The sequence below is a fragment of the Lutra lutra genome, chromosome 4 (assembly GCF_902655055.1).
Source record: "Lutra lutra chromosome 4, mLutLut1.2, whole genome shotgun sequence".
Lineage (NCBI taxonomy): Eukaryota > Metazoa > Chordata > Mammalia > Carnivora > Mustelidae > Lutra > Lutra lutra.
Window position 1 is genome coordinate 101,654,039 of NC_062281.1, and position 140,790 is coordinate 101,794,828.

Consider the following 140,790-nt stretch of genomic DNA (forward strand, 5'->3'; position numbering starts at 1 on the left):
CTGCCTACTTGTGGTCTTTCTCTGTCAAACAAATAAATAAAATCTTAAAAAAAAATTAACTTGAAATGGTTCATAAACTTGAATATAAGGCTAAAACTATAAAATTTCTGGGAGAAAACACAGAAGGGCCTAGTGGCTTTGAGCTTGGCTCAAAGATTTTTTAAATATGACACAAACCCCACAAACTATACAAGCAAAAATAAGTAAATTGGCTATCTAAGCAAAAAAAAAAAAAAAGTTATCAATCTTAAATCCTTTGCCCTTCAAAAGGCACTATTAAAACAATGAAAAGGTTAGCCCCAAATTGGGAGACAGTATTTGCAGAACATATATCTGACAAAGGACTTGTAACAAAATATATAAAGAACTCCCACAACTCCTTAAGAAGATGAATAGCCCAATAAAAAAATGGGCAAAAGATTTAACAGTCACTTCACCAAAGAAGATGTACAAATGTCAAACATGAAAAGATGCTCAAGCTCCTTGGTCATTAGGAATATGAAAATTAAAGCAATGAGCTATGACTACCTAGCCACAGAATCTTTAAAAATTAATGCAACTCGCCATTCCAAGCATTGGCAAGTGTCCATTTAGAGGACCTGGAACTTTTACTCATTACTGGTGGAAATGTAGAATGGTGCAATTATTTTACAATTTTGTTTTGGCAGTTTCTGAAGAAGCTAAGTATACATCTACCATATGACTCAGTCATTCCATAACCAAGTATCTATCCAAGAAAACATATTGCCTTCATAAAAACTTGAATGTGAATGCTTACGGCACTTTTGAATGTTGTAGTCCCAGACCGGAAACAATCTAGATGCCCATCAATAGGGGACTGCATACCAAATTTGTGACAGATTCATGCAGTGAGATTCTACCTAGCAATAACAATGAATGAACTACGGATACATGAAACCACCTGGATGAATGTCAACATAAGCAGCCTGATAGAAAGGAGCCAGACAAAAAAGAGAGTGCTCTTACTGCATGACCCTCTTTCTACACTTTTCTAGAAAGTACAGACTATAATGACAGAGGGCAAATCAGTAGTTAGTGGGTAGAAGTGGGAGGAAAGGGATTACAAAGAGGTATGAGGAAAATTTGGGGGGGACAGGGATATGTTACCTTTTTTAAAAAACAGAATATTGTTTTTTGGGGGGGGGATTTATTTATTTACTTTTAAATAATATCTATGCCCAACATGGGCTCAAACTCATGACCCCGAGATGCTCTACTGACTGAGCCAGCCATGCACCCTGGATATGTTATGATTGTGGTGATGGCTTCACTCGTGCATACATATGTGAAAACTCATCAAATTGTACACTTTAAATGTGTGAGGTTTACTGCATGTTAATTATGTACTTCAAAAGGGTGTAAAACAAAAGGAATTAATTTTGGCATGCTACTGGCCATACACCCAAACATACTCCTGAAACAGTCTTGCCAAGGGGGTACAGCTCAGTGGTAGAGCATTTGACCGAAATTATTCTTGCCCTGCACAACGTCATCTGATATATGCATTTCATTTCATTCCACTCAATTGGAAATATACTCTGATCACGATCTACTAAGTTGAGTTCATAATTCCCTACTAGGTTGATACCTGTAGTTTGAAAAACACTGCTTTTAAGATCTGTTTGAAAAACGCATGGCTTGAGCCCAAAACAGTCCCTTAATGATACTGACAAGCCCCCATAAGTTAGTTCATTATGTCTTTTTTTTTTTAAGATTTATTTATGTATTTGAGAGGGGGCAGGGAGGAGCAGAAGGAAAGGGAGAGACAATCTTAAGCAGACTCCACGCTGATCACAAGGAGCCCAGGGCAGGGCTCCATCCCTCGACCCGAGATCATGACCTCAGCCGAAACCACAAGTCAGCTGCTTCACCACCTGAGCCACCCAGGAGCCCTAGTTCCTAGGTCTTTATCACCAATGGTCCTCCTCTTCTGTTAATGTGGTGACAAATTATAGAGTCTTAAAGTAGACGGCCTAAGCTTTCAAATTCTTGCTCTGGAGACCGAGATCAATTCTTACTCTTTTACTGCCATCTTCCTACCTCCTCGTTTGGAGATGGTTGATTTTAGGACCTCAGACTGAAAATTCTTCCGTGATGGCTCTAGTCAGGAGGAACACTATAGGGGGCTCCCAGGGGACAGTGAGATGGCAGCCACTGACACACAGTTACTACAGTCACCCTAGCAAGGGTAGCAGCCGCTGCTAGCTATCATTTCCCTTATAAAGGAAAGCAAGCGGGCTTCGGCACTAAACCTACCCTTTGTGATGACTTATTTAGCTCCCTGAAGAATTTACTTTGGGTTGTTTTCCTGCCTATGCACGAAGGAGGCCATATGGAAAGTAGCTCCTGTTTCCTAACACACAGCACACTGACAGTAGTAAGTAACTGTGTGTCCGTGCCCAGCGGGGTCCAGCTAAGAGGAGGAAAAAGCTAGAGAAGAGAATGGATGGAAGAAACCTAGGCTTGGGGTAGTTTCAGCTCTGCCACGAATTCGTGTTCTTGCGTGCAACCTTGTACTGGTGAAGGTGGCAGTCTGTCTTCAATGACACATCTTTCTGTGTCACAGAAAGTGGTGTCATTTGCAAATGCAGTGCATTTGACATCCATAAAGATTTTTAATAAGAATTTGGAACAAAAAGGAGTTGAAACTCAGGCAGAATTTGGAGTTGTGAGTCCGGACCCTGCCTTTTTCTAGACAGTAGCCAAAGACCGGCATCGGAAAGAGCTGCCCTTACGTGTCCTAGGACCTCAGCCTTCCCATGGTTCCAGAAGGACCTGCCGACCGGTACAGTGGATCCCAAGCCAAGCTGGGTGGCCCACTCAGGGGACGCGGGGTCATAAAGGAGAGCTTGAATTCCTAGGCTCAGCAGAGTGGCCTAGGTCTCAGTTGATTTAGCTCCAAAAATCTAAGATCTGGATTCTACTCAAGAGAAGTGGCTGCTTGAGGCTGTAAGTTCAGAATCTGAACATTCTTTGGGGCGGGGGAGTCAGAGTATATTGACACTGTTTCTTCTGGGCAAATAGATTTCGGTGTCAAGTTGACACCTTCCTTATTTAGAACCAGGAGAGAGCATGATATCGTGACAGATACTTGGTCTTGGTATCAAGCAGACGTTGATTCAGATGGTGTCTCCGCTGCCTGCCAGCCTGTGACCTTGAAAAGATCGTTTAACCTCTCTGAACTTCAGAGTTCTCGTTTAGAGGTGGAGTGCTCAACCGGGAGGGATTTCGCTCCCTTCCCCCCACCCTTCCGCGCGAACATCTGGTGGTCTCTGGAGACGCCAATGATCGTCATGACTTGGCAGTGAGAGGTGCTACCAGAATTTAGTGGGAAAGGCCAAGGATGTGCTAAACATCCTATAGCGCACACACAGCATCCCCACAGCAAAGAATTATCTGGTCCAAAATGTCAACAGAGCTGAGGTTGAGAAATCTTCGTTTAGAGGTAATGTATGCAAAATGTCCGGCATCCACTAGGTAGATGCTGAGTTGATGGTAGTTATCATTCAGTGTGGCAGATGGAAACCCAGATTCTAGGGAAGCAAGGATCATGCAAGTCTGTCTGAGGGTCAGGAACTGGGGACTGGAAGGACAGGTGTGCCTTGCACAGCAACTGCTCATCCAATACTTGCTGCTGTTTGGAGGGGAATAAATATGGAGCAGATGCCGAGAGGAGCCCTGATTGAGTAAGAAATGGAATTTTTGGAGAGGAAGCACGGAGGGGAACACAAACCAAACATAGATGGGTAATTCACACAGCGGCAGAAAGTTCATCAGGCCGCTAACGACCCACGCTGCTGCTGGGCAAGAGGCCAGGTGTTTGTAGGTATCATCTCACTGAATCCCCTTGATGACTCTTTGAAATGGCTTCTATTAACCTAGTTTGGTCTTCTTTCACAGACACGGAAACAGGTTCTAAGCAATTCAAATAGCTTGCCCAGACTCTCACAGCCTTCAGGCTAGAGCTGGGGTTTTGGATCTAGGTGTCTGGATCCAGCCTGTGTTGCTGTGGGCTGAAGTTCAGAAATGCTCAACGTAGGGCCAGTTCCAGGATATAAAACACTCAGCCAGCTGGGGTTCCCCGTGTTCAGGAAAGGAAGAAGAATGGAGAGCCAGCGTCTCGCCTCTTTCTCTCGGCAGCCTAAGAGGGGGGATGTGGATGGTTAGGTTACTCAGTGTTGGTGCTTTTCTGCCATGAGGAGAGATTTTCTAGAGGATTCCTGAGCTGCCCCTCCCCTCACTAATGTTTCATGAGGCTAGTGCTGTGAGCGCATGGGTGCGCGTGGGTGCGTTTGTGTGCAGCAAGATGAGACCCCAAGAGCCTGGGACTGAGCAGCCAGCAGACCCAGGAGAAGGTTCCCCGGTAGAAGCTGTGCCCCTTGCTCTAAACAACAGCTGTGTTTACAAGAGAGGTGGAAATGGTGCCTAAAAATAGCCAAGAGGCCTGGATGTGTCCCAAGACGGGCCACATGAAGGGGTCGCGCGCATGGAAGCTCAGGGCCAGGGCTGTGAAGTTGGCGTTGTTTCATGGCTCTCTGGCTTTGCTGGGGGTCCCCTTCACTCCAGACGTTGCACCTGCTTGCGCCCAGAAGGCCATTGGGCCGACCTCCCCAGCGGTTGGCCAGCAGAAGCCAAGGAGGGGTGCGGCACAGGCCACAGAGCCTCAGCCCCATCTTCTGCCCTGTGTGTCCTGCAGGGGGCTGCGTTTTTCTTCCCGGGGCAGAAACTCTCTCCCACGTTCACTAACCTGGTTGTTTAACTATAGGAGAGGAAACAGATGCTGGCTGGCCGGACGTCTCCGCGAGCACACGGTTTTGGCAGGGGGCTTGCTAAGGCTGATAAGGACACAGAGTGTGCTCCCGGATGGGCCTCTGCCAATTCGCTTTCGGGCCTTTTGGAGGCTGCCCTGAGCCACCACCATTGGAACCTGGCTCCTTCCCAAGCCCCTCCACACAGCTGACCGGGAGGAGGGTTATTTTTAAACTGATCTTTGTGACTTCCTCTTGGCCTTCCCCCTTGCTCTCCTCTCTCAGAGACCCTGAGAGCAGCTTCCTGCCTGGGCCCACTGGAACCCTGGTGACAATGATGCATGCAGGGTTCTGGGAGGTGAGGGCTGGCTGTGCAGGGCAGGGACATGGCCTGGGGCTGGGGTGCATAGTGCTGGGGGGGCGCGGGGTGCCACAGTGGGTAGGCAGGACTGTCACAGGGACTCTGGCTTCAGGCCTAAGTGCTGGGGGCCGGGGGCGCTCCAGACCGGTCACCCAGTAGGAGTCATGTGAAATCTGCCGTTCCAGAGCTCTCCAGGGCCACGTAGAAGGGTACAAATGCCCTGAGCCTGGGCATACACCCTGCTGATCCCATGGGGGCACTTACCCTTCCTGGGCTGTGCTGTGCTGACCAGAACAGTGCTCCTTTGCCGTCTGTGGGGGAACAACACCTGCAGTGGGTCCTTGGCTTACAGAAGTTCCTGGGGGAGTGCAGTTGGCTGGCTGGACCCCCCAGCATCTTCAGAATCTGTCATGGATCAATCATACTGACGGTCCCAGCCCCAACCACCCCGGCCATAGAGGAGGAGAGCTTCGCTGCTGGCACGGGGGGTCTTCTGGTGGCTGCCTGGGAGACACATCCCCTCACAGGGGCCCCAGAACTCTGGGGCTGCTGCCCCTGGCTTCCTCCAGTTCCCAGACCCACAGCCAGGCAGCTCGGGGGCAGCCAAGGAGCCCAGCAGCGGCCCCCAAAAGGGGCCCATTGCCTCCGTGCAAGCGAGCACCTTCTTTGTTGTCTGCTGGGATGGACAGCACCTCTGCTCCCACTGGAGAATACACAGCTCCTATCCTCTCCCCACCTCTTGGGCTGGCCTGAAGCCAGGACCTAAAAACACCTCTCAGCCGGTGACTCCTTTTTCCATCAAAGAAGCAGCTGAGGACAGCCATGTAACAGTTTGGGAAGCAGATGATTCCTCTTCCCAGACAGGGGGAACCCAGGCTCAGTCCTTACCAGGAGGTGACCCCTGATTCTGCAACCCCCATGAAATCGGGTGGGAAGAGCCAGGCTGCGTCCCGTGGGCCAGTCTCCATGTGATGCTCAGGAAGCCCTTTCCAGGTTAGAGTCTGGGTCAAGAACTAGGCCTTCACTCTGGAGATTCTCTCTTTAGGGGACACATGGACCCGGGGGGCATCTCTCTGTCGAATTCAGAATTCTAGACGCTTAGCCTCTGTCAGTCATCCATGGAGAGTGACAACCCACCCCCTCAGGGTTGCCAGGGGATGGAATGGGCTGCTGAGACAGGAGCAGCACCCCCTCCCTCTTTACCCTTTTGAAATGTCAATGTCTGCTTCCTTACCTGCGCCAAGCAGTTGTGATGGAAACGATGGGCCCAGTGACATGGCCACGGCAAGGACAGAAGGAGTGTGTGACAGAGCCCTTAGCATGGTGCCAGGCCCACAGCAGCCCACGAGAGGGCTCGTGGCGATGCCTGCGCTCCTGCCCGGGACACCCCAGCCTGGCTTCCTGCACACAGTAGGCAATGGACACTTGTTATGTTTTCCCCTTCCTTCCTCAACAACTGAGGGGAGGTGACAAGGTATAGTGCGTGTGTGGCACCCTCACACACTCCACATATACAGCGAGGGTGGTGATGCCAGGTGCTAGTTATTTATTTATTTATTTATTTATGTATTTTAAGATTATTTACTTATTTGAGAGAGAGGGAGAGAACATGCATCCGCGTGCATGAGAGAGAAGGGGGCAGAGGAGAGAGAATCTCAGGCAGACTCCTCAGTGAGTACGCAGCTTGACGCAGGGCTCAAACCCACGACCCTGAGATCATGACCTGAGCCCAAACTAAGAGTCAGATGCTCTAAGGACTGAGCCACCCAGGTGCCCCTCTGTGCCAGAAACGAGTTTAGACTTTGCTTCTAACTCCTTCTATCTATTCCGTCTGAGGGCTTTTGCTGTCCCTTATGAAACAGGGAGTTGGGCCCATGGCTTTCTATGATCCACTTACAGACAGAATTCCAGACGTAAAATGATATCTATGAGATGGCACGCACACACTCTCTTCGTTTCGTTGCAACACAGCTGAGTTGATCTCCCGCAAGGAAAAGCGAGAAGGAACTGTGTGGCTGGCAGCTGTCCTTGGGCCTGACCCCAAGGCCCGGCCGCCTGTCTTTCCTGCTCAGATGCGGCACTGTCCTCCTCCCTGAAGGTCATGCATCTTCCCCACAAGGCCTCTCCCGCTGCCTCCCCGCTGCCCCACCCTGACCGGTGGCTACCCTCGCCTCTCTACAGATGTTTCCAATTTCTAGACTGCACGGAGTTCACGTGGGTCATTTGTTCCATTTGCTCAGAAACAACAGCCAGCATTATGGGCAGGAAACGGAGAGGGTGCCAAGTGCAGAATAACACAAAAAGCCCTAGTCATGGGCACTGGGCAGGGTGGGGTCTGGGGGAGGGGAGGAGCGCGGGCTGGATTGTCTCCCAGTGACCTAGAGTTCTGCTGTCCCGGCCAAAGTCATGGTCACTGAAGCGAGGTCCAGCTTTCCTCTGGGAAGGGCCAGAGAGGGCCAGCTGACTCATCACGGAGGGACAAGGACGGAATGAGATGCTATCTCAAAGGCTGGGAGTGGTTGCTGCCTGGCCCCAGAGGCTGAACCTCGACCAAGAACAAATTCTATTTCTTTGTTCCTTTGAAATCAGGAAAGATCACTGCATTAATGAAAGATTAAATGATGTTCAGCATTTAAGGTCGAGAACAAATACGAATAACTGTAAAGCAAATGAAATCGTGGGCCTCCCGTGGGCCCCGATGTTTGCCATGCAGCCGTTTCTGCAGGAGTCGGGTGTGTGTCCAGCCACCCTCTCACCGTGTGCAGGAGGGGCTGCCCTTCATGGCAGGCAGAGATCTGATCTGATCTGCCGGGGCTTCCAGAATGAATGGCACAGGAGACACAGACACTATGGTTATTGCTTGGGATAACCCAGCTCTGGAAACCCTTGCTTTGAGAGCTTCCCCAGCAGGAGAGGAGGCTTTTAGGGGCTAGTTAACTGGCAGGCTGCCCTTCCCCAGCCCTAGCGGAGTCACGGGTGTCTCTGTGGGTGAGCCCACTGAGCAGGCCTATGAATGCTTTCCTGGGCAAGCAGGTGCCGCCCCCAGTGTAGACAAACCACTCAGAATGGGGTCCACAAAGCACTTCCTGGCAAGCAGGAAGAAGAGAGGTGTTACCGCCTCCCGAAGTCTCCTTTGGACACGTCCCATTGCTGAAGCCAAGAGCACATTGTGGAGATTAGCGGAAAAGAGCCCCTTGGGTGAGAGACTGAGAGGCAGCACTGGAGGAAACAGGCCCCTGGGGCACATCTTTATGGGCCTGAGGCCCGTCCTGAGTGAAGCACTGGGCCAGGAGCTGGAGGAGCCTGGAGGTGAAGTCTGGCCCCCTCCCTACCCAGGGCCCTCACACACACTGTGCAGGGGTGTGAGCCAGCGCCGGGGCCCACTAGCCTCTGTAACACCTGTTGTGCCTGTAGTCACTTCACCTGGGCTCCACTCAGGTATCTTTGTCATCGATCAGAGGGGCAAAGAAGATGCGGAGAAAACAATTTGTCCAACATCTTCATGTAGAAACAATTTAAAACAAGAGAGATGGGTTTGCCTTGAAGCCCCTGGCAGGACCTGATAGTGACTTCTCTCTTGGAGCTCGTGAGTCAGAGCGCCGGGGAACAGGCCTCCCGCTGCGTGGAGAGGCCTCTGGCCGTGGCTGAGCCCACTGTTTGCCCATGAGCGAGGATCCATGGGCAGACTACCAGCAGTCAGGAGCAGCAATGAAAGAAGGAAAGACCAACTCTGGGCTTGGTTTGGGAGGGGGTCCCAGGCTGTTCGGAGAGATGCAGACCAGGGGGACCAAAGAGCCAGCAAAATAGAACAGGGAGGGAGCCCCTCCAACAGGAAACTTGGAGAGTCAGCCCTAAGGAAACTCAGGAACCTGGAAGCACATTTTAATGAATTCCCAGCCAAATGGATCCCTAACCATTTCTGCAAGGGAAGAAACCTGGCTGCTTCTCCAGGTCTGACCCTGAACTAGCCACTCTGGGCACCAGTTTCCTCCAACGTGCCTTCCCTCCCCAATTCCTGGTCCTGGAACCGCCGGCCCCCCTCCACCACTCCATGGAGCACAGTGACCAAGTCACCATACTTTGTGAGTCCTGTGCCCTCGTTTGTCCGACCAAACCAGCCAGGGGGCAGAGGCAGTTTGAGGTCCTGGAGAGAGACACCAGTAAGGAGTGCATAAACTGGTTCTGATTGTGTAGTGGGAATGAGCGGAGTAAGGCAATGGACAGTATGCGCATGAGTGCGTGTTGAGTGTGTGAGTGTGTGTGTAAAGGGCACACTTTAGACACATTACAGAGATGAAAGCCATGGGCCGTCCCAAACTAAGAAATGTGATGGAGCTATCAGTCAGTCTCTCCCAGGGGTCCTTTCCAGAGGCCCTAACCGGTCACATGCTGTTTTCCATCTGAACTGGTTCGAGGTTGACGTTAGATGCAAAAAACACATTTTTTTCTGAGCAAGTGGTCTCCTTGGTGCCTCCTGATTCCTTGCTGGATGTTGAGGGGTGTGGTCAGCGCTCCTCGGGGTGGAGGAGCAGCCAGATCCCAAGGTCAACGCATCATGCATTCAGCAAGGATTTACCGAGGATGCCCTTTGTACCGGGTATTATTTTAGGCTCTTGGTACTCCGGGGACAAGGGCAGTGGGAGGGAGATCTAAAGATGAATCAGGCATAATTTCTTACGGAGCTTGCTTTGGGACTTTACTAGCTCGTGGGAGAAGCAGTCAAGTAAATAAATAACTATGAACAGTGTTGTAAGTCCTCAAAGGGAGGAACATGTTAGCAGATGTGGGTGTACAGAGGAGGAAGCTATTAACTCAGTCTGCTAGTGACTTCCATCCTTCGTGGAGTAGGCGGGGTGTACATAAATCAAAATAAAGTCTACCTGAGGGAAATCATAATATCACGCCCTACACAGTACCAGTCCTAGGGTGTTTACGATGTGCTAGAGTATGCGGGATAGCGGTGCTCCAAGCCGCTGACCAAAAGCTCTCCTCAAAGAGCTCAGTTAACCCCTGGGGGCATTTTCTGTCTCCTCATTTTTTTTTTTTCTTTTGCCCGGAGTGATCATCTAAAAGACAATTGTGGGGGCACTGGGATAGCTCAATCAGTTAAGCGTCTGCCTTCAGCTCAGGTCATGCATGATCCCTGGGTCCTGGGATTTAGCCTCACATTGGGTTCTCTGCTCAGCAGGGAGTCTGCTTCTCCCTCTGCCTCTCCCTACCCCCTTGTGCTCTCTCTCTCTTGCCTTCTCTCTCAAATAAATAAATCTTTAAAAAAAGATCGTGGACTACTTGTTGAGGAAGAGAACTTCACCCCGAAGTCAGGAAGGGACTGACAAGAATCTTTGTGCAACCACCAGGAAGAATCACCTTACAGACCTACCTTGGAAATAAACGCCAGGGCTCCTTCTAACGTTAATTGTATATATTTATTATACCCTGCCTACTTCCCAAGAGGGTGGGAGGTCGCTCCCAGTCGGAGAATAGGGCATGACAGAGTCGCTCACACTCGGGGAGCCCAGGGATGGCAGGTAGCCAAAGACACAGGGGAAAGTCTCCCAAAAACGTGGTCACGAAGACAGAACACCGGCTCCGAGCCTCTTCACTGCCTTGGCAAAGCTGAATTACACAAAGCTTGGCACGAAGCGATGAAACAAAACAGCCTGGTTTAGGAAGAAAAGCAACCTCTTTGCCAGCCCTAAACTCCTCAGTGAAATTATGCCAGGAAACTTCTATAAGGAACACGGCAACAGATCGCTCTCCTCAGTCGTGATGAAATGCTGAGATATACTTCCTATGAAAGCTTTCTGTATTTACCCTTAATAAAAAGCAGAGAGGATCAGGTTACCTGGGAAGGCATTTAGGGAGATGCTGCTGTCCAATCACAGACTGCAGGAAGGAGCAGCACACGGAGAAGGCAGAGGGGTGCCGGCTGCCCGCCCAGACCCCAAACCACCATCTTCTCACCTGAGCTGGGGAGCAGACAATTGACAAGATAACACACTGCCCCCGTTTCTCCCCAGCTTGCCTGACCCATGACACAAGACTTAGCCAGTAGAGCACCGAAGAATGTCTGCCTCCAATGGCAAACTGGGTTTTGGTATAACTGAGGTGGAACTGCACTGGGAAGAGCCAGGGCTTTGGAACCAAGGGTAGACTTGGGTCTGGGCCCCAGCCCTGTCATTTACTGTCGGTGTTGCCAAGAATAAGTCACTCATTTGTCACCATGCCTGTTTCCTCATCTGTGGAATGGATCTAACAGTCCTTACCTACAAGGTGTTGGTGTTCTCTCAAACACACTGTCACGATCATAGATACAAAAGGCCTTGTGGAGTAGGGGGGAAGACCGCCCACGGCAGCAGAAGAGGGAGGTTATGTATCTCCTGCTATGTTCCCAGTGCATTACGGAGTGTCATCACATAGGTTAGGTACAAGGCTTAAAAAAAAATGGGTTGGGGGGCAGGATATGGCCCCGCTGTAAACATTTAGGATCAGCGGTTGTCCTGTCATATCGTTCATTCGTTCCTGCACTTTCTGGGGTTTAGATAAAGGCAATGCGGGTCGACACCAGGATCTACAGTTGGCTCCCGAGACCTGCCCCGCTTTGGGATTTGAGGAGACACCTGCCCGGTATGGGTGATTAGAAGCTTGCCGTTAAGTTGAAGACATTCAAGGTGCTTTGAGAACTTGCAGGCTCTGAAAGGCAGGAGGCGGGACCAGCAAGACGGCCCACAGAAAGGAGAGGACTGGGCGGAGACTGGCAGGTGCCAAGGGAGGCACCAGGGACAGGGAGCAGCTAAGCATCCCTGTGGGACCACCTCACCTGGAAGGCCCTCTTCTGGTCTTCTCCGACCTGCCCTGAGGTGAGGAGGCCAGTGGTGGGCTCCCATCGCTACGTTGCCTCTGGCTTTGAGCAGACCCCTCCGACCTCTGGGCTCAGTGTCTTCTGCTGTGAGCCCAGATGAATAACACCGCCCCACAGGGTGGTTTTGTTCATTGAGTGAAGTGGAATGAGCGTGTGAGCAGCTTCACACACACTAAAGAAAAACGCAGATACTGGCTTTACTGGAATACTCACAAGTCTCAAAGTAGAAGCAGCTTCTCAACCTTCTTGAGGCAAGAGGACTGAATTTAGTGCTGCCCAGAAATTCACCACGGGATCGGCTTGAACTTGGGCAGGGGGCAATCTGTTGTTGTTTCCCTTGCCCTCGGTTCTCAATTCCTTCATGTTCTGAACCATCCGAGGTCTCTGGCTAAACGGCGCTGGAAGTGCCACCAAGTGCTCCCTGCTTCTGGTTTTTTTCTGAGCTGCTTCTCCGCTTGGCTCTCATCCTGAGAGGCTGTGGGAATGTGTTGCCACCTCGTGGTCATTGCTGAGCATAGCGCCCCAGCCGGGGCTCCCCAGTAAGCACGTCAGACACTTGAAGCTTGGTGCCGGGAAGCCTCTAGCCGCTAAGACTCTTGCTTGCTGGGTGCCTACAACCTGGACAAAACTTAGAGTTAGCTGAATCCTTCTCTGGACTCTCTGTTAGGGCCTGGAGGCCTCTGACACCTGCGGTGTCGGTGGGGGTCTGGTGGGTGGGACGTTTAATCAGGGAGTTCCCCTTTGCTTGAGCAGGATTTCCTGTTTCTCCCAGTGCAGGAACCTTGAACTCTCCCTCCCCCTTGCCCTGGCTCTGAGTGAGCCTCCTGAAATCAGCCTATAAGGGCTCAGGAATCCCTGGTTCCTTCTTGGTCAAACCCATGTGGATCCCTTCCCTAGTATGAAGCCCCCTGGGGACAGCGGCTCCAGATCAGCCCCTGGAGGACGGCTTCTGGAGACCACAGCCTCCTGCTGCTGGGCTGAGAGTAGGATAAGGAGGGGAACCAGGATAGGCCGCTTTCTTGGCCATCCCGCTCTTTCTAAGCCTCCCTGCTGCCTAGCAAGCATGAAGCTCTGTAAAAATATAAGCCTTTGGGGAAGTGGTGATGGGGCCAAGAGGAAGTGAACAAACTGGTTTTGGGCAACTCTGCCGACAGACAGCCGTGGAGGCAGTGTGAGCCAGCCCCAAGCAGAAACCACTGCCTCCCACCTGCCTGACATCCTGTCTCAGCAGCAGCCTGGGCCAGTTCTCAGTCTCCACAGGTCTTCCCCATCTCCCCGGGGCTCCTGCTCACATAGCGTCTTGCTGTTGGTGCTGGGTGCTTCCTGGGCTCTCCAGGCTTGTCTGAGAAGCTGCAAAGGAGCAGCTCAACTGCTCTCTGGCCAGCCTTTCACAACATTAAGCAGAACCCCAAGGGCAAGGTTGCCTCCCTGTGGCTGAGCTGTGTCCAGGTGTGTCAGGCCACGGTTTGGGATGGGCGAGGCCTTTCCCCCAGGACTCCAGATGCTTTTCCTGTGGTTTAGCTTGACGGGTCTTCCTGGGTCCTCGCCTCTTCCACAGATTCCAGGTTCTTTTAGTGAAACTGACACACATGCAGACGCCCCCTTCTTTCAGGCGGGGAAATTCCCTGAGCCACGTCTCCCTTGTAATTTATTTTATTATTAAAAAAATATATTTTTGGCACTCTGGCCCAGTGAAATATTTTCTTTCTGTCCCAGAGCTTCCCTTGGAGCCCCACCAAGTGGCCTGTTGTATCCTCCCCCTTTTCGGAACTCGGAGCAGGTGCCAGACCTACAAGGCCCCTGTGCTCTCTTCCCACAGTCTTGGTCCCCTTTTCCTTTTCCAGACGTGAGTTTAGGACGTCCGATGGATAATATGGCATCATCAAGTCCGGGGCTGCCTTGCGCTTGTGAAAGCTTCCCACGGTTGTTCACTACTTGCCCATTCATTTACTGAAGCCCGGAGCCTGAGTTTGAACGCTGGCTCTGCCACTTCCTGGCTGCGTCACCCGGGTCAATTACGTCACCTTTTTGAGCCTTAGTTGCCTCTGCTGTGATTATAGTGTCTATTTCATCCTAGTGTTGGATAAAACCATAAAAGCAAAATGTTCAGCACTCTAGATGGTATAAAGGAACGTACTCAACAGGTCCCAGCTGATTTACTGGTCTTCTGTAACCAGTGCCAAGCTGATGCCCTCTGGTTCACTGAGGTGTGTTCATACTCATTCATTCAGCAAAAATATACTTGAGCACCTGCCATCTGCCAGGCACCGTGGTGGGGCTAGAAATGAAAAGTAGAGGTCACTAAGCTTCAGGAGCTTGCAAGATCACAGGGGAGGGGGGCTTATAAACACAACATGGGGAGGGGATGTCTGGGAAGTTCTCTTCGGGGTCCCATCTGAGAACAATCTTGAAGGAAAAGTGCTTGTGTTCTAGATGGACGCGAGGAGAAGGGCTTTCTGAGCTGGGTGCACAGGGGAAAGGAAGTGAAAGCTCAGTGGTGCTTGCGGTTTCGGGGGGAGGGGGGTCCAGGCACCAGGAGGCTGCAGAAGCTGGGAGGCCCCCCATCTCGAAGGGTGGGATATGAGACTCTGCCATTCCAGGGAGGTTGGACTTGATCTGAGGGCTATACGGAGGCTGAGGGGACTTGCATCTGGGTGTGGCTCTGGGGGCTGAGGTGGTCTCTCCCTGAAAGATGAGGGAAGTTACCCAAGAGCAGCTGTGGCATGTCTGTGTGTGGTTGGGGGTGGGGGTAAGCAAGATGGCCATCTGCCCTGGCCTCTCTGTCTTCTTTTCCAGGCTGCCTTCTGGTGTTCCATCTGGAAGGAAATGTCGGCTCAGGGCCCAATCTTAGGCCAAAATGCTAAGTAACTGTGGAAACCTGTCTCCTCATCCCTCCAGTCACCTCCCTGAGCAGGGATGGGCTCAGGCCTGCCGTGCTCATGGAGAGGAAATTTCCAGAGAATTCCCAGGTGGGAAGAGGTGGCTAGGTCAGATGCCCTAAGCATGTCCCCTGCCTCTCCTTTCCCCCCTGGATTATTCTCTCACAGGCTATCCTGCGCCCATCACACTGTTCTTGTCACTGGTGCTGGGTAACAAAGCCCTCTCCTTGGTGTCTCTAACCCAGCTGAGATGGGCTGTTTCCGAAAGAACTCACCTACATCCTAAAGGAGGACGAAAGGGGTAAGAATCTGCAAGCGCACCAGTCAGGTTTCCAGCTCCAGCTGTCCAATCCTTCCCCAATGCCTTGGTCCCCTTCCTGTGGCCGGATCCGTGGCTCAGTCTCTTTCCTGGCCTCTGCCGTCTTACCCTGCACCCAGTTTCTGGCCCATCACCCCACAGAGGCCCCCATCTCTCTCTCTAAGTGCAGGAACTGTCTGTCCTCTGACCAGCTCTCAAACGTGGAGCAAAGCTATGAGGTTGACCCGGAGCGGCCAAGCCCCCCAGGAATTCACTCCTTCCCTATCCTTTCACCCCAACCGGGCAACACGACTCGACTCGTCCCTACAGCAGACAGTCTCTCTCTCACATAGGGCTGTTTGGTACTACCCGGTGGCAAGATGCTGAAGGGGAGGGTGCATTTTTTTTTTTAAGCACATTATCAAGATTCAGCGATTGCTTTCGGGCGACTTCTTTCGGTAGCACGCAGCCTCCTAGAAATGGCTCTCTGTGACTTCCTTCTCCGAAGCAGAGATAAAGAAGGCAGTTGCAGTAGAAACTTTGATGAGAAGTCACGCTGAGGGCGGGCAAAACTTCCCAAGCTCCCAGGGCGCAGGGATGCGGGCATAGTGAACACTGGAAAATGCCAGAGTGACAGAGATGCGTTTGCTGCGCCTTCACGTCTGGGGCTGGGGGTGGGGGGAGGTTTGCCCAGAGAGAAGCGGCAAGTAGAGAAGGCATGAACCAGGGATTCAGGCTTCAGGGATTCAGGGATGAACAAGGATTCAACCCCAATGGGGATGAGGTGGGGAAGCAGAGGATGATGTGGAAGCCGCAGCCCGAGGCATCTCCCCAAGGCCCTGGAGAGGATGTGAATGGCACTGCCGATAGCGTTGAATTTTCATTTGGGTGCTACATAGATTGGTATTTAAGGCAAATATTATAAACCCTTCAATCCACAGTGCTGGCTCAGGTCCACCCATCCCTTCCTCTAAATCACCCTTTTGGGCAGGACTGAGACACCCATGAACTTCGTGGACCTTAAGTCCCAATTGCTTGTAAGTATCTGGTTTCCAGAAGTTGCAGCCCAGGTGAGCGACTTCCAGGAAAGCAGTTTTTTTCCTCTTTTCCAGCAGGTGGCGGGGGGCGGGGGGGGGATCGGGGCGGGGGGGAGATGGGTGTTATGCCATGTGAGGATGTGCGCCTGTGGCCCTTTCCCTCCTTTCTGCCTGGCCGGTCATCCTTTTGTCCTGTAGTTCCTCAAAGAGGTTTGTCACCGGATGGTTGCTGGGGTGAGGGCATGTGAGATGTTGGTGGGTGTGCCCCCCCCCCCCCCCCCCCCCCCCGCAAGGGAAACGTAGAGTCAGCAGATATGCTTCCGGAAGGTGCTGAATTTTCTGCCCTTCTAAGCAGGGGATCTTAGCTTGTTCCTTTGTCAAAGGATCTTTGATACAAAAGCTGGGTCCCAGCTGTGTCTGACCAAGAGTCAATCCAAGCCACCCAATTCCCAGGGCTTGCTGCTTTGCACTGTTTTATTCTGTCCAGGCTACTGTAACAGAATACCAAAGACTGGGTGGCTTACAAGCCATAGAAATTTTCAGTTCTGGAGACTGGAAAACCCATGATCAAGGTACTGGTAGATCTGGTGTCTGGCGAGAGCCAGCTCCTTGGTTCATGAATGGCTGAAGGGGTGAAGGAGCTCTGTGGGGTGTCTCTTATGAGACACTAATCTCATGCATGAGGGTTCCATCCTCATGACCCAGGCATCTTCCAAAGATCCCATCTCCTAATACCGTCACTTTGAGGCTCAGATCTCAACCTGTAAATTTGGAGTGTGTGTGTAAGGCGGGGAGGGGCGGGGGGACACAATCATTCAATCTGTAGCATGCGCAAAGAAACCATAAATTCTGGCTAAGACTGCCACCAAATTCTATTTCTTGCTGTGGCTTCTGTTTGCCTCCTTGTCACGCGATCTTTCTGCTATACTAGCAGAAAGCCAGATTTTCGAGCCTGTGCTTCTACTGCCCTGCCCTGCAGAGCTACACTCCCATCTGGTCCCCGAGTGAATGAATTCTGAGCCTTCTCCACGCCGCTCAAACCCCCTGGTCTGCTCTTTCCATCTTCTTGCTGAGCGTTCCTGGTCTGTGCTTCCTCTCGGCCCATTTCACTTCCTGAAACAGCCCTGAAGAGTGTTGCTTATCTCGATGGAGCTCGAGTGGCCCTCTGGGGGCAGGAGGCAGAGGCCTCGAGCGTGTCTGTCTGGGGAACTAAGAGAAGCGGCACTTTCAGATTCAACCCACATCGAACTGTCCTCCACGCTTCTGATAGCCCAGGGATGTGTGGCCCACAAAGGGGCAGAAAGTGATTGCCCCTGGATGGGCTCTCTCTAAGAAAAGCAGGGGTCTCCCAGGGAGTGTTCCACCAGAGAAGAGAAGGAATGAGTGAGTCGTGATGTTCAGACTGTCGCAGCTGCCCCTGGACCTCTAGCAAGATGCCCGGAGAGAGCTAGGCTCACCGGGCCACACGGATCCCGTCCACACGCCTGTTGCTTGGGAGTCGCCTCGGGGAGGGCAAGATGGCTGTCAACAGCACTGCTCTGTTGATGGCCAACGTCACCTACATAACCATGGAGATTCTCATCGGGCTCTGTGCCATCGTGGGCAACGTGCTGGTCATCTGGGTGGTCAAGCTGAACCCCAGCCTGCAGACCACCACCTTCTATTTCATTGTCTCCCTGGCCCTGGCTGACATCGCCGTTGGGGTGCTGGTCATGCCTTTGGCCATTGTCATCAGCCTGGGCATCACCATCCACTTTTATAACTGCCTTTTCATGACCTGCCTGCTGCTGATCTTCACGCACGCTTCCATCATGTCCCTGCTAGCCATTGCTGTGGACCGATACCTGCGGGTCAAGCTCACAGTCAGGTAGGAGGAGGCAGCGTGGGGCAGTGAGGGGCTGGGACACGGGGCTGCTTCAGTGAAAGCAAATCCAGTCTGGCCTCTGAGCTTGAAAGAGGGCACTAAGCTTCTTTGCACCATTTGGTGTGTGAGCTGGGACTGGAGAACAGCTAAAGATGAGGAAAGCATGATGCATCTTTATTTTTTCTTTTTCTTAGCGTCTCTAGCTTGATGCATCTTTAATTAGTAAAAAAAAATGTTCTTGAGTTTTAGAAATGAAAGAAACTTACTAGCTAAAATAAGGAGCAAACAGAGAAGAACAGGAGATTTAAAGATGGTTCTGCTCTTTGCAGATGTAGGTTATTTTAAAGTTACTTTAACTTTGCTTCCTCTTCCAAGTTGAGGAAGGAACCAAGAAAAGTCCTCCATTGCCGAAAGTAGTAGCAACCGTTCCTGGGATGATGTGAACAGAACAGACCGCCAAATGGAGACATCTCAGTCCCCAGGTGTCCTGAATGGCAGTTGGCTTGTAAGCCGCCTCTCTCCTCTTTGGGGAAGAGATGTGGAGAGGAAGCTACAGACAAGCTTTTGATACTAAAAAGCCCGGGCTCAAAGCCCAGATCTTGAGATCTCAGCTGGGGCAAGTGACTTTTGTGGATTTGGTTCCTCGTCTTTCCTCAGCAGTTAAGATACTCTAAACTCGGACTTAACCTCATTTCCATTTTACCTCTGCCGCTTTAAGCTTGTCCGGGTCACCTGCCTGTTTCTTTTTTTCACCTATAAAGTGGGGACAATAATTGCCCCTTCCTCATAAAATCCCACAGTTCACACGTATAAGGCTTTTGGAAAAATGGCTGCGCCCAGTCTGTGCTCACTCCATGGTAGCTGTCACTACTGTTATCCTCAGCCAGTCACCAGCAAGGACATGGGGATTGTTGTAAAACTAGCTTCGGTTTGTTGTGAAATGTGACTGAGATAAAGTCTGAGTACACTGTCAGTATGTAACAAAATCAGTTTCCTTCTTGTGGTCTGTGAGGGATGTTGCCGGGAAGGTTGGCGGGAGGAGGAATGGTGCCTCTCTTTGGAGGAGTCATTTGAGGTCCTGGAAACACTTCAGCCTCAACTCCACACCTCCACAGACCCCCATATATCGAGCAATAAGTGGGGTGCTGGAGCAAATAGAGAAGCAGGGGCAGGCACAGGTGGAGGGTAGCGCAGGAAAGGCAAGAGTTGAACTCATGGCCTGCAGCCCAGCAGCCCAACAAAAACAAGACAGTGCGTGGCTGGAAACGTGCTCTGAGAGCATCTTGGGTAGGTGATCCCAAGAGACTTAGAAAACTCTTACCTTCCACGAACTGAAGAATTCTCAGGCTGGAAGGGTGCCGTGAGTGTGGCAACATATGTCTAAGCCATTCGACATCATATTTCCTTTAAAAAGTCCCCCAGAGAAGTTTGCTTGAACACCAGCTTTCTCTACCCTCATCGCCCCGCTCCCTCCGTAAGCAATTCCTACTGGGAACTCACCCATTCTCTTCCATTCAAACAGATACAGGAGGGTCACCACTCAAAGAAGAATATGGTTGGCCCTGGGCCTTTGCTGGCTGGTGTCGTTCCTGGTGGGACTGACGCCCATGTTTGGCTGGAACATGAAACTGACCTCAGAGTATGACCAAAATGTCACCTTCCTTTCCTGCCAGTTCAGTTCTGTCATGAGGATGGACTACATGGTCTACTTCAGCTTCTTCACTTGGATTTTAATCCCTCTGATTGTCATGTGTGCCATCTACCTTGACATATTCTATGTCATCCGGAATAAACTCAATCAGAACTTTTCGAGCTCCAAAGAGACAGGTGCATTTTACGGACGGGAGTTCAAGACAGCCAAGTCTTTGTTTCTGGTTCTCTTCCTATTTGCTTTGTCCTGGCTGCCTTTGTCTATTATCAACTGTATCACCTACTTTCATGGTGAGGTGCCGCAAATCTTTCTGTACTTGGGCATTCTGCTCTCCCATGCTAACTCCATGATGAACCCTATTGTCTATGCTTATAAAATAAAGAAGTTCAAGGAGACCTATCTTTTGATCCTCAAAACCTGTGTGATCTGCCAGTCCTCAGCCTTGGACCCAAGCACTGATCAGACTTCTGAGTAGTTATCCGGGAAAGATGACTCTTCTCTCCATTGACCTTCGGATTCAGCGTCAGTAAATACTTGAGGACCTATCCACCTGAGCCACGGCCTTTCATGTCCTTAATTCCTTCTACTGAGATGGGAAGCATTTGACTGACTGCCTCCAACTGTACCTCCCCTAACATCCCTTCCTGTAATCCAATTGTTTTCCTGTCTTTCTTCTCTAATTCAATGTTCTCGAAGCCTCACTTGAGGAGAATGTTCTATGGTCACTACTACTTGTGGTTCCTCCTCCCCAAACAGGAGAAGTCATGGAATCTGAAGGATGCCTTGTTGACTTAGTGATGAAAGTTCCTGGTCCCACTGGACATGGGTGTGGTGGTGACTCAGTTCCACTCTTTGTGGCACCAGGCAGAGAAACCACACCAGCAGAGGCCGGGGAGATGGCAGGACAGAGTGTCACAAAGGGGCACTGAAACTGCTGAGTTCACCTGTAATTGTGTTTGAGTGAATAAAAGATGACCGCTAACTGTCGTGTAACTCTTTGCTGAGGGTCAAGGTCATTTGGGGTTCACAGACCCAGCTGGCTGCTCTTGGCACTCAAGCTGCTTGCCACTGGGAACCACGCCATGTTCACCTGTTTGAACTCTGGGCCTCTCACCCCTTGCCCTAGAACATCCTGCTCCTTCTTCCTGGGCTGATAGGAGCATTTGCCAACTTCATGAGTTGTTTGTCTATTGTTAAGAGAAGGATCAAAAGAGGCAGAAAAGAGACACGGGATAGCTACTATTTGTGGAGTGCTGTCTATGTGCTAAGCACTTTCCAGACATGAGCACTTCTGATCCTGACCATCTCTGAGGTCGGTGCCACGATTATTGTCCTGTCCATTTTGCAGAAGGAAAATGGACTTGTCTATAGTCACACAGTTAACAAGTAAAGTGTAAAGCCGAGATTTAAACTCAGCCCTACCTTTCGGGAGAACCCAAACTCCTCACCACCTATTCTCAGGCATGAAGAAGGACTTGTCACTTGTCCAAAGGCCAAACTCTCGAGTTCACCTAATGGACAATTACCAGATGCATGGATCCAACAATGATTTGTGTGCTCAAGGACTCCTGGATCTTGGGGGGAAGGTTGCCCTAGGTACTGTCACGGATGTCTCATTAATCCAGACACCAGGCGGGGACAGAGTCCCAGTCACACACTTTCAGCACTGAATGTGGCTCCGAAGATTCAAGGGGACATCAGAAGCACTTCATAGTTTACATAATTTATATCCAAATTTGTAACTTCGGACTCTCCCCAAACAATGAATGTTTGAGCCTAATGAGAGCAACAAGATGGGGATTTCAATTAAACCACTTCAAAGAGGGTAAATGTACTTCAGATTTTTTTTTTTAAGTAATTCTTAGCCACTTCTGAAAGTTTATCCTGATGGCAATCTTAGGCCAGAGCCCGATAATCATATTTATCTAGTTAACATTACATTTCATTTCAGTGAAGTTCCTCACTTCTACCCCGCCCCCCGCCCCGTCACCCCAGGAAGAATGAACACTATCTGGGAAGTCTGAAGACTTAAATCTACTTTCCTACTAATGCCAAGCTGAGTTGCTTACTGACCTGCCCACTTCCCTGCACTGCTCACAATCGTATCTTAAAGGTGAACGACCAGGACTGGTCTCCACTGTCCCTGGAAGTGTGGGAGGCCACTTTCATCTCATCAGTCTCCCCTTCAACATTTGGGGATCTTTGCTCTCTAAAAATCCAAGCGTGGACCCCAAACCACAATTTCTTTTCCTTAATGGCATCTTGTTGTTTGATTTAAGGCTTCCCCGCCAAACCCCGAATTCATTTTTGTGCTTAGTTAAAATTCTCCTTTTGGATGATGCCCTGGGTTTACTGTGAGGCTTCTGGTGACCCTTGTGTGTGCTTCAGCCCAGAAGGCATCTTTGCCCAGTTGGATCCTTGAGGGAAGTGTTGTTTCGTTTTTTCGTCCCAAACAGAAGCACTTCATAGTTTACAAGCAATCTCTGCTGGTTGCTATAGCAACACTTAGCACCTGCTCTTTAAGGAAACCGCCATTAAAGGGACCACTTCCCTCAAAACGAAACAGCGGTCTGTCCTGTGTCATTTGGTGTCATAAGATGAGCCGTAGACTCTGAGTCTCAGAAAAAAACCTGTTTTCCCCTCTCTTCTCCTTTTGTCCTCATCCTCCCCCTTCTCTCTCTCTTTCTTTCTGAAGGCCACTGCTTAGCAAACCCACTGGGGGTTTGCAGGGAGTTGTATTTTTTTTTTTTTTTTAATTTTGTTTTGGTCAAATGAGAACGTCCTGAGCTAAGAGGTTCCACCAGCCCAGAAGAAAGCCTTAACGCGAGAAAGCCTTTTGGAGTGGACTCAGGAAAGATGAACCAAGACTTCCCGTGAGGAGCTCTGGTAGAAGTGGCCGAGCTCCACTCCAGAGTTTCAGGCTCAGAGATTAGCATCCCTGCAGCCTCCTGGAGCCCATTTCCTGGCTAGCTCCCTTCCACAGAGCAGCTGAGGGTGGCTGCAGGATTTTTGTGCTCCAAGAAGAAGGGGAGAAGATTATACCCAGACAAAACTGAAGTTTGCTTCCTCTTCCTCTGTATGAATTCACTGGAACAAAAGCAGATGTTGAGTTTATAGACTTATTTTTTTTTTTAATCAAGTCTACTGTGGGTAAATGAAGACCAAGTGAGAAAGAGCGAAGGCTACTGCCAAGCTTGCAATGGAAAGAGAGCGGGTGACGGCCACTCAAATTTTGGCAGGGACTCCTAGCGGATTGGGGCAGCTTTCTGGGGTCACAGTGAGGCTCCGCTGGGCTCTGGCTGGAGGCTGATGGCTGGGAAAGCTTCGGGAGGGCTCGTGGAAGGGGGTCAGCCTGTGGGATGGGTTAGGAGAGCATATCCAGCTTTCTCTGGTTGGTCCCAAGGTGGAAGCAGGACAAAAATTTGGCAAGCTGTCCATTATGACTAGCTACTTGGGGTTGATTGTCACAGGGATTACCATTTGGTGTTCTGGACTTTTGCTGGAGATTATGGTCTGATTTCCTACAAATCTGACTTCTGGCAGGCTGGCTGCCCTGGCCAGTTACTGTAGATAAGATGCTGGTTTCCTGGGCCAGAAATTCTGTGCAGAGCTCTATTTTTATAGATGGTCTGGCCATTGTCCATGGGTACATTTAGTTTTTTACAACCAGATGTACATTTTCTAGAGATACTCTGTGCTTAGAGGCCGTGCTGGGTATTGTGCGAATGGGAAGACAGCTGCGCATTGCCCTGACTGCTCAGATGACACGGTGTATGCCCCGTCCCCTCATGAAGTCTGACGTCTCTGTACTTTTGCCAGGTTGTTACTATTGTGGAAGACTTAGCATCAGGTCAGCCTGTTGTACTAGCCGTATGAACCCAGGCAAGATCCTAGGACTGAACCTTGTCATACCCGAGTGTTGTTTGGTTTGGTTTTTTTCCTATTTATGATGGAAAAGTTCAGGCACACAAAAGTGAAGAGGCCAGAATAATGACCCCTCGGATATCTATTATCCTGCTTCAGTAGCGATCAACTTACAGCCCACGTTGTTCCATTTGTGTCCCTCCCCACCTGCCGCACCCTGATTATCTTGACATTTTGGACATTAAATTATTTCATCTGCAAACATTTCAGCTTTTATTTATGCAAGGTATTTTTTAAATGATCACTTGGCTTATTCTTTTTTCTTTAAGATTTTATTTATTTACTTGACAGACAGAGATCACAAGTAGGCAGAGAGGCAGGCAGAGAGAGAGGGGGAAGCAGGCTCCCTGCGGAGCAGAGAGCCCGATGTGGGGCTCCATCCCAGGACCCTGGGATCATGACCGGAGCCGAAGGCAGAGGCTTTAACCCACTGAGCCACCCAGGCTCCCCATCACTTGGCTTATTCTTATTATCCACTCATCATCTTAAGTTATACATCTAAGGAGTGAAACTTAATTCTACCCTGATGAAGCAGCAATAGAACAAAGAGCACCAAGGAATACTCAGAATGCTAGCGGGCACATGACTCCTTCTCCATAACTCTGGGCCTCTCATTTGCTTGACAATGTTACCTTTTCATGAGTTGGGCACTTTACTGATATCGGTGCCCAATCCATTTCTCCTTGGGTTGCTACTTTCTTCGGTTTCATGGTGCTATCTCCAAGCCTTTCCCAGCGTCCGTTTGGATGTGGCTTTCTCGGAGATAAGTGATTTTTAAAAAATTTTTAAAATTTATTTTCAGCCTAACAGTATTCATTGTTTTTGCACCACACCCAGTGCTGCATGCAATCCGTGCCCTCCCCAATACCCACCACCTGGTTCCCCCAACCTCCCACCCCCCGCCCCTTCAAAACCCTCAGATTGTTTTTCAGAGTCCATAGTCTCTCATGGTTCACCTCCCCTTCCAATTTCCCTCAACTCCCTTCTCCTCTCTAACTCCCCTTGTCCTCCATGCTATTTGTTATGCTCCACAAATAAGTGAAACCATATGGTAGTTGACTTTCTCTGCTTGAATTAGAGATAAGTGATTTTTAAAAATACAACCACAGTGTCAGTATGAACGATCAGTTGCTATGTGTTTTTTATTGATTTTTAAAAATTTTTTTTAAAAGATTTTATTTATTTATTTGACAGAGAGCTCACAAGTAGGCAGAGAGGCAGGCAGAGGGAAAGGAGGAAGCAGGCTCCCCACTGAGCAGGGAGCCCAATGCAGGGCTCGATCCCAGGACCCTGAGACCATGATCTGAGCCAAAGGCAGAGGCTTAACCCACTGAGCCACTCAGGCACCCCTGATTTTTTTTTAAAGGTTTTATCTGTTTACTTATTTATTTGAGAGAAAGAAAGCAAGAGAGAGGAGGGAGAGGAACATGTGGACTTTGCACGGAACATGGAGCCCGACACAGGGCTCAATCCCAGCACCCTGAGACCATGATCCAAGCCAAAATTAAGAACCAGGTGCCCGACTGACTGAGCCACCCAGACACCCCAGTTTTTATTGATTTTCTTGATCACACAGGCCAGCCCTGATTCAGTTTAGGAGGGGACTGAATAATAGCATGAGTGCCAGGAGCCATCTTCGAGGTTGGTTATTTTTTATTTATTTATTTTATTTATTTATTTTTTAAAGGAACTCATAGTTCCACCAGCCTTCTAAAAAAGATTTTATTTGTTTATTTGTTTGAGAGAGAGTGAGTAGGGGGTGGGGCGAGGGAGGGGGAAAGAATCTCAAGCAGACTCCGCACTGAGTGTGGAGCCCGATGCGGGGCTCAACCTCAAAACTCTGAGATCACGACCTGAGCTGGAACCAAGAGTCGGACACTCAGCTGACTGAGCTACCCAGGCGCCCCTCAGAAACTGGCTCTTGATAATGTCATTATCACATCTGAAAAGAACTTAACAATCTCTTAATATCATCAACTAGCCACTGTCTAGACCTTTGGTGAGGATTCAAATATGTTCCATATACTGCAATTTGTTGTTCTTTTCCTAAGCCCCTTGTAATCGGCAGATTCCTCCTTCCTCCCTTCTCCTCCACCCGCCCCTTTTCCCCACCTTGCAGTTTATTTGTTGAACTCACAGAGGTTTGAGAGGAGTCAACGAGGCACAGGTAAAACAGGCATGGGAAACAGGCCCGCCGCTGGACCACATGTGTTACTGAACAACCTGGACACACATCCATGCCCGGCCTTTGATGGGGAGGGCTATATATGGGGTGGGGGGTGATAAGTAGTGTTCAGCCTCAATTCACTGGAGGAGTGGTTCTGTAATTCAGACTTTCACAATCAGTGGTCAGGCCTTGAGCCCCAGCAGGAACCAAGAGAAGCTTCTCTTGCTGCAGAGACAGATCTCCTTGATTTGTCCCAGCTCTGCCCCGGGAAGCTCTCAAGAGGTCTGGACGCAGCAGCTGTGGCTGCCGACACCCAAACACCCACGTGTACATGGCTCCATGCTCCAGATGCCAGATGCATCTGTTCCTAACAGCTTCACACTTCACCCCCAACCACATTCCACGAGGGAGGCTTCAGTGTTCACCTGGGAGTTGGGGAAGTTAGCATTATCACCTGGTCCATTGACAGGACAGGCACAGTTGCACACCTGGATGTGTGTAAACACTGATGAGTGTGCTTGTGCTCTTCCAAGTGGGTACAAGGCTTTGTTGCACCAGGGTGCATTTATCCAGAAGGGGAATCTCCACTGCTATTTTGGGAGTGCCAGGAAGCTCACAATTTTTTCCGTTGCCTATATTATTATATAAATAAGTTTATTTCCACAAATGGCTTCTCTCTGATAAGGTATGCTTGTGCAGTGCACAACTTGGATAGCTACACATTGCAGCACTGCTTGGATTGACTGGTTGTTTCCTTTGGCCTGGTCTCTTCAAACAGGATAAACCCACTTGAAGCTCAAAGATCTCAATTTCCCTTAATCAGATCCAGGATTCCTGAGACCCCTGGGCATGGTTTGTCATTCTAGTTGAAGGCTGTTCACTTCCTTCCAGTCATGGTGTTCTTCATTCTGCTCTTCTTGACTGTCTTTTCAGGTAAGACAGGGGAAGGAACATCTCTAGCCTCCAAACTTCCCAAACACCTTGCATTTCCTTGCCTTTCCTTCTCCTCTCCTACTTGGAGTGCCGGCTCAATAGCTCGAACCCCGGCAGGAATGGGATAGGAAAATGAAAGGAGGAGAAAAGAGATCCTGTTCAAATTCATCCTTGTTCTTACCTCTGATAGGAGGGTAGTGAGGGGAGGGAAAAAAATTTTTAAAAGGAGGGTTGCAAGAAATTTGAAGACCTCAGCTAAAATGTGGGCTCTGTATTCTCTCAGTGTTAAGTTCCCCTTCCCTGTCCCTTCCCCTTCTCCAAAGATTGTGCAGATGGATAAGGCTGGGACTTTCTGCTGTCTGCCTGTGCCCGAGCCCAGAGGCGAGACCCTGGGGACTGACCTGGTGACCGTGACGGCTGCTGTGCCTCTCCTTGGGTCCCCACCCAGGCCTGTAGAGTGAGCATCACCCCATCTACTTTGTGGGGTGGATAGGAGAATAAAATATCATATCAATTCATATGGGGGACGTGAACGTGCAGGCAGGTCCCAGGCAGCGCTTGTGGGGACCTAGTCCACCTCTGGAAGGCTGAGAGACAGGGGGGCCCTGCTGCCCATCTCTGCTCCTTGTTCAGATACTTCCCCAGCCATGGTCAAGGGGGATGTGGTGTGCATGACTTCCTCACTACACAACATCCTGACATGACAGTGCTGCCCCTGTAGGCCTTGCACAGAGGAAATGGAAAGTTCTGAGCTCCTAAGAACAGAACCTGACTCCCTCTGCTCTCAGCACTGTGCGGCAGGCAGAAGCCTCCGAACCTTCTCAGGTTTTGAGGGGGCCTCAGTTAAGTAGGGGGCTAGGGGCACAGGATGTGCTCACAGTGAGCCTCGGGTTCTTCAAGCCCCCTGCCAGGCAGTGGTGAGAGGCTGCCTATATCCGTGCAGAGGGGGACCCCTCGGGCCAAGCCACAAGACTTGCTTAGGGTTGTGGTAGTAGCTGTCAGGCCTGCCAGAGCCAGCACCACAGACTGGCTGGCTTGAATGACAGAGATTTATTTCTTTCCATTTCTGGAGGCTGGAAGTCCGAGATCAAGGTGAAGGCAGGTCTGGTTTCTTCTGAGGCCACTCTCCTTGGCCTTCTTGTTGTGTCCCACATGACTGTCCCTCGGCCTGTTGTGTGTATCCTAAGCTCCTTTCTCATAAGGACACCAGGCAGGTGGCCTTAGGCCCTTTCTAATGACCCACTGTAACTCAATTACCTCTTAAAAGTCTCAATCCCCAAATACAGTCATATTCTGAGGTGCAGGAGGCTAACACCTCAACATACGAATTTTAGGGGGACCCTCTTTGGCCCCTAACAGTCACTAACCCAAGACAGGCAGGAAAAAAAAAATCAGCTTCCTGTGCTTTAACTGATTTTTCTGGGGGATGGATGGCAGGGGCTGCAACATGTTTAAAGGAACAATGATGCATGTGTGTCGTGTGCACGCATGGGCGCACGCTTGCCTGTGTGTGTTTTCACAGATGCTATGGTCATGGACGAAAAGGTCAAGGAGAGCTTTGTGCTGGACACAACTTCTGCCACCTGCAGCTACAACGCCCACTATAAGGACCACCCCAAATTTTGGTGCCGAGGCTACTTCCGGGACTACTGCACCATCATCGCCTTCACGCCCAACAGTACGGACCGTGTGGCCCTGAGGGACACGGGAAGCCAGCTCATCATCACTGTGTCCTGCCTGACCAAGGAGGACGCAGGCTGGTACTGGTGCGGCATCCAGAGGGCCTTTGCCAGGGACGACATGGATTCTACCGAGCTGGTGGTGACTGATAGCTCGGGAGGCCTGGCCAGTGATCTCTGGTCTGGGAAAGGTAAGGAGCCTGTCAGGAGTCCAGTCAGGGATAACCCACAGTCATGCGTGTGTGTTATATGTGGTAACTACTCGTTGAGGCCGGGGAGAACCAAGTCAGGCTCCCCCTAGGTTCTTTGGGGGTAACCTGGTCTCTCCTTCCTTCCGAAGTTGGGTGATTGCTGATTGTTGGGGATTAGCTTGGAATTCAGGGAAGAGGAGGGTGTGTGGGCTCTGGGGTCCTCTTGGAAGCTCCCTTCCCTCACAGCGATCTGGCTCATGGGATTTGGGAGAGGCTCATGGCAGCTAATAAGTGGAAGGGCTTTGTGCTGCTGGCCAGGAAAAGCTCAAAGGTTGATATTACACATCTGTGCTCCATAGCCAGCCTTGTAGGTCTAGAATCTTGAAGCTCCATTTCTTGAGAGGCAAGTGAGGCTATGAAAAATGACCCAGGTACCCGGATGAGCCCCCTCAGAAATGGTGATGAAGATCACGGCCAAACGGGTCAGGAGTACAGTTTACATGGAGGCTGCTGGGTGGGTGCAGGTTGGACTGGAGCATCTAGGGGAAGGTCTGTCCAAGCCAGTCAACCAGTCTTTTGGGCCAGGGCTGAGTTCTCCAGATGCTCACCAAAATTCTTCTGTCAGTTGTTCAAAGTCTCTTCTCTACATGAGAAAGCCTCTGTCTCGGCAAAGAGCTTAAGGAAAGCACCAGCCTCTTTTTTCCCTCTGTGTCTTCTCAGTTCTTTGCGTTTCTAGGAGGGAGGTCTTTCTATCATAGCCCAGAGCACAATGCCAGTAGGAAAACAAACCAAGAACTTAAGGAAACCTGTAGGAAGCCTCCTGGTGCTGGAGAGAGCGTCTTGCTCACACGTGAGCAACTACTCCTTTGTCTAACAAGTATCTTATTCAATGGGTGACATCCTCACACCTAGTGTGTTTCTACTGTATAGTTAGGCTCAGGATGAAAGAGGTCTCACCTAAATGTCTCCTTAGTTTAAGCCCCCACAACCTCCCCAGCTAGATTTGCCAGAGAAGGCAATGTGGGTGGCCATGGCAGAGCTTTTCCCATTGGGTTTTGGTGGCTGTCAGGAGCACAGTGTGGCAATGATGTCACCTATTGGCTCCTTCCTTAAGGATTGGACTGGCCCTCTTGTGCCTCTGGTGTCCCCTCCCATAGGCTTCAGCCTGGGACTCTCTAACCATGGGCCACTTCCAGTCCACACAGGGCTTTTGTGCAAATCTGGAAAGAGGGTCCCATCTCCAGGTGCAAGGAACCCAGTGACCGGTGGTATATGGCTTGGCGAGCAGAGTGTGGGCTGGATGTCAGGCCCTACTTGTTCCCTCCACTCTCTGCCTCATGCAGGGCACACTTAGGGTGCCTCAGCTTGGGCTAGCATCTGTTCGGAACACTCAGTCTCTGAGGGTTGAGGGAATGACAGCCAGAGACGCAGAGATGCAGAAGGCAAGGGCAGGTCTGGGGACTGGCTCACTAGACCCTCAGCACATTCTTTCTGATGCAGGCCTGTCAGGCAACAAGACCAGAAGCTGCAAGGCATCCAGAGTGGTCCGCAAGACTGATCGCTCCAGGTGAAGACAAACGGGCTATGGGGGTGGCGGGAGGCAGGCAAGGGTGACACAGCATGGAGAAAATCTGTCCTAAGGAGAGAGCAGTGTCTCACATGTGAAAGGCGGGACATGGCGCCCTCAGAAATGGTCCAGAGCATCTTTGGGACTTTTTCTCAGTCTCTGATCTGCTGCTCTCATGTGTGCTTGCCACCTCTCTCTCTGCGCTGCTCTTTTCTGTTTCATTTTGGCCATTTCTAGCTCCTGAGCTTATGTCTCCCCTGCTCAAGAGACCAGCCAGTCTTGGCTCTGCCTGCTCTAAGTCTGTTAGTCTCTGAGGAAGGAGCTCAGACCTGCTTTGTCTGTCCACTAGCCCAAGTCCAATCAGGGGGACAGGAGCACTCTGAAGGGACACGGTGGCAGAGCTCCTGGAACTGGGTGGGGGCGGAGGATGGAGCAGATCCCAGGAAAGGGGATCCTGGGCAGAGAACCGAATTCGAGCAACATGAATTCTGTCGGTCTGTGACTCTTTCCAGGATGTCCATTCTCATCATCTGCATACTGATCACAGGCTTGGGGGCCATCTTTATAATCAGTCATTTGTCCAAAAGAAGGAGAAGCCAAAGGAGTAGAAGGGGTAAGTAGTCACTGTGGGGTGGGGATTAAGCAAAATAAAAGGGGCCAAGGAGTAGCTTTCAAATGAGTGAGTGTGACCCTCTTCTTGTTGCCTGGACACATGGAGGTCAATGCAGCCAGCCATGGGCTGGGGGAGATTCTGCTTCATGGTGACCAAGGCCCCATGAGAGGCAACAGAGAGGGTATGGCGGCCGTGGTAAGTGGGACCACTTAGACTAGGGAGGAGGGAGACCTTGAGACGACCACACCATAGGTCCAAGTGTGTGGAAGGTCACCTGCCTCCCCAGCATACAACCTTTGGGAGGTAGACTTACTCTTTGCTTGAAACTTTTGTTCACCTGGGGGGACTGTCAAAGGACCTCTGGGGCCCGTGGGTAAGTAGACATAGAAAAGTCTCCTTGAGAAGGTCCAGAAGTGGAGGCGACAGGCCCACGGGCCTCAGCTCTGGTCTTCAGTCACCGGAGGAAGGGCCCTTAAGCTTTGTGCCTCCTTCTGCCCTTGGGTATTACAGGTAAAATCCTCGCTAGAAGCCAGAAAACCAGTCAAGCTTCTTTTGTGATCCCCACACCTCTGGTAAGTTCCCTCCATGGCTCATCCTGCGCCCTGGGCCCCACAGTTACCTGATCTTTAGGGATCCTCTTTCCTAACCAGAGGATAGGAATTTTGTTCAGCAGGGACTATGTGGATCTGCCCACCTTCCCTTTCTCTCTCTCTCTCTCTTTATTTTTGTTCACCTTTCCTTTGGAGCAGCATCAGAGAAACCAAAATCCTCAAGACCACCATGTGGTGGTTCTTCTAACCTCTCAAGGAGACACAGGATAGGAAGAACACCACATACAAGTGTCACTGTTTGGCTAGTAGGGCTTTTTTTCCCTTTTTTTATGCTCAGAAGTCACAGAAGTACGTTGGGCCACCGAGGGACTGTATACATAGTTACGAGCAGGCTCCCCCCTCCTCTGGGTCTGGAAGTGCAGGAAACAATGCTTCAGAGAATGAGAGTAAACATGTGCATACACACACACACACACACACACACACACACACACACACACGTGCACGCGCACACACACACACACACACACCTGGAAGCACCTGCTACTGAAACACGGGGTAGAACTGGAGGAATCTGGAATTCAAAGCTAAGACCGAGAGGTCTCATACTCTCCCTGTGATAATTTGGCCCCATGGCAGAGGAGGAGCCCTAAGAAATCAAAGGCCTGGCTCCCTTTTGTCCTCTAAGAGCTTTGGGAACTGGTGGAGATGGGGAAGGTAGTTGTGCCCAAGACCCCTCCCTTTAGGACACAATTATACTGTAGGTTTTTGCAAAAACCCAGTGTCACTTCTTCAAGGCATGATCTTGGGTAACTTTTCACTTCTCTGGGCCTGTTTTCTGCTATAGATTGAGGACCCCATTCTCATATTCCCCAGGAGTTTTTAGTCATACATACACTCTTCTTTCAATGCACGGGGACCATGCTAGGTGTTGGGGATACAAAGGCAAGAAAAAGAAATGGCATCTGGCTTCATAGAACTTATAATGCAGAGTGGGAAGGAGACGAACCATCACTTTTTCACATATGAAAATTGTCAGCATAGATACTCGACAGGAAAGGCACACAGAGTGGTGGAAATTGAGGCAAGGGAATCTAACCCTACTCTGTTTGAGCAAGGAGTTGTGTGACCTGTGTTAGCCGTGGCCTGCTTCCTCACACTCAGGCAATTGGAACATGGCAGCTGGAATCAAAGACCCGTCTGGCTTTGATGTTCCTGGGCTCTGCAGGGGTCCAATGGCATTAAATCACCAAAGCTTGGTGAGAGGTGAATGGAAGCCCCATGTGCCAAGCTTCCCTATTGACTGACAGAAGGGCTTTCAAGTAATGACAGCTGATTTCTGCCCTGAGAACAAACTACGGTGTTTAGTCCCCATAAAGCCACCACGAGAGAGTTTGCAACTTCTATGGCAGAAACACGCAGCAGAGGAAGGCAACAGATCTCAACTCGATTTCCTTTTTCTCTTCCCCACAAAATAGACAAGTCACTGAAGCCCTCCTCCTGTGTCCTGACTCCATAGAAAATGGCTCATGCTGAACAGATGTGACTGAAGATTTATTTAGTTTATGAATTAAGTGATGCTACAATAGAGTTGTCATGACAACCGACCCCCCCCCCCCACCTTGTGGGGACCGATTGTGATCTCTCAGGTGTACTGCAGGACCCTCTGACTTGCCAGTGATTGCTTGCTGCTAGCTGAGAACAGCAGTCGCAGGTGAAGAAAAGGGGCAAAACCTGGCTCAGGGGGCCAGGAGATCACTTGTGTTTTCTTGGTTCGCCAATAAACTCCTGACTGGTGTTGAATGGACTCTCAGGTATGACTAACTTCTCCTGGGATATCCCTGGAAGTGTGTTTCCAGAAAAGTTTCAAGTACAATATTGCGATATTTATTTCTGCATTGGTATTACCTGCTATCAGAAGAAGGGGTATCGGCCAAACCAGCAGGTGTCAGGTTTTCTTGGGGGAAAGATTGTCCTCTCTGGGACATTGTCTGTGGACTGAATGGATCAGTGGGAAACCAAGGTGAGGTGAGTGAAATATTCAGTCACATCAGGAAGCACAAATCAAGACCGAGGGAGGCATTGGGAGCTGTGGGTACAAGGGAGGCTGTACTGTCCGAAATGCCAGAGCCACCTGCATGTCTGCACCTTCTGTCCCCATGTGAAGTCTTCCCTGCTATTTCAGAGAGTTCCAGGAGCTCCCCATCACTGCCTCTGCTGCCCTCGTAAAATCCCTGCTCTTCTGGTGTCTTGTAGCGAGGGTGCCATCCAGTCTCAGCACTCAGGATACTAGGCAGCCCGGGGGTCATTGCGGGGGGGGGGCAGGGGGCAGAGAGATTGGCTCTTGACCCAATTCCACGCCTGTTCTACAACGTTTAGGTCTAAGCTCTCACAGTGTCTTTCATGAACATGGTCCCTTCAGCTTCTACTCTAACCCCTCCATTGGTAGGGAACTCAGAGCTACTCAATAGCCTGATGGGAAGGGGCAGGGGCGAGGAGACCATACCATTCCTGCCATCTCTCTATTTCCTGTGGCTAGTCCCCCTACCTCCCAGAGTCTCCGATTCAAGAACATCAAAAGTGCTACCTTTTCCCTCAGCCACAGAACAACTCCAGTCCCTCTCTGTGGCCACGTACTAAAGCACAAGTCCACCGGTTCTACAAACAGTGATCCGGTCTCGGCTCTGTGAGGCCATGCTCCTGCCCAAGGCAAGAGAGCAGGCATCAATCTTCCACGACACATGAAGTCATCCACGGTTGTCATGCAGGATTTATATTCCTGAACCTAGAGAACCAGTTCCCCCTCACAATCCTACAGGTTTGTTCTAATTCCACGAATGAGGGTTCCAGAGACTTTTCTTCTTCCCTTCCCTGGCAAAGACCTTTTATATCTATGGTCAATTATTTAACTACTCATTTCACCCTCCAGCAGGACTAGGGGCACACCAGTTTTCATGGGAGGCAGACAAAACCTAAAACTTTGTAAGAGTAGGGTTCTGCTGTTAAAAATAGGAAGCTTCAAGAAAAGAGAGGGAAGGTAATTAACATGATTCTTCATGTCCAAGTAGATGGTCCTAGGATAATGCGTCCTTCTCTGAGAACTGTGGGACAAACCCTGGCTCTCAACTGGAAAGCTGACCGGACTTCTAGCTTCAAGGTCGGTAGTGTTGTTTGCTGTCAGGTGAAAGCTAGAGAGGCACTTCCTCAACCACCGACAGAAGAGCCTCTGGTGCCCTCCTGGGGTGGCCACTCTGCTGTGCTGTGGCCTCTTCACAAGACCACATCCCCAAACTGTCTTTCTCCTTGGTCCATTCACTCCCACACTGGACCGACCCTTCCGCCATCTTCTCAAAAACCAGCTGTCAGGAGCTTTTCTGGATCGGGTCACCGGACTTGCCCTTGCTAGTTTCTCTGCCACTCTGCCTGCTCTGGGGTGGAGCAGCGTGGCCTGGAGGCAAGACGCAGGGGACTGCAAGTCAGAGGACTGGATACAAGTGTGGCTCTGCCACCTCTTCAACGGGAGAGACTGGCTACATTATTTGATCTCTTTGAACTTGAATTTCCCAATCTCAGTCTTTAAACATACTGCCTGATGTGCTATCTCAGAGAGATTTGGGGAGGCTGCTTTTCTCCCCCTGCCGCTTCCTTGGCTATAGACTAAGCCCCAGTAAGGTAACACTCCTCAAGGATGTCCCATCGGAGGAGTGACCCATCTGATGGGAGTCCATGGGTCAGAATCTGGGTGAACCTGCTCTGCCCTTCCTCTTCCTTTTTTAACCTTCTGCGTGCAGCTTTCAAAGTATACATGACCTCTTCTGTGACTCCTGGGCACAGCTGAGCCACTGGTTCAGAGGTGAGGAGGGGAGGGGAGGGGATTGTCCCCTTCTCTGCAGCCACGTACATGCCATGTTCTCCAGTGCCAAATGTGTGATGAAGACAGTACTTCTCAGTTGGTTCAGAATCCAGGTGGGGATGGGAGCACCAGGTACCAGGTCCCCTGAAGATCCTCAACAAGGGAAGTGGAGAACTTCAAAAGTCACAAAAGGGCTTTTAAGGGACAATACCTCCTTCCCCTCCCTGCCCCTCAGTCCCTCTGTTACCAAGCTCCCTTGGACAGGGGCAGTCAATGGAGACCAGTTAACGGTGTTTTCTTTCAGAGACTAGATACGGACAAATACAGGTGCATACGCACGGGCGCGCGCGCACACACACACACACACACACACACACACACACATTCTCTCCTGGACACGAACAGAGCAGGCAGAATTCTGTTTAACAGCTTATGTTTGATATAACTCGGAGATCTTTTTTGTCCTAGAACATAGAGCATCTTCCCTCTTTTGAATGGCTATATTGTACTCCATTGGCTAGTCCCCTCTCAACAGACACTGGGGGTTTCCTTGATCTTCCACTGTTGCAGAGTTGCGCATAGTGGGAAAACTGGCACACTCTGGAGCCAGCCCACCTGGGTGTGAGCCCCAGAGCCACCGCTCACTAGCAGTGAGAACTCAGCACATTACTCGGCCCCTCTGGGTCTCCCTTTCTCTTCTAAAATGTGAATAATGACCATTGTAGCCTCCTAGTGTTTTTGTGAGGCTTCCATGAACACATGTTAGGCACTAGGCGTATACTTAGAGTGTGAGGAGCCTCACCAAGTTTTAGGCAGTTTGGTGAACACTACAATTTAAACTATGCACAATTTAAACTTTCCACAGTATGTATTTGCAGCTATAGGATTTAAAACTTGGTTAGCTTTTGCCAAATTGCCAACCATATCATTTGAATGTGTGTCTTTGTTCCCCACAGTCCTGACCGAATGGTTTGTTAGCAGACTTTGTGAATGTTGCTCATCTCATGGATGGAAAACACCTAACTGTAGTTTTAATTACTATTTCTTTTATTATGAGTAAACTTGAGTATCTCTTCATCTATTGAAAATCTACTTACATTTCCCTTTCTGTGACTAACCTGGACTCATCCTTTGTGCTTTTTTGTTTCATTTTGATTTTCCTACTGAGTTGCTGATTTTTTTTTTTTCTGACTGACTTGCAGAAGCTCTGAGTATATTAAGAAAATCAGCCCTGTGGCTATGAGATGCTTTGCAAATATTTTCCAGGCTTGGCATTTTGAACAGTATTTTGTAAGTCCAGTTAATCAACTTTTTCTGGTTTATTGGCTTGGGGTCAAACATTCGAGGCAGGGACCACTCGATTCTTAAAGCTCTCCCATATACTCTCCTAGTACTTTTACACTTTTTTTTTTTACAGTTAAATTTTTGATGGATCTAGAATTTATTTTGATTTAAGGAGGGAGATGTGGATCTGATCTTATTTTCATCCACATGGCTGTCTACCTGCTGAAACACCTTTTACATATAAACCAATTTCCCCCAAATGATCGGATATGCCATCTTACTCTCAATTTCTTCATGCATATCTATTTCTAGTCTTCTTACTCTATCCCATTTGTTTATTTGCGAACCATGAACACATTTTAATGAGTCATGCTTGATTAAAAAAAAATACTTTTAGTTAGTGGTTAGGGGTAGGCTTCCTATATTCTTTTATTTGCTTCTTTTGATAAAATTTCCTGGATTTGCTTTCTGGTTTATTGTCTACACAGGGTCTTTAGAGTAACCTTACTGAATGAAGAATAATCTTATTGGGGGTGGTGGGGGCGCCTGTGTGGCTCAGTGGGTTAAGCCTCTGCCATCGGCTCAGGTCATGATCTTGGGGTCTTGGGACCAAGCCCCACATCGGGCTCTCTGCTCAGCGGGGTAGGCTGCTTCTCCCAGTGTCCCTCCCCCCTGCTCGTGCTTTCTCTCTCTCTCAAATAAATAAAATCTTAAAAAGAAAGAAAGAAAGAAAGAAAACAAACCCTATTGGTATTTTTACTAGGACTGTCTGTGGAATCATCCATTAGGATTTGGGGGGGTTCACATTTAAGTTTTTGGTTCCCATATAATATCACTTTGCATATCGTTTATGGTATAGCAAAGAAGTGGACATCCACATGTGAACAGCGCTTTGTACAAGGAGAACTTCTATTTGTGTAAAACTCTTGGGATGTACAAAGTACCATAGAAGATGACATCTTCCTTATTCTCGAACTAAGAGGTAAACGTTATTAGTACTGTTTTCACGAGGAAGGAGCTACACTTACCAAAAGAATGCAGCTAGTTGGGGCCGAGGTTGAGACCCGAGCTCCAATCAGTCCTGAGCTTGTTCTGGGGTACCGTCCCCTCTGTTTGGCTTCTGGCTATGGAGGAGTTCTGGATCTCTGGATGTGACAGGACCAGACAAATAAATGATACGTGAGGAGCCAGCACTGCAGACTGGTTGGTTTTATTTGGAACTCCTGCTCATTTGCCCATCAGGCTGGCTTCTCCCAAGCTGGTCAGTGGCACCAAGTGAGCACCCTTTGTGCGCTGAGCTCTGTACCACACACTCTGGAAGAGGACCAGGGAGGCCGTCTCAGCCCTCAAAGGGCTAAGTGGCTGTCCGTCCAAGCAGGAGGGCTGGCAGTGTCTTCTCAGGCCAAGAGAAGCACTCCCCCTCAGTCTTCAAAACCGCTGGCTAACATTTCCAGATCCCACCCAAACAGCTCCAACCAGACCATGCTGTGGTCCAGAATTTGTCCTAAGGGAAAGTGATGAATAAAGATAGAGCCGAGAGTAAGAGGGACCGGCATCAAGCCTCACTGGAAAGGTAGGGGGAGTCTGTCCCTTTGACTGGAGCATAGACAACCGTGTCCAAGGGTGCAGAACGTTTCTCAGTCAGGTGTTCACTCTTTTCTTCCAAGGTTTTGAAAGCTACGCTAGCATAGGTAAGTGCTTCCTCCGGAGATGAAAGCTGCAGAGGAAGAAGGAGGAGGAACGACTGAGTTCAGTTTGGAGGGCGGTGTCTCTTTAAAAGCCAGGGTCTCAGGGGCCTGGGTGGCTCAGTGGGTTAAAACCTCTACCTTCAGCTCAGTTCATGATCCCAGGGTCCTGGAATCGAGCCCCACATGGGCTCTCTGCTCTGCGGGGAGCTTGCTTCCCCCCCCCCCCCCCGCCTACTTGTGATCTCTGTCTGTCAAATAAATAAATAAAATCTTAAAAAAAAAAAAAAAAAAGGAAACAGTTTTTAAAAAAAATAATAATAAAAAAATAAAAGCCATGGTCTCTGTAGAAGCCCCTTGGAGGATGTGGTCATAGAGGATCAAAGAGATCAGAAGATGCACGTGCCCAGGGTCCCCAAAAGAGTGTGATCCTCTCACCTTGGCTGGAGGATCACGGCTGGAGTGACCATCCGAGGGAGGATCCCGGGCCCAGGGACTGGAGTGGCCTGCCACAGGGGCCAGGAAAGAGAGGAACAGTCTCACCAGTGGGGTGTGGAGGAATGGGAAGCCTCTCTCTGCAGGCTGGGGGGCGAGGTGGGTGTTGGAGGTGGCAAAAGTGGAGGGGTAGGGAGGGCAGAGACAGAAGCCAAGGGTATCAGTTCCCCAGTCTGTGGAGAGGGTGAGCTACCAAGGTTTTACTCGCCCTCAGAGCTAACACCAAGACGTAATTCTCAATGTCAGAGCCAGAAGAGCTGTCCCATCTCTCGGAGACCACTTACATTTTCTGTAGGTCTTCACGATGAGGAAGACAAGCACCAGCAGCAGCAGCGTTAGCAGGACCCCCACAAAAAAGGCCAAGACCAAATACTGTATGCTGTTTTGGCAAAGAAAGGGAGCAGATGACCCACTGGGCTTTCTGAAGGCCTCTACTAAAGGCCAGAGGGTCACCATTCCTGCCTGCGGGTCGATCCCTAAAATAGCTTTCATGCTGGCTAGGTGACTTTTACCCACTGCTTTTCAACTTTCTGCTTTGGTGTTCCAGAACTCTCTGAAACCTCAGTGCAAATCATGAGCTCTTGTCCCCCTCATAAATCTTCACAAGCCCGCCTGTACACACCGTTTGTTGATGAGCTGAGGGGATTCATGGATCTCCTGAGGGATCTCCCTCCCTGGGGCACTCCGGGTTAAGAACCACACTCTAGGGGCACCTGGGTGGCTCAGTGGGTTAAGCCGCTGCCTTCAGCTCAGGTCATGATCTCAGGGTCCTGGGATCGAGCCCCGCATCGGGCTCTCTGCTCAGCAGGGAGCCTGCTTCCTCCTCTCTCTCTACCTGCCTCTCCGCCTGCTTGTGATCTCTCTCTGTCAAATAAATAAATAAAATCTTTAAAAAAAAAAAAAAAAAAAAGAACCACACTCTAAATATAAAAAACCAATTCATTTTTTTCAACTGTTTCTGGTCCCTTTTCCCCAGCCCTCCTAAGTCCCATCAGGCAGGGCTGTCAGCACAAAATCCAATGCCATGTAGTGCAAGATGAAATGGGTGGGAGAATGGCTCACTTACTTGGTGGGCTCCTGGGAGCAGGGTCTGGAGGCAATTGTCGGAGCTGTTGTGCTGAAACTTGGTTTGTCTGTGAGAGAATGAGAAGGGGCTTAGTGCATCTGCCACATCTCATGAATCTTTCCAGCTTAAATTAAGTCTCCAGGTGCCCCACACTATCCAAGTCACCAGGGGACATACACAATGGAGAGTCCCACTCTGTAAAAGGAGAGAACGGTGTTTCATGTCCTGGATCCTTTAACAAAAGTAGAGCTTTCACTTAAAAACTTAAAAAACAAACAGCTACACCCATGAAAGAGGAGCCTCATTTTTCTGCAGCCCCGTGTGCCCCTTTGACAAATAAACACATCTCCTGTCCCTCCCTCCAAGATTTAATGGACCCCAGGGAAATGTGCTTCCTCGGACATAAGCAGACAATGTCAAGGCCAGGGAGTAGAGAACTAAAAGCAAAACCCAAAACTAGCATTTCCCAAAGTTTTGGGGAACTTGACCTTGGAAACTGCTGCCTTTTTTTAGTGGTTCCTTTGTTTGCAGGGTGGTTTTTAACAGTGACTAGTCAAAGGCAGTCACAGTGAGTTCTCCCAAGGCCAGTGCCATAAATAGGGGGCCAGTAAGGGAAGTGAACTGCGTTGCCCTAAGCTACCCAGCTGGTCTTGTACTGAGCACACAGACATCCTTTACTCAACTTGAGAGGATAGACTGTTCTCCCTGGTTCCCCTTGACACTCTTCTTGGCATTGGGTAAAATTTGATTCTTCCAACCTCAGAAATGTTGTCCCATTCAGCTCTTCAGTATAGTTACTGGTTAATCCAGTCCATGTTAACTCAGTAGTGAGGCAGGTAATGGTTTCTGCCCTGGACTTACCATTTTTGGGTTCAGGTTTGGAACTCCATCCTCCCATGCTGTCTTCCGGAGAATAAAAAATGTTCCTCTTTGAAAGCTAGAAAGGAAAGGTAGCAGAGGGGTGAACTCTGAGGCTGTGATCTTAATACCAGAGCAGTATCCATGAGAGGGAGGCTAATCATGGTGGGTGTTCTAGTGAGGACAGTGGTCATGGACTTTACATGGTGTGGTTATTATACCTCAGCAAACAGTTCTCAGCTTTGCAGGTCTAGAAATCTGATTTTAGCAGGGCTAAAATTCAATTAGAATTGACTGATTGGCCCAGAACTGACTCATACCAACTAACTCACAGGAGACTGATGTATAAATTGAAATGACCTAAGGAACATGTTGGTGTCACCAGCGCATTCTATCAGAACACATGGGAGAACCATTTAAAACCACAGTTTTGCTTGGCAAACATTGAATTGAACTGAGTATGGGAGAAGATGAGTGGATGATTTTAATACTGAATGTCATAGAGGTCTAATGTATTTGCTTCACTCCTCCCTGGGTAAGCTTTGACCCACTTTCTCGTGAAGGCCCTTCCTCTAGGCTGTTTCAGAATTTTTATTCTGTTCAAGTATTATCTTTCCAAGAGTGTCAGTGTCCTTATCTAGGCTACGGTTCTACTTCTTACGTTAAGTTTTCTGTATTTTCCCTTTTATTTATTTGTACTAAAAAGTGTAAAGTACCTAAGAGCAGCAGAGTAGAATCACCTGAAATCCTACTATCAATTATTATATTAATAATTTTGGAGTATTTCTTTTTAGTTAATCTTCCATGCATTTCCTAAAAGCTAGTTGAGACTTCATATCTCCTTTTCTGTTATTGTTTTTAAGTTTTTTCTTTATCATAAACATCCCTCCCATGCCATTCAAAACTTTCTATAAGCATTTTTAGTGACCATAAGTGTTTCAGTTATAGCTATGTACTATAGCTCACTTAACCAGTTTCTTTGCTGATAAAAATGGTCTCCACTTTTATTTAAATAAAAAAACAAAGACATTTTAGGAAACCACAGTTTGACTTCATATTTAGGCACACCCATGATAAGAATTTTTGGCTCTGTCTATACCTGCTGTATTTTAAGGTAATTTATTTAGATAATAAATGTCATCTATTATTTGTGTTTATTTACTCAGCTTTCAAAAGTGAATCAATTTCCAAGTCCTTGGACATGGGGAGGGTCGGGAGAAGGATAACTAATCGCCATGTACCACTTACAACAGCAATAATAATAAGTGCATTAGACTCGACCAAATAACATAATGTAAGGTAAAGTGCCGACAGGGAAATCTGGTGAGAATTCTGAGACACAGGACTAGGAAGCCCATCATCTACAGCAGAATCATCAGTGGTAACAATTTTTCTAGCATTTTTGCTCCTTTTCTAATTTAAAAGTCAACAGTGCTCTTTGTAGAGCACCATAAAATAGAGACTATTTTTTTAAATATTGAAATATGTGTTTGCCCTAAAAAGAGCATGATCTTATGCTATGAATTTATATTAAACTTCACCACTGGGGACATAGGAGATAAGAGGATTATAAGTTTCTGTAAAGTCTTAACCTTCAAATAAGTGGCTCTGAGTTTACAACCATCCCAAAGAAATGCCACCACGGCCACCTTTAAAATTTTGGGGGCCACCCCATATTGAAAGACAAAACCATCACACAGAGCAGCAGGAAAATAAATACAGATCCAGGCCAAGAAATGCAGGAAACACATTTCCATTTGAAAACAATGCCCCAAACATTTGACAGAGCATAAATTAAAATAGAAACAGCACTATATATACTTTTGCACATTTTGTCCAGTACTGGGAGACTCTTAGCAATTGCCACAAAATCCACTAGCTACATGCAGCCACTCAAATACAACCCTTTCCCCACCAAATAAAGTTAAAGAGAAAAAAAAAGAGATAGAAACCACTAGAAATTAGATGACATTTCCCTTGCATGAATAATTATTTCATCTAGATTAAAAGCATGGGGTAAATGCATTTACCTTCTAAGAAAAAGTCCGGTCATAAGACGCCCGTTGTCTAAGACTGAACTTTTCACTTGCTTCCGTGACTACTCCTACTTTTCAGAGATGACGAAATCATGATTTACTGCTACTACCCCATCAAGCTCTGTGTTGCAAAGATCTTGTCTAAACTTGAGGTCAGACTTCCCCTTTGAGCCCAACATTATATATATATGTTTTAATTATTTTTATAACACCATATATTTTTTAATCCCATGAACAGCTTCTCTTATATCTTTTGACACATGAACACTAGAACATGGGGGTTAAGACAAGTGTATTTCTAATTAAGCATGTGAGATAAGGTGGAGTTCCCAGCAATATGGCATTATCATTGTCATCAAGCACCTTCAAATATCACTTGTTCTAACCAGAGAGATGAGTTTGATAAGGAGGGACAAAGAGCAGGGTCAAGCAGAGTCAAGTGTAAGGTACTAGCTGGGCAGACATGAAGTGTGCTAGGAGTTATGGAGATCACTGAGGGTGCCTGAGTGGCTCAGTCAGTTAAGCATCTGACTCTTGGTTTCGACTCAGGTCATGTTCTCAGGGTCATGAGATTGAGCCCGTGTGGGGCTCTGTGCTCAGCAAGGAGTCTGCTGGATATTCTCTCTTCCTCTCCCTCTGACCCTCCTCCCAGCTCATGCTCTGGCTCTCTCTCTCTCTCAAGATAAATAAATAAAATCTTAAAAAAAAAAAAAAGAGTTATGGGCAATCCCTTTAGAGTGAAGGTGAGTCATTTCTTTGTAAATATTTATCCATAAAATAATATTAATAAAGTACTCTGCATCTTAAAAGAAGTAGTAAAAAGTAAAGGGAGGATGAATTTAGAATTTAGAAAAATAAACATATGGATTTAGAAATATTATCCAAAAGAGAATTTATGAAAGATTCACTATTACATATTCACAGATATTTAAGAAATTTGGAGCACAGTAATTTCTAAGAACACCATAGAAGTTCTGGTCACTCCACTGTGTTTTGTGTTTGGCTCTGTAAGAAAACCTTGAGAGTGAAATCTGATATTTAAGGATTCAAGAAGTGTGACAAAAGAAAATAATCCCTGAAATTATTATTCTTTTTACAAAAGAATTTGTAATTTATGGAGTTAATGGAAAATAAAGCAAGAATTCTTATGAGGCCAAAGTTATCAGAGGAACAGATTGGATAATCCTCATCAGATTATCCTCTCAGCAACTAAAAGAAACTATTGAAATAGAGAAAAAACACCTTTAACTTGGAATTACTCTCTCTGGATCTCTTAATCAAGAAAGGCATGTTATTTTTTTATGTGGTATTTGAAAACAAGAAACATTCTAAAATTTGAAAAAAGGATTTAAAATATTAATACATACACTTTCTAAATAAACTGTGTGTGAATTAGGTGCTATGGATATTTCAGAGAACAAAGCAGAAAATTTTCTCATGGGGCCTATTGTCTAATTGAGAAGAGAAATAAAAAACAAGAAAACAACAGACATTACAGATTGTGTTAAAGGCCATGAGGGACAGAAGCAGATTAAATGGTGGGAGGCCTTTAGATGAGATGGATGAGCAGGGATAGTCTGTCCAAGGAGCAGACACTGAGAACCAGAGGATGGGGAAAAGCTAGGCAGGCAGAGAGCCCCAGAAAGACAGTTTCAGGCAGAGGGCAGAGCAACTCAACAGGCAAGGGAAAAGGAAGAGCTGGCAGAGCTTGTAGAGCTGGTGAAATCAGGCAAGGCTGCATGCTGGTGGACCCAGAGCTGGGGGTCTGGAGCATGGATGGGTTTTGGACAGAGGGAGCAGAAAGGAACCACATAGGGTACCTCAGGCCTGGGACTGGTTGCTGGGACTCAGGAGATGTTTACCCAGAGATCAGCATGGTTCAAGAGTGGAGCATTTTTTAAATGTATGAAATTCAATTGTTTAACATATAGTGTATTATTAGTTTCAGAGGTAGAGTTCAGTGATTCATCAGTCTTACATAATAACTCAGTGCTCATTATATCATGTGTCCTCCTTACTGTCCATCACCCAGTCACCCCATCCCCCATCCTCCTCCCCTCCAGCAACCCTCAGTTTTTTTGTATGATTAAGAGTCTCTTATGGCTTGTCCCCCTAATTTTGTCTTATTTTTCCCTCCATTCCCCTATGATCCTGTTTTGTTTCTTAAATTCCACATATCAGTGAGACTGTATAATTTTCTTTCTCTGATTGACTTACTTTGCTTAGCATAATACCCTGTATTTCCATCTACATCATTGCAAATGGCAAGACTTCATTTTTGTGAAGGCTGAGTAGTAGCCTATTGTGTATATATACCATATCTTATCTCTTCATCTGGCAATGGACATCTGGGCTCTTCCCATAGTTTGGCTATTGTGGACATTGCTGCTATAAACACTGGCATGCAGGTGCCCCTTCAGATCACTAGATTTGTATCTTTGGGGTAAATCACTAGCAGTGCAACTTCTGGGTCATAGAGTAGCTCTACTTTCAACTTTTTGAGAAATCTCCATACTATTTTCCGGAGTGGCTGTGCCAGATTGAATTCCTACCAAAAGCGTAAGAGGGTTTACACTTTCTCCGTATCTCCAACAACACCTGTCATTTCCTGTTAATTTTAGCCATTCTGACTGGTGTGAGGTGGTATCTCAATGTGGTTTTGATTTGTATTTCCCGGCTACCAAGTGATGTTGAGCACTTTTTCATGTGTCTGTTAGCCATTTGGATGTCTGTTCATGTCTTCCGCCCATCTCTTGATTGGATTATTTGTTCTTTGGGTGTTGAATTTGATAAGTTCTTTATAGATTTTGGGTACTAGCCCTTTATCTGATATGTCATTTGCAATTATCTTCTCCCATTCTGTCTGTTGTCTTTTTTTTTTAATTTTTTATAAACATATAATGTATTTTTATCCCCAGGGGTACAGGTCTGTGTATTGCCAGGTTTACACACTTCACAGCACTCACCATAGCACATACCCTCCCCAATGTCCATAACCCCACCCCCCTCTCCCAACCCTCCTCCCCCCAGCAACCCTCAGTTTGTTTTGTGAGATTAAGAGTGACTTATGGTTTGTCTCCCTCCCAATCCCATCTTGTTTCATTTATTCTTCTCCTACCCCCTTAACCCCCCATGTTGCATCTCCACTTCCTCATATCAGGGAGATCATATGATAGTTGTCTGTCTCCAATTGACTTATTTCGCTATGTCTTTTGGTTTTGTTGACTGTTTCCTTTGCTGTGAAGAACCTTCTTATCTTGAAGTCCCAGTGGTTCATTTCTTGCCTTGATTTCCCTTGCTTTGGAGATGTGTCTAGCAAGAAGTTGCTGCAGCTGAGGTCACAGTGGTTGCTGCCTGTGCTCTTTTCTAGGATTTTGATGGATTCCTGTCTCACAATTAGGTCTTTCATCCTTTTTGAGTCTATTTTTGTGTATGGTATAAGAAAGTGGTCCAGTTTCTTTCTTCTGCATGTGGCTGTCCAATTTTCCCACCATTTACCGAAGACATTGTCTTTTTTCCATTGGACATTCTTTCCTGCTTTGTCAAAGATTAGTAGACCTTAGAGTTGAGGGTCCATTTTTGGGTTCTCTATTCTCCATTGATCTATGTGCCTGTTTTTGTGCCGAGATGTAAGTGAATTTGAGAGATATCTAGGAGTGGAAGCAAAAACAAGGAAGGGCAAAAGATCGAAGATGTTACCAAAGAGCTGAAGTATGAAGAAGAGCCAGAGAGGGAAACAGTAGTAGCTCAAGACTTAGAGTGAAAATTAATTAATTAATTCAACATTTACTGAGCACCTTCTATGACCCACATGCATTGCCAAGTTCTGGAGAAAACAGCATAATGAAATATTGTAGATGAAATGCTGATATCTGCACCAGAAGAGTGGGACCCAATGGAGAAAGGGCTGAGCTTACACAATAAGGAGGGAGACTGAGTGTCCTGAGAAGCACCATAGAGGAGATGTTGTATGAGTTGTGTCTTGAAAGATGAATCACATTTTCTAGACAGGCAGAGGAAGGAAGTGTATTCCAAGCAGAGGGATTGCATGAGTAAAACATGCTTTGTCATGTTAGTTACAGTCCAAGAAATGTATTTTGCCATGGCTGGTGCAGCGGGGAATGAAGGTCAGGTGGGGATGGGAAATGGAAGAGAAAAGGCTGGAGGAAGGAAAAGACCAGGTAATGGAGGACTCTAAACAAACCTTACCTTAGGGGGAATGGAGAGATGGCTGAAGAGTGACATGGTCACATTGGGTTTAGGCAACAGAAGGGAGGGGCTAGGCAGTGGGTAGCAAATCCTTTACCATTGCAGAGGTCTGACAAGAGGCAGTGGGTATGAGGAAGAAGAGATGGGGAAGAGAGGTGATGAATCTAGTCATTTACTACTTGTAAGAGGAGGGTATGGGAGAGAGGAGCTCAGGGTAGCTCCCAGATTTCTGCTTCGTTATCACTGACTAGTAGTGCCAATATAGAAGTGATATAGAATTGGACATATATGTGGACATATGTGTTTACTCTTTGACGCATTGACTTCAGGGTGTTTGTGCAACATTCAGGCAGAAATGTGGCAAGGGTAACAGGACACACAGATCTAGAGCTCATGAAAGAGATCTAGATTTGTGTGATAAACAGTCCTAGTTCTTGCCCACAACCAATTCTCCTCTCCTTCTGGCCCAGAGTCTCACCTGTGGTTGTGGTGGGGGGTGGTGTTGCCATGTTACTTGTTGTGGCCAAAAGACTACGAATGAAAGTGATGTATTCCCTTCGATTTGAAGCATTTAATCACTGAAGTAAGACCTCTTCTGACCCCTTCTGCAGGGTGGTCACAGAGATTTGTGGTGAGAAGGTAAGGTTGCAGGCCCTGAAGCTGGATCACTGTGTCATCATATAGAGGATAGTTTCTCCGGAGGGTCACCTGGACCTGTGGTGGATTCTTTATGAGCAAGAAATAAGCTTTTCCACATTACACAAAGATGTGGGGATAGTTTCTGATCTCCCTTAACCTAACCCATCCTGCCTAACGATTTGAGTTATAAGCGAGAAAGTCAGCAGCATACAAGTGATAGTAAAAGCCATGGGAATGGCTAAGACTGTCCACGTAGCCTGTAGAGTGGGAATAAAAATTCATAGGCCAGAACCCTGAGAAACACCAATATTTAGGAGGGAGGCAGACGGTTGTCAGCTAAGGAAACTGAGAGGAAGCAGTGACAGCAAACACAAGCTATTAGAAGCCAGGAAGGAAAGGAAGGAAGGAAAGCGTGGCCGGTAGCTCCAGATATTGCCAAGAGGGAGACCCAGTAACATGAGGACTGGAAGGAGTGGACTGGATCTGGAAATGAAGAGATCATGACCCCTTTCTTTGAACACAGCTTAGGGTGTGGCAGTGGCAAAGAATAAGGCTTCAGTGGGTTGAACGGTGAACACGAATCCCAGGACATAGAACAGACTGGATCTTTAAAGAGATCCTCTGGTCAAAGAACACCAACCAATGCTGATGAAACATTTTAAACACCAGAATTGAGAAATGCGTGGCTGAACGGGATGCTGGGAATCCTCAAAGGTACAAAGGAAGCATATTGAGTGAGAGCTGGAGCTGGGGTTTGCTCTGGGAACAGCTGCTAATTTTTGTTGACTCAGAGCTAGGGTTGAAAGGCCATGTGCATGAGATCAGGAAACTGAATCTAAAGCCTGCACCAAGGCGGGAGTGGGGGGGGGGGTGGATTGCATCAGACCCTCTGAAAGGAGAACCACAGTGGGTGGATTAGGAAAAAAGCCACAGATGGACATGTTAAGGATCCTTGTACTAGCTTTCAACAGCAGCATAACAAATGATCACACATTCTGAAGCTTAAAAGAGTACACATTTATTATCTCTCAGTGTCTGTGGGTTAGAGGCTTTGGTACTGCTTACCCGGGTTCTCTGCTTAGGGTCTTACCAGAGTGCACTGAGGGCACTGGCTGGAGCCTTGATTTCATCAGAGGCTTGACTAGGAAAAGATCTACTTCCAAACTCCATTTTTTGCATGAATTCTTCTCCTTTCGGCTGTACGACTGAGGGGCCCTAGCTTCTTACTGCCTGTGTGCTGGGGCCAACCCTCGGGTCCTAGAAGCTGCCTGCCGTTCCTCACCTGTGGTCCTGTTCATAGGTAGTTCACAACATGCCAGTCTGCTTCTTTGAGGCCAGCAGGAGAGTCTTGCCAGGCTGCCAGGATGGTGGTCTACAGTGTAATGTAGCAGTGGGAGTGACTTCTCATCACCTGTGCCACATAAAATAACCCAATGGAGGGAGTGGCAACACATCTCCTTTGGTATATTGTATCATTAGATGCAAGTCACAGAGTCCATCATTGCTCAGGGGAAGGGATTTTACTGGGGTGACACCAGGGCAGACACTGGGGGGCACTGCAGAACCCTGTCACACTGGCTTATTCCAGTCTTGGCTCTGGGCAGAGGACAAAGAGAAAAACAAAACAACTTTTGAGGATTCTCTAACCACAAACCCGACTTCAGGAAGTTTGGGGCCAGATTTTGTACTCCTTGTGCCTCTGTATCTTCTGTTTTTTGTCATTCATTTCACAATAGTTTCTAATTTCTTCTTTGATGCATGGATTGCTTAGAAATGTATTTCCTAATTTCAAAATACACATTGATTTCCTTATCATTTGGTTAACTTTTAAGCACAACTGCTCTGTGATCAACAAAAAATATTATGCATGATTTCAATCCTTCAAAATTTGTTGAAGCATGCATTATGCAATATTACATGGTCAATTTTTATATACTATCTTTTTTCCCCCATATTTATCTATTTGAGTGAGAGAGAGAGTTTGACAAGGAGGGAAAGAGGGAGAGGGAAAGATAATCTCAAGCAGACTCTGCACTCAGTGGAGCCCTTCACAGGGCTCGGTTTCACAACCCTGAGATCACGACCTGAGCCGAAACCAAGAGTCAGAGGCTTCAGTGACTCTGAGCCACCCAGGGGCCCTTTGAGTGCTATTTCATATGTATTTGAGAAGACTGTGTAGCCTGCGGTTATTGGCAGTAGCATTCTATATGTCTCTATTAAGTACAGTTTGTTGTTCTGTCCAAATTCTATATCCTAACTGCTTACTAATTTTTTAGTCATGGATATGATTATGTATTTGTCTACTTCTAAATAAAAATATTTTAATCTCCCAAGAGCTTATCTTTACACTTATCTTAGGTCTACTCACGTATTTAACAGCTGTTTTTCTTCCTTTTCCCATTTCTGGCATTTTCTACGGGATCATTTTCCTTGTCTTAAGGATACCTTTTAGTCTTTCAGTGAGGTGCTGCTGGTTGTTAACTCATTTAGTTCTTTCAAAATCTTTATTTCTCTTCCATTCTTTTTTTTTTTTTTTAAACAGACACACCACTTTTATTTTTTTTATTTTTTTATTTTTTTTAAAGATTTTATTTATTTGTCATAGAGAGAGAAGCGAGAGCGAGCACAGGCAGAGGCAGAGGGACAAGCAGGCTCCCTTGCCAAGCAAGGAGCCCGATGTGGGACTCGATCCCAGGACGCTGGGATCATGACCTGAGCCGAAGGCAGCTGCTCAACCAACTGAGCCACCCAGGCGTCCCTTCTCTTCCATTCTTAAAAGCTATTTTAATGCCAAAGAATCCTGGTTGGTTATTTCCTCCCTGTATATCGACCATTTCGTGTCATGATTTTCTGGCTGTGAGCTCTTTTAAGTACTGCCTCTGCTTCATTTTCTTTGAGGATTCCAACTACGTATTAGACCTTGTTGTATCTTCTCTCCTACTCTCCATTTGGTATTTCTCATTTTTTTTGTCTCTCTCTCCTTCCTTCTAGATATTCTAAGTTATTTCCAGTTCATAATTGTTCCTTTCACCATGGTCTAATCTGCTATTGACAAGAGCCAACTGAGCTAATTTTTCTATATATTTTTTTCAGTTCTAGAATTTATATTCTTCAAATTCTGTTTCTTTAAATGTATGCTCAGTTCTCTGTCAACATTTTCAAACTTGACTTTTATCTGCTTTAATACAGTAAGCATAGTTTATGGCTTAATATTTAGTTTTTGCTTCCAGTATCTTATCTTCTAATCATCTGATTATCTTTTACTGTAAAACTGGGTTTGAAAAATCATTTGTAGAAATATAAGACTAGGGTCATGTTTTATTCCTCTAAACCAGGTTTCTTGTATTGCTTTTGCCAAGGACCTGGGGCCACCAGCAATCTGGGATCACCTTAATCCAAGTTCAGGGCTGAGTGTTCATGGAGTCATCCACTCACAGCAGGGCGCTGGCCATGGAAGAGCTGGGTTTTTGGTCTTCACCTTTATTTCCAAGTACAGCTGACTATGTGTGTTGGTGGTGGGAAGTGGTGATGTTTACTCGGTTTCCCTCCTCAGTGGGTCCTGGACTCCATCCTTCATTTCTCTGGGAATAGCCACTATTCTGTGAAGTCACCGAAAGAATAGTTTAGTCTTTTGGCCATCTCTCTGATTGGCAAATGCTTCCAGGGCATAAGTGGGCCCGAGTGCTAAACTCACCTCTCTGAATTTCCACTGTCTCTCGGTCCTTGGCCTGATGATGTCTCATTAACTCTTGGTGCTTTAATATTCTTTTTTTTTTTAACTTTTTAAAAAAAGTTTTATTTATTTATTTGACAGATGGAGATTACAAGTAGGCAGAAAAGCAGGCAGAGAGAGAGAGGAGGAAGCAGGCTCCCTGCTGAGCAGAGAGCCCAATGCGGGGTTCGATCCCAGGATCCTGGGATCACAACCCGAGCCGAATGCAGAGGCTTTAACCCACTGAGCCACCCAGGCACCCCAGTGCTTTAATATTCTTAAGATATGTCTTATATCTCACTCAGATGTTAAAAAATTTCTTCAGTTGGACAGTCTGAGTTACCTAATCTACCATTACCAGAAGCAAATGTTACAAGATTTTGCATTTTGATTGCATTTTAACCTCAACCAACAAAGTTCCAGGAATCCACATCTTAATTTTACTTCTTCAACAACAAATAGAAAATATAAGCAAGGTACATTTTATAATACTAATAAAGAATAGAGAGTTTTTAGAATAAATGTTATAAAAGAGGTACCAGACCTTAACAGAGAACATCAAAAAACTTTAATGGAAAACACTTAAGATCTAATACATGGAGAAACATAACCCTTAATTTAATTACTTCCTTTAGTGTCATTTATCTTGTTCCTCTATCTCCTGTAGTTCCTGGAAACTGGAATTTACATCTTAAGCCTTGACAGATTCAAGTTCATTATTTTGGGCTAGATTACATCATAGGTGACATTGTCTACTTTATATTTAATCACATCAGGAAACATTTCTGGGTTATCTTACCATGAGGGATGTTAAGAATAACCACCAAATTAGGGTGATTGACTTGACTGGAATGGTCTTCAGATTATTATTTATCATTGATAATAATTTGTTTTCTTGCTCAGTATAAAACAACAAAAGAATCGAACATTTCCTTTTTTCATTGACAATGTAATTGATTTCTTTTGCTAATACAAAAATACTTCAAATTCAACTGGACTTTTTCATATCACGTACTTAAGAAATAATCATGATACTCTCATCTGCAGATTGCCCAGCCAGCCAATCACCATGCAGCCCGTTGGTAGGTCCCAAACCACATCTACCGCATAGAAATACATTTCTGATAATTTGGAGGTAGAGATTTGGAGCCGGGGTCTGGAGTTTTGCCTCTAGGACCCCTGCTTGGCTTATCACCTCCTCTTTGAGTTGACACCATACTGCTTGGGCACGGGTAAACAAATTCCTCCAGCACATCCGTGGCCCCTGGCCCAACAGAAGCAGCACGTGCTCTACAACTGGGCGCCATTGCTTATGTCCAGGTGGCAAAACCCTCTCTTGGCAATGTGTCAGTGTTGCTGAATGCAGGACGTCAGTCATCCGGTTCTCTGGTTCTGGGGACTGTGGAGCTGTTCTTAGATCTGCTCAGACCAAGTGGCCTGATGAGGAGCCCCAGATGAAGCTGTTCTCAGCCTGAAATCGTTGGCCTGAGGGTCAGCCCCCCTGCCCCACATATTAAGTAGTATCTCCTGGCATATTAGCCATCTGTGGCAACCTGTCTGGGAAGCTCGGAGTTTGTGCAAAGCGTGCACACTGGAACAGTTCAGACATGTGAGAAACAGCAAAGAAAGGGTGGCCAAAGCGGAATCAACAGGGAGAGTGGTGGTCATGAGGTCAGAGAGATTGCTAGGGACCAGATCATATAGTACCTTGTAAATAAGATAAGGATCAGATTCTATTCTAAATGTGATGGAGCATTACAAAGTTTTAGGCAGGGGAGTGATAGGATTCAACTTACATTTTATAAAGCTCACTTTGGCTGCAGAGAATTGTTAAAAGGATGCAAGTGTACGACAGAGAATTGTAGTAGTCCAAGTGAAACATGGCAGCTTGGATTAGGCAGTGGTAGGAGTGGACATATTTGTGATAATTTTTGAGTAGAAGTAAACAAGACCTGCTGATGGACTGGGTAGAAAAGTGAAAGCGTGGGGCTCCTGGGTGACTCAATTGACTAAGCATCTGCCTTTGGCTCAGGTCATGATCCCAGGATCCTGAAATCGAGCCCCACATCGTCATTGTCAGGCTCCCTGCTCAACAGGGAGCTGGCTTCGTCTGCTTTCCTCCACCTCCCCCCTGTCCTCTGCTTGCGACTGCTCTCTGTCATAAGTAAAATCTTAAAAAAAAAAACAACGAACAGTGAAAAGGGCTAAGGTAGACTCCTAGTTTTTTGGGCTGGCCAACTTGGGTGAAAGGTGGTGCCATTATGGGATGGAGAAGACTTAGGAAGAGCAGGGTAGGGGTGGACACTAAGAGATCTATTTTTAACTTACATTTGAGATGTCTTTAAGGAATCCAACAGGTGTGTAGACAATACAAGTGAGGGTGAGTAATGTTCTGGAAATTATTCTATGTAGGTCTATTTCCTCACTGCTTCTCAATCCTTTACCACAACCGTATCTATCTTTTGCGCTGCTATTCAACCAAAACTACTCTAAGGGCCACCAGAGACTTTCTGCTATTAACTCTAATGCGCACTTTGAGTCCTCTTAATCTCCCTGAAAAAGTGGCTCTTCTGACACAGAACTCTCCACGGTCTTGATTTCTTGACACTGCTCTCTCCTGGTTTTCCTCCAATAACTGGCTATTCCTTCTTTTGCGTAATCCTCTACCATTTCGAAAACACTGATATTCTTTCATGGCTCTATACTTACTTATACTCTTTCCTGAGTCACGGTGAATAACAGTGCCTCCCATTCTCTTCTCTTTCAGGCTATAACTTCTCCTTCAAGAAAGCTGTAACTCGGGGCGCCTGGGTGGCTCAGTGGGTTGGGCCGCTGCCTTCGGCTCAGGTCATGATCCCAGGTCCTGGGTTCGAGCCCCACATCGGGCTTTCTGCTCAGCAGGGAGCCTGCTTCCTCCTCTCTCTCTGCCTGCCTCTCTGCCTACTTGTGATTTCTCTCTGTCAAATAAATAAATAAAATCTTTAAAAAAAAAAAAAAAGAAAGAAAGCTGTAACTCACATTGATTGTTCCTTTCTTCCATTATCTGCACACTCAAGTCCCATTAACGTTGCCTTTAGTGTTTCTCAATTACCTCCTTTCCAACCACACTGACGAGGCCTTCAGTTGAGGTCTTCGATGTCTTTTGGCTAGAATGATCCTGCCGCTGAGCAGGCTTTGCCTCTCCCCAAACTGTCTTCTTCTGTTGACAGTACCTTTTCTGAAACAAAAATCTAGTTGTCATTCCTCTGCTTAAAACCTTTTACTGGCTCCCCAGTCCTCAGAACAAAATCTAACTGCTAAGCAGAACATTTAAGGACCCTAATATAACTCCTATTTGTATTTCACTTGAGTAACTTAGATTTAAAAATGTACTCTCTTACATTAGCTTCCCCACAATCATGAATGCTACTCCTTCTTTTTTTTTTTAAGATTTTATTTATTTCTTTGACAGACAGAGATCACAAGTAGGCAGAGAGGCAGGAAGAGAGAGAGAGAGAGGGAAGCAGGCTCCCTGCTGAGCAGAGAGCCCGATGCGGGACTCGATCCCAGGACCCTGAGATCATGACCTGAGCCGAAGGCAGCGGCTTAACCCACTGAGCCACCCAGGCGCCCCGAATGCTACTCCTTCTTTCTGGACCCAACCCCTGACTCTTGTGGCTAACTTTCTCTTTCAAACGCCAGCTCAGCCTTCCCTTTCTCACCTGTCACCTTTCTGCTCTCTCCATTTCACTGGATGTTCACTGACTTCTTGGGATTAGATTTTTGCTTTCAGTATTATTCATCCAGGTTGACTTTTATTAATAGGCTAGTTATTGTGGTGGTTTGTAATGTGTTGAGTGGGTTACACGAAATTACTTTCCAGAATTCTCTTCCCTGAATATTTCTGTTAGAGTGAGCAATCGATCCCTCAGCAAGTTTATAGAGCAGATGTGAAGCAGCAACTATTTAGGAGCTCATATGTGTGGTTGGTGATCTGTGGCTCCCAGTTGTTAACTGGCCTACAACTTCCCAGCTTTTCCCTGGAGCACTCTTTAGCTTTTCTAACCTTTGGCCACGGTATGTGTGAAAAAGGACCCAGGCTTTTCTGGAAGTCATACCATCAAAGTCCAAGGTAATAAAAATGACAAGGGTTTCGGTCTGTGGTTGCGATTTCTACCTGTTCCTGTGTCTCCCACTTTACAGCCATCTTCCCCTCTTCCCTGCCTACTTTTGGATTTCGAGCTCCTACATCAGAAACAAAGGTTAACAGCTCAGAGAGCCATGCTTAAGTAGCTCCCACAACAGTGCCAAGTCTAATTCCGTACAAACCTCTATCCTAGTAGTTCTGCTTCTCCGACTAAACGCTGACTGATAGTTCTATAAAAGGAAAATGAGGCTAGTGAAACTACCTGAAGTGGTACTTGCCATTATATTCTCAAAGCACCCGTGCTAAAGTCTCTATTGTTCACATACTCTTACTGCCTTTTCTAGATTTTTAACTTTCTGAGAGGGAATTTTATCTCTGTATGATCAGTGAAGAATGGTGCTTAGCACAAACTAGGTACTTATAAATCCTTTGTTAAACAAATAATTTGGAGCACCTCTGCCAACCGTAGCAAAATCTCTTTAATAACAATAAAGATGTCAATCTGATTTCTGTAGCAGAAGAATACATTAGCTACCAATAAATACTGACGCTACATCAGCTGTTACATAAATTAAAATCCTAGAAGTCAGAGAAAATAGCAGTTACCCAAATGGTACACATTTTCAAATATTTCCTATTATGTAAGTTGCCCTTTGTTTATAAGTACATCCCTAAATAAGTATGGGAGAATTAAATGCAAACAAGCCTATGGGGGTACGTGGGTGGCTCAGTGGGTTCAGCCTCTGCCTTCGGCTCAGGTCATCATCTCAGGGTCCTGGGATTGAATCCCGCATCAGGCTCTCTGCTCGGCAGGAGCCCGCTTCCTCCTCTCTCCCCCTTCGCCTGCCTCTCTGCCTCCTTGTGATCTCTCTGTGTCAAATAAATAAATAAATATCTTTTTAAAAAAAATTAAAAAAACAAAAACAAAACAAGCCTATGGAAGGGCAGAATTTTTTGACATATCTGCTGGACTCTTTAGGTTAATTTTATGACACATTGGGTCCATGATATATTCTATAGACATACTAAAATAATAAAGCCGATGTGATTTGATACACATTTTCTTATTTTAATAATAAAAAGCTTTAAATTTCCTGTAACTTGTCAGTAGCCAGAAATAGCTTACCACTAAAACATCAGTTCAGGGGTGCCTGGGTGGCTCAGTGGGTTAAAGCCTCTGTCTTCAGCTCAGGTCATGATCCCAGGGTCCTGGGATCGAGCCCCACATCGGGCTCTCTCTCAGCAGGGAGCCTGCTTTCTCTTCTCTCCCCTCTCTCTGCCTGCCTCTCTGCCTACTTGTGCTGTCAAATAAATAAATAAAATCTTAAATAAATAAATAAATAAAACATCAGTTCAATGATACGTTCAATTTTTAGCCATATGATGTTAAAATATTTCAGAATATTATGCAACCTAAAAAACCTAGTTTCAACTATCACTTACACAGTGCAAGATGGTAGAATTAATTACAGATTTAAACTATAGCTTGGTAATCGTTAGCCACCAACAAGTTTTATTAAAAGCAAACTGCTCATTCAAAAGTGATCATGGAAGGATGAAAAACATCTCGTTCACCAACAGATTGTTTTAATTCTCTCACTATAGGAAACAAACTTTTTCATTTTTAGGGAAGGTTAAGTGTAACTTCAGTAGACAGCAATACAGAAAGATTCTGTCACATGGACTAGTTTCTCCAGTCAACTGCTTCTAGCTGTCTCCACTGGGATAGATGCATTTACAGAACTGGCTGTGCTTGAGCCTTCTTTGCAAGCAGCTTTAGATCTGCAATGCACTTGGCGATTGTCTCCTTTTCCTATGATAAGGAAAGAAAACTCTAGTTAGACCTCTCCAAATAACAGAAGTACGTATAAATATTATAATTCTAAATGACAGTTCCTGTTACAAGATCTTGAGGTTCCTACAGACTCTCAAGATGACATGACAGACTACTACAAATTTTTTACGTATCAAGGAGGGATGCAATTTATTCTAAGCAAATCCAGGGAATTAGTTAAAATCTCCCAGCTCACAGTTTTTATGAGTGAAATCTATGTAGAATTTGAAGCCAGGCACTCCTATAACCACGTGCCACTTGTTAGCTTGTATAGCTAAAAGCTGCATGAAAAACAGCAACCTAACAACAACACAGAAATGTTAAAGAATAAAAATTTTATCTTTTTTCTTTAGTGTTTTCCCCATTTCTTAATTATGTTATTTTTAGGTAAGACAATTTACTGAAAAAAAAAAAAAATCACTAAATGTTGGTAGACTCTGTTTTTCTAGTCCCTGATGGCTATATAGAAAATGATCAGAAATGCTTATATATTCCATATATTTGGGAAAGAAGAAATCAAGTCCTAATAAAAAAAAGTACTATAACCTTTAAAAAGGAAAACAAATTAAGGCAAGTAATAAAAAAACATTTCTGTTCAAGAGCAACAATGTAAGCAGCTGGGAAGAGGAAACAGAGTAGAGATCATGGAATTAGGGAATGGAAGGGACTCAGAAATAGTTTTATCCAGTCTGCTGTACAGAGAAATGAACTATGTTGGTTAGTGTTTCCCACGTGATGGAACTCGAGTACAAGTTTGCCACCATCAGTGTTCCCAATTATCTGCCACTGTCTCCGACTGTGAGAGACCCTGTGGAGACCACATTGTGAGGAAGAGGAAAGCCGCCAACGTAGCTGTGCAGTGTCTTCCACGTTACCACTACCCACAATGAACCAGGGCAACCCCAGCATCTCTAGGCTAAAGACTCCTTGACAGCTACTCCTATCCTAAGAGAGCAACAGCAGAGGCCGATTAAGAGAAACCAATACAACTCCAGAAGCTTCCGGACGCCACGTACCTGCTGTGCAGAGATGCTCTGCACCACATGCTTCTCCACCCAGTTTATCATGTGCTCTTGTTCCTTTCGACGCATCATGTTCTGCACAGAGATGTGATAGTCCAGGCGATTCTTCACCTCCCTGTATACCCTGTGCAGCCGTTCCCGGTAAGTAAGCTCCAGTGCCATAGCAATGTTATTCTGAAGCAAAATTCAGAACCAATGAAATACTTGGCATCACTGAAGGATCACTTCTACTCTGTGGATTCTGCGATTAGAATACCTCACCACTTTCTTGTATTTTATGATAAATTATTTTATTTAACATGAACAGATAAGAGATGAATGTGGTAAATAAATTCTAATAGCATATGGCAAAAATATACTTAGAAGTACATACAGTGAGTTTCCTCTCATCCACCCACAGGCCACCATCTTCCTGTATTTCTTGTATTCTCTCCCAAAAATATTCAGTAAACAAAATACAGGTATAGGCAGGCATGCACACATACCCACACACACATATCACTTTTACTAATTGTGACATCTAGACCCACCACAATTTTAAGTTACCCTGAATTCTACTACACTGGTGTCCCATAATTCAGAGTTCATTTAGCTAAACTCTATTAATACATTACACTGCTTCCAATTTTTTCTACCAGAAATAATGCTGCAACTGTTCTGTATGTCTTTTCACTTATGTGTAAATACTTGCTGTAAATGGAGTGGCTGAATGGCTAAGTTGGTTAAGCGTCTGCCTTCCGCACAGGTCATGCTGGGATCCAGCCCCCTGCTGGGCTCCCTGCTCAGTGGGGTGTCTGCTTCTCCCTCTCCCCTCCCGCTCGTGCTCTCTCTCTTTCTTTCTCTAATAAATAAAATCTTTAAAATAAGTAAAAAACAAAGTTAACAAAATACTTGCTGTAATAATAACAGTACTCAATATAGTACCTACTATATTCTAAAAACTATGTCAATTCAGCTAAGTCTTATAATCATACTATTGGATAGTTGCTATTATTATATCCATTTTACAGCAAAGAAACTGAAGCAGAAGCTAAGGAACTCATCGAAAGTCATGGAGGTAATAAACTGTGAAGCCAAAATCTGAATACAAGGAGCTAGGCTATAAAACCCATGCTCTTAAACTGTGATTAATACTGTCACATTCCACAAAGCTGAACTACACTTCATTCTCCTACCAGTAACACAAATGCCTATTACTTCAAACCCTAACCAATGATAATTAAACCTTTTACTCTCTATTCTCATAAGCGGAAAAAAACAGGAATTTTAATGTCATTATCTAAGAACATTTACATATTCAGGAACCACGTACATTGATTTATTTATGAATGGTCTGTACCCTATGCCTAGTTTTCTACTGGGATGTTGGTCTCTCCTAAGGTAACTACCCTTTTGTGTCAGATGGAAAAAACATATTCTTCCCAGTTTGTCGTTTAACTTAGTGTATGATTATTTTTACATGTAAAACTTTCATGAGATCCATTTAACAACTTTTCCTCTTATAGTTTCCGGGTTTTTAAAATTTTTATTTTTTTTCTCTCCCAAGTTTTATTTAAATTCCAGTTTGTTAACATACAGTGTAGTATTAGTTTCAGTATAGAATACAGTGATTCAACACTTCCATACAACACCCAATGCTCATTGTAGCAGGTGCATTCCTTCATTCCCATCAACCATTTCATCCAGCCCCCACCCACCACCCCTCTGTGACCATTAGTTTGTTATCTATAGTTAAGAATCTGTTTCTTGGTTTGCCTCTCTTTTTTCCCCCATGTTGATTTGTTTTGTTTCTTAAATTCCATGAATGAAATCATACGGTATTTTTCTTTTTCTGATTTATTTCACTTAGCATAATACTCTCGAGCTCCATCCATATTGTTGCAAATGGCAAGGTTTCATTCCTTCTGAGGGCTCAGCAATACTCTATTGGTTGTGTGTGTGTGTGTGTGTGTACACACATCTTGATCCATGGACTTCATAAAAATTGAGGTGTAATTTAAAGTTTTTATAAACTGAGGTATAATTTCAGGTGTTTAACATAGATTCAGTATTTCAAATACACTGTGAGACGACCACCACAGTAAGCCTAGTTAACATCTGTCACCATTAAGTTTGTGGATTTTTTAATCTTTATTAGAAAGGATTTGTCAACTCCAAAGGTATTTTTTGTGTGTGTGTGTTCTCTTTTTCTACCTTATGACTTCATTTCTTACAAAGATCTTTAATTCATTTGGAATTTATTTTAGTAGAAAGTGAAAGGTAGGAAACCAAAGCTGTGTCTACACAAGTGCCAATTCTCTCCCCTCTATAACGGAACTGCCACATCTACACTGCGTTAGCATTCTCAGCATTTAAATGGATCTCTAGATCTTCTCCTCTACTGTGCCACACTGACTTTCCATTCATTCACTGCACCACACTATTTACAACTCCTTATAATTTTATAATGGATTTTCATATTTGGCAAGACTTTATTACTTCTCTTTTTAAAAATATTCCTGGATAGTCTTTCTTTCTTTTTTTAACTAATAATCAATGTGTCCAAGTCCCAACATCCCCTCCCTCCAGGCCATTAGTTATTTTCCTTCTAGAAATGTGTTAAATGTAAAGATTAAAGGAGGGAGAACTGATGTCTTTATAACACTGAGCCTTCCAATCTAAGAACAGGACTCTTAGACCTTTATACCTCACAAGCATCGTTATGTTTTTTGAAGGAAAAACTCTGCACATTTCTACTGAAGTTTACTCAAGGCATCTTTTCCTATACAGTTTATCTTCTTCCAGTGTACTGCCTAACTGACTGCTATTTGTATATGGAAGGGTACAGATTTTGCTTATCAGATATTAACGGTGTACCTAGACACCTGACTGAATTTGGTTATTATTTTAATAATTATGTCAATACTCTTGAATCCAGCTACTATCTCCAGGAAAATATCGATTTAACAACAGTGACAGGGATGTTGTTATCTTCTAGTCTGTAATGAGAATCTTTACAGGTTTGCCTGTTTTAATCTCAAGGAGGCCCTTAATACCTCTAAGTACATTTCTTTAGTCCATTCATCCTCCTGGTCTTTTTTCTCCTACATCTCTGGTATCTCCTCAACTACTTTCTCTCTCAGCACATGACCTTCATCCTAGTTCACCAAGAAAAAGGGAGCAGTAAAAGAGGTTCTACAAACTTCTCACACCATGTAAACCAGTCTGAACCCATACTTGTGTACTTTGCCTTCCTTCTGTAACTGCGGCGGAGCTGTCGATGCCAGCCCTGCCACCCGCACGTTATACTCCAAGCCCTCTGGCCTACTGAAGGGCATTACTGCAGCAAACCTCTCTCCCTTTTTTCTGCATCAATTTTTCTCTCTCCTTTTATCAGACACTAACATGTAACTATACTTCCATCCTTTAAAAAAAAGCTCTTGATTCCTATATCCTCCCCTCCTAGCAACTAATTCCTTTTCCTACCATTACAGTAAAACTCCTTGACAATTTTGACAGTTGTCTATACTGACTCCAATTTCCTCCCTTCCACGTTTTCTTCAACCAAATCCCATTACTTCCTGAAACAGACCTGACCAAGGTTACCAAGAACTTCCATGTTGCTAAATCCATGGCAAATTTGTAAGCCCTCTATTTCCTGACCATAACTAGGATGACTACTCACTGGAACTGTCCTTGTTTTCACTGGTTCTTCCCCACCACGTCTTATAACTTTAAGTACAACCTGTCAGCTTATGACTCCCAAATCTCCAGCCTGGAATTCTGGACTTCTCCTCATAAATTCCAAACTCCTATATCCAATGGTCTACACCTAACAACTCTACTTCACTAACTTGTAGGCATTTCAAGCCAATGCTACAAGACCAAAGGCTATTTGCATCAAGGCAAGTGAGATCGTGTTACTCCTCTGCTTAAAGCTTCAATGACTTTCTTACTCAGAGGGAAGATCACAGTCCACAGAGAAGGCTGTAAGACTTGACCCAATCTAGCCCCTGACCACTCTCTAATTTCCTTTTTCCTCCTCACCCATTCTGCTTCAACTACACTGGTCTCCTTACTACTCCTTGACTATACCAAATAAATTTCCAGGTTTAGGGCCCTTACAATTTTTCCTCACTCTGCTACAATACTTTTTCCCCACCAGTCCACAGAGCTTCCACCAATACTTCTTCAGAAATCTGTTCAAGTAACAAATTAGTGGCCTTTCTAGACTGCCCATTAAAAGTAACTCCCTTCTTCTAAAATCTCTTTTCCTTTCCTAGTTTGTTGTTCTACACAGCACTCATTATCACTGACATTCCTATCTGCTCAATTATTTTCTATACTCTCAGCCCCTGGCTAGAAGGCAGACTCCATGAAAACAGACTTTTCTTTTATTCCCAAACACCTGCCTTTGACCAGAGTCTCTATACAGGAAAAGCTCAATCGAGTCATTAAATATTTCATAAATAAGCAAAAAGGTAAAGACTACCATATGATTCTTATTAAAGAGATACATCTTGAAAAGTCAGATTTTGTGTGTATATATCATGTATGAGATAGGAAGCATTCTCTGGTTGAAACCTAAATATATATGGAGAGGTTTTAAAGTTTCCTGAGGTTTTCAAACATTTATGTGCTTAAGAATCTTTAGGGATCAGGTGAACCATGAGAGACTATGGACTCTGAAAAACGATCTGAGAATTTTGAAGGGGCGGGGGGGTGGGAGGTTGGGGGCACCAGGTGGTGGGTATTGTAGAGGGCACGGATTGCATGGAGCACTGGGTGTGGTGCAAAAATAATGAATACTGTTATGCTGAAAAAAATAAAAAAATTAAAAAAAAAAAGAATCTTTAGGGATCAGTTTTAAAAATATCGATTCTTAGGTAGCTTCTAACAGTGTTTCTGAGCACACAAGTCTTGGCCTGGGTCCATAAACATGCACCAAAGAGGACTGATACATGTGATACTAAAACCACACTAAGAAATACTGGCCTAGATCTTTACTATATCAGATGCTTTACCGTAGCATCTCACTTTTCATTTCATATGCACTTCTGTAACATAAAATTTCAATATAAGGGCATCTCACTGTAAATATCAGGATAAAGCAGGGGCTCAAAGTAAATAACAATGTGATTGTTAAACAAAAATACTTGAGCATATTCCTAAAAATGTTTCAGAAATGAAGTATTTTAGAATCTAATGATGCCCTGACCATGGTAAAAAGCTTCACAGTTATCTGAATTTGCTTTGTGAACTGGAATGTAAGGTCTCAGACTTCCTCATAGCAAGCATACCTGAGTATTTCACCTATGGCCCTAGACAGTATCATTTTTTAGTCAGCTATAATTTAATGGCTACTTTCCTTCTGTGTGGATCCAAAATATGTTCTTTTATAGCTTTTATTCTAATTTTAGAGTAACTATTTATCTACTTGGTAGATATTAAACACCTAAATAGCTGTAATTGCCAAGCCCCACCTGAATCTCATTTCTAAATAAACTATGCTCAAGATATTCAACCATTCCTCTTAAAATTCTAATTTTTGTCTTAAATGCACAAAAATGAGTAACTTTATTTTCCTTAGAAGGTTCTGAAACCTACCCTCTGGACATCAAAAAGGTAATGGCGCTTGTCAACCAATGCCTGCTGTGACTTCTCCATATCAATCGCATCCTGGATCTGTTTGATGGAAGCCTGTTTTGCCTCTTCTAGTTGGGCAATTTTTTGCTGCAATTATTTTACAAAAAAGATCAGCAAAAGCATTAAGGGCAATAAAAACAGCTTCATTCTATGCTTTCTCAAAGTTATATTCCTCATTTGTGAAAACACTCATGAAGAAGCGTATACACATACAGGCAGAAATGCACAAATCCTTAAAAAATAATTGCTAATAGCTATGCAATATCTTGTTGAATGAACACAACTATGGAAAAACTGGACAAAGTTTTATAGATTTAAAAAAATCTCAAATTAGTAACCAACATTAACACTCTATAATTTTAATCATTGCAATTAGATTCATTTCTATATGCTTGTCCCCTAACATTAACATCAGAAACATCACTTGATGGTACTGATGCTTTTAATACCATCTAAAATGAGAAATCAGGTTTGCAGTGCTTACCTCATTGAGTTTATCAGCAAATTCTCCAATAGAGGCACCGTATTTTTTAGCTACAAAGATAAGCAACCCTATTGTTGATATGGCAGAGAAGGTCTCTGCAGTAATCACATATATTTCTTTGGACAGAAAATACAGGATAAGTCCAGTTCCAAGCACATACGGTCCTGAAAAAAGGAAAAGTTATTTTATGATGGATATACTATATCTGAAAGGAAAGACAGAAAGTTCTACATTTTGGGGTGCCTGGGTGGCTCAGTGGGTTAAAGCCTCTGCCTTCGGCTCAGGTCATGATCCCAGGGTCCTGGGATCGAGCCCCGCATCGGGCTATCTGCTCAGCAGGGAGCCTGCTTCCCTTCCTCTCTCTCTCTGCCTACTTGTGATCTCTGTCAAATAAATAAAATCTTTAAAAAAAAAAAAAAAGTCCTACATTTGATTAGTTGAAGGTGTTATGTAATGATTCAGAGTAGCTGGATTTATAAATAACCCTGCACTGAGGAGCAGCATGATAGGGTGGAGAAAAAAACAAGGATCTGGACTCCAGGAAATCTGGCTCTGCAACACAGAAGAAACTAAGCAAGTATCTCTGAGGTTTAGTTTCCTCATCTGTAAAATGAGAATAGTACTTTCTTCACAGGATGGAAGAAACTGAGAAATAAGGTATGCAGAGTGCCTGGCATGACAGATTAAGTAATTTGTGCAGCAAAATATACTATAATGGGAACACTGGTCAGGATAAAATTTATCCATTCCTGCCTACCTGACGCTGGAAATAAGCAAGCAAGAAAACAAACAAAAAAACCCTAACAGAAAGTAGTATATATGTAAAAGGATGAATTCGATATCAGGATTCTCAATTCCTACAATGCCTAATTATAATGCTTCAAATATAACTATCTTCTTTAACCAGGCTGTGAGCTCTGAAAGGACACCATGATGTTGTGCCTCAGAAGATACTGGCAAAGACAAAACTGTTCCCTAAAGGGCAGCATTGTACAGTGTTTCTGAGCAACACAAGTACCAAAGGATGTTACGATGTATTACAGGAATAAAAAGCATTAACAGTTTCAAACGTATTTTATCCAGTTTTCCATAAAAAGTTTCAACAGCTCTTTTTAAAATTTGCCTCCATTACATAAACTTTAAATTTGAACATAAATTAAAAATTTTAACTGTGAACTTGCAAAAAAAGTCTATCATAGGTAACTTTTTTTTTTTAAATCTTCTTTGGGGATCTGAGGACCCTAATGTTTCTTGCAATTTCAGTTACAGAAATGTTCTTTTCGGCCACTCCCTGGAGGGTTAAAAAAAAACAGACAACAACCACCTTGGTTTCCAGTGTTTCCTAGTCACAGTAGTAGTTGGAGCAAGAAAGGCAATGGAGGGCGCCTGGGTGGCTCAGTGGGTTAAGCCGCTGCCTTCGGCTCAGGTCATGATCTCAGGGTCCTGGGATCGAGTCCCGCATCGGGCTCTCTGCTCAGCAGGGAGCCTGCTTCCCTTCCTCTCTCTCTGCCTGCCTCTCTGCCTACTTGTGATCTCTCTCTGTCAAATAAATAAATAAATAAAAATCTTTAAAAAAAAAAAAAAAAAGAAAGGCAATGGATGCCATAAAAGAATACTGAATTGGAGAACCTGGATTTAAGTCCAACCCAGTCACCAAAGAGAGACTAAATCTCAGCAAATTCTTTATTTTCTAGTTATTCTTGGTAATAAAAATCTCTTACAGGACTGCTGTGAGGATTAAATACTGTAAGTGAAGGCAGATTGCATTATAAAAAATGTAAGATTTCAGAATAGTGTATGCCTTCTTAAAAGGGAAAAAAACTGGGGCGCCTGGGTGGCTCAGTGGGTTAAGCCTCTGCCTCCGGCTCAGGTCATGATCTCAGGGTCCTGGATCGAGCCCCGCATCGGGCTCTCTGCTTGGTGGGGAGCCTGCTTCTCCCTCTCTCTCTTCCTGCCTCTCTGCCTACTTGTGATCTCTGTCAAATAAATAAAATCTTAAAAAAAAACCCACAAAACCATCTGCCTTAAAAAAAAAAAAAAGGGCAAAAAACTGATAAATATGGTTCAATTTCTGTTTTCTACTTATATATACAATATAATAACCTCTACTGTCTTACCTAGCTTTAACCCATAGCTCTTTCCACTACCTGACAATGTATCATACAGTTACTCATTTCTTTTTTTTTTTTTTTAAGATTTTATTTATTTATTTGACAGAGAGAAATCACAAGTAGGCAGAGAGGCAGGCAGAGAGAGAGAGAGGAGGAAGCAGGCTTCCCGCTGAGCAGAAAGCCCGATGTGGGGCTCGAACCCAGGACCTGGGATCATGACCTGAGCCGAAGGCAGCGGCCCAACCCACTGAGCCACCCAGGCGCCCCAGTTACTCATTTCTTTATTGTCCATCCTATTACAGAACATGTGTTCTGTGATGGCAGCCACCACAGCTCGCCACTGTATGCCCAGAAGAGTACCTGGCACAGAGCAGGCATTCAGTGGATGTGTGTACCAACAAATGGAGACAATGTTATAAAATCAAGTTAAGATCCCAACCACTTTACTTCATAGACAAGTTAGGGCAACCAAGTTACAACTGTTCCACTGAATTACTTCCACAATTTACTGCTGACTTCATTTTTGTGTGTAAGTGGAAGAGGTAAGAGACCACTAAAATCCTACGTAAACATAAGCTATACCACCTAAACGTACTATCAAACACAGGGCAAATGCTTACCTGTTACGCCAGTTTTGGGATAAAGGAACTGAAAGAATTCTTCAGGAATCAGGCCTAAACGAACTTTTCCTCCATGCTCAGGAAGAGGTGGTACAGGGGCAAGACTTGGCTGCCCTGTGTGGAAGATCCTTGTTGCCTGCAATACCCTACGGGTAGCAATTAGACAAAATTAAAGGCTATTCTGCAGGTCTAGGTCATCTGTCTAGCACTTTATATGCTTATTATTAGAATTACAATATATAAGAATGTAGACTTTGCAGACAGATTATCTGGGTTCAAGTCCTACACCAGTCACTTGAGCAAGTAGATGAAGCCTCTGTAATTGCAGCTTTCTCTAGGTAAAATGGGAATAAAGAATATGATTTTATAGGTGCTGGGAGGATTTTAGGTAAAGTGCTTCGAATGGTGCTAAGCATACAATAAAGTTCTATGTAAGCAATTAGCTATTATGTATCCACTGTGTTGTGAGCACCCTGATGGCCAGAACTCCAACCTTTTTGAGTATAATCTGTGATGGGGTGCTAACTAGCCAGTGTGAAAGAGGCCTTTCCAGTGTTGGGTAGCTCTAGTTATGTTCTGACATGCTGTGTATATACTTGACACCTCTATCCATTAGTTCTAATTTTATTATTCTATGTAACATACACAACGCCCGTGATGTGGGTTAAACATCTGTTCTCTCACAATCCTGACTGTCCACAAGGAGCTGTCTGGTTTTGTTTACTACAATAAGGTATACAGAACATAATTACTCTAACTACAGCTTCACCAATTCATTCATTCTACAAATATGTATTGAGAACTTGCTAATTACTGAGCTTGAATTATTGTACTATTACTGTGGATTTGTAAACTATTTGCATAGTCCAATAGCCCAAGACTGCATTTTTAGTAGTTACAGCACAGTGACAGTTCATTAAAATTCTGATGAAATAAAACCCTCTAGTCTTTTTTACATATGCTGTCAAGCTCAGCCTCCTTCAAATTTTCAGTATGTTTTTGTCCCACACATCCCCACTCTACCTTGATTCCTTCAAAGTCTAAGAATTTATATCACTTCATTCATTTTGGTTTGATTCTTTTAGCTTCTGAAGATTATTTCTGCCTCCTAATATATTAGCTAGCCCACCAAGTTTTGTAATTTAGGAATTATGCTCAAGATTCTTTCATTTAGGGGCGCCTGGGTGGCTCAGTGGGTTGAAGCCTCTGCCTTCGGCTCAGGTCATGATCTCAAGGTCCTGGGATCGAGCCCCGCATTGGGCTCTCTGCTCAGCTGGGAGCCTGCTTCCTCCTCTCTCTCTGCCTGCTTCTCTGCCTACTTGTGATCTTGGTCTGTCAAATAAATAAATAAAATCTTAAGAAAAAAAAAAAAAGATTCTTTCATTTAAATCAGGGTTTCTCAACCTCATCACTATAGACAATTTTTGTTATAATGGAAAGCTGTTGTGTACACTGTAGTGATCAGCAGTATCTCCATGGCCTTTATGCCACTAAATGCCAGTCAGCATCCCCCCCCCACAACCCAGTGGTGACAACCAAAAATGTCTTCAGACATTTCCAAATGTCCCCTGGAGGGCAATACTGTTCTGGAATGAGAACCACTGATTTATTTATTCAATTTTTTTTCTTTTCATTTTTTAAAGATTTTTATTTATTTGACAGAGAGACAGGGAGAGAGGAAACACAAGATGGGGGAGGAGGAGAGGGAAAAGCAGGCCTCCTGTCCAGCAGGGAGCCCAATGTGGGGCTCAAGCCCAGTGCCCCAGGATCATGACCTGAGCCAAAGGCAGATGCTCAATTATTTTTATAAAGATTTTAATGTATTTGACAGAGAAAGAGAGAACACAAGCAGGGGAAGGGGCAAGCAGAGGGACAGGGAGGAGCAGGCTCCCTGCTGAGGAGGGAGTCTGATGTAGGGCTGGATCCCAGGACCCCAGGATCATGACCAGAGACAAAGGCAGACACTTAACCCACTGAACCACCCAGGCACCCCTTTTTTATTTTTAAGTAGGTTCCATGCCCAATTTGGAGCCCAACATGGGGCTGGAACTCAAGACCCTGAGTTGAGACAGAAGCTGAGATCAAGAACCGGATGCTCAACCAACTAAGCTACCCAGGTGCTCCAAGAACCACTGATTTAAATCAAAGAACTAGAGAACTTGCTTTAGGCCAACTCAAATCCTCTCCCAAACTGGCTGTCGTAGTTCAAGCCCTGATCATCTCTTGCCTAAATACTTAATCCAAAACCTGGTATTCCCACTTCTCAACAAATAAATACCCCTTTAAACCTAGCCCCTCTACACTAGTGTCAATGTTTTTAAAATGCAAAGTTGACTTTAAAGCTCTTCAACAGACTCTCCTGCCTACAGGAAACAAACTCCTTAACATAGTATACATGACAGCTGTCAGATTCTAAATCCTCCTCTTTCTTCATTCTCCTATCCTCTAGCCATATGGAACTACTTATAGAGCTCTCAAGAACAAACAAACAAAAAAACCCAAACACATGCCTCATGCTGCTCCTTCTGCCTGAAATGACTTTCACTAAATGGCTGCTAAGCCCAACCAGCCTTCAAAGCATCTCAAGCATATCCTTTTAAATAAAGGTCTCCCCAGTCTTACATTCATTCACCCTTATGGCAGGTGCTGAGAGCATAGCAAGGAGCAGACAAGTCCCAGCCTTCACATTCTAGTGGGGTAGTGGAAAGTGTTAGTGTGTACGTCTATACACAACTTCAGGCAGCTGAAAGTCTACGAAGAAAAATAGGGTAAGGTAGGCGCTAAGAAGCAATGAATGGTACAAGTCTTTTTTGATGTGAGGTCTGATGACATCTAAGTCAATGACTTGGGGGAAAAAGAGGAGAGCAAGTACAAAGATTCTGAGCAACAATAAGCTTTTCACAGCAACAGCAAGGAAGCCCGGGAGGCTAGAGAGTGAAGCCAAAAAGAGAATATAAGGAGATAAATTAAGAGGTGGGAAGAGATCAATTCATGTTGGGCCTTCTGGGTTATGTTAACTTTGGATTTTATTTCACTGAGACAAGGAGCTCTGGAGGGTTTTGTTGGTGTTGGGAGCTCATGTAATCCCTACAGCTACTAGGAGAATGGGCTATAATGGGACAAGACCAGAGACGCTAGGAGACTAGTTAAGAGGCTGCTGAAACAGACCAGGAGAAAGTTGACAGTGGTTCATACTTCAGTAGCACTGGTAGTGGAAGAGTGGTTACAAGTCCATATATAATTTGGAGGAAGAGCCTTGTTGATGTATTAGATATGGAATGTGAAACAAGAGAAATCGAGTATGTTCCTCTTATCTTATATATGTAATTATTTTGTTTATGACTTCTATTAAAATTGTTTACCTGTATGTATGGAATCTTTTTTCTCTGCTAAGTTGGAAGCGACTGTAGTCTCACTTTACCGCACACACAAAAATTAATTACAAATGAATTAAAAGCCATTTTTTTCAAGGCAAAAATAGTTGTCAAATTTTGTCAATATTTAGGTCTAAGTCTGGAAGCAAAAAGACAAAGTCCAAAGAAAACTAACATGATTTATGAAACATTAATAACAGATGTCAACACTGAGCACATACTATATATCCAGTGCTGCTTTTAGAGTTTTGCAGGAATTAAGTCTCTTGGTTCTCCTAACCATAATGTACTATTATCTTCATTTTGCAGAGGAGGAAACAGCTGGTACGTGGAGGAACCAGGTGTAACTCTAGCTTTACAGTCTTTGCTCTAAACCACTACTATCTATAGCTGCTCCTCTCGGAGACTGAGCTCCAGGGAACGCAGGTTAGCCTTACTCATTTTTCTATCTTTTGTTATGTAAGTGGCAAGACAAGATTAACTGAATCAATGAATTTCTCTGACTCTTACGATCTGGCAGTAAAAGTCGGAATATGGAAGAGAGACTAAAAACAACATGCTTCAATATTTTATTTAATAAAACCTGCTTCTGGGTATGCAATCTAGAAATTCCGATTCCCGCGGCTCCGCCGCCTTGGCAGCTAAGTCCAGACGAAGGTCACAAGGGAAAGGGGCGCGGCTTAGAAGACACTCAAACCAGCTTCCGGTTTAGTTAGAACACATCACATACCCTCTTAGTCTTTGCCAGAAGATGACCAGACAACGTTCCCGGCAGTTTCAATGAAGCTTTAAGCCTTTCAAAATTACCTAAAGAAAGGTAATTTCGGGCCTAAAGCTAAGACGGGGTTACACAGAAGTGAAATGAAGTGATAAAACAAGGACGAAGGGAGGTATTACACCCCTCTTACTTACCCTGGACCGAGAAGGGCTGCGTTCTTCAGACAGGGGGCTGAACATAAACAACGCGCAGGTCAGCAAGGTCAAGGTGAAATCCGGTCTGTCCCTTCCTCGTCCCCGCGCAGCCCGCCCACTAATGCCATGCACCTCTCTCTCCAGTACCCCGAGACCCCCACGCGCGCCCCTTGCGAGCGGCGTAATTAATTCCCCACTCAGGCCCAAGTCTTGCCGCGCCTTTCTACACCCCCTTTCCTCCCACTTCCTCCAGTCACCCTGACACACTCCTTTGCAGTCACTCTGATGGCCCCGACCAAGGTCTAGATTTCTCACCCGCTGCAGCGGCCGCAGAAAAAGCCACCCGGGACAGCATGGTCAAAACAGTTCGCACAGTACGCTCTGCGTCCCAGTGACCCGGACAAGACACTCTGTCAGGGGCGGGAGCAAGATGGTCGCTCACAAGTCTCGCGAGAAGAGAACATTGTGCCCTCTGTCCACTGACTTTGCCTCGTATTGTTTTTCTCGCGATAAGACGCACGGAAGGCGGAGAACTTTTTGCCAGAGGGCCGCTGCCGACCGCGGAATGGAAACTGTAGAAGCAATTCTCGCGAGATGTAGAGTGGCTGGCGCCTGTGGAGAGGGGCGGAGGCCCAGAGGGGCACCACGTGGGGTTGTGGGTGCCGTATCTTGGGCGGGCTTCCAGTTTGGGTCTAGGTTGGAGCTGGAACCGTGGAGATGCGGAAGGAAACCCCGCCCCCCTTAGTGCCCCCGGCGGTCCGAGAGTGGAACCTTCCCCCTAATGCGCCCGCTTGTATGGAACGGCAGTTGGAGGCTGCGCGGTATCGGTCCGGTGAGCCGAGATCCCGGGCCTGGGGGCTCCCTCACCCTGGCTCGGGTTGCCCTTTCCCGGGACTGGCCTTTCCAGCCCGCCCCCGCCCCGCATGCCTTCCCGACCCCTGCCTCGCGTCTCTTAATTCAGTCCCCTCCCTTGCCCCGGGTTCCCGAGCTCAGATCCAGACTCGGTCCGCGTGCTGGTCTGTGCGGTCACCATGGAAACGAGCCCTTTCACTTCTCCCGCGCTGACAGCTTGTACTTCCTTTAGATGGGGCTCTCCTGCTCGGGGCCTCCAGCCTGAGTGGCCGCTGCTGGGCTGGCTCCCTCTGGCTGTTCAAGGACCCTTGTGCCGCCCCCAACGAAGGCTTCTGCTCCGCTGGAGTCCAGACGGAGGCCGGAGTGGCCGACCTCACTTGGGTTGGGGACAGAGGTATCCTAGTGGCTTCCGATTCAGGTGAGTCACTTTCTCCACAACCCCACAGGTGGAATGGACGATGGGGTACAGATCGAACCGGGTTCAATCTTTAATTTCCCATACTCAGTGCTTGGGGGAGCTTGAGGGTGTTGGCCCGAAGGAGAGCTCTTGTATAGCGGCAAAATAACGTTTCCGAGATTCCAAATTGCCTCATGGGAATTTCTAACAAAATTAGGAAGTGAATTGGAACCATTTTTCTTCCCTATAACCTTCCCAGTATCACCCCCTCAACCCAGACCAAGGATGATCTTGATCTTAAAGATGATGCTTAGGTCAGTCTGTGCTGTCTCTTTCCATTTCCTCCCATTTTCTTCTTTTTAAATGTCTTCGTTCTGCTTTGTTTGTTCTGAAAGTCACGTTCAGCAATGGAGCCTTTGGAGTTTAAAAAAAAAATCAGTATTTGGATATCGGCAGGCATTGCATGGAAGGATAAGTGGGACGTTAAAGACTGAACCTCTCGGACAGTTGAGCTTGAGCACTACCTACTTAAGACAACTTTTGGAGGGTTCTCTGTACTTAACCTGTCACTGTGCAAGACATTCAGTTATTCAAAACATTTCTAAAGAAGCTACAGGACATTTATTCAAATTGTTCAACAAATACTAATGTCCAAGCAATTGGAAAGATTTAACCACACCAGACCGTATGCTACACAGATTGTTGAGACTTTATCCTTGTCTCTTGGGACTTATTTTCCAGTGTTTTCTCAAAGAAGCCAGATAATGGATTTTGCCAGCTATTCCATCTTTCCCTGTCTTCCTAGAAGCTTTCCCTGCTTAACTGTCTGGACTGTTATTAAGAAAACAGTAATGCCAGCGTAAAGCCAGATGGCTTGGAAATAAGCTAAATCCTCTAGTAAGAATGGACTTTGCTTTTATAGTAATAGGTTACTTTTTAAGTTTAGTGACCGTGGACTCACTTGAATCCTAGAAGTGACTTACTGTATTAGTGTAATCCACACTCATTTTCCTCAACCTTCTCCACACTCCCAACAGGTGCTGTTGAATTGTGGGAGCTGGATGAGAACGAGACACTCATTGTCAGCAAGTTCTGCAAGTATGAGCATGATGACATTGTGTCTACAGTCAGTGTCCTGAGCTCTGGCACACAAGCTGTCAGCGGTAGCAAAGACTTCTGGTGGGTGCTTGTGCTCATTGCTTCTGCATCGTAGACCTCTTTTGGGTGTCTTTACTCTCCTGTTAGCCTCATTGAGTAATGTTTTGGGTGTGCTGTAAGAACACGGTTATTACTTATGACATATCTACAACATTTCTAGAGATACAACAATCCATTGTGAATCGGGCTTAGCAGAAGCCCAGTAGTCAATGAATAGGTCATGTCAGTTAAAGGAAGTTCTTGTTTGAACACGTGTTTTTATGTAGATACTCCAGGTCAAAATTAAGAATCTCTTTCCTTTTGCTTCTTAGCATCAAGGTTTGGGACCTTGCCCAGCAGATGGTACTGAGTTCATACCGGGGTAAGTGCACATTTTTTTTAGTCCTGGCCTTAGCTCTTTTGTTTTTATTCTCCCCTTGGGCTCTTTGAACTTTAGATATCAGGGAAAACAGTTCTTTCCCTTCTGCCTGCTAGTTTTCTTCCAAAACTATAGTCAGGCCCCAATATCTATCCGTTGCCTTTTCAATTTCCCTATTTCTGGTAATGGCTTCACCATCTTCTTGGCCACATGAGACTCCAGCTCTCAGTCCTTTTCTGCCCTTGCTGCTTCCTCATGATCAGTGGGTCCCCGAGTTCTTTGGAGTCTTTTTCCACTTGGTCAGTGATTTCCCTTTCCATTTCTGATGCTCTCTTTTGCTTTCAGGTTTTACTTCACACAGATGGTGGCACTTACCTCTTCTCTCCATCTGCAGTCCCTCATCTTTTGTGGTTCATGTGGCTTGTGGGTTAATATCCCATTTTCTTGTCACTGCATTCAAGCCTTCTGTCACTCCCCCTTCAAACATACTGCTCTAATTGAACCGGATCACAGGAGGTCCTTGACATTCTCCAAGGATAAACCCTGAGACTTGTGAATCTTGAACTTTTGAATATTCACCTCCATAAAATTTCTATTTTTCTGGCAAGAGCTATCACTTTCTATTAATGTTACTTTTTTTTGACTTTTACTCAATTTCATTAATAGTGGTAGCCACTGACTTTATTCGGGGAGCCATTCTTCATGAAGATAATACCTGGAGGATTAATGTGTGTGTGGCCAAGAGATGTAGATGTTGGATGAACACCTGGTTCCCTCAATGCCTAAGCGCCATTCCCTGCCAATTCTAACCGCAAAGTGTATGGTTCACATAGGTGCCAAGGCAAAAATTACAAACTCCTTCAGGGTCCGAGACTTGTAAATGGTCAAACAATGTTAAATTGCCAACCTAGCATCTAATACACCTGCCTTTTGTTTCTTAGGCCTATGAGGGATTTTTTCCTGCTCTGCCCTAACTCTTTTAGCACTTCCTCCATTCATCTTTTTTCATTAATTCTTTGTAGTTCTGTCTTCTTCCCCCCACTGAAGTGCAGATCCCTTGAGGGCAGAGGAACCACTTATTCTATCTTTTGCATCCCCCCCCACCATGGTGCTTATCTCTGAGCTTTGCTTTCAAGTGAGCGATCAATTCCTTTTCATTGTGTGGCTTTCCGTGGATGCTAGGGCTAGGAAAGAACTGTGAGAGGTGGTTTGATTACATCTCCTGTCGGGCAGAGCCATATTCAGACTATCTCAGGCAGTCTGGCTAAATAGTATGTGGTTTCCACAGCCTGTAATGACAAATACCAGTGATCTTCAAAGTTTTTTTTAACCATGTAGGCCTCCTGAAAAATTTTCAAAACACTACCCTCTCCCCTATTTTTTAATTGGCATCTAATTTAAGTTTAAATAGTTGCAAGGGAGGTACTTTCTGGCCATATCATTATTGTGCCCTGGATTAGCAGATTAAGCCCCTTCAATCTCTACAGAATGTCTGGCAAGTAACCTAACTGGCTAAAAGCCAACCTGCATTGCCTGCATTGTTGGGCCAGCGGGCCGAGTTAGACCTAACTTTCTATTAGAAAAAGTCTCACTTCATTTTGAAGTTCAGTTCAGCCTGTCAGATGTGTCCTTATGACAACCATCTGCCATGGTTTTCAAAATTCTCATTGTTAGAAACAGAGATAAGTCCCAGAATCACTCTAGCGTTTGTGGTAGGATGAAGCAAGTCCAGCCCCTGCACTGAATTTTACCCGGATGCTCTTTTTTTTTGCTCTTTGGCTCTTAGGGAAAAGCCTCTTTGGTTTAATACCTTAGGTTTTTGACACCTGGGCATTGTACCAGGGCACGATGTGGGGTGGGTGAGAAGTGTGCGTCCCTTCTACACAGCTGGGAGAAGGGGGATGTGAAAGTGGAGACAGGAAGGGGCACTGGAAGACCCTGGCAGCTTCTCAGTCAATTTCAGCAAATGTTCTCTGAAAGTGTCTGTGGGTTATCTGGAGGTGTGTGGTTACTATTGTATTAGAATTGCTATTCTGGCATGTAAATTCCTTCACTCTTCTTGCTTAGCCCCTAATTTTTCTTTCCTTTTCTTTACTAATTCATCTTCTTCCCCAAGCCTTTGTAGGTTTTAGAACTCCATCAACATCTTCTTCTAGGTTTTGTCTAATCCAGAATCTCTCACAAAAATTTGTTTAAATTGCATCATGCGATAAGGCCCTTTTCTCACACCTCCCTGGGTAGTATCTGGGCTGTGTGGTAGTAATGCCTCCAGCTTCTGCTCTGTCATACCTCCCTTCCTCTCTCCTTCACAGCTCACTCCGGGCAGGTCACCTGTATCGCGGCCTCCCCCCACAAGGATTCCATGTTCCTTTCATGCAGTGAGGTGAGATACAGCCTTTCCTTCCCTCCCTACTTCCTGACCACACTTGAACCCTCTGGCCACAAGTCTAGTGTGGAGACTTGGCCAGCAGCTGCTTTTTGGGTTATGAAGCTCTTTTTCTGTTCTTCCTTCTAGGACAACAGAATTTTACTCTGGGATACCCGCTGTCCTAAGCCAGCATCACAGATGGGTGAGTCTGAGAGCCAGTGGTGGGAGGGTGGTCCTAGGAACCCACCTGGAAGAGGCTTCCTTGGCCAGAGACAGAGGCAAAGTCACCAGATGCTCAGTCAGTGTGACATACAGGACATAATCACTTCTTTCCCCACTGAGGCTCTGTTGATTGCATTTTGTGCAGTGGGTACCAAGAGGAAGGGTTGGTTTGTGGGTGAATGATTGACTTTACGTTTCTGGGATGGGTGGATAAAGGGGCCAGAATTGTTGCCGTCATGCTTTATGCCTGAAACCTGCGTGTGACTCGTGTCCAGAAGGGGCAGGGATAAAGGATAAATGAGGGTGTGAGGGTCAAGGACAGGGACACAACTGCCTTAGCAGGGTTTGGGAAGGTGAATAAAGGTGTTTCTGGGATTTGGAGTGGCTTTGTAGGAGAAGCTCCTTCACAGAGCTGGGCTCTGAGTCTCGTTTCAGATCCCTCTTCTGTCACTGCAGGCTGTACTGCCTCTGGCTACCTTCCTACCTCCCTGGCTTGGCATCCTCAGCAGAATGAAGTCTTTGTCTTTGGTAAGGCAGCCTGTCCCATAGCATTTGACTCTGGGAAGGGGGAGGATGAGAGCACACTGACCCCGTAATGCATGAGGCTCTAGCTGCTCGGTCTCAGCAACATGCTTGGGCATTATGTGAATTATACCAGTGGGAAGGGTGGGACGATCCAAGAGTGGGTTTAGTTTGGCTTGGGAAAACATGATGACTTTTTAGATTTGATTCCTGATTGTGTCCTCCAGCTCCTGTATTCTGGGCATGGCCAGAAGTCAGTGGACCACAAAACAAGTGGATTGCCAAATAGGGCATTCTGTTGGAGAATAGGAATAACTCCCATGCTCTCATAGCTGCCAGGCTGTACATGTGATGACATAGTTAGTGGTTAAAATGATAACTACCTTGTTCATTAATTTTCACCATCACCAGTGACTAATTACCCTATGTGACAAAAGAAGAAACTGATGCTCAGAGTGGTTAGCTCGTGTAAGGTTGAGGAGCTAGCATTCAGATCCAGGTCTGGCTGACTCCAGGGCCCATGTTCTTATCCACTGTGATGGGCTTCCTCTTTTTTCTAGGTGATGAGAGTGGGACCGTCTCCCTTGTGGACTCCAAGAGTGCAAAGTGTGCCCTCAGCTCAGCTGTGCACTCCCAGTGTGTCACTGGGCTGGTATTCTCCCCACACAGGTACTGTCCTTTGTCCCCAGAGGCCTGAAGGGTATGAATGGGACAGTGCTGGGTCATGCTTATGTTTGCAGAGCATCAGCTGATAAGGTCATTCCTTAAAGCAGATGGTGCTCTGACTGAGGTTTCAGAAGCTGATGATCTCTGAAGACCATAGTCCTTTTTTGGGTAGTTTGGTTTCTGCCTGCACAGGGCTAAAATAAGATCCTCTTCCTGCTCGACACCCAGAATGATTAATAGTGTGTGCTTCTCAGACTGTGTGGTTAGGAAAGTTTCTGGGTTCTTGCTAAAGCTGCAGGGAGGACCAGATGGGGTAGTTGGCCGCCAGGATGATTATCCACCCTGGCTTATTCCATTTCCCTCCTCTTTCCCTGGAACTTGTAATGTGGACTCGAGTGGTAGCCAGACCTTAACCCAGGGTGGGGATCGGGCCACCTCCTCCAGGTCACTTTTGGGTGGGAGGTGGGGGCTAGACCAGGCAGGATTCATCTTGGGACCCTGGCTTTACCAGTCATAACCCTCCCCTTGCTCTCTTAGCACCCCCTTCCTGGCCTCTGTCAGTGAAGACTGCTCACTCGCCGTGCTGGACTCAGGCCTTTCTGAGGTGTAAGTGTGAAGTGGGATCCTGTGGTCAGGAATCGGGGAGAAGGGCTGTGGGTGGCTGGGTCCTTTCTGTCTTCATCAAAGTGCACAGTCTCACTCAAGGGGACCGGGTGGTGGGAGTGGGGGGACACTGTCTCCCTGTTCCTGGGGCTGACTCACAGCCAGCTCTGTCCCTGGTAAGGAGGGGTGTGGTGGTAGGTGGGATTTCCAAGTCTGGTGATCTGGCCATCTCCAGAAAGGGACTACCCATCGCTTCTCAGCCTTTTGGCTAAGATCAGGTGCAGAAAGGGACTACCCTTTTCACATAAAGAACACATACGTGATATGCGACGTGCTGTGGGGTAAAAGGCAGCAAACCCAGTACCGGAATACTTCCTTCTCACCAAGAGAGCCATGATTTGCTCTCTGATCCTGGCCCGTATTTCTCCCCTTGCTTTAGCCACCATTTCTTTATGGAATGAGGGCACTAGATTGAATGATTGATGAAGTTCTCTGTGGATAACTACATTGCTTTCGTGGTGACAAGGCCACACATATGGTGAAGTTTGTGTCACACATCCAGAAAGGTACTCTGGTTGTGTTGGATTCTCTCTTCTCCAAGTCTGCTTTTTCCTCTTGTCTCTCATTATGCCCAAACTTTCCTTTTTTCTCTTCTAGGTTTAGAAGCCGAGCCCACAGAGACTTTGTGAGAGATGCTACTTGGTCCCCGCTCAATCACTCCCTCCTTACCACAGTGGGCTGGGACCATCAGGTCCTCCACCACATCCTGCCTACAGAGCCTCTCCCAGCCCTTGGACCTAAGAGTGTTGCCGAGTAGAGTGGATTTAAGACAAAAAGCAAATCCCCCCTGAGTATCCACTCCATCTGCCCCTCCCCTTTCTGTCTGTGATACCACACAGGAGCCTTATACAGTATGTTGGTACAGCAGATCTAGGCAATTAATAAGCTTTGTCTCTCACCCTGAGGGAAGCTGGATGCTGGGATCTTGTAGTCAGAGGGAAGAAAAACTTTCTTAAAATTAGATATGTATGTGTGTCTGAGTGTGTGTTTAGATACATAGTTTTTGGTGGTGGGAGGGAATTAAAAAAAACCCATCTTACATCTTTCCCAAGCTCTCCCCCCACCAAAAAAAAAAGTTCACAAAAGGGTTTTATGCTTCCTATGTAGCGTGCATGAAGAATTGGCCATGACTGGATGAGGTGTGGGATGTGAACATCCCTGGATTCTTGGAAGCAGCTTATATACTACTCATGGAGATAGGAGCAACTTTATTTTTTATAGAACTTAATCTGCCTTTCTTAACGGCAGTGCTTCCTTTCACAAAAATCCCATCCAGCTCACCTCAAGGGAAAGCCAGGACATTCATTGTGGTTTTGCACATCTCTTTGCCATTAAACTGAGTCAAAAGTCCATTTTCTGGCTGAATAAAATTTCAGCTGGTGCCTGTATAACGTTCCTGCCCGCCCACCACCCTCCATCCCATGGAATTATATATGTGAAAGATGAGTGTTTTCCTGTCATAGATCCCGTGGAAAAAGGTTGGGGAGTGGTGGAGAGCATAAAGGCATTTCAGTTAAGTTAAAAACTGACATAGACTTGTGCAGAGAAAGGTCTACCATGTTTCTCACTGGAAAACAGCTTGGGACCTGACCTCTCCTGGCTTCTAGACCCTTTTCTCTGGATATAGGAAGTCTGAATGCTGTTTCTAGGGACTCTGAAGATTTTAAAGTACAGCATCAGAGAATCAGAAATACTAGTTGGTGAAATAAAAAGCTGAGGCTTTGTTGGCTTATCTTTTGAAGCGTGTATTATGTGTAGTTAGACATACTTCACTTGTGGGAGTCATCCGGGTATCCATCAGAGCCCTTCCCTAGCCCCTTAGAGTAGCTACTTGAGACTTAAATATTGGGTTGCTTGGGTTGGTGGACTAGTTAACTGCCAGAAATCATGGCCAATTACTGATTATGAAACTAAGTAACAATCCATTATGTGCCTTGGTGCTTTGCGAGTTTAGCTCAGCTAAAATCACCTGAAACTGGGCCAGTTTGAAGGGGAATATGGACAAAATATTTGTAAGTAAAACTTCCATGCTTCACCCTTGCCAAATGTGAGGTCTGTCATCACAATAACCCTAAGTAAAAATACTGGAATTTGTAGTCATGTGATTACTGGGTTTGGGGTAAGATGGAAAGAAAGCCTTCACTGCTCCTGACCATAACTTGGAAGGTAATAGGGTGGGTGGGTGTGTGGAAACACTTAAGTTCTTCCCAGAGATAAACTTCACAAAAAGTTGTGATGGCTTAGAGAAAGGAGGGGTGAGGTGGAACTAAATTTGCCTAGTCCTTTTCCTCCTGAACTCAGAAATGGTGGAAAGGAAAGCAGTGAGATGAGAACCCAAGGAAATGTCTGTTTCAAGGTGGTTAAAATGACAGCAAAGAAGGAAACCCTAGTTTGAAAAACCACATTATCTTACTGTAAAAGAAAGTTGGTTGGGATTCATGTCTGTGTGGATGAGAATAATCACATCTATTAATGATTGCCACCAAGACATTTGCAAATCTGATCAAAATCACCAGCCCAGGTAGGAATGACTGTCCCAGTTTGGGTTGAATATCTGTGTTACAGTGAGCAAAAAAGGTGGTTTAAAATAGAAAGTGACTCCCCAATGAGAAATGCGATAGCCCATGTGGTTCAGTAAGTCCTGGACAAGGGGAGAGTTTCTGTAGTGTGAACATGGACTTGACCGGTGACGGTTGGGAATGGGCTCATTTTACTTGACTTAAACCTAGGCATTTATATTGCATTTAATTTCACTGGTTCAGAGGTCTAATGCTGGAGTCCATCCATTTCCCCATCTTCATTGTTCTTATTCTGAAACCCATCATCCTGACCCACTGTTGTCCACTGCTGACCGGCAGTCACTGCAGTTACAGGCTCACCTTTTGGGTGGCACCCGGAGCCAAATGCTGAGGGAAGCTCAGTGTGCTTTCAGGTGGCACCAGACACTGCTCTGATTCCCACGGTGTCTCCTGCTCCACAGGCCGCAAGAGGCCAGTTCTTTAATAGCCATATGAACATTACTTGCTGATTCTCACCACATTAGAGCAGCAAAATCATCCCAATAGTACTATCGTTATTAATTTGTTAAAATACTCTGAATTGCCTCAGTTTTTAAACAGCATCTATGAAATCAGGGATGTGGGGAAAATACATACTTTTTAATATGTGTTAATATGTTAAAAATCCCTACACAGAACCAAAAATCTTCTCATATCACATATTGGAAAACACTGCTCTAGCTCACTTTTTTTTTTTTTTTTTAAAGTAGACCTACCACACGTGGGCCTCAGATTCACAACCCTGAGGTCAAGAGTTGCACACTCTACCAACTGAGCCAGCCAGGCAACCCTGTACCATTCATTTTAAAGATGTAAAATGGTAAAGATCTTTCAAGTTTGCACCAATCTAGTCAACACTCTTTGGGCCCTTAGAGTCAACCAACTGATTTTATTCAAGTCATGTTTGTCCAGTTTATCCACATGAGTATCACAAAAGATTTGGCCAAATGCTCTGTTAAAAGCAAGGTGTTTCGGCTCCACGATCTTGCTTTCATCTAGTTGAGTGTTGTAAAATACAGGAGGCGATGCACTGCTATAGGTGTTTTTTCCATAAGCCAACTAGAAGACATTAGTAAATGTCCTCCCTCATGAGAACAGGCTAAGCACTAGGGAGGAGTATTTTCAAGTATCCGGGTGGGTGTGTAAAATATATAACAATGGTGGTATTTTTTGAGACAGAGTGACATGGTGCAGTGACTTTGAACATAGCCCTCATTCAGTATTTACTATTCATCATCTGCTATACACATGGAGTTACGGTTGCCATCCTTGGTATGGTCATCGCTGAATGAAGCAGAGGTCACTCCTGGGTGTCCATTGTTTCACTGCAGTGTTCTTTTCATCCTCAGTCGTCATAAGGCATGGGATCGTTAGGTCTGAGATCCAGCCTTACCCACTGCAGCAGAACAGGATCCCGGAGGACTGACCCAAGTACAGATGAAGATGACCCAGACTGGCAGGCAAATTTAGCTCCGTCCAGTCCAGGAGACAGCTTTCAGAACTAGTGCTTCTGGCAGGAGTCAGGATGGAAGGGCACAAATCTAGTGGGAAATCTAAATGATATGGAATCTGGGGGACAGAAGGGGCCTGAGAGGAGGCTTAGAAGTAGAGAGAGGCAGGCATTCACTTCAAGGGGGGGTCTTGAAAGATAACCAGCAAGGGCCCCAGGTGCCTGGCAAGACTGAGTCAGCATCCAGGCCTGGGGAACAACTGTAGTGTCTATAGTTTACAGAGAGAAATGAATACACAGACCTCTTAACAAGAATTAGGTGACTCAGGCTAGGAATTGGGAAGGAAGAACATGGTCATCAGTGTTAGAAACCACACCAGTGGTAATGTAACCAGTGGTTCAAGTTGTTGCCTGGCCTGATTCAGTGTTGCTCTCAGGAAGCTTAATTATCTCCTGATTCAGGTCACTCTCAGTCCAAGGAATGGAGTGTGGCATTAGCATGCAAGTGGCCCCAGTGCGGTGCAGGGTAAGAACTGGATCTCAAGTGTGTTTAGCAACAAAACTCATGTTTTCCCCATTACCCCTATCCAAGAGAGATGGGAGAGGCAAACAATTCTTTAAGAGGGAGACCTAACACTAGCTTTTGGGGGTGTGATCAGTCTGTTCACTAGACTAGAAGCTCCGTGAGAGCAGAAATGGTGTCAGGCTCACCATTATACCCAAAGTGCCTAGCAGGGCCTGGCTCATGTTCAATGAATATTTGCTGAATATTTAAAGGAAGACAAGGATGGATCAACAAATGGAGACACAGTCTCTTTATGGTGGGTTATTCCATCAGGCTTGCCTGGAGTTTTACAGAAATACCCTTTGCCTAAACATTCTATACCATTTAAGGTTTTTGTTCCATGATATCCAAGCAATCTTCCGATTCAAGATTTAAGATTCTGATTTCTTCATACTGGATGGGATTCAAATTCAACGACTAGTACTTGTGTTTCCCTGTGTCATTTTTTAAAAAGATTTTATTTATTTCTTTGACAGAGATTACAAGTAGAGAGGCAGGCAGAGAGAGGAAGGGAAGCAGGCCCCTGTGTCATTTATTATATTGACATCTGGTTAGTACCTCAGTGACATGTGGACCAGGTGAACTATCGGTTTCTGAGAAGATGGGTATCCAATCTGGTCCTCCACGATTGAGCTTCAGACCCTGACATATGGGACCTACTCATGATCTGAGATCCTCTGTAGCAGGAAGAGAAGACTGATATATCATAAAAGCATCTGGCTACAGATCTATATTGTTTATCTCTCATATTGTTGTTGTATTTTTAAACATTGATTCTCAGGTATCCAGAATTATATTCCTTATGTTCCTTAAGTTCTCAGCACTGGCTTGTATACTGGATCAAACATTGTTCACTCACACAAAGATTCAGATTTTTGTCTTAAGGAATTGGAGGTTGGGATGCCTGGGTAACTCAGTAAAACGTCCGCCTTGGGCTCAGGTCATGATCCCAGAGTCCTGGGATCAATTCCCACATTGGGCTCCTCAGTCAGCAGGGAGCCTCCTTCTCCCTCTGCCTGCCATTCCCCCTGCTTGTGCGCTCTCTCTCTCACTCACTCTCTCTCTCTGACAACGGAAGGAAGGAGGAAAGAAATTGAGGGATCTTCCAACATGGGATCTATTTCACTACATGGCCACCATTAGCGGCTACTTGGGAGTGCTGTCCCTGTTGATACCAATCTCTGTTGTCTCCTGACCAAGGGGTTTCATGTTATTTTGTGTGTATCATTGGGCTTGAACTCTTGTTGTTCTAATAAAGTGGAGAGGGCTATTATATTGTGTCCACTTCACCCATTTGTGTCACCTGCCTGGCGGGTGTCAGCATGTGAGTTTGAGAACCTCACTCTGTGGGGGGGTGGGCGCAACTCTTTCAGCATCCTTAGTGACAGCAACCATTCACTGAGCCCTTATTACATGCAAAGTCCTGAGCTAACAGTTTTTCATACATTATCTTTTTAATTCCTATAAAACCTTATGAGGTGAGTATGGGCTATTACTTCCATCTTACAAGTGTGGAAGCTGAAGCCCAAAGATCGAAATAACACCCACGATTATAAAACTTCTAACTGATGACACTGAGATTCAATCCTTGGCCTGCCTAGGTCCAAAGCTGGGACTTTTCAACTTTGAATTACATTGCTACCCTAACCAATAACCTGATAACACTGGGATTACTGCCTCCATACAGTGTTTACTCCTCCTCATACTCAATCCCTGGGGGACAAATCCCAGGAACAGGGCTGAGCACTGCCCTGACCTCGCCATGGCCCTTGGCAGACACCCATTGCATGTCAGTGTCAGACCGAGCTATCACTTTGCAAGCTCTGAGAGCTACAGCTTGACTGGAGAGGGAGGATGGGAGGTGCTGGGGTCACTGTGACTCGCGCAGCAGCCCATTAATCACTGCCCCTGGCTTTGTGTGTGTGTGTAGCTGGGCTATGCCAGCACTGTCCCAGAGCTCCTATAAAGGGGCTCGAGCCCTAAGCTCACAGCTCTCAGACCTCTGAGATGGGCAGACTGTTGCTGTGGATTGGTGAGTGTGGCAGGTCCCAGCCCCCACAATATTACTCAGTCCAGGAGATACCAGGCTTCCTACGTTTGTCACCTCTCGAGTGCCTGAGAAGCAGCCAGGGGCTTGGGGCTGGATTAGATGGAGGTGGGATGGGAAACAGCGAAGGGCTGGAAGGGCCCAGGCAGGAGTGAGCCGAGCAGTGGTTCTCCAATCCAGCTACCCATTAACTATCTTTACGCCCCGTTCCACGTTGGACCAGTGATATCAGAATCTCTAGAGGAGGAGCCAGAACATTACTACGTTTTATACTTACAGCCAGGGGGAGAATCACTGGCCTAGAGCTTTTGCTGGGACTTCTAAGTCATCGTTGTCCCCATGCTAATCAGCATGTGTGAATCGATGTGGTGTTTATTGGGGTGAATAGGAGCTTTGATAGATCTGGCAACAATGGCTCAACTTAGAGAAGAGGAAGCCAGTGAACGCAGCGTGTCTCCGTGTGTGTGTCAGTGTCTGGCTATGGGCCCCAGTTCGTGGGTGCCCTGGAGGACCGGAGTGGGGCTGGGGCATGTCACTCGGGGAGAGCATGGGAATTTGAGTGTGATTCCATCCTTTGTTTCCTGCAGGCCTGGTTCTTGTGCTGAAACAGCATGATGGTAAGGACATTGCGTCCTCCTCTCCAGAGCTGGGGAGCTTCTCCGGCTAAGTTCTCTGTGTGGAGTGTCCCCTGCAGCCCTCCCTGTCCCGGTTCCTGTGTCCCAGATCATTGATATGCTGCAGTTCAGTGGAGGATTTTTAGTCCTAGCCATTTGTGTCGCTCTGTGTGCCAGGATCCAGACTCGAGGATCCATTCTGATCAGGACTGCATAAAGCACTCTCTTCCCCCTGGGGCCTCAGCAGTAGGGGTGGGGGGGGGCAGACCTCAGGGTTGCTTTGGGCTGTGTTTGCATGGGGGTCGGGGTATTCTGGTGGCCAGGCCTCCCAGGCTGTGGTCACAGCGGTCAGCGGAAGCCAAACTCCATACCCTCCCTTGGTCTCTGCCAGCTAACACATGTCCTCCCTTGCCAGGTGCTGCCTACAAACTGGTGTGTTATTTCACCAGCTGGGCACAGGGTCGCGCCAGCCCTGCCTCCATCTTGCCCCAGGACCTGGACCCCTTTCTCTGCACCCACCTGATATTTGCCTTTGCCTCAATGAACAACAATCAGATTGTTGCTAAGGATCCCCAGGATGAGAAAACTACATATGCAGAGTTCAACAAACTCAAGCAGAGGTGTGTTCATTGGCATGTGGGGATCATTTTTTCAGGAGGTCCTAGCCTCCTCTCAAGTGGGCCTTGGGAGCATCCCTGCCTGAGAACTCCCTGTTGAATAACACCCCAAGCTCATTCTTTCCTCCTTGCCCTTGTGAGGCCTTTGTTGCCTCTGCCTGGTAACTCCCAACTCACCCTTCAAGCCAGTGGGGTGGAGTTCATGTACTCATGCTGTTCGAGTGCTTCAAGGAGAGCCTGCCCATCACAAATGCTAGGGTCTTTATTACCATTTGTCACCTGCACCCCCCAGCCAATAAACCCCACCCCCCGAAGGCAAGGAGCAGGGTCTCCAATATGTTTGTATACCAGTGGCTGGGGGAGTGCCTTGGACACAGCTGGTGCTCATTAAGTGCTTGCTTAACTATTCCTCCTCACAACTCCTGGGTTCTCTCCCTGTCCAAGGGGAGGTCTGTCTCTGTGTGAATGATTATAGACGGCCAAGGTAAAAATCCTTGTCACTTGATCACAGACTCCTTGAGAGCAGGGAGCTTGTCTGTCTCACTCTCTGTTGTATCTCAGTCAAGCACCTAAAGCCATCAACCGCGCATAGTAATTGCTCAATAAATACTTGTCGCCTAAGAAAACAGTGAAAAAAAAAAAAATTTCAGACTACTTCTTTCTTCTTCTTTATGTGGGAGCATCATGGGGATGAGGGGGAGTTTTGTGGACTTTGGACAAGCCTGGGGGGAACCTGGGTTGTGATGACCCATGGTTTGATTGTTCTCCCCTCTTTTCCTTCCTTTTCTTCCCTGTGCTGTGCTCTGCTCTCCTCTCCCTCCCTCCACCTCCCTTCCTCTTTCACTTCTCCACCCTCCCCCTCTACTCTGCACTGTTCCCCAGGGACCCACTGGAGTGGGGCCCCAGGTTACCTCCATTTATCCCCCATCACAGGAACGGGGAGCTGAGAACACTGCTGTCCATTGGTGGGTGGAATTTCGGCACTACCAGGTGAGACTGCAGCCCCCTCCCTGCTGTTTGAATTCCTCCTTCGCGGGTATTTAGCCCCGCCCCGCCCCGTGCTGGGAGGGGGTTCTAAGAAGGGTGGACCCGCCTTCCTTTCCTCCAGCCATAGCTGTGTGCCCTCTGCCCGGCAAGAACTAAAGGGCTTTGTGGAGGTTGCGGTTCTGCAGAAAGCCCTCCTTCCCCGCCTCACCCCGGGTCTCCTGCAGGTTCACCACTATGCTGTCCACATTATCCAACCGGGGAAGGTTTATTGGTTCGGTTATATCCCTCCTGAGGAGACATAAGTTTGACGGTCTGGACCTCTTCTTCTTGTACCCTGGACTGAGAGGCAGCCCCAAGAGTGACCGGTGGACTTTCCTCCTCTTACTTCAAGTAAGGCCAAGTCCGGCGGGCTCCAGGATCCAGCAATGATTCGATTTTTATCATATCTGGGCTCATGGCGCAGGAGGAGCACAAGGCCAGGGGCAGGGGCAGGAGAATGGTGGTAGAACGTTCTTTTACTACCATCATCTTATAAGTGTCAGGCGAAAGAGCAGGAGTCTTGTGGCTCTTGCTCTTGGTCACAGTCAGATCCTATTGCAGCAGGCCAGCCCAAGTGACGCCTCCTTTCGGCAGCTGCCGGGTCTCCCTCAGGCAGACAGTCGGCAGCCTGTGCTCCCGACCCTGCCGGCCACGCCTCTACCCCTCCCTCTATTAAGTCAGTTATCATGGTGGCTCGAGGCCACCTCTCTCGCGAGCCTAGGGGAAGGGCCCGTGTCTGGCTCCCCTCTGTGTCCTCAGAGCCTGGCTCGAAGGGCTCTGTAAATAGTTTTCCTGGCTGATACTTTCTTTTCCTGACGGTGCGGACGCTGCGTCCGCGTCTTTCTTGGTAGGAGCTCCTGTTTGCCTTCCGGCAGGAGGCGATGCTCACGGCGCGTCCCAGGCTGCTGCTCTCTGCCGCCGTGTCTGGGGACCCACAGATCATCCGGACGGCTTATGACGTGCGCCCTCTAGGAGGGTGAGTGCGTGCTGCCTGGCGGGGCAGGACGTGGGAGGCAAGGAGGCAGCTCACGCTCACAACCGCTGCACCGCCCCCGCACTTCCCCTGAGTTCTCCACGCACAAGAGCTGGTGGTGGTGGTGGGGGGGGGGGGCATCCAGCTGAGGGACATGGGTGGGGACAAAGGTCAGCTCCACATAGCCCGGGCTTTCTTTAGGAGATCAGAGATGGAGTGTAGAATCAGTCCCAACCATTACGTCCTCTTGGGTAGTGGGTTCCGCAAAGCCTTTTGCTGGGTCTCACAGGCAAGCATCCCATGGGCCCGGCCTCTGCCGTCCCAGGGGACAGCTGTAGACATACGCTCTGCCGCCCATGGCTGGCATCAGAGGCAAATGAAAAATCACCCACCGCCACAAATACAAAAATAGGAAAGCCCAGCCAGGCTCAGCTTCCTAGTACCCGTCTTTGTGCAAGTTACAAAGCAGAGAAAAGAATAGCTCATAACTGACTTTTTTTTTTTTCTTTTTAAAAGATTTTACTTATTTGTCAGGAGAGCTAGAGAGCTGCAGGGGGAGCTGCAGGCAGAGAGGGAGAAGCAAACTCCCTGCTGAGCAGGGAGCCTGACCCTGGGCTTAATCCCTGGACCCTGGGATCCTGACCCAAGCCGAAGGCAGTCACTTAACCCATGAGCCACCAGGCATCACTCAGAACTCACTCTTTCTGGACATGCCAACTCTGGGCTAATTTCTCAAACCTCAAGAATGGAATTTTTACAGAGGAGGAGCTGAGGCCGGTGCAGAAGGAAAGAGAGGATGGGGTATTGTGTGTGATGACACCAGAAAGCCGTTTTCAGCGTGGGGGCCAGGGAGAGAGACCCCGTGGGGCATAGAGTTTGTCAGCATTGGTGTAGATAGCAGACAGGATTGAGGGAGTCTGACCCTCAGGCAGCTGGGTGACCGCAGGCAAGTTAGTGAACCTGTCAGAGTCTCACCATCTTCAGCTCTAAAATGGAGACCACTGTGACACTGAGGCCATTGACCAGGTTAAAATTAAATGACGGAATCCTTGTACACCTTTACGCCTGTGACCTGGTAAGTGCTTACTGACACTTGTTCATTCTGAAAGTGTTCTGGAAGACATGGTTTCCCTGGCGCCTCGAATGGTGGAAGGACAGATGCTCTTTAGCTGCTGTGGGCAGTACTGCCTTCCTCATGACATTTACGCAACCTGTTAGTACTTGCGTCAGGCACGAGTGTGTTTCCTTCTGAAAATTTTTAAAAAGATTTTATTTATTTATTTGAGAGAGTGAGCGAGTGTGAGCATGAGCATGGGAGGAGGGGCAGAGGGAGTGGAAACAGTCTCCCCCCCGAGCGGGGAGCCCGACACAGGACTCGATCCCAGGACCGTGGGATCATGACCTGAACTGAAAGCAGATGCTTAACCAACTGAGCCACCCAGGCGCCCCACAAATGTATTTTCATGTCCGACTCCTGCCTACTTCCCTGGAAGCTCTCAGGATGGCCCAAGTTCTGAGGCATGGCTGTCCCTGATCAGCAGTTTGCTGCAGCGGCTCATCTCAAGTAGATGATACAGACGGGCGGGCAGCCTGGTCTGAGATGGGAGGGCAGCTTGGGTGGCCAGGGCACAGCTAGTTAGCTGGCTAGTCCCGTGGTTGATCTGACTTGAAAATCTCGTTAGCCCAATCTGCTTATCTCCTCCTTTCGGCCTCCACAGACTCCTGGATTTCATCAATGTCTTGTCTTATGACTTTCATGGAAGCTGGGAAAAGCTCACAGGGCACAACAGCCCCCTGTACTCTCTATCTGGAGACCCCAGCTCTTCGGTAAGGAAAGACCTCAAGGGGCCCAGATGCCTGCCGTGAGCCTGGGGCATCGGCCCTCCATAACACGTAGGGGTTTGTGTTCTATCTACCTGCAGGCGTACACCATGAATTACTGGCGAAAGCTGGGGGCGCCCCCAGAGAAGCTCCTCATGGGCTTCCCCACCTATGGGCGTACCTTTCGCCTCCTTAAAGCCTCCAAGAATGGACTGCAGGCTAAAGCCGTGGGACCTGCATCTCCAGGAAAGTACACCAAGCAGTCTGGCTTCCTGGCTTATTATGAGGTGACAGAAATAGGGATGTCTATCTGTTAGGGCTTCTCCATCCTCTAACAGGGCAAGAGCAAGGTCAGCGGGGCAGAGGCAAGGGTGAGGACTGGAGACAGGACAAAGAAGTGGTTTACCAGTGCAGGAGAAATCCACTATCAGAGATACTTCCTTTTTCTTCAGGGGAAGGTATTTGAGTCCCTTGTAGGGGATAAGGGGCTCAGTCAAGTCCAAGTGGGGGGGGGGCTCAAAAGAATCTTAACTGTTATGCAAGTCAATCCTGACTTATGACTATCTGGCCTAAATAAAAATAATATCTGAAATATATATAATTTCAAACATTTGCAAAAGGAAAAGAATAGTGTAACCTCCTCTCCCCTCCCCACCACTCCCACCTACCCCTCCCCAGCTTCAATCACTAAGCTTTCCTGGCCAATCTTGTTTCATCTTCACTCCCTGATTCCCTTCCCTCCCACTACTGGATTCTTTAGAAGCAATTCAAGACTTTCCTTCCTACAGATTCTTTCTTCTTCTCCCAGTTCCATTCCCTTATTCTCTGTCTCAACAAAGCTTTCTACTGAGTGGAAGGAAGAGACATGGACCCAAGGGGATACAAACACAAGGGAGGATAATAAGAGAAACAGGGGGTGTGGCTTAGGGATCTGGAAAGGTTTCATGGAGCAGAGCTTTGGAGCACAGGAAGACTCCTGATGGGCAGGAATGATGAGAGGAAAGGGCCTCCCACGCAAACGACAGCAGGTGCTGGGGCACATGGTGTATGTGGGTGCCTTAGGTAGGAGTGGAGGCACAGGGTCTCCCCAGTCTTTGCTCTCTGCTGGCTGGCTGGAGAGGTTTTCCTGCTAAGCCAGTGAAGGTTTTCCTACAAGTGATGGCATAGTGGAAATAATATTCTTGAACAACATTACAGCCAAAAAGATGTTGATGGAACCTTTAAAGAACCAAAAAGAGGAAGAAAGGAAAGAAAAAAAGCCTGGGGCATGAGCTTCTACAACGGGCCGGAACACTTCGACTTATTTGTGGCATAGGGTTTCCAATACAAGCCCGGGCACCTAGTAGTCACTCAGATGGTTGAGTGATTATAATTACCCAGTTCTCCCTACCTTTGAGAACTTTAAAATTTATTGGAAGTTCACAAGCTAGTGTGATAACTACCGAGACTGGGCCCTTCAGGCTGATTTCTAATGAAGAGAGGAGAGGTTTGTTTATGGTAACTCTTGGGAAGAGATCTGGGTTTGGTCAGGTGGGATAGATTACCGTTAGTATTGGCATTGACGTTATTTAGCCAAGACCTGATTTGGTTTCTAAGGATGTCAGCCACTCCTTGGTTCTGTCTCCCTTTCCATCATGGACATTAGAGAAAGGAACATGTTCTAGTAGGAATTTGTTCAGGAAAGAGAAGGTCCTCTGTGAGTGGCTTCCCGGTACCTCTTTGGTCTGCCTCTTCCTACTCCCGGGGGAGGGGCCCTTGGTTTCTTCACCACTGGGAAAAGAGCAGTGTGTCTGCTGGCATTTCTCTCCATGACTCTTCCCAGAACTAACCTGGTGATCCTCTGGGCAGGTTTGCTCCTTTCTCCAGAGAGCGACAAAGCACTGGATTGATTTTCAGCATGTCCCCTACGCCTACAAGGGGAAGGAGTGGGTTGGCTATGATAATGCCATCAGCTTCAGTCACAAGGTAAGACCTTGGTCCTTTCTTGCTCTGGCATATAGTTTTCTTCTGGCTCCCATGAGACTCTTATCTGTACAATGTGTGTGTGTGTGTGTGCGTGCGCACGTGTGCACATGTACACGTATGCATGTGTGTGCATGTACTGGTTGGAGGATAAAAAGGCGAGGGTGGCTGGATCAGGTGAGTCTCAGGTACCTGACCTACCTGGGGTTTCCTAATCCCGTCTATTCAACCCTCTTCTTTTGAAGAGAAGGAATTTTGGTTTTGAGGGGAGAAATGACTTCTTTCGGTTTTCACAGATTTTTGGCAACAGTTCTTCTTTTCTGTTTGGACCAGATAATTTCATAACAGATAAATAGCAATACAAGGTAGACCATGCTAAGCGTTCCATGAGTGGCACTGATATGTGGGGTACGAGAGTCAGGGAGGGCCTCCTGATGGAGGTGAGCAGCAGGGGGAAATAAGGACACAGGGAGAGGTTCAGTGGGTACTGAAAGCTCATTCAAAGTAGGTTCAAAGAATTTGGATGTGGGGCAGAGAATTTTTGTTAAGTGTAAGAGAAGGTGGTGAAGTGCAGGCTGGTTTATAGAGGGACTTGAATCCTGGTGAAGGTGTGTGGCCCACTTCTTGCAGGTATTTTAACACAAAATCAGGTTTCTGACCAGGCATATGACCTGTAAGTTTAAAGCCTTTAGAACCTAACTCTGATCACCCCCTCGCCCCATGCAAGCGATGTTGAATGGAAGTGAGCCGGGCGGGTTTCCATAGTGAATTATAACAGAAATGATATGCCTTTGGTGATTTCCAAACCTGCCCGTGCTTTGGAATCACCTGAGACTTGACAAATATAGAAATTCTTGGTTCCATCCCTGAGTATTTAGCAGGTCTTAGAAAGAATTTGGAAACTGTTCTTAGCATGTCCCCATGGGATCCTGCTATAAGCACTCTGGCATTCTGAAAGCACTGGGGAATGCAGAGGTGTGCAGGGAAGATAGTGAGGGCATGGACCAGGTGGTTGGAAGAGGAGGTAATTTTTGAATAAGAAATGATCAGGACTTGGCAACTGCCAGGATATCGGGGCCTATTAGAAGTTCCAGTCTCCTCTATTATGGGTGATGCAGAAGTAACAGGTGTCAGCTGTTCTTTGGAAGAAGTTTGGGGTAGAAAGCATCAGAGAGGGCAACATTCATGAAGATCCACTGTAACCTCCTCTGTGCATATCGCTGGGTGAAGCCTGCTGCGGGGAGAGAGGTAGAGAGCATGGCTTTCAGCCTCCAGGATCTTACTCTGGTTTGGGACCAGAAGACACACACAGAAAAATTCAATGACTCAGTGGAATTACCCAGTTGGATGGAATTAAGAATATGACCCGCAGGACACGGGAGAAGGAATTGACCTACGCATGCTGGGGAGGACCCAGGCCAGCCAGGATGGTGTCCTCGCTTTGAGGGGCTGTTACCACGCCTTGAAGAACTAGAGGGGGGGCAGAACCCTGTGTGAGGCTGATTAAGGGATTTCATCCCAGAATCCCAGAGCTGAAAGAAACCTCAGAGATCATCATCAGGAGAGAATTATTCCTGGATTTCTCAGTGTTCCTGCACGGTCTAGGCCCTTTGAGCAAAGGAAGCGGATGAGCTCTAATGAAAATAGGAAGCTGCCTCTCCCTTTCTCTCAGAGCCCTTGCTACAGTCCCAGATGTAGAGGTCCCCTCCACAGAGAGGACTTGTCTACGTTCCAGTGAGGCTCTCCCTCTTTCCGGATGATGGTCTGATTTGCCGGCTGTCCTCGATGAGCTCATGAGTTCAGGAGCCTGTGCTGACCCCTTCCTGCACGTGGAGGTGACTATCTGGCCTTTGCCGTGTCATTCTCTGGGCAACTGGCAACGAGGACCAAAGTCTAGGTGCTCTTCTGACTGTTGTGTTGCAGCGAGCATCGCTGGTCTGTTCTCTGATCCAGAGATCCTGTGCGTGCACGTGTACACATAAAACTGGCAGGTTAACTTGTTCATTTGTAAGCAGGATAAAAACTCGAAGTCTTCACAGTTTCAGCTGAGCTCTAATTGGGTTCCTCCTTCTTCTTATTCTACATCTGGGGAAAGTAAATCCCAGAAAGGAGGCCAAAGTGATTTGGCCAAGTCATGCAGCTATGCAGAGGTGATGGAGTCTGTCTTTTCCATCAACCCTGACAGAGAACACCAGCAAAGTAGTAATAGGACCTGGATTGGAGTCTAAACCCTGCCCTCTAGTTATAGCTGAGGTTTAAGAAATCATGGGCAAAAGCCTTTATTTTCTTATCTGTGAAGGTAGTTTCTCTCTTCTTTATAGCATCATTGTGAGATAAGCTACATGGAAGTGATTCTAAAATAATGTATCAACATCTATTTAGAATGATGATAATGTTGATTAGCCTTGGGATCTTGGAGAAACAGTTTTAAATATTCATGAACATTTACTCGGTGCAAAGTATTGCTCCAAATATTTTACAGGTAGGAACTCTTTCTTTTAAATCCATTTTTAAAATTGTGGCAAAATATGCGTGACATAAAATTTGCCATTTAACCCATTTTTAGGCGTCCAGTTCAGTACCACTAAGCGCATTCATATTATCGTGTAACTATCACCACCTAACATCTCCAGAACTTTCTCATCTTTCCAGCTGCTGGTAATCCCTACTCTGCTTTCTGTTTATATGCAAGTGACAACTCTGAGGACCACCTGTGAGTGGAGTCATACAGTATTCGTCCTTTCGTGATTGGCTTCTTTCACTCAGTATAATGTCTTTGAGCTCCATCCTTGCTGTAGTGTGTACTTGTAGGAATTCTTTGGCCCCTAAACATGTTGGAAATGTTACTATCCTTTTTCATAAATGAGTCAACTAAGACACATAAGGTTTTTTGTTGTTGTTGTTGCTGTTTTTAAATATTTATTTATTTGAGAGAGAGAGAGAGAGAGAGAGAGAGAATATGAGAGAGAGAATGCATAAGCAGGGGGAGGGATGGAGGGAGAGGGAGAAGTAGACTCCCCTCTGAGCATGGAGCCTGATGTGGGGCTTGATCCCAGAACCCTGGGATCATTACCTAAGCTGCAGGCAGTCGCTTAACCAACTGAGCCACCCTGGTGCCCAAAGGCACTAAGGTTTGTGTGACCTTTTCAAGATCCCTCAGCTAGGAAGTGGTTAGAGGCTGGATTCAAACACTGGCTCTCTTGCTCCTGTGGTGTTTCCCGAGGGTCTGTCTTCAGTGTTTTGCCATTGTACCCAGTCTGGGTGTTGTCCAGTGTAGCAGGTTGATTGACTACTACTTTTTCAGGCAATGTTCATAAAGAGAGAGAATTTTGGGGGAGCCATGGTGTGGACGTTGGACCTGGATGACACCAAGGGTGCTTTCTGTGGCACTGGCCCTTTCCCCCTTGTCAGCAAGTTGAATAGTCTCCTGGTGCAGAATGGTGAGTAGCCATTGCCTGGAACTGGGGTTAGAAGTTGTGTAACTGGGCTCTGGCTGGGTCCCTTCTGTTAGATCTGAAGGCTTTGGTGAGGCAGCATGATTTCGAGGGAAGAGAATAAGTTCTGATGTCAGGCCAATCCATTTTCTTGGTTTAGAGATGTGCTCCAAGTGACCCCTCTGAGCTTTGGTTTCCCTATCTGTAAAACAGGAATGATCCTTATACTCATGACATTATTGCAAGAATGAAAAAAAGTAAAGAATGAAAACTATGGGCTCATAGTTAGTGTTCAACATATGCTAGTTTATTTCTCTCTTGCTTCCTCCTGTTTTCATGGGACAAGGGCCAGAAAAGGAAGTCAGATTTCTTTTGACATCTCATTGATAGTAGAGACTGCCCCAGGGTTTAGGAGATGGAACCTGGCATGCTAGAGCTGAAACATCCTTTGAGTTGGTTTATACCCATCATTTTATACACCAAGAAACTGGGGCTCAGAAAGCTAACACTGCTAGTCAGGGCCAAAGACAGGACTCCAACCCAGTTCTTTACAAAATGCTGTCTAGAGTGGCCTCCTTGCCTCTTGACATTGTTCCTGGTGCCTCCTACAATGGGGGACACAGGAGGTTTCTATTATTAGGACTTGGGGCAGCAAGGTCTTGTTGAATGCACAATCAGAGAGGTCAAAGTGAGGCCTTAAGCATAGAAGACTGGCAGGCTCCCTGGGGTCATTCACCAGAAATCTAGTAAATGTTCTGAGTCCCCATGTGTGTCTTGGGTCACATTAATGTGATGAAGTCAAGGAGCAGATCTTCCATATGGTGGGATTTTATCTATGCCCTCAAGTGGGTGTATTATAAAATCCTTCAACTCTGGATTTTGGGAGCATGTACTTCAGTTGTAGTCCTGCCAGTAATTAATAGGATGGGAAGGAAGCAGTAGGAGTCTCATCCTGTTCTGATGATTTTCTCTAGAGTCCAGCTCAACTCCTTCACCAAAAGTTTGGTTCTCAACTGCTATGAATTCTCTAAGAACTGGCCCTGAAAGGCCAGCTATAACCAAAGCTTGGACCGTTGATATGAGGATTTCATTCCCAGGAGGAAAGTCTCTGGCTGCTAATACCCATGGAAAGTTTCAAAATATGACTACAAGAAACAGAGGTGGGACTGTGACCCCTACAAGGGAAACTGAGTCCTTTGGAAATTTCACTGTAGCTCTGGAAGGGAGGATTGAGACCGTTGGAGAAACCATGACCAGTGGAGAGACGACTATGATTCCTAATTATTTTTGGACCTCTGGAAGAACCATGCCCCGTGGAAAGAGGGCTATAGACTCTGAGATGATGACTATCCCCTCTGGAAAGATGACAGTCACTCCTGATAGGCAGACCAAGACCCTTAGAGAAGAGAATTTTATTTCTGAGGTGGACACTGACCCCCTGTTGGATTATGTTGTTCCTCACATGGAAGCTGAAAGCAGGAGGTCATCCTCTGGTCCTGTCATCTAGCCCCAGGACACATTCCTCTTGCTTTTGACAATCCCTGTATTCCCATTATGGAAACAATTCCTCTGTCAACCTAATGACCCTTCCAACAAGTGCTCTCTCTCTAAAAAAAGAAAACCCAGAAAATTCTGCTGTGGATCAAGGAGCCTAAGCTCTGTTGAAGGCAGAAGCTGGGAAAAGCCCTTGTCTTTTCTTGTAGGGAGCTGCTTTTACCCAGACATTCATAAACCCTTCATGGGTATGAGCAGACCCCAACATCAGTGAGATCATCTCTTTTCTGTTGAATAAACTGGAAACACAAGAATCCATCTGAGTTTTCTGGAGTTGTTTTCTTGAAATGACCTGTACAATGTGATTGTCAGCTTCCACCTTTTAAGTTCACTTTCCCCTACAGCTTTTTTTTGGAAAGAGGAAATTTGTGTCTAGCCAGTGCCAGTTTTTTTCAATGTGGATTATGTGTTTCCCTCTCTGTCTTGCACAACTACTCCCCTCATGGGTGGTCAGAGACAGGCTCTCTCCCAGCACAGTTTCCCATAATCCTCGTTTTGACTCCAGTGGAACATCTGCTCCCATGAATATATTAGAACTACTCTTGCCAATGTCCCTGGTGATACACATGCTGCTCATTGCAGTGGCCAAGTCTCTGTTCCAACCTTCCTTGAGACAGCAGCAGCATTGACACACTTGGTCACTTTGTCCTCCTTGACACTTTCTTCACTGTGCTTCCAGCTTTTGTTTTTACCTGACTGGTCATTTCTTCACAGTATTCTTTGCTGATTTCTCCTCTCATCCCTGATTGCTTAATGCTGGGGAGTACCAAGTCTCTTCTCTGGCTCTCTTTTTTTCTATATTTACAAGCACACTTCTGGTGTTGTCATCTAAGCACATCACTTAAACAGCAGCTATAACATTGTTAAGAGAACAAAAGCACAAAAGAACATCTACAGTATCCTATCTTTCATGTAAGAAAAAAGGGGACAGAAAATCCATGTGTCTGCTCATTTGTGCCCACGTAATACAGAAAGGATAAACAGGGAAACAATGAGTTTGGTACCTGTAGGAGTTGAGTGGAGATAGAGTAGAAAGAATGGGAGACTAGGGACAGGTTACCAGGGAAGGGTGGAGTACTCATATTTACCTGAGGACTCATATTTGTCTAATTCGGAATTTAGAAGCACGAAAATGCTTCACATGATCCACAAAAGTAAATAAAATCAACCCAAAATTGAAATACAAAGAGTAACAAATGTATTTAACTGTATTAAAAATACAAGAACAACATAATCACATTGAAGGAATTAGGGAAGGAAAAAACTAACCTTAGTAACTTTGGAAAATAACATTTTGCCTCTTTATTGAAAAGCTAAAGACAAAAGGAACTATGAACAAATACAGTACTCTAGAAAATTTGCTGTTTATAAGTATATAAGTTAGCAATTCTGAATCTTCCTTATGTGTATTCCAGAATTAAACATAGAAGGAAACATACTGTGGGTAAGAAGAGCCATGTTTCTCACAGTCAGAGAAATAGTTACAGATAGGAAAAAAGGAAAGGTAAGAATGAATCCTGGGGTGTTGGATTCAGATGTATCAGCAGGAAATCATGATTTAAAAAATATTTATGGATTAGTTCATACAGAGATTGATACAGAAATATGTGTATACAAAAATGTATTTCCTGCTTTCACCAATGGAAAGGGCTAGAGCAATGACATCTTAATACGCTGACTACCTTGAAGAGAAGGTCCCTGAGCACCCCTTGAATAAGTGGGGATGGAAGCCTGTGTATCTTGCTACCCTCTTCCCTCTCCTGGTAGATAATTCTGAGTGATAATTCTGGGTGGAAGGCACTGTGCTCAGCACAGTGGGTGATATTTCAGAACCCAGGCTTCTACAAGACTTTAAACCCAGTAGGAGAGAGAAGACAAGTAGTCCATGATTTGTTTCTGATAGAAATGAGTGGTTGCTCTATGCTTCACAGGCATGGCATCTCATGCTGAGGAAGCAGACTCAGAGAGTTTATGTACTAATGTCTTGCTGCAGAGAAGACTTGGTAAGTGCAGTAAGAGAGCCTGCAGTGTTAAGGGATTGACAAGAGGTCAGAGACGCACATGTGTGCTGGACAAGTCCCAGGAATGGTTGGCAGATTGTAGGTGGGTGGACAAGGGGGCAGGACACAGGCTCAGTGGGCGTGGCTAATGAGCAGGCACTAGCTGTCTCCACACAGGAAAGTGAGCTGTGGACTTGATGTTAGGAGCTTTCGTCACTTTCTCATTAGACTTTTTTTTTTTTTTTAAGATTATTTATTTATTTATTTGACAGAGAGATCACAAGCAGGCAGAGAGGCAGGCAGAGAGAGAGGAGGAAGCAGGCTCCCTGCTGAGCAGAGAGCCCGATGCGGGGCTCGATCCCAGGACTCTGAGATCATGACCTGAGCCGAAGGCAGCGGCTTAACCCACTGAGCCACCCAGGCACCCCTCTCATTAGACTTTTGAAGAGTGCCATGAAAGGTTTCTGTTTCTGATTCTGTGAAGTTAGGAATGTTGCCACCAGGAGGCAGCAGCATGCAGGGTTACATTTTCTAGGCAGGCAGTGGACAACTAGGAGTGGAAGAACATGTTAGAATCCCTTTCTACAGAAAACTAAGTCACATGTAAATCTCTGTGATTATCGTTAAAGCTGATATTTTTGTGCACATTGAAGCAGAGAGAACATGAGCTTAGGGGAGGAGGCTATGCTGAGATACGGGTTGAGTTGAGGCAAACGGGACTTGAAGTCTCAGCTCTGCCTTTGGTTAACTATGTGATCACGGGGAAGTTAAATCAGCTTCTTGGGTTGTTACCATGGTTAAATGAAATATGTGTCTGGCCCAAGGTCGATATGTGGGAGTTGTAGATATAAGCATATCTTCTGTAGATCTAGTTTCCCTCTAATCATTTCTTTCTATAAAGAAATATTAGATCATGCATGTGAAATTGGAAACTCTTTGGGTTTGTGTATAGCTCAAAGGCTTCAAGGCAGATTCATGACAAAGTTCCAGTAACTTCTCTCGTGCCCGCTACAACTTTATGTAGGGAGTCATTTTGTAAACTGACTTTTTTCACCACATGCTTCTAGAAGGCTACAATCTAGACATTAGTAAAGGATATATGAAAAGCATTAAGTGTTTCATTTCCTTGATTAAAACAAATTAAGGGCTCCTTACTGCTTAAGGAATAAAGTCCACGTTATTTAACATGGCATACGAGGTCCACATCAGCAACAAGTCATGCCAGTGTAGTCACCTACTACTGTGCTCCAAGAGTTTGATCCAGATGCTCCATGGCGTGCTTCATCAGTATGAGGCTTAATAATAAATAGTTTGATGGAACAGAAGTTAAATACTGTGGAAAAATTTGTAAGATGTGGGTCAGTGGGGAGGGAGCCGAGATGGTGGAGAAGTAGGGGACCCTATTTCAACCAGTCCCCTGAATTGGGCTGGATAGCTACCAGACCATTCTGAACACCCATGAAATCAGCCTGAGATGTAAGAAGATATATCAGGTTCTATACCAACAGAACCTCCGGTGGCTGGTTTTGAGGTATGAAGAGGGGAGCATATTCTGCAGACAGATATCAGAAGATAGACGGAAGGAGGAAGGAGCCACCATAAGCACCAGCGCGGGAAGGTGAGATAACACAGGAGCTCAAAAGCATCCCACGCTGTGGCTCAGGCACAGACTTGCAGACTGGTAGCCATGGGGAAAGGTCTAAGGGAAGCCCCCCAAACTGAAACCTGGAGCTATGGGGGCACTCATGTGAACTGGGGGTTGCTGGCAGTTTTAGAAGCACAAAGGGCAGAGACGTGCCTGGACCTGGAAGTGAGGGCTAGGAGTGCTACTATGGGGTGCACAACCCAGGAGGCTGTGGTTTTCAGCAGCACAGACAAAAGTGGAATCAGTGTGGTCTGGAGGACTTTCTGGAGAACAGACTGCGATCTCTCTGTTCTGAGAGAGGACAGGATACGGTCACTTCTGCTCTGACTCTCTAAAAAAACACAGAGAGGGGCGCCTGGGTGGCTCAGTGGGTTAAAGCCTCTGCCTTCGGCTCAGGTCATGATCTCAGGGTCCTGGGATCGAGCCCCGCATCGGGTTCTCTGCTTAGCGGGGAGCCGGCTTCCTCCTCTCTCTCTGCCTGCCTCTCTGCCTACTTGTAATCTCTGTCTGTCAAATAAATAAATAAATTAATTAATTAATTAAAAAAAAGACACAGAGAGCCACCAGGGAAAGCCACCAGAGAACCAAAGGCCCCCAAACCAGTTTTCACTGAGTCCATTCCCCCCCGCCCCACAGGGGCAAGGCAACTCTGACCAAATAAGGTTGCCTGAGTAACAGAGTGACAGGCCCCTCCCCTAGAAGACAGAACAAGAGGCTGACAACCCTAAAGTCCCTATAAAACAGGTACATCTTGCTAGGGTTGTGGTCAATAGTTTGGAATCTGTACAATCCCTCAACCACATCTCACCAGAATGACTAGGAGGAGGAACCCCCAACACAGGAAAACTTCAGAGACTGTGACCTCTTCCACAGATCTAATGGATATGGATATAAGCAAGAAGTCAGAAATAGACTTGAGGGTAACAGTTATGCAGACAGTAGTTAGGTTGAAGAAAACCATTAATGGCAACATAGATTCTTTAAGGGCAGAAGTGAGAGCTGATCTGGCAGAATTTAAAATGCTATCAATGAGATCCAATCTAATCTAGATACTTTGACAGCTAGGGTAAGAGACAGAAGAATGAATTAGTGATCTAGAAGACAAATTGATAGAAAAGAAGGATCAGGAGGAGGCCTGGAACAAACAGCTTAGAATCCATGAAAACAGAATTAGAGAAATAAATGATGCCATGAAATGTTCCAATGTCAGAATTACTGGAATCCCTGAGTGGGTACAGAGAGAGAGAGAGAGAGAGGAACAGAAGATAGATTTAAGGAAATCCTAGCTGAGAACTTCCCTAACCTGGGGGATGAAACAAGTATTTGTGTTCTAGAGGCAGAGAGAATACCCCCAAGATCAAGAAGAGCAGACTGACCCCCAGGCATGTAATAATGAAACTCATGAATCTTAAAGCCAGGGAAAACATCTTAAGGGCAGCTGGGGAAGAGATTCCTTATGTACAGAGGGAGGAACATCAGAATAAAATCAGACCTGTCCACAGAAACCTGGCAAGCCAGAAAGGGCTGGCAAGACATATTCAGAGTACTAAATGAGAAGAACATGCAGGCAAGAATATTTTATCTGACAAGGCTGTCATGTAGAATGGATGGAGATATAAAGGGATTCCAAGACCAGCAAAAGCTGAAAGAATATGTCACCACTAAGAAATATTAAGGGTGGTTCTATAAAAGGAGAAAGACCCAAGAGTGATATAGAACAGAAATATACAATCTATAGAAACAAGGACCTCACAGGCAGCATGATGACCATAAAATCATATCTTTTAATAATCACTCTCAATGTGAATGACCTAAATACTCCCACAAAATAGCAGAGGGTTGCAGATTGGATAAAAAGACAGGACCCATCCATATGCTGTCTATAAGAAACTCATTTCGAACTTAAAGATACATCCAGGCTGAAAGTGAAGGGATGCAGAACCATCTTTCATGCCAATGGACAGCAAAATAAGGCTGGGGTAGCAATTTTCATATCAGAAAAAATAGATTTTAAGCTAAAGACTGTAGTCAGAGATACAGAAGGGCACCATATCATTCTTAAAAGGTATATCCAACAAGAAGATCTAACAATTCCAAGTATCTATGCCCCCAACATGGAAGCAGACAACTACATAAGCCAACAGTTATCAAAATAAAGTGACACACTGATAATAATATGTTAATTGTAGGGGAAGTTAACACTCCACTCTCAGCAATAGGCAGATCATCTAATCAGAAAATCAACAACGAATCAAGAGCTTTGAATGACACACTGGACCACATGGACCTCATAGATATATACAGAACATTCTACCCTAGAACAACAGAATGCTCATTCTTCTCAGGGCACATGGAACTTTCTCCAGAAAGACCACATACTGGGTTACAAATCGGGTCTCAACCAATACCAAAAGCCTGAGATTATTCCCTACATATTCTCAGGCCACAGTGCTTTAAAACTGCAACTCAATCACAAGAAAAAGTTTGGAAGAAATTCAAACTCTGGGAAACTGAAGACCACCCTACTCAAGAGTGTTTGGGTCAACCAGGAAATCAAAGAAGATCTTAATTCATGGAAACCAATAAGAACAAAAACACGTCAGTCCAAAAACCTACGGGATATAGCAAAGTATCTTAAGGGGGAAATACATAGCCATCCAAGACTCACTCACTCACTCAAAAAAAAGAAAAAAAAAAAAGAAAGAGAAAAGAAAAATTCTGAATACACAAACTTTCTTTACACCTTGAAGAACTAGGGAATCAACAATAAATTAAGCCTAACCCATGCACAAGAAGGGAAACAATTAAGATTAGAGCAGAGATCAATGAATTAGAAACCAGAAATAGAGTAGAATACATCAATGAAACTAGAAGCTGGCTCTCTGAAAGAATTAATAAGATCAATAAGCCACTGGCTAGATTTTTTCAAAAGAAAAGAGAAAGGACCCAAAGTAATAAAATTATGAATGAAAGGGGGAGATATCATGACTACCACCAAGGAAATAGAAACAATCATCAGAAATTATGATCAACAGCTATATGCCAATAAGTTAAGCAACCTAGAAGAAATGGATGAATTCCTGGAAACTGTAAACTTCTAAGACTTAAACAAGAAGAAATTGACAACCTAACTAGACCAATAACCAGTAACAAGATTGAAGCAGTGATCAAAAAATCTCCCAAAAAACAAGAGTCCAGGACCTGATGGATTCGCTGGGGAATTCTATCAAACATTCAAAGAAGAAATAATACCTATTCTCCTGAAGCTGTTTCAAAAAATAGAAGGAGGGGTGCCTGGGTGGCTCAGTGGGTTAAGCCTCTGCCTTTGGCTCAGGTCATGATCTCAGGGTCCTGGGATGGAGCCCCACATTGGTCTCTCTGCTCAGCAGGGAGCCTGCTTCCTCCTCTCTGTCTCTGTCTGTCTCTCTGCATACTTGTGATCTCTATCTGTCAAATAAATAAATTAAATTAAATTAAATTAAAATAGAAGGAGAAGGAAAACTTCCAGACTCTTTCTATGAGGCCAGCATTACCTTGATCCCAAAACTGGGCAAAGACCCCATCAAAGAGGAGAACTTCAGATCAATATCCCTGATGAATATGGATGCCAAGATTCTCAATAAGATACTAGCTAATAGAATCCAACAGTACATTAAAATGATTATCCAACACAACCAGGTAGAATTTATCCCTGGAATGCGAGGGTGGTTCAACATTTGCAAATCAATCAATCTGATAAAACAAATTAATAAGAGAGGAGAGAAGAACCACATGATCCTCTCGATTGATGCAGGAAAAACATTTGACAAAATACAGCATCCTTTCCTGATTAAAACTCTTCAGAGTATGTGGGTAGAGGGAACATTCCTCTATCTCTGTTCATAAAATCCACCTATGAAAAACCCACAGTGAATAACATTCTCAATGGGGAAAAGCTGAGAGCCTTTCCCTTAAGATCAGGAACATGACAAGGATGCTCACTCTTGGCACTATTGTTCAACATAGTCCTAGAAGTCCTAACAACAGTAATCAGACAACAAAAAGATATAAAATGTATTCAAATTGGCAAAGAAGTCAAACACTCTCTCTTTGCAGACAACATGATATTTTATGTGGAGAACCCAAAAGACTCCACCCCCAAATTATTGGACCTCATACAGCAATTCAGTAATGTGGCAGGATATAAAATTAATGCACAGAAATCAGTTGCTTTCTTATACACTAACAATGAAATTGTAGAAAGAGAAATTAGAGAACTGATTCCATTTACGATAGCACCAAAAACCACAAGATACCTTAGAATAAACCTAACCAAAGAGGTCAGATCAAAACCACATTGAGATACCACCTTACACCAGTTAGAATGGCAAAAATTGACAAGGCAAGAAACAACAAATGTTGGAGAGGATGTGGAGAAACAGCAACCCTCGTGCAGTGTTGGTGGGAATGTAAGTTGATGCAGCCACTTTGGGAAAAAGTGTGGAGGTTCCTCAAAAAATTAAAAATAGAGCAACTCTATGACCCAGCAATTGCACTACTGGGTATTTACCCCAAAGATACAGATGTGAAAAGAAGGGCCATAAACACCCCAATATTCAAAGCAGCAATGTCCACAATAGCTAAACTGTGGAAAGAGCAGAGATGTCCTTCAATAGACAAATGGATAAGGAAGATGTGGTCCATATACACAACGGAATACTACTCAGCCATCAGAAAGTATGAATAACCAATTTTTGCATTAACATGGATGGGACTGGAGGAGATTACGCTGAGTGAAGTAAGTCAAGCAGAGAAAGCCAATTACCATATGGTTTCACTTACTTGTGGAACATAAGGAATAGTGTGGAAGGAAGGTAAAAATAGGAATAGAAGAAGGAAGGTAAAAATGAAGGGGGGGAAATCGGAGGTGGAGATAATCCACGAGAGACTGGACTCCGAGAAACAAACTTGGTTTTAAGGCGGGGGGGAGGGATGGGTTGGCCCTGTGACAGGTATTAAGGAGGGCACGTATTGCATGGAGCACGGGTGATATGTGCAAACAATGAAACTTGGAACACGTGACTAACATAACATAATAAAAAAATAATAAAAATAAGAAGTTAAAATATTGTGGATACTAAACACATGCTACTTTAATGTAGTTTTGTAGAATCAAGAGTATTCTTATTTTAGCATTATAGTCCTTTCATTTGCAACGGAAACCTGAGTAGAAAATAATTTCCAGAGCTAAGTGGCATGATGAGGACTGTGCAGACCCAGTGCAGGTCCTTTGGATGGGTCTTAGCTTGTGAAGAGCCATGCTGAGAAGTGCTCTTGGCCACACTGGTCACAGTGTTCCATGACACCAACTGCACTTCTGGGTGCCATTGCTCAGGCTTTGCTTCTGCCTCCAGTGGCTTTTCCACTTTCCTTACTTTCTCATCTACCAACCAGGAAGATCCTAACTCAAGTTACCTCTTCTCTGAAGGCTTTTCCATGCCTCCACAGGAGCTGTCACTTCCTGTCTCTGCTTGCTTTATGAATACTGTTCTTATCATTCTCATTCATTCAACACACATCTGGATGCTAGAGTGATCACATCATCTCATAATCAGATTCTGTGTCAGTCATTAGGCAGGATGCTGACTTTTCATAGGAGGAACATTTCTGAATTTTCTTTGTACTCCCAGAGCTTAGTACAGAGGTAAGCGCAGAGTAGACAATCCATATACGTTGGCTAATTGTGAACTAGAAATTGAAAATAAAGATCAGAGTGTCATGGACCATGAGAATCACACCAGAAGACTACAGCAGAGTCTGATGAGAGGAACAGGAAGGAAAAGGAGAAGAAGAACTGGAGAGTCTACTGCAAATCTCCAAAAGCACATGGACTTTGGAGCCAAAGAACAAATTGTTCCATTGTTCTGGCAGAAGTTGCCAGCACCCATTTTCCAGCAGATGTGGGCGCCAGGATCCTTTGTCTCCAGTGCATTTCCCATTTGCTATCACATCCTAATCTTTGGATTCCATCAGCAAAGTCACTAATCACTTCTTAAGCTGACTACAGAGTGTATATGAAAGGCCATAATTCTTGCCAGGAGGAAAAACAAACAGAATCCATAGATGTGTAGGGGCACAGGTTGGTACAAGGCTAAGAAGACCATCCGCCTACAGGTGAAAAGTGCACAGATATCAGAGTATAAAAGAGAGAACCAATCTCACTCTGTGTGTCCCAACCCTTGAGTGCACCACTTTGTCTTGTTGTGTGTGTGGGCCACCAAAATCAGCACCATGAAGATCCTGGTCTTGGTCTTGATTTGTCTACACCTTTCAGAGGGTGTGGAAAGGTATGTATGAGGATTCAGCTGCAGATCTTTTGGAAAGGCAATCATATTGTGTCTTGGTACCATTAACTGAAAACCCAGGGAATCATGACTTAAAATGGATGTATGGATGGAGAGATGTATGGATGGATGTATGGATGGATGGATGGATGGATGGATGGATGGGAAGTGTGTGTGCATGTGTAAGGGTGGATTGGTTTTGTGTTGGCTAAGAAAGAGGGAAACAGGATTCGTGTCCCAAGTTTATAGGAGGGACTTCAGATAAACAGAAATTTATTCTGTGGAAACGATATGTAAGTAGAAAAACCCAAATATATGTTGCAGTGGATTTTCAGAGTACTAAGGAGATTTGAAAACTCCAGATCAGATCATTGAAGGAATTGCTTTAATGGAGAATTTGAAGCTCACTCCTTTTGTTTGCCCTAATCTCTGCAGAATCATTCTGAAGAAAGGCAAGTCCATCCGCCAGGTGATGAAAGAGCGGGGTGTACTAGACACATTCCTGAAGAACCACCCAAAGGTCGACCCAGGTGCCAAGTATCTTTACAATAATGATGCTGTTGCTTATGAGCCCTTCACCAATTACCTGAATGTAAGTGAAGGGGGAGGTGGTGTCCATAACCCTTGGCTAAGAACCATTCTTGGATACTTATTTAGACCTCTCATCTGCCCTGATTTTGGACTTTTTACTAAACCTAAGTCTCACCTTCTATGGAAAGTATCTGGGTAAGTTATGAGTTGGTACCCCTTAACACTGCAGTATTCCCTTTCCTTCCTTCTTTCTTCCCATTCCTGGCTCACTCTCTAAAGCTCCATTTATATGGTTATGAGATTCATAGTGACCATACTGAAGTCAATTGAGAGAGCCAAAGGAAGTCCCAGTGATGGGCTACAGGGGAAAGAAGGAAAGCACATGCAAAGCTGCCAGGCAAATCTCCAGTGGCTCCAGATGCCATATATCTCCCCATTTGGAAACATACACTGGTAGTACTCAGAACAAGTGTTTGAGTGTTCTCGAGGCTGCAGTGTCTGCTCAGGGCATCTCAACACACTGGTGTCCTATGGCCTGTGCTTAGTGAGATGTTACATGAGTGTCAGATCTAGAAGCCACCCTACATATCTCCTATTTCAACTTTCACTTTCTGTAGCTGGTGGAAGAAGAGGCAGGTAAGTGACATAACTGGCCTGAATTCACTTAGAACTTAAACTTAAAACTAATTCACTTGAAACTTAAACTGTCTCAGTGAAGTTCTCTTGCTTTCCATGCTACCTCTCATTCTAAACTTCCTGGTGTCTTAGCTCCTGTGACCAGAGTGAGGAGAATGGTGGAGAAATATCTAACACTGGACAAGAAAGAAGTGTGTGTGTGTGTGTGTGAGAGAGAGAGAGAGAGAGAGAGAGAGAGAGAGAGAGAGAGAAATGTGGGGAGGGAGGATGGACACTGGAAATGGAGAAAAAGTGATTAGTTCTCCAACTTTGCATGTTCTGGCATAGAATGGTAAATCCATGGAGTTATCACCTGATACAAAGTAGAAAATGATTTTGGAAGAAGAGATTGGCTTGCCAGATTAATTCTCACCCAGTCAAAGTCTTGCAATTGGGGATGAAAATGGGGAATATTGAGAGAAATATGGCTCCAGATGGGAAAAAGAGCCCATTGGAGGAGAAGCTACTTATACCCCAAGAAAATGATTTTGGCAAAATGTGGTTTCTAGTGAGTCAGCTTCTTCCCCATCCTTAGGACAAAATTTGTCTGCTTAATGAGAATGAAAAACTTTTCTTTGCAGTCTTATTACTTTGGAGAGATCAGCATTGGGACACCACCACAAAATTTCCTGGTCCTCTTTGACACAGGCTCGTCCAACCTGTGGGTGCCCTCTACCTACTGCCAGAGCCAGGCCTGCTGTGAGTATACCACCATTACCACCCACCCATGGAGAGGAGCAGAGGGCAGGGCAGAGTCAGGAATGAGCACAATCTCAGCATCCAATTCCAGAGTTCTTAGTGCATACCCATGATCTCATCCTCCTTAAATTCAGACCATCTGGAAATCTTGACCTTGGTCTACATTTCACTGGTGCTACAGTTCTGGAGAGAGATAGCAGAAATAGACCAAGGCTTCCATTCTTTTCTACATTGTTCCCTTTCCTCAGCTCTCTCCTGTAGGCCCCAATTCCTGGAGGGGATTGAGCCATCCCTCAGGAAAAGGAAGGAAGGGATGACATCTTTTTCCTAAGGGGTCAGACTTTTCTGTGGCTACAGATTATCTTTAGCAAAAGGATCTGAGACTGAAGCCCAATCCCAGGCTTGGTCTGATGGTCTCAGACCATCAAGGATAAGTGTCCTCCAAGTATTTTGGAAAATGTATTGACCTTAACATTCCATTCTATCCTTGCATAGCCAATCACAACACGTTCAATCCTAGCAGTTCCTCTACCTACAGAAACAATGGGCAAACTTATACACTGTGTTATGGAAGTGGCAGCCTGACTGTGCTCCTGGGATATGACACTGTGAATGTAAGTGCTGTTCTCAATTCTTCTGTGGGTCTGCTCTTTGGCGCCCCCTTTTCAGAGCATAAAGCTCTCAGAGAGACCCATGATTACTAAATAGGTACAAATTCCTGGAAACTGATGTTTGGAAAGGATGCTAAAGGCCATTTAATCAAAACCAAAATCAAAATCAAAATCTTTCTCCCAAGACAGGAATTGCTTCCCCAGCAGTCCTGACTGCAGGGAGCTCTTTACATTGTGCCTCCCCTGACTTTGCTCCCTGGTCTTAAGCTGCCCTCTGCAACCACATGGAGCACATCTGCTTCCTTCTCCACATGATTTTACTGTAGGTATTTGAAGACCTTCCTTTCACTATTTTCTTTTCTTTACATCAAGTACCCACATTTCCTATGTCATTTGTGCACATGGATTGTTCAAAATAAAATCAGCCACTGTCCTTTCACTGTCCATGGAAGTGGACACTCTAACTCCAGAACACAATGGCCTCTGCTTCCCCAACACCCACACTCTTCTTTCCAAGCCATATATGGTTGGGTGATGTTGAATCCTTCATCTTCCAGACCCCACCCATGGTTGAACTAAGCATGAAAGAAGCCAACTCCGCTAGAAAAGTGTACATTCTATTCCCTGGGCACCCAAGTCTGGGAAGACTTTGTCCACCTGAGTGGTTAATCTTTTCTTTCTGCTTGTCCCAGGTTCAGAACATCGTCATCAAGAACCAGCTATTTGGTCTGAGTGAGATTGAACCCAGCAACCCCTTCTATTATGCAAACTTTGATGGTATTCTCGGAATGGCCTACCCCGACCTGGCAGTGGGGAATAGCCCAACAGTCATGGAGAGCATGCTTCAGCAAGGCCAGCTCACCCAGCCCATCTTCAGCTTCTACTTCTCTCGGTGAGCACCCTTGCCCTGGGTAGGTCTCAGCAAATGAGGCAATGTAGGAGCTTTCAGCAAGTCAATATCAGACAAGGCCAAGATTTTAACATATCTTGACACAAGATGTTCATGCATTTCTGAAAATTCATAATTACATTTTTGTGGGAATTTTATTTTAATGCACTAGAGGAGTTTTTTCCTTAAGAATTTGTTTATTTATTTGAGAGAGAGATAGAGAGACAGAGAGAGGGTATGAGCAGGGAGGAGGATCAGAGGGAGAGGGAGAAGCAGATCCCTCTGAGCAGGGAAGCCCGACGCAGGGCTGGACCTCATGACCTGAGATCATGACCTGAGCCAAAGATACACACCTAACCCACTGAGCCACCCAGGTGCCCCTGCACTAGAAGAATATTAATTTAGGTCACAGCTATAGGATGACCCTTTCCTTAAATGAACTACAGTCCCCTAAGATATAATTAGTAAATGTGGACATTGTTGCATTAGATTTGCATAGCTGTAGAGCTTTAGAACAAGCCACATGATTACTTACTAATACAGTCAAATCAAATTTATAATAAAGACAATTACAATAAATGATATTTGTAATAACATCTTTGGCCCTACAAAGAGTACTTGTAGTTATTACTTCATATGACATCTCAAAAATCTTTTCATTAGCCCAATTTTTCCACTGAGGAAATGCAGGCTTAAACAGGTGGTCAATACTGAGCAGAGTCTGATAGACATGAAGCCATGACTCAAACACAAGTATCTTGGTCACAGATCCAGTACCTTTCCTACTCTACTGGCTTTGAACTTTCATGGAAAAGTTTACTTACTGGGCCAGGGTAGGGAACAGAAGAGGCCCGAATCCCCTAACACTGTCTAGTTACCAACTTGAGCATAACAAAAGCATCCCCTTCCCTGAACACAGGAGATCTCACTCTGTCAGGCCCCATTCTAGGTACCCCTGAGGTGTTTCTTCTTGTTCTGACTTTGTCTCTAGGAGGGTTTCCCTGGGATGCCTTTGTAGTCTCTTTTCAGAGGCACGGTTTCAATTCTGTCTCCTCTTTTAGGGACATGGTCTGTGTTTCCAATTCTCTGCTCTTGAATGTTCCTCTGAGAAGTCTCCTCTCCCTTGTGCCTTGAACCTGGTGGAGTCTAAAGAGCAGACCAGAAGACAAGACCCCTCGTCCTGTGGTTCCTGTGTGTCTGAAGAGAGGGATGTTGAGAGGGGAGGAAGGAGATGCCTGATCATATGTATTGTGGGAATTCATGCTTCTCTCCCTTTCTCCACAGCCAACCAACCTATGAGTATGGTGGGGAGCTCATCCTGGGAGGTTCAAACTCCCAATTTTATTCTGGTGAGATCGTCTGGGCTCCAGTCACTCGGAAATTGTACTGGCAGGTTGCCATTGATGAGTAAGTACAGGGGAAAATTCCTATGGATTATGGACACCTCTAGGATGTTCCTCCAGTGTGGCAATATTTCCTGTTCTTGCATTGGTACACACTTCTGAAATAATCAGCAAACCCTCAGGCTGATTGTTCCTGGAGCTCAGTAGACTCTGGCATCTAGCTCTTGAATGAACTTTCTGACTTATCACTGAGCCTTATCATGTCAGCAGGTTGGTTATTTGTTGGCTTCTGTGAATCCATGTCTTTGTTCCTGGAAGCTTCATTGTCCCAAGTAGCTCAGTCTTTAACAAATCCTTCATCAGTAAAAGTAACAGCTATCACTGATGTTTTCTATGTGCCAGATACTGTGCTAAATATTTTATATGTATTATTGTATGTATATTCCACTAAACACTGTAAAGTGCTCAGTAGTGTATTTCATTGTGCAGATAAAGAAATCAAGGCTCAGAGATTCAGTAACTATTCCAAAGTCACACATTTCACAAATTTCAAAATTCTAGTCCAAGCATATCTTCTCCCAGAGCTCAGGACCATGAATCAATTACTTTTACACTCCAAGCCTTCAGGAAATCTCCATCACCACCAATTAAAGATACACTTCTTTGGCCTTTATTCAAGACCATATGACCACTTATCAGTTAACATCGTACATGATTGTGGCAGAGGAACTTGATTCTCTTCTACTGGTGTTTTCCTCAGGTTTCTCATTGGTAACCAAGCCACTGGCTTGTGCTCCCAGGGCTGCCAGGCCATTGTGGACACAGGGACCTATGTGCTAGCTGTTCCCCAGCAGTTCATAGGCTCCTTCCTGAAGGAAACTGGAGCTCAGGAGGCTCAGAATGGTGATGTGAGTAACCAGAAGCCAAGGGTTTCTCTGTACATCCACACAGCCTCAGCACAAGAGGAGGTGTTTTGTGGGGGGAACTGAGCCCTGGTGGGTCAGATCAGGTGGGTACACAGCATGACCTTTCGGTCAAGGAGGGGTAAGAGAGGGGGGAAATACCAACCCCAACTGTGAGTATGGGCCGAATGGTTGTCAGGAGGGGTGGCTGTTCCATTGCAGGCCCTAGGAACACCTCTCACCTTGGCGTGGCCACTGTCATTTGACTGTACGCAACAGAGTCAGGCATATTGTACTTCTCCAGTACACTTGGGTTTCCTTCTTCCCTAGGAATACTCCTTTGGCTTTTACTCTGAGCAACCTCCTGTGCCCAAACCTGTTCCCTTAAATGTGCTTCTGTAGTTTGCTCCTCCTGCATGCAAGAGTCTAGTTTAGTCGGACAAAATCTTGGTCCTCAGGGTGTGTGTGTGTGTGTGTGTGTGTGTGTGTGTGATTTGAGCACATGGATAGGTGCACACTACTGTGGATATGAATTGTGTGAGAACGTGTTTCACACTGAATGTGCCCAGGCTTCTTCTCTGTAAGTGGGACTTTCTGGCAATAGAAATCTGTGTTCTGGAACGAGCCTGACTCCTTATGGCCATATCAGTACAACCAAAATCTCAGAGCTGAGATGTGTCCAAGGAGGCCCAGGAAAGCAAAAGCTTCTGGTCAGTGTTGTGCCTGGGAATCAGGCTTTGCCTTCCACGCTCTCAACCAACCTCTGCTGGAAGGTCAGGAAGAGATTCTCACAGGGAATGGGAGACTTGGGCCCTTTGTCTGGGCCCCCAGCCCCCTGGCACTCTACAGCTCTGCTTCTCCTCTCTCTCAGTTTGTGGTCAACTGCAACTCCATACAGAGCTTGCCCACCATCACCTTCGTCATCAGCGGGACCCCATTACCTCTGCCTCCCTCTGCCTATGTCCTCAACGTATGTATGCACCCCAGGCTCCAGGGAAATGGGATTGGATGGGTCCAAACAGTTGCTCCATAGGTGAGCACCTATGGGGAGTCACCAGTGGCAGGGCTGAGGGTGAACAAGAAGCCAGAGACCCCACAGGTGTCATGGAATATAGGGTGGGATGTACCTGTGGGGAAAGGCCCCTCATGCACCTGATTATATCCTTATGTCCTTTGTCTCTGCAGAACAATGGCTACTGCACCCTTGGGATTGAAGTCACTTATCTGCCCTCCCCCACTGGGCAGCCCCTGTGGACTCTGGGAGATGTCTTCCTCAAGGAATATTACACTATCTACGACATGGGGAACAACAGGATGGGTTTTGCCCTTTCTAAGTAGAACAGCAAGAGGCAGCTGTCTCCTCCTTCCCAGCAGGACTCTGGGATTGCCCTGTTGGTTCTCTGGGCTGACCCCAGCATTTTAGACTAGTCTGATACTTCTGTGTTCTAGAATCTTACTTTCTGAGACTAATAAATCAAGAATCTCCAAACGTCTTTGCTGTTCCTTCTAAATGTCTTCCTTGTGTTCTGCTTGAGTAGTTTATTCTAAGTTCATGGGGCGCCTGGGTGGCTCAGTGGGTTAAGCCGCTGCCTTCAGCTCAGGTCATGATCTCAGGGTCCTGGGATCGAGTCCCGCATCGGGCTCTCTGCTCAGCAGGGAGCCTGCTTCTCTCTCTCTCTCTCTCTGCCTGCCTCTCTGTCTACTTGTGATCTCTCTCTGTCAAATAAACAAATAAAATCCTAAGTTCATTAGCAACAATTCTTTGGGGGGATCTATGAATTGACCAATGGGTGAAAACACAGAGCTGAGGTCTCTGAGTGAAGACCCACAGCACAGACTTTAAGGACACAGTAGCACCTACATGAGGTATTCTGGTGGAGGTGACCAGTCCTCCCAGCACGCTCTCTTCTAACACATTCTTCTCAGAATTCTTAAAAGTTAGAGAAGAAAAAGAAACCTTAGAGAATATTCCAAACTGGTGCTCAGAGGCCAGATCTGATCAAACAACACAGTGGGTTTTTTGGACTTTGTTTTGTTTCTAGTTTTGTAGGTTAGCAAAACAATTTTAATGCATGTTGACATTATCTTATGTTTTCACAGATCCATTCCTCCCTACTCACTACAGGTGCTCTCAGGCTGCTCACATATGCAGTTTATCTGCCTGGGCCTGAAAGCTTTTGAGTTTTGAAACCCAATCTCATTTTATAGTGGAAGAAAGTGAGGTGTGGATGGGTAATCATACAGTTAGTGTTAAAATCAGATCCAGATCGATGTATTACATATTTTTATCGTGTTGCTATATGATAGTCTGCTCTGTGTAAGCCACGGAGGTATGTGATTACAAATGAGATGTGACGTTGGCTCACTAGGAATTTTCTATCAGCCTATTGCTCTTGAGCATGTTTCCTGTCTGAAGCAAGCCCAGTGCCTGAACTTGCAATCCACAGTAGGTTATGAACAATCATCCGCAGTGGGTTCTTCTAATGCAGTAATGCCACCTTTAGGGAGGTAAAAACTGGTACTGCTCTGGGACCCAAAATTCTTGCAAGAAATGTAATTAGAAGGATGTACCTGGGAAGAAAGATGCAAAGAATTCACCATCTAGATGTGTGGGAGTGATAGTGGTGTATGGAGGAGTACATTTTCCTTCATCATTGCATCATTCCCCTGCACCAACACACAATGGAATTGATCTTATGGAGTTGGGTAATGTCTGAACTCTGGCCATTCCTTTCTCTTTCTGTTGTGTTTCTCTCGTGGGAAACACAGCCTTTTCTGTCAAAGGGAAGGGAACTCAGCTCAGCCCCAATTCACCTGCATCCTCATTCCTACCCCTTCAGCCACGGTTCCTGCCTCGGTATCACCTCTATTCACGCTTTGTTGGTTGGCCTCAACTATACAGAGCAAAGATCTTGAGATAGAGATATAATTGCTAGAAAGTTTTTAGCACCAAGATACACCAAATTCAGGTTATCATGAGTAACCTGAAGTTCATCAGCAGGGACTAAATGCAGCCATGGGAACAACATATGGTATTGATAAAGCCAGAACTAGCAATTCTGTCTGCTCCTGGATTCTAGAAAATAACACCCAACAGAAGCTGTCCACAGCGTATGGTCTGTTCTGCCTTGTCTATCATTGTAGGACGGGGACAAGATTTATTAATATGGGAGTGTTCCTCACCTTGCAATATGTTACTCTGTACCCACCCCACTAATAAAGATCTTGCCTGTCTGATTCTTGTATCTTATGTGGTAGAAACTGAAGGTCTGTGGACAGAAAAACAGACAGAGAGAGAGAGAGAAATGAAGAAGATGCTAGTGGGTCAAAAAATGTAAAAGGAACGAGGAGCAAACGCGATTTTAAAAAGCTGGAAGGCAACAGGGAAGTGAGAAGGGGAAGAAACTATGGACGGGAGAGGGGAAAATAGAGATTTGGAATTTGGAGTTTCTTGGCAGAAATGTTCCACAGCAACATCTTGGAGGGGAACGTAGGATAGAGATTTTGAGAAATGTTGCCTATGCTTACAAATCAGAGACTTTTTAGTGTTCTGTAAGAGATATAAACATTGGAATTTCTCTTTGTTTTGGGCAGCTGTAACATGGTTTTTAAACATGAATTCATGCAGAAAGTGGCCACATTGAACCCAGTCTGTATTTGGGTTCTACTTGTAAAACATGTTTTGAGTTTTCTTTCCATTTACTACTTGTGCCATCATCACTAATGAAATATCATTAATTAGTAAAATCTTCCCTGATCCCTGAATCTTTCTGCGTGTCCTCTGCCTACCCTCCCACCCCATATGAGAAGTCATTACTCCTCCTTCCCTCCCCCCACAGCATTCTGTACCTCTGACAGTTCACTACACATAGTACAGTATTGTATCCATGGCACGTCTGTCTCCCCAACTCAGTTATGATCAAGAGAAAAGAGATTGTTAAAAGAGCTACGCTATGACCCTGCAATTGCACTACTGGTTATTTACCCCAAAGATACAGATGTAGTGAAAAGAAGGGCCATCTGTACCCCAATGTTCATAGCAGCAATGGCCCCGGTCACCAAACTGTGGAAAAAGCCAAGATGCCCTTCAACAGAAGAATGGATAAATAAGATATGGTCCATATATACAATGGGATATTATGCCTCCATCAGACAGGATGAATACCTAATTTTTGTATCAAAATGGACGGGACTGGAGGAGATTATGCTGAGTGAAATAAGTCAAGCAGAGAGAGTCAATTATCATATGGTCTCATTTACTTGTGGAGCATAAGAAATAACATGGAGGACATTGGGAGAAGGAGAGGAGAAAGGAGTTGGGGGAAATTGGAGGGAGAGATGAACCATGAGAGACTGTGGACTCTGAGAAACAAACTGAAGGTTTTGGAGGGGAGAGGGGTGGCGGGTTGGGTGAAGCTGGCGGTGGGTATTAAGGAGGGCACGTATTGCAAGGAGCATTAAATGATAAAAAATAAAATGCATAAAAAGCATAAAAAATGAATCTTGGAACACTGAAAAAAATAAAATAAAGTTTAAATTAAAAAAAAAAGAGGTTGTTCATTTTTCTCTTTAAGTCCCCAGATCTGACATGTCTTGTGATAACAAGTCCTTAGCAATGCCTGCTATACAACCAAATTCACGGTAATACAAGTGACATAGAGACTGTTACAGGAAAAGGTGCCTGAGAGCAGCAGGCAGGAGGAAGGTATCACAAAGGAAACCCTGTTAGATTTCACCCTGAAGCATGTGTAGGAACTCACTGGGTAGAGAAAGTTAGAAAAGGGATCTCATGCAGAAACTGGCCTAAGGACAAGCACAGAGGCTGGAGAGAGTTTGTGTGATTGTAGAGCAGCAGGAAATGCCAGCAGGTGGACACAAGGTACCTGGAAGGGATAGCAGGAGAGGAGGCAGCCAAGGTGGGCTGTGCTCAGATGGGCAGGACCTTGCAAAATGTCCAGATTTGATTCTGCTGTCAAGGGGACCCATATGGGTTTTTGTGGAGGAGAGACCAATGATTAGATATTTGAGGAAGAGGGCTCTGCTGGCAGGGCTCCTCTGCTGTTCCCTAGCCTTCAACTGGGGTAGCTTCCGTGGAGACTCAACTTCAGATAGAGGCATATCCTTTGTTCCTGGTAGAGCTTCTGCTCTAGAACTCTGTCCATTTTCCTGGGCTCATAGTCATGGCTGAAAGACCTAAACAGAATGAAAGACCCCTTTGTATCTCACCCCTAAATCCAGAATTTAGAGCCAACCAGTAGTGGTGAGGTCTTGGCTTCCCCTTTTCTTAGTTCGACTTTGACCCAGCTCTTACTATGCAAACGTCACCAGAAATCTCAAAATCTGCTTTTTGGCCATGATGGTAGGAGTTTTGATTGAGGCCTGCTTCCATGTGTCATTCGCCATCAAAGCCATGTGCAGAAGAATACTATCTTGTTGAGAAGATTTAATGTGTCATGAGTTCTCTGAACTTGGCCACAGCAAGTGGGGGCTCTGCCAAGAAAATAGGCCGGTTGGTGGGGAGGTGGGGCTCAGGAATGGACAAATGTCGACCCGGAAGCAGGCTTTAGGCTGGATTTCTGGTACTCTGCCTTCTGCAGCTGTTCCTCCTTCACAGAGACACTGAGGCCCCTCTAGGCTCAGATCTTATGTAGAGGGCCTGGGGCCCCAAGCTTTGTGCTGGACGGCAGCCAAGATGGGATGGTGCTGCTTTGAGCTGCTAAGTCACACAGACCCTAGCTGTTTTTGTCTCTCCAGCAAGGAGCAGGGAGCAGAGATCCAGCCCCCAGCTTCAATGGACCAAGGCTCAGTTTGGATTTTTCCATGCCATTTCTCTCTTGTCCTTGCTTGTCCCCCCAACCCCACCCCCACCACAGGCCTTTAGACCTCTGGTATTTCACACTGTTGCTTTCTCTCCCATTTCCATGTGCTCAAGGTCCAGAATATAAAAGTGACTCTCCCTGAGGATTGCTGGAAAGTGCTAAAGGAACCACATAGAGCATTTCCAGGGCCTAGAGGGTGTGTTCCAGCAAGTCAGGCATTTCTGGAATATGTCTACAGCAGGACATTGCTTCTGTAGTCCCACTGCTTCTGTCTGCCATATTTTAACTAATAGTAACATTTCCACAACTCCTTCTTTCCTTTTCTCTCCCCTTTCTCATCACCCATGTCTTTCTGAGTGCCAGCTGCTCTAGAGGGAGAAGAGATGTTGCTCTCTGTGTTCAGATCCACCCCCTACCACCATACCATCTGGAATAGGCTTGGAAGGCTGTGGTTCCCAAGTGGGCTGAGGATGCTGAACCCCAGGTATGAGCGGCTGGCCTACAGGCTCTGAAGCATTCTGGGCCTCAGCGAGTGATGGCTGTTGCCCTCACTGAACGTGCAGTGGAATTAAGACAAGAGTAGATGAGCTGGAGCTCAGCTCAAGGTAACTGACAAGAGGTAAGCATGCATTCATTTGGAGCCTTGCTCCCTAGTCCACGTGGATGGTCCAATGGTTTAATGAAGAGATATTTATTCAGTTCTGAGTGCATGTCCCTTCTGTTACCTCACTCCATCCTTGCAACACAATTTTGAAATAGGTTTTACTCCCTCCATTTTTGTCAGGAAGTGAACAGAGGTAGAAGACGTGTGATAAGGTATCCAGCACCCTGCAGCTAGAAGTGGAAGAGCCAGGCTTCAGGTGTAACAGTATCTACTTGAAGACCATGCTCTTTCCAGTTCACCACTTACTCAGTAGGGGAGAACACAGACCAGGATCTCCTCCTCACTAGGTGTGGTTTAGGTGCAACCTGTGGAGAGGAAAATTTTTTGCAGGGATCACTGTGTGCTGATGGCTCTTCATAGTTACCCAGCAGAGCCACTGGCCTGTAGCTTCCCTGGGAAGTCCCCAGCTAGGTCATGGGGGTCATTGCTAGTGTTTTTACAGATCTGTTTATGCAGCTGCAGCTGAAATGCGCCATAAGTGTCATAAAGGTGTTTCCACCATCAGCTGACTTTGATATTTGAAAATCTGAGGACTTGGACTTCCCCTATCCTATAAGACATTCAAAGTTATTTCTAAAAATTAAAGAAGAAAGAAAGAAAATGAGAGAGAGAGAGAGAGAGAGAGAGAGAGAGAGAGAGAGAGAGAAAGGGAGAGCTTCTTCTGTCTCACTCTTCCCAGTCCCCACATCCTCATTCCTTTGAATAGGAGATGGGAATGAGGGCTACTGAGGATCAGGACAAACCTTGTCAGGCTGTAGGATTAAGGTAGCAGTAGAATGGGCTAGTTTAGAGAGGATCCATCATTGCTTCTGAGAAATTAAAAATCTTCAGGGACTCTTGTGGCCATATTTATCCTCTATTTATTCTCATTCCATTCCCAGGTCCTTGCGAAGGGGACTTGGCTTGCAGCCTGGCTTCACCAAGCTGGCTCACCTTATGCCTTCCTCACATCCCCAGCCCTAAATCCAGAGGGAGAAATAGCATCTTCACAGTGTTTCTGGGGCTCCTCCTCTGGGAGCCCATGGAAGAGACCAGGGCATAGAGATACCAGGTTTCAAGACTTTCAACTTCTAGCCCTGGTCTTCACATCCAGGTGTAGCCACAAAGCTTGTGTATTACTTTATCTGTTGGCCCCAGGTCCACCCAGATGCTGCCAAATACATGCTGGAGAACATGAAACTGTGCTTGTGTACAGACCTTATCTATGCCCTAACTGCTTAGTCAACCAAAGATCATACCCTGTAGTGGAGTGGTGATTCTTGTACCCTGGTTCCAGGACCTCAAACAGTAGTCAGTACTTTGTTCTGGAGTATCTGGGAGAGTCACAGGACAGACACTCTGGGTGAACTTGAAATCCAAAGGTAGTATTGGGGACCATCTCCCCACTCAGGGCTAAAGTACACAGTATGGAAAGGGTGACTCTTGGAGGAGAGGAAATAAAATAAAATAAATAAAATGAAATGAAATAAAGTAAAATAAAATAAAATTTAAAAATGAGTTCCTTCTCTTCTGCAGTAAATTTATCTACTAGAAAAAATTGTGGGTTTTTTTGTTCTAATCCTCTATTTCTCTTTCTCTACTCTTACTTTTAAACTGGAAGCCCCTGTCATGCTCTGGTCTGTGTCCTTCTGAAGCTCCTTAGCCAAGGGCAGTGAGCAAGAGAAAGTCCAGAATTACCAGAGGAACCTAATAGGAAAGTAGTTTGGAAACAGACTGAAATTCACCTCAGTTAGGGAATTTTCTAGAAGAATTACCTTTCTCCTGAGATCAGAATGGGAGAAGTCAACCATATTTGGAAGATACCATTTTCTGTTTTCAAATAGGTGGTGCAATTGACAATTTTGGGGGCTGAAGCGGGAGGAGATAGCCTCCAGAGTCTCATGGGTGTCTTTGGATAAATGTTCACTATTCCCTCCATGAGAGGGTCTCCAGTCAGAGAGCAAAGTTCTTTACAAGATCCCATACACATGTTGTTTTACAAGAGGAAGGCTCTCTTCCATTCAGTCTGACCTCTGTCCCTCTGCTCCAGAAAGGATGAGGGGTGGCTTGTTAACCAGGTTCTCTAACCTGAATGATTGGCATAAAGTTGATCCTTGGAGAGGCAAGAAAAGGGTCCCAAGAGATGAGTACCTGGCTCTGGTGGCAGTTTCCTCATGCCTGGATAAAATGGACTTCACTCTGTCAGTTCTCATGCTTCCTCATTAGGAATGAAAACCAGATTATGCTTCTGGTGATTAACATGTGAAACTTCCCCACCCAGAAATAAAAACCCCTTCTTTCTATGGGGAGTTTGCGTAGAGACTGATCTTGGGAAGATAAGGCTGAAGCCAGTTTGAAGGTGAAGAAAAAGGTGATTGAAGGTGGCATGAAAGATCCCAGAGGTGTATGGCAGGAGATTTTCCAAGACAGGGAAAGAGCTAGAATTGGGAAATGAGAAATTCATTTATCTTAAAATAGGGGCTGAATGGAGTAACTTTTTATTTTTTATTATTTTTATTATATTTTTTTATCCCTTGGATCATAGGTTGAAGAAAGGCAGAGAGCTAGAGGTAGAGTACCAAGATGAAGGGTTGCTCTATGGAAGGAATCTGTGACCTACGCATAGTATATGCTCAGTGTCTATTTGCAATGCTTCAGTTTATTTCAGTAAATGCATTATGTGCTAAGTACAATGGCAGACACTGAAGATATGGATCTGAGATGTACAAGGATGAAGGAAGTATAGAAGTGGAGCTCTTAACAATATCATGTCTCCTCCTATTTTAACTAAAGCAAAGAAGAAGGATGGGGGATATTTGTGAAGGATATTAGATAACATTGAGATACTTCAAGGATATTAAATATTTATTAAGTAGCATAAAATACCTTTCAAGACATTGTAAAAAAAAAAAAAAGATAAACAAGAGTCCCAGGAAGCTTCCTGTCTAGTGGAGAGACAAACATTTACACACCCAACTGAATACTACAGTGGGTAAGTGTGATGATAGAGCATGCACAATGGTGAGAAAGTAATGGTAAATTCTGCCATTTTCTGGAGGGACATTGTAAGAGAAGGGACCTGTATGAACAAAGGCATAGAAGTGTGAGACTGTAGAGTGTTTGGTGGAACTCTGAACAATCAATTAGCAGGAAAACCAGATTCTAAAAATAGGAAAAGAGAAAGAGGGAGAGAAGAATTAATGAACATTTTGGGAGTGGAGGAGATACCATATTTCTTTTCTTGTCGATGAATTGTCATGCCATTCTTGAAGGGATTTGGAAGTTGAGGAGAGGGCATGGAATGTGACTGATGAGTGATTGCAAGAAAACCCTAAAATAACTAAAGGATGGTTCATCTGCAAGCACTAAACACCAGTCCAGTTTTGTTGTTCTCTGGACTCTACAAGAGGATTTTTATGGTATTAGACTACAGAGAGTAGATACTAGAGATGAAGGTAGTTTTAAGGGCAGGGATTTATGGACTGCTGATGGTTCCTCTGATATTTCTTGGGCTTGGAGAAAGAAGGAAGGGGAAAGGTGATGGCATTTGAGTATCAGCAAGGACTATGTCTTTCTCCAGGGTCACCAGGAATGGACAACCATGAGATTCTCATTGACACAGTGATCTGGTATCTCCAGCTATATGAGTTTGATGGCATTGTCCTTGACTCTGGGTACCCATAGTCCTGGGCACTCCACCTGAGGACTAGCAATGCTTTACCATCCTCATCAAGGCAAAGATCTGTAAGTGCATTTATATAGCCCAGGACCTCTGGGGTTTTTCCACCCTTGACCGACTTCCATGTCTAAAGAAAAGGGAAGAAGAAGATAAAGGAATCAATAACTGTTGAAATTCTACAATGTGGTCCATATATACAATGGAATACTACTCAGCCATCAGAAAGGATGAATACCTGCCATTTGCATCAACATGGATGAAACTGGAGGGGATTATGACACATGAAATAAGTCAAGTAGAGAGTTGGGGCGCCTGGGTGGCTCAGTGGGTTAAAGCCTCTCCCTTCCGCTCAGGTCAAGATCCCAGGGTCCTGGGATCGAGCCCCGCATCGGGCTCTCTGCTCAGCAGGGAGCCTGCTTCCTCGTCTCTCTCTGCCTGATTCTCTGCCTACTTGTGATCTCTGTCTGTCATATAAATAAATAAAATCTTTAAAAAATAAAGTCAAGCAGAGAAAGACAATTAACATATGGTTTCACTCATATGTGGAACGTAAGCAATAGCGCAGACGACCGTAGGGGAAGGGAGGAAAAACTGGATGGGAAGAAATCAGAGAGGGAGACAAACCATGACAGACTCTGGACTCTATGAAACAAACTGAGGGTTACAGAAGGGAGGGTGGGGGGATGGAGTGACCAGGTGATGGGTATTAAGGAGGGCACATGTGGTGATGAGCACAGGGTGTTATACGCAACTAATGAATCACTGAACACTACATCAAAAACTAATGATGTAATATATGATGGCTAATTGAGCGTAACAGCAACAAAAAAAGATTTTGTCAAAGACCACCAAAGCCAGACACCCACCAACATTTAAGAAACAATTAAATAATTTTAAAGCATAGGAAAAGCAATTCATTCACATTTCACTCAAATCCGATAAAGAATCATCAAATATTTACTATCTATTACATCCCAGGCAATCTGCTGGGCCCTGAGGATCAGAAGAAATAAAATGTATAAATTTCTTCTTTGTGGCTCTCATAATCCCTCAGAAATAAATCATGTCCCTAGATGGGAAAACTCAATATTATAATGTTGTCAATTTTCATATATCAGTCTCTAAATGTTTTAAAATCCCAAAGAGCATATGTGTGTTTATTTGATAAATTGATTTTAAGTTCCATTAAGAAAAATATATCAGTGAATGTGATCAAGAAAATATTTCTTAAGAAAGGAAAAGTAATGAAGGCACATTGCATGAGATATCAAAAATGTTATATAAAGGATTTTCATATTAGTGGAAAATAATAGGAAGTTCAGAAATACTTTTGTATTTATTGGAATATATTTTTTTTCCTTCAAGCTAATGGTTTCCCTTAAATGATGCACTATTTTTCCTTTTCCCATATGTCAGTGAGTGTTCATGATTCAGTATCTGTACATGGGGGGATCTTCAGGCAGTGATGGAAGTAGGAAGTGAATGGTAAGCTGATGTTTCTCCCCTAGGGGATCAGAAAGATTTCTGGGCCAATTTTCAGGATACTCTAAAATGGAAAAAAAAAAAAAGGTTTCCTCTCAAGGTAATAAAACATGTCTTAGATGTTAGACAAATTGTAAGGTATGAGAATTTAGGGGAATCCTGAGGATTAATTTTTGTAGAGTTGGTAGGACTTTCTTAATTTCCCGGAAAGATCTTGGGCTGGGCTATCTGCACTTTTGTACACCAGTGCATCTCTTTACCTATCAAAGGAGAATGAATGATTCTTGTCTGCTGGTTCCCTCCCACAACTGAGTAAGACTGGCCTTTGTAACTACTAGTATGTTGTGGATATGCTGAAGTGGGACTTCCATCATGCTCTTCCTTGGATCACTTACTCTGAGAGAAATAGCTGCCACTCTCGGAGCTCTAACGAGAGGTCCACAGAGAGGTACTGAGACCTCCTGCCAACAGCCAGCACCAGTTTGCCAGCCATGTCAGTGACTCATTTTCAAAATGGATCCTCTGGACTCAGTCAAGCTTTCAATGACTGTTCCAGCCAATATCTTGACTGAAACCTGCAGTTCTTAGGACAGAATCCAATCCAGAAACACTCAGCTAAGCTGCTCCTGAATTGCAGAAGCTATATGAAATAATAAATATTTTTTACCATATCAATAGCTAAGCTTTAGGATAAAACCTACCAACTTCTATCAAGTGCCTAGTTTGTGTCAAGTTCTAGGGATCCAAAGAGGGGAATTGCGCTCTCGGCATATGAATCAGCTCCTTCCAGAGAAAGCAGTGAGATGCACTGAGCCAAGTTCTTGGATCAGCCTCAGGATCTGCTTTCAGGCCAAGCTGGCGGTGGCCCCTACACCTGTACCCACTCTTATCTGCTGGCCTAGCTTATTACCAGTTCTCAGAGAATACAACTGCTGGCAGTGACAAATCTATGGTCTTGGGGGCATCAAGATGAGGGAAGACAAGTCCTGACACCTGGGTAGCACTGATACCCCACCCTCCCAGCACACTTCACCCTCCCCTGATCTGTTTTTCCCAGGAAGTGAGGCTCTACCAAAAGTAGGTCGCAATGTTCCTCATACCCTACTGCCAATACAGAAGTGTGCATAGGTACAAGGTCCATGTTTCTCTGATAGCAACTGCCCTCTCCTTATCCTTGCCCTGGGCTGGAATAAGGGAAGAGACTCAGCAAGTGCAGCATCCTGTGGCTGTCCTGTCTTTCCCCTCCAGAGCTGTGGCAACAGAAGCACAAGGGGAAAAGGGAAGAAGATGAACAGGGCTAACTGTGCCCTTTTCCCCTGAAGTGGATCCCTTCCAGGACCTTTGCTACTGGCCTTGAGTGTAGGGCCCAGTTCTGCAGAAGGAAAACTACATTCCTCAATTAAATGCTTCAGTATCTCAACTTAGTCCTTTATGTGCTTTCCTGGTCTTGGGGCCTGGCCCCTGGGCTTGGGACCATGATTCCTAGCACAGTGCCCTTCATTCTGTCTTTGGGCTTCCACAGGCCTAGGGGGACTTGAACTTAGTGCTGAGTTAATACTTCCCATTGTCAGCAGTTGTGTCAGAGTAGCCTGCTGGTGAGGGGGTTCTGCTGGATTTCTCTCCCACTGGGGGTCAGTGCCTGTTCTCCTGAATCTGGGATGGGTGGATATATGAATGTGAAGGCCTTGGGGACCTGTGGTCACGAGGTGGCAGCTATGCCGCTCCCACAGTGATAAAGGGGTCTTCTCTTCTATAGACCTGAGCACGGAGGCTGACCGTGACCAAGGGAGCAGGTGTGGAGGCATAATGCTGAAGATGCTGCTCTGGGGCTCTGAGTCTTCCAGTCTTTTCAATCTTCTTCCTTCCCACAGATGGGGAGGAGTAGTTCCCTAGAAATGGGGTAGAGCATGGGCATTTGTGTCCATGAGGCTGTAACATGGAGTCTCTCCCATCTGGTGCCCTGGGCTCTGAGCTGAGGAACTGGAATTCTAGATTTGGGAATGATAAAATGGAGCCCTGGGAAAGGCCACCAATAAATCCAAAGGCCCTTGAGGCCTTGATACCCTGGAAGTCTGTTGGGGGTAACAAGCCCCGGTTGAGCCCTTGATACCCTGGAAGTCTGTTGGGGGCAATAAGCCCAGCTGGGAAGTCTGTCTGATGACTTCCTGTTTTTGTTTAATTTTTTCATTAACACATAATGTATTATTTGCTTCAGGGGTACGGGTCTGTGAATCATCAGTCTTACACAATTCACAGCACTCACCATAGCACATACCCTACCCAATATCCATCACTCAGTCGTCCTATCCCTTCCCCCACACCCCTCAGTAGCCCTCAGTTTGTTTCATAAGATTAAGAGTCTCTTATGGTTTGTGACCCTCTCAATCCCATTTCCATCCCTACCCACCACCCTCCCCGCCCTGCCTCTCAAATTCTTCATATCAGAGAGATCATATGATAAATTGTCTTTCTCTGATTGACTTATTTTGCTCAGCATAATACCTTCTTGTTCCATCCACATCATTGCAAATGGCAAGATCTCAGTTTTTTGATGGCTGCATAGTATTCCCTGTATATATATGTACCACATATTCTTTATCCATTCATCTGTTGATGGACATCTAGGTTCTTTCCACAGTTTGGATATTGTGGACATGCTGCTATAAACACTCGGGTGTGCATGCCCCTTCGGATCATTACATTTGTAACTTTAGGGTAAATATCCAGTAGTGCGATTGCTGGTTGTAGGGTAGCTCTATTTTCAACCTTTTTTGAAGAACCTCTATACTGTTTTCCAGAGTGGCTGCACCAGCTTGCATTCCCACCAACACTGTAGGAGGGTTCCCCTTTCCCTGCATCCTTGCCAACATCTGTTGTTTCCTGACTTGTTAATTTTAGCCATTCTGACTGGCATGAGGTGGTATCTCACTGTGGTTTTGATTTGTATTTCCCTGATGCCCAGGGTTGTGGAGCACTTTTTCATGTGTCTGTTGGCCATTTGGATGTCTTCTTTGCAGAAATGTCTGTTCATGTCTTCTGCCCGTTTCTTGATTGGATTCTTTGTTCTTGGGCGGTTGAATTTGAGAATTTCTTTTTTTTCTTTTTTTTTTAGTATTTTATTTATTTATTTGACAGACAGAGATCACAAGCAGACAGAGAGGCAGGCAGAGAGAGAGGAGGAAGCAGGCTCCCCGCTGAGCAGAGAGCCTGATGCAGGGCTCAATCCCAGGACCCCGGGATCATGACCTGACCTGAAGGCAGAGGCTTTAACCCACTGAGCCACCCAGGCGCCCTGAGTTTGAGAATTTCATTATAGATTTTGGATACTGGGTTTTTTTAATCTGATATGTCATTTGCAAATATCTTCTCCCATCCTGTCATTTGTCTTTTGGTTTTGTTGACTGCTTCCTTTGCTGTGCAAAAGCTTTTGATCTTGATGAAGTTCCAATAGTTCATTTTTGCCCTTGCTTCCCCTGCATTTGATGATGTTTCTAGGAAGAAGCTGCTGCGGGTGAGGCTGAAGAGGTTGCTGCTTGTGTTCTCCTCAAGGATTTTGATGGATTCCTGTCTCACATTGAGGTCTTTCATCCACTTTGAGTCTGTTTTTCTGCGTGGTGTAAGGAAATGATCCAGTTTCATTCTTCTGCAGGTGGCTGTCCAATTTTCCCAACACAATTTGTTGAAGAGACTTTTTTCCATTGGACGTTCTTTCCTGCTTTGTTGAAGATTAGTTGACCATAAAGTTGAGGGTCCATTTCTGGGCTCTCTTTTCTCTTCCATTGATCTATGTGTCTATTTGTGTGCCAGTATCATACTGTCTTGATGATAACAGCTTTGTAATAGAGCTTGAAGTCTGGAATTGTGATGCCACCAACTTTGGCTTTCTTTTTCAACGTTCCTCTGGCTGTCCAGGGCCTATTCTTGTTCCATATAAATTTTAGGATTATTTGTTCCATTTCTTTGAAAAAAATCGACGGTATTTTGATAGGGATTGTATTAAATGTGTAGCTTGCTTTAGGTAGCATAGACATTTTCACAATATATGTTCTTCCAATCCATGATCATGGAACGTTTTTCTGTTTCTTTGTGTCTTCCTCAATTTCTTTCATGAGTACCTTATAGTTTTCTGAGTATGGATTCTTTGTCTCTTTGGTTCGGATTATTCCTAGGTATCTTATGATTTTCAGTGCATGTACCATTGGATCCTATTGGCTAGTATTTAGGTGAGAATTTTTGCATCTGTGTTCATCAAGGATATTGGTCTGTAATTCTTCTTTTTGATGGGGTCTTTGTTTTGTTTTGGAATCAAAATAATGTCCTTGATCCATTAAGACCTCATAAAATGAATTTGGAACTTTTCCTTCCATTTCTGTTTTTTGGAACAGTTTCAAGAGAATAGGTATTAATTCTTCTTTTAATGTCTGGTAGAATTCCCCTGGGAAGCTGTCTGGCCCTGGGCTCCTGTTTCTTGGGAGATTTTTGATGACTGCTTCAATCTCCTTACTGGTTGGGGCTGTTCAGGTTTTCTATTTCTTCCTGGTTCAGTTGTGGTAGTTTATATGTCTCTAGGAATGCATCCATTTCTTCCAGATTGCCAAATTTGCTGGTGTGTAGTTGCTCATAATGTGTTCTTATAATCGTTTGTATTTGGTGTTGGTTGTGATCTCTTCTTTTAATTCATGATTTTATTAATTTGGGTCCTTTCTCTTTTCTTTTTGATAAGTCTGGCCAGGGGTTTATCAATTTTATTAATTCTTTCAAAGAACCAGCTCCTAGTTTTGTTGATCTGTTCTACTGTTCTTTTGGTTTCTATTTCATTGATTTCTGCTCTGATCTTTATTTTTTTCTTTTAAAGATTTTATTTATTTGACAGACAGAGATCACAAGTAGGCAGAGAGGCATGCAGAGAGAGGGGGGAACCAGGCTCCCAGCTGAGCAGAGAGCCCAATGCAGGGCTCAATCCCAGGACCCTGAGATCATGACCTGAGCTGAAAGCAGGGGCTTAACCCACTGAGCCACCCAGGCACCCTCTGCTCTGATCTTTATTATTTCTCTTCTCCTGCTGGGTTTAGGCTTTCTTTCCTGTTCTTTCTCCAGCTCCTTTAGGTGTAGGATTAGGTGTGTACTTGAGACCTTTCTTGTTTCTTGAGAAAGGCTTGTATTGCTATATACTTTCCTCTCAGGACAGCCTTTGCTGTGTCCCAAGGATTTTGAACAGTTGTATTTTCATTTTCATTTATTTCCATGAATTTTTAAAATTCTTTAATTTCCTGGTTGACCCATTCATTCTTTTTTTTTAATTTTTATTAATTTTATTTTTTATAAACATATATTTTTATCCCCAGGGGTACAGGTCTGTGAATCACCAGGTTTACACACTTCACAGCACTCACCATAGCACATACCCTCCCCAGTGTCCATAATCCCACCCCCCTCCCAACCCCCCTCCCCCCATCAACCCTCAGTTTGTTTTGTGAGGTTAAGAGTCACTTATGGTTTGTCTCCCTCCCAATCCCATCTTGTTTCATTTACTCTTCTCCTACCCCCTTAACCCCCCATGTTGCATCTCCTATCCCTCATATCAGGGAGATCATATGATAGTTGTCTTTCTCCAATTGACTTATTTCACTAAGCATGATACCCTCTAGTTCCATCCACGTCGTCGCAAATGGCAAGATTTCATTTCTTTTGATGGCTGCATAGTATTCCATTGTGTATATATATACCACATCTTCTTTATCCATTCGTCTGTTGATGGACATCTAGGTTCTTTCCATAGTTTGGCTATTGTAGACATTGCTGCTATAAACATTTGGGTGCACGTGCCCCTTTGGATCACTATGTTTGTATCTTTAGGGTAAATACCCAGCAGTGCAATTGCTGGGTCATAGGGTAGTTCTATTTTCAACATTTTGAGGAACCTCCATGCTGTTTTCCAGAGTGGTTGCACCAACTTGCATTCCCACCAACAGTGTAGGAGGGTTCCCCTTTCTCCACATCCTTGCCAGCATCTGTCATTTCCTGACTTGTTAATTTTAGCCATTCTGACTGGTGTGAGGTGATATCTCATTGTGGTTTTGATTTGTATTTCCCTGATGCCAAGTGATGTGGAGCACTTTTTCATGTGTCTGTTGGCCATCTGGATGTCTTCTTTGCAGAAATGTCTGTTCATGTCCTCTGCCCCCATTCATTCTTTAGTAGGATGCTCTTTAGCCTCCATGTATTTGAGTCCTTTCCAACTTTTCTCTTGTGATTGAGTTTTCATTTCAGAGCATTGTGGTCTGAAAATATGCAGGAAATGATCCCTGTCTTTTGGTACCAGTTGAGACCTGATTTGAGACCCAGGATGTGACCTATTCTGGAGAATGTTCTATGTGCCCTCAAGAAGAATGTGTATTCTGTTGCTTTGGAATGGAATGTTCTGAATATATCTGTGATGGTCCAGTGTGTCATTTAAAGCCTTTAATTCCTTGTTGACCTTTTGTTCAGATGATCTGTCCATTTCAGTGAGTGGGGTGTTAAAGTCCCCTACTATTATTGTATTATTGTTGATGTGTTTCTTTGATTTTATTAATTGGTTTATATAGTTGGCTGCTCCCATGTTAGATATTTAAAATTGTTAGATTTTCTTGTTGGACAGACCCCTTACATATGATATAGTGTCCTTCCTCATCTCTTATTATGGTCTTTGGCTTAAAATCTAATTTTTCTGATATAAGGATTGCCACCCCAGCTTTCTTTTGACGTCCAATAGCATGGTAATTGTGTTCTACCCCCTCACTTTAAATCTGGCAGTGTATTTGGGTCTAAAATGAGTTTCTTGTAGACAACATATTGATGGTTCTTATTTTTTTTTTTATCCATTCTGATTCCCTGTGTCTTTTGATTGGGGCATTTAGCCCATTTACATTCAGGGTAATGTAATTTTTTTTTATGCTACCATGCAACAAAACTTTTATTAACATTTTGAACAGCTATTGAGAAAACCAGGGACTTAGTTATTACTGAAACTGGTAATTTCTAAACTTAAATTGGGGCAAAATGGCTATAGTGCAGAGCAATGCCATCATTGGGCACTATGAATTCAAAACTGAAGAATTAACATCCACCCCTCAGACGGAGAACCAGGTGGAGAGTTGACTCTTTCTGGATGTTGTAATCAGAAAGAGTGCGGCCATCTTCTAGCTGCTTGCCGGCAATGATAAGCCTCTGCTGGTCAGAAGGGATGCCCTCTTTATCTTGGATCTTGGCCTTTACATTTTCGATGGTGTCACTAGGCTCCAACTCCAGGGTGATGGTCTTGCCGGTCAGGGTCTTCACAAAGATCTGCATGCCACCTCTCAGGTGCAGGACCAGGTGCAGAGTGGACTCTTTATGGATGTTGTAATCAGAAAGAGTGCGGCCATCTTCCAGCTGCTTGCCAGCAAAGATAAGCCTCTGCTGGTCAGGGGGGATGCCTTCTTTGATTGGATCTTGGTCTTCACATTTTCGATGGTGTCACTGGGTTCCACCTCCAGGGTGATGGTCTTGCCGGTCAGGGTCTTCACGAAGATCTGCATGCCACCTCTCAGGCTCAGGACCAGGTGCAGAGTGGACTCTTTATGGATGTTGTAATCAGAAAGAGTGCGGCCATCTTCTAGCTGCTTGCTAGCAAAGATAAGCCTCTGCTGGATTGAAGGATATGAATTAAGAGCCATTGGATTGCCTGTAAGGTGACTGCTACTGTATATTGTCTCTGTTCCTTTCTGGTCTGTTACTTTTAGGCTCTCTCTTTGCTTAGAAGACCCCTTTCAATATTTCCTGGAGGGCTGGTTTGGTGTTTGCAAATTCTTTTAGATTTTTTTTTTGCCCTGGAAGTTTTTTTTTTTTTTATCTCTCCTTCTATTTTCAGTGACAGCCTACCAGGATATAGTATTCTTGGATGCATATTTTTCTCATTCAGTGCTCTGAATATATCATGCTAGTCCTTTCTGGCCTGCCAGGTCTCTGTGGATAGGTTTGCTGCCAATCTAATATTTCTACCATTGTATGTTATAGACCTCTTGTCTCGAGCTGCTTTCAAGATTTTCTCTTTGTCACTAAGACTTGTAAGTTTTAGTATTAGATGATGGGGTGTGGACCTATTTTTTATTAATTTTGAGGGGGGCTTCTCTGTGCCTCCTAGATTTTGATGTTTGTTCTCTTTGCGATATTAGGGAAATTCTCTACTATAATTTACTCCAATATACCTTCTGCCCCTATCTCTCTTTTGTCTTCTTCTGGAATCCCAATTATTCTAATATTGTTTTGTCTTATGGTATCACTTAGCTCTCAAATTCTCCCCTCATGGTCCAGTAGTTAGCTGTTTATCTCTCTTTTTCTCAGCTTCTTTATTCTCCATCATTTGGTCTTCTATATCACTAAATCTCTCTTCTGCTTCATTTATCCTAGCAGTAAGAACATCCATTTTTTTTAATTGCGCCTCATTAATAGCTCTTATGATTTCAACTTGGTTATATTTTAGTTCTTTTATTTCTCCAGAAAGGGATTTTATTTCTCCAGAAAGGGATTTTCTAGTATCTCCTATGCCTTTTTGAGCCTAGCTAGCACCTTGATAATCATCATTCTGAATTCTAGTTCTGACATTTTATGAATGTCTGTATTGATTAGGTCCCCAGCTGTCAGTACTACCTCTTATTCTCTCTTTTTTTTTAAATCTTGAGTTTTTCCAACTTTTCATTTTATCCAGATAAGAAATGATGAATGAGAGAACAAAATACTAAAAGTGTAGCAACAATCACAGAAAAATAAACACTAACCAAATTGGAAGAGACGTGAAACTGGGGGGAGAAGAAAGGAGGAAAGAAAATATTTATTAGACTGGTGAATAGAACAGAGCCAGTCACTTGATTTTGGGTATATTTGGTCTATTAGAAGAAACTACCTCCCAAAATTTTAAAGAAAGAATAACTTTGGAACACACACACACACAAATAAATTAAATTAAATTTAAAAAAAGAAAGAATAACTTATTTATATATAAAATAAGGATAGGGATGCCTCGGTGGCTCAGTCAGTTAAGCCACTGCCTTTGGCTCAGGTCATGATCCCAGGGTCCTGGAATCAAGTCCCACATTGGGTTCCTTGCTCGGTGGGTAGACTTCTTCTCTCTCTGCTTCTGCTTGCCACTTTGCCCATTTGTGTGCTCTCTCTTTCTCCCTCTCCCTGACAAATAAGTCTTTTAAAAAAGGGTAAATACGATGAAGAGATGGAATATGGCTGTAAAGATGAAAATTTAAAAAGATTCTAAAAAAGGTATTGATAAGAAGCTGGTTGAAAAAAAGAAAATAAAAAGGAGGAGAGAATGTGATCAGGCTGGAGACTAGAACAAAGCCATGCACTAGATTTAGGGTATATTTTGATCTGTTAGAAGAACCTGTATTCCAAAATTTCAAAGAAAGAAAAACCTATATGTATACCAAAAATTAAGTTAAATACAATGAAGGGATGGAATATGACTATAACAAGGAAAATTTTAAAAGATTTTTTAAAAAGATATTGATAAGATAAAATAGTTTAAAAAGGTTAAAATAGGAAAGAGGAAAAACTGAAATAATAGAATAAGAAAAAATAAACTTAAAAAATTTAACTTTGAATGACTAAGAATCATGGGGAAAAAGGCAGGGATTCTGTGTTACTTTCCCCTGACTCTGGAGTTCTGCAGTTCTCATTGATTTGTGAACTTGGTCTTGGCTGGATATTCTTTTTTTTAAAAATTTTTTATTTTTTATAAACCTATAATATATTTTTATCCCCAGGGGTACAGGTCTGTGAATCGCCAGGTTTACACACTTCACAGCACTCACCATAGCACATACCCTCCCCAATGTCCATAACCCCACCCCCCTCTCCCAACCTCCCCTCCCCCCAGCAACGCTCAGTTTGTTTTGTGAGATTAAGAGTCACTTATGGTTTGTCTCCCTCCCAATCCCATCTTGTTTCACTTATTCTTCTCCTACCCCCTTAACATCCCCATGTTGCATCTCCGCTTCCTCATATCAGGGAGATCATTATGATAGCTGTCTTTCTCCAATTGACTTATTTTGCTAAGCATGATACCCTCTAGTTCCATCCACGTCATTGCAAATGGCAAGATTTCATTTCTTTTGATGGCTGCATAGTATTCCATTGTGTATATATACCACATCTTCTTTATCCATTCATCTGTGGATGGACATCTAGGTTTTTTCCATAGTTTGGCTATTGTAGACATCGCTGCTATAAACATTCGGGTGCACGTGCCCCTTCAGATCACTATGTTTGTAACTTTTGGGTAAATACCCAGTAGTGCAATTGCGGGTCATAGGGTAGTTCTATTTTCAACATTTTGAGGAAACTCCATGCTGTTTTCCAGAGTGGTTGCACCAGCTTGCATTCCCACCAACAGTGTAGGAGGGTTCCCCTTTCTCCGCATCCTCGCCAGCATCTGTCATTTCCTGACTTGTTAATTTTATTGGCTGGATATTCTTGCTAATATTCTGGAAGAGGGGCCTGCTGCAGTGATTCTCAAATGCCTTTGCCAGAGGTGGAATTGCACCACCCTTGCCAGGGGCCAGGCTAAGTAATCTTCACAGTTTTGGTCTCAGGAGCTTTTGTTTCCTGAATGTTGTCCATAGAGCTTCAGAGGAGGGGAATGAAAATGGCGGCCTCCCGATCTCCTGCCCAAAGGAGCAGAGAGGTCAGGGCCCCACTCCTCAGTGTAACCTCAGAGAAAAGCAGTCAATCCCTCCTGATTCCCTGGTCTCCAGCCACACCCAGAGCTCACCCAGCCTGTGACCAAGCATTTCTATCTCTGGTGCATGGCCCTGTTTGGGGTCTCCAAAACCAGCAGATTCCTGCCTTGCTGCTCCTCCCAGAGGAGTAAGGTGAGTCTTCCCAGATCTGCCGCTTGTGGGGTTCCTGCTGGAAGAGCAGTGGCCCAAGCACACTGTCCCCATGAGGGCTCCACCCTCCACTTAGCCTCCAGAGCGACAATCCTCCACGGAGCGGACTTCTTAAAGATTCGATTCTGTGCTCCATTGCTCTATCACTTGCCAAGAGCCAGCCCCTTCCCCTGTGGTCTCTCTTCCCATATATTACCTCAGATTCACTTCTCTGCATGTCCTATCATCTGGAAAGTGGTCACTTTTCTGTTCCTAGAATTGCTGCTCTTCTTCTCTTTGATCTCCTATTCAGTTTGTAGCTGTTCAGAATGGTTTGATATCTATCTAGCTGAACTCCTGGGATCTGTTGAAATTTAAGACTCCTACCCCTCTGCCATCTTGCTCCTCCTCTTGTTTTTGTTTTTTCAGGTGTGACTTTTCTGCTGCAGGGGCACCTTGGTCAGGAATAATATCAATCTTCCTGAAACTTACTCCTTTTTCCTTCCCTTTCTTCCAACTCAGCTGCATTCCCTTCTCCTTCCATGATGAAGTCAGGACTAGAACCAGAAGCCAACAGCCATTTTTCTGGAGTCCAGAATATCAGAGCTGGCAGAGAACAAAGCCCATCAAATCCAAAATGCCTAACTGACAGATGAAAAAACTAAGACACAGAGAGGGGAAGCGACTTGTCCTTCATTACTCAGTATCAGGACTTATCCGTATGTTCTGATGTCAACACTGGTGCAATTTCTATCACTAGCAGTCTATACTTGTTTTGGTGTTGTCTTTTCTCCCCTCAAACCTCACCTTCTTCATGATACCTAGGTGTTGGTCTATGGCTATGGGACAAGACTAAGGTCCAGACTGGGGGACTCAGGAGAGGAGAGTGAGGAGTGCATGAGCTTTGGAGTAAGACTGTCTGGGAATAGTACATGCACAGTAAATATTTGTGTAAATATTTGGGGATGAGTAAATGGTATTAAATTTTAATTTTTCAGTTTTGATAAGTTTTTCCAAGCCTCATATAAAAATGAGATAATATTTCCCTCATAGAACCACTGTAGGAATTAAAATTTAAGCAAAAAAATGTGTGTAAAGTCTTTACACAAAGCACCAATGCCATCATATGCCATCTACAAAAGGTTTTATTGATAATGAACTTGAACAGTCTGTGAAGTTATTTATATAAGAAACATAATTATCCTGGCTACTTACTTCTGTGACAGCAAATTGATTTTATTCTATGTGTTGTTTCTTGTTGATTTTTAAAGCTCTTTGAGTCATAAAAGGTGCTTAGGCCTTGCTCAGATTCTGTTGAAAAAAAAAAAGTGTCATGACTGTTTAACAAGTTGTCCTATAGGCGTGGGATAGGAACATAATAGTAACTCCTGGGATCATGCCAAGCTAGCTCTGAGGTAGCCCTTCCCCTTGCAGAGGTCATCAGCAAGTGATGCTGACAATAGAGACTTACACTACAGTGGCAGCTGCTTTTCTTCTTGCAGGCCCAGCCTACAAGCCAGTGTGCTACTTCGTCGACTGGCCCCAGTATCCACTGGAACCAGCCAAGTTCTTCCCTACAGATGCAGATTCACATCTGTGCACACCCCCGAGATATGCCCTCACTGGCATAAATGACATAAATGACAAGACTTCTCCCTATGAATGTAATGATGGTGATGTCCTGTGTCCTCAGTTCTGAGACCTGAAAGAATGGCCTGGGAAACTGAATCCATACTGAATGGGAGACAGAAGTAGAATGGAGATCCCAAGTTTGGTCCCTAATTCATTCTCAAATATCATAAGATTCTGGAAGACAAAGCCCTTTGCAGATAGTTTCTTCCTGAAAAGGAGCCATAGATGTCTGATAAGCTATGTCTGGTAAGCTATGTCTGGTAAGCTATGGTATAAACATTAATGTGGGCAGATGGGGAAGAGAACTTGTCATGTGGGACTTTAGAGATCGTACCTGGGAGCTGCCCATTTCCAGTGGAGAACGAGGGAGCAATGGTCACTTTCCACAATGTCTGTATCCTGAAGACTCACAGAGATGTCACTTGAATGTGACCCTTTGTTTCTTTCTGCAGCCATGGACATCTGGTTAACTTGCTGGCCATTGACAGCTGGAACTTTGGCACTTCGAAGTAAGAGTCCTTCCATGGCTAGGTGATGAGGGCGAAGACAAGAGAAAAAGTTCATAGGGCTGGGTCAGGAAACAATGGTGCCAGAGGGAAGCTGGAAATGGACATTGCAGAGGGGAAAGAGTCTGGTGTCTGGGAGAAACTGACATCTGCTGGTGGGAAGTACTGGTGGCAGCAGATATGGAGAAAGGGCAATGGTAAATGGAGAGATGGAGAGTGGGCCTTCAAACACTCAAAAGATTGTGGAAAACAACCAATGGGAGAGAAGGGGCTTGCTCATAGAGAAGCACCCTGGCCAATGAGAATGCAGAGCCCTGGGCTTGTCTTCTCGGAAGCAATCAGAAAGGATTAGGAGTCTCACCGGCATTTAGGCTTGGAGTTGGACAAGGGAGATTGTGAGATTAGATCTGACTTGCATGTACAGAGTTGCCCAAATCTGTGGTAAATCACTGTTTAATTATGAAAATGGTGCATTCCCACAATTATTTTAAAAATTAGGCAGCACAAAATTATTTGACATAAGTGGTAACTTGCCCCTGTCTCTTCTTCTCTTCCTAGGTTCTCCAGAGACAGCCATTCTGAAACTGCAGTGTTGGAATGAATTGCAGTGACTGCTTTTCTTCTCGATCTAACACGTAAGTAAACTTTCTGGCAGTTTTCCTTATTTTGTCCACAAATCACTCAAATTCTGGTAGGTTAATCCCCCCAAACTTCAACATCTCTCACCACCACCCTCTCTTAAGTTACCCAATTTGTACTAGTTTACTTTCATTAAAAAAAAAAACAAACAAAAACAACTTTCTAGCTATTAAATACCTGAACTAGAAAAAAATAGATAAATTAGGGAGGTTGTGATCAAGTTTACAATGGGTTCATCACAGGCTTAGTATAATCAGGAACAAACCTGGTGTTTAAACACGTGTTAATAGGCTATAAACTTGCTGACTATGGCAGAGGAATGAAATATCCTAAGATATTACAAGCACCTTCAAATAGAGGACTCAGAATATATTTAATAGTACATTCTTTGGGCATTAGAAAGGCATCATTAAATGTATTCACAGGTTGTAAATTACATCTTAATTTTGGAAACAGTTAATATAAAACAATGAACATCTTAGAATCAAAGACATACAGTATCTGCACCATTGTCCCTAATAAAGAAAATGTATGTGTATCTTTGTTTATACAAATACAAAAACACTCTTCAATGGGTATACTGAAGAAAAAAAAGTTTATGTTAAATACACTTATCCATTGAGTAAATTACTATTTTTTAGATCATCTTAACTGTAAAATCCAATAGGGGTTATTACGAAGTGCATAATAAAAGCTGGTATCAGAGATGGTGTGGGAGGATTGCTAGGGTCTGCTGTTGTTAATATAGACCAGCTTTCTGCCTAGATTCACCACCATCCACAACCATGAACCACGAAATATTCATCTGTTCTGTCACTGACTTCCTTTGTCAACAATGAATGTGATGGCATTGACTGAATATTCAATGCAATCTACCATCTTTATTAAGGTGAGAATGGAGCACTCCTTCTGTGTCTTCTTGTAGAGGGGATGGCGACTTCATGGATTTTCTATAAGGGTTGATTTCCTGGGGATAGCAAAGGGTGCTGTCCTCAGTACACTGGTTAAGGTATTTGGGATTGCAAGCAACAGAAACACTCTTTGGTTAGCATAAGCCAAAAAAAGAATTTATTGGAAGGATTAAGTTTCTGCAAGAACCCAAAGAAGAAACTCCTGAGTTGAGAAAGTAGAACAATTTCTTATATCTTTCATCAGTAAGTATTTTATCGAACACCTATAATCCATGCACTATGCATCTCTTTGGAGATAGAGCAGTGAACAAGACAAACATGATCCAGCTCTTGTGGGGCGTACAGTGTAGTGGAGGAATTAGAGCAAAGAAAGAAAAGAAAAGAAATAGAAAAGAAAAAAAAAAGAAAAAAGAAAAAGAAATAGGGTGGTCAAGGGAATCTTCTCAGAGGAAGTCACCTACCTTTGAGTTGTGAAGAATTAAATGGAATCAGGAATACAAAGGATAGGAAGAAGAATTTTCTCAGGAAATGGCAACCCAGCAACAGCATCAGCAAAGGCCTTGAGGTGGTAAAGAGCTTAGCAGGCCACACAAAACAGGGAGATGAGAACTTTAAAAGAAAGGGTAAAGTCACAGCAGGCATGAGAGTTCCTGGACCCTCTGCCAGGAGTTCCTGGGCCTTCTCTCTGGAATTTTCATTAAATGTAGCTCAGATTCAAGGATTTTAGAGTCTGTTTCTCTTTCATTCAAGTTATACCTCACTAGAACCTACTTCTGTATTTTAGGAGTTATTTCCAGAAATGGGGAGTTGCTATGAACTGGGGAGTAGTCCAGGAGGCACTTAGTATAGAAAATAGAAAATGAAAGTAGCCACCAAAATCCCCTTCTCGTCTGTCCCCTGGAAATCCCAGAGGCTTTTGAAGATAAGGCTAAAGAAACAGGATATCTAGAGGTGCCTGTGTGGCTCAATGGGTTAAGGCCTCTTCTTTCAGCTCAGGTCATGATCTCAGGGTCCTGGGATCTCAGGGTCCTGGGATCTAGCCCCGCATTGGGCTCTCTGCTCAGCAGGGAGCCTGCTTCTCTCTTTCTCTCTCTGCCTACTTGTGATCTCTGTCTGTCAAATGAATAAATAAATCTTAAAAAAAAAAAAGAAAAAAGAAAAAAAGAAACAGGATATCCGGACTGCTTATCACAGCAGCTGTATCTGCTGGTAAAGGGACCATTGATGCAGGATATGAAATTACAGAGATTGGGAAGTGAGTGCACTGGGTCTCTCAGGGCCCCCAAATCCTGGAGAAGAGATTCCTAAGCTTTTTGATGGATAGTACCCCAAGTGATCACGTAAACGTTGTAAAAGGAGATTTCAAAATGGAGCAAGCAAGCCTAGCTAAGAGAGTCTCTTTGAAAATTGGGCTGGGAGGCCATAAGGGAGGAGGAATTTATGCAAGCCTTCATTAGAGGAATCACGAACTTCTTGCCAGCTACAAGCCCTCGGCTTGGACTCAACTTCCTCTTCACCATGACACCTGAATGGGTCACATTCTTCCCTTGGACAGGAGCCAATGCAGTTTAAGAATTTCAATCCCTCATTTACACACTAACACAACCAATCCCAGTTAACCTAGATTCAATCCCTGTTTTGCATGGAGGACTTAAATGAGATCTGCTCTCATAAACTTTCACCTTTACAGGTCTGCCTCCTCTTTGTCTTCCTTCGAAGTCAAGTTTCTACTTGAATCTGTGTCTCCCAAATTACAATTCTAATTGCCCAAATAAATGCCTGTTTGCTTAAATTGTCAGTGAATTCTTTCTTGGTCAACAACATGATCTGAAGAAGGTTTGT

At 45.2% G+C, this 140,790-nt stretch overlaps 7 protein-coding genes, 1 long non-coding RNA gene and 1 pseudogene across 13 annotated transcripts; 5 read left to right on the forward strand and 4 right to left on the reverse strand.

Moving 5' to 3' along the window:
• Window positions 1-11,566: 11,566 nt before the first annotated feature.
• Window positions 11,567-15,339, reverse strand: LOC125098783 (uncharacterized). The gene is made up of 2 exons (XR_007126948.1): window positions 15,147-15,339; window positions 11,567-14,270 (listed from the first exon to the last, which is right to left on the reverse strand). It is a non-coding gene; the product is annotated as an uncharacterized LOC125098783 (long non-coding RNA).
• Window positions 15,340-16,345: 1,006 nt separating this feature from the next.
• ADORA3 (adenosine A3 receptor) lies at window positions 16,346-26,687 on the forward strand. 2 transcript variants are annotated; one of them, XM_047727890.1, is made up of 2 exons: window positions 16,346-18,073; window positions 19,593-21,652. In XM_047727890.1, exons 1-2 carry the CDS (start codon window positions 17,724-17,726, stop codon window positions 20,194-20,196), a joined length of 954 nt encoding a protein of 317 aa, XP_047583846.1. In that variant the 5' UTR covers window positions 16,346-17,723; the 3' UTR covers window positions 20,197-21,652. The 2 variants fall into 2 exon arrangements, with proteins under 2 accessions (XP_047583846.1, XP_047583848.1); XM_047727892.1 differs by lacking the exon at window positions 19,593-21,652 and adding an exon at window positions 26,636-26,687 and having other exon boundaries at window positions 16,347-18,073.
• Window positions 26,656-32,953, forward strand: TMIGD3 (transmembrane and immunoglobulin domain containing 3). The gene is made up of 6 exons (XM_047727893.1): window positions 26,656-26,745; window positions 28,268-28,615; window positions 30,116-30,182; window positions 30,695-30,795; window positions 31,306-31,367; window positions 32,825-32,953. Exons 1-6 carry the CDS (start codon window positions 26,706-26,708, stop codon window positions 32,834-32,836), a joined length of 630 nt encoding a protein of 209 aa, XP_047583849.1. The 5' UTR covers window positions 26,656-26,705; the 3' UTR covers window positions 32,837-32,953.
• A 4,724-nt stretch (window positions 32,954-37,677) lies between these two features.
• Window positions 37,678-56,649, reverse strand: C4H1orf162 (chromosome 4 C1orf162 homolog). Of its 4 annotated transcripts, XM_047724739.1 has the most exons (9): window positions 56,436-56,649; window positions 54,275-54,400; window positions 49,840-49,991; window positions 40,591-40,666; window positions 39,730-39,796; window positions 39,286-39,366; window positions 38,948-39,042; window positions 38,607-38,674; window positions 37,678-38,200 (listed from the first exon to the last, which is right to left on the reverse strand). In XM_047724739.1, exons 3-9 carry the CDS (start codon window positions 49,879-49,881, stop codon window positions 38,039-38,041), a joined length of 591 nt encoding a protein of 196 aa, XP_047580695.1. In that variant the 5' UTR covers window positions 49,882-49,991; window positions 54,275-54,400; window positions 56,436-56,649; the 3' UTR covers window positions 37,678-38,038. The 4 variants fall into 4 exon arrangements, with proteins under 4 accessions (XP_047580695.1, XP_047580696.1, XP_047580694.1 ...); XM_047724740.1 differs by lacking the exon at window positions 39,286-39,366; XM_047724738.1 differs by lacking the exons at window positions 49,840-49,991; window positions 54,275-54,400; window positions 56,436-56,649 and adding exons at window positions 39,907-39,924; window positions 46,833-49,808.
• Window positions 56,650-56,795: 146 nt separating this feature from the next.
• On the reverse strand, window positions 56,796-71,769 carry ATP5PB (ATP synthase peripheral stalk-membrane subunit b). The gene is made up of 7 exons (XM_047724737.1): window positions 71,607-71,769; window positions 71,292-71,328; window positions 67,006-67,151; window positions 64,275-64,438; window positions 63,752-63,877; window positions 58,160-58,339; window positions 56,796-57,122 (listed from the first exon to the last, which is right to left on the reverse strand). Exons 1-7 carry the CDS (start codon window positions 71,644-71,646, stop codon window positions 57,045-57,047), a joined length of 771 nt encoding a protein of 256 aa, XP_047580693.1. The 5' UTR covers window positions 71,647-71,769; the 3' UTR covers window positions 56,796-57,044.
• Window positions 71,770-71,836: 67 nt separating this feature from the next.
• WDR77 (WD repeat domain 77) lies at window positions 71,837-80,226 on the forward strand. Of its 2 annotated transcripts, XM_047724735.1 has the most exons (11): window positions 71,837-72,123; window positions 72,376-72,561; window positions 73,578-73,719; window positions 74,010-74,059; window positions 76,369-76,439; window positions 76,572-76,626; window positions 77,103-77,174; window positions 77,729-77,837; window positions 78,372-78,440; window positions 79,095-79,170; window positions 79,226-80,226. In XM_047724735.1, exons 1-11 carry the CDS (start codon window positions 72,009-72,011, stop codon window positions 79,286-79,288), a joined length of 1,008 nt encoding a protein of 335 aa, XP_047580691.1. In that variant the 5' UTR covers window positions 71,837-72,008; the 3' UTR covers window positions 79,289-80,226. The 2 variants fall into 2 exon arrangements, with proteins under 2 accessions (XP_047580691.1, XP_047580690.1); XM_047724734.1 differs by having other exon boundaries at window positions 71,843-72,123; window positions 79,095-80,226.
• A 5,483-nt stretch (window positions 80,227-85,709) lies between these two features.
• On the forward strand, window positions 85,710-97,369 carry OVGP1 (oviductal glycoprotein 1). The gene is given in 12 exon segments (XM_047727268.1): window positions 85,710-85,734; window positions 86,147-86,351; window positions 87,282-87,338; window positions 87,560-87,725; window positions 88,226-88,350; window positions 90,066-90,174; window positions 90,270-90,455; window positions 92,017-92,133; window positions 95,435-95,570; window positions 96,539-97,066; window positions 97,069-97,113; window positions 97,116-97,369. Coding segments are annotated over 11 exon segments (1,653 nt in total). The 5' UTR covers window positions 85,710-85,734; window positions 86,147-86,271; the 3' UTR covers window positions 97,220-97,369.
• A 9,500-nt stretch (window positions 97,370-106,869) lies between these two features.
• LOC125098440 (pepsin B-like) lies at window positions 106,870-114,219 on the forward strand. Its single transcript, XM_047727269.1, has 9 exons — window positions 106,870-107,089; window positions 107,522-107,678; window positions 108,874-108,991; window positions 109,487-109,605; window positions 110,295-110,494; window positions 111,776-111,898; window positions 112,595-112,742; window positions 113,608-113,706; window positions 113,922-114,219. Exons 1-9 carry the CDS (start codon window positions 107,034-107,036, stop codon window positions 114,072-114,074), a joined length of 1,173 nt encoding a protein of 390 aa, XP_047583225.1. The 5' UTR covers window positions 106,870-107,033; the 3' UTR covers window positions 114,075-114,219.
• A 17,064-nt stretch (window positions 114,220-131,283) lies between these two features.
• Window positions 131,284-132,014, reverse strand: LOC125098441 (polyubiquitin-like; annotated as a pseudogene).
• Window positions 132,015-140,790: the final 8,776 nt, after the last annotated feature.

Bases quoted from the DNA above. Each gene is read 5' to 3' on its own strand.
- ADORA3 (XM_047727890.1), top strand. From the start codon at position 17,724: ATGGCTGTCAACAGCACTGCTCTGTTGATGGCCAACGTCACCTACATA. The intron at 18,074-19,592 runs GTAGGAGGAGGC...CCATTCAAACAG, and splicing joins CGGGTCAAGCTCACAGTCAG to ATACAGGAGGGTCACCACTC.
- TMIGD3 (XM_047727893.1), top strand. From the start codon at position 26,706: ATGGTGTTCTTCATTCTGCTCTTCTTGACTGTCTTTTCAG. The intron at 28,616-30,115 runs GTAAGGAGCCTG...TTTCTGATGCAG, and splicing joins TGATCTCTGGTCTGGGAAAG to GCCTGTCAGGCAACAAGACC. The intron at 30,183-30,694 runs GTGAAGACAAAC...GACTCTTTCCAG, and splicing joins CGCAAGACTGATCGCTCCAG to GATGTCCATTCTCATCATCT.
- C4H1orf162 (XM_047724738.1), bottom strand. From the start codon at position 46,868: ATGTCACTCTTCAGCCATCTCTCCATTCCCCCTAAG. The intron at 39,367-39,729 runs GTAAGTGAGCCA...AGGTGCCCCTAG, and splicing joins TGCTCCCAGGAGCCCACCAA to AGTGTGGTTCTTAACCCGGA. The intron at 39,043-39,285 runs GTGTGTACAGGC...TTGCCAAAACAG, and splicing joins CCTCAGCTCATCAACAAACG to CATACAGTATTTGGTCTTGG.
- ATP5PB (XM_047724737.1), bottom strand. From the start codon at position 71,646: ATGCTGTCCCGGGTGGCTTTTTCTGCGGCCGCTGCAGCGG. The intron at 64,439-67,005 runs GTAAGCATTTGC...TCCTTTTTTCAG, and splicing joins TCCCAAAACTGGCGTAACAG to GACCGTATGTGCTTGGAACT. The intron at 63,878-64,274 runs GTAAGCACTGCA...AAATAATTGCAG, and splicing joins TTGCTGATAAACTCAATGAG to CAAAAAATTGCCCAACTAGA.
- WDR77 (XM_047724734.1), top strand. From the start codon at position 72,009: ATGCGGAAGGAAACCCCGCCCCCCTTAGTGCCCCCGGCGGTCCGAGAG. The intron at 72,124-72,375 runs GTGAGCCGAGAT...TACTTCCTTTAG, and splicing joins GGCTGCGCGGTATCGGTCCG to ATGGGGCTCTCCTGCTCGGG. The intron at 76,627-77,102 runs GTGAGTCTGAGA...CTGTCACTGCAG, and splicing joins TAAGCCAGCATCACAGATGG to GCTGTACTGCCTCTGGCTAC.
- LOC125098440 (XM_047727269.1), top strand. From the start codon at position 107,034: ATGAAGATCCTGGTCTTGGTCTTGATTTGTCTACACCTTTCAGAGGGT. The intron at 107,679-108,873 runs GTAAGTGAAGGG...TTTTCTTTGCAG, and splicing joins CCTTCACCAATTACCTGAAT to TCTTATTACTTTGGAGAGAT. The intron at 111,899-112,594 runs GTAAGTACAGGG...TGTTTTCCTCAG, and splicing joins TGGCAGGTTGCCATTGATGA to GTTTCTCATTGGTAACCAAG.